Source organism: Atractosteus spatula, chromosome 6 (assembly GCF_055471065.1).
Source record: "Atractosteus spatula isolate fAtrSpa1 chromosome 6, fAtrSpa1.hap1, whole genome shotgun sequence".
In the NCBI taxonomy this organism is placed as follows: domain Eukaryota; kingdom Metazoa; phylum Chordata; class Actinopteri; order Semionotiformes; family Lepisosteidae; genus Atractosteus; species Atractosteus spatula.
Genome location: NC_142711.1, coordinates 15,071,830 through 15,199,948, shown reverse-complemented (window position 1 = coordinate 15,199,948; position 128,119 = coordinate 15,071,830). Strand labels below are relative to the sequence as shown.

Here is a 128,119-nt window from a genome sequence, read left to right as displayed (position 1 = left end):
AAAAGTGGCTCCTGTTCTTGGTTTTAAATGCACTTCCTAACAGTTTCTACTTCTGCCCCCTGCTGTCATCCAGAAGGCTACAACTGTTGACAGAAGTAAATGTTAGCTGGAAATCTGGATAGGTTCACAGATAGGTTAATGTTGGATGGCTGCCCATTCACGCATCAGCCCTACACCAAAATCTGGGTGTCACACTTGATTCGCTCTTGTCTTTTGAGTCCCACATGAAAAATTCCATGAAGACCTCTTTTTCACCTTAGAAATGTTGCCATCATTAGGCCTTTTCTATCAATGTCCATTGCTGAGGGCCTCATTCTTACATTTATAATATCAAGGCTTGATCTGTGCAACTCTTTGCCCTGTGGGCTCTCAAACAGTCTTCTTGGTAAGGTGCAATACGTTCAAAACTCTGCAGCTACACTACTGACTCACACCAGACCCTGGCACCATATCGCTCTTACACTTAAGTCTCTACACTGGCTGCCTATAAAGGCATGCATTCAATACGAGATCTTAGATCTTGTTGCTGTCTTTCAGGGCTCTTAACAATCTGGCTCTATCATACACCTATGAACACCTCCATGTTAACACTCCCCACATAGGCTCTGGTCAGTTCAGGCTGGTCCTGTGCTCACTGTCCAGAGGGCTAAATCTTAAAAGTTTTGCTGACGGTATTTGTGTTGTTGTTGCTTCATTTTTATGAAATGCCCTTACTCTAAGTCTTCGAGACACATTATTTTTCTCTCTTCAAATCTATACTATAAACATTTTACTTTGACTAATTACCCTACAGTTTATTCTGTATGTTCTTGTTTATTTTTTTCTATGAACTCTTTATGGTATTTTATGTCATTTTTTTAGCACAGAATCATTTGGGTCTGGGAAGGTGGTTTATAAGGGGCCCTAGCAGTTGGTCACAGTTGGTACTGACAACCTTTATTGAAACCAGCAGTGTTTGGAATATTGTTACACAATTCATCAGTGAAGCCACTGTGGAGCTTTATGCTATTGCTTTTAAATACGTCTTCTTCCTTTAGCCTTACTTGCATAACATCACATCAGAGTTTAGACAGTATTAAGCTTGAGACCTTTTGATACACAATGGTCCCTCTGAATTTAAAAGTAATGTGTATATCATGTGTATTTGTGCATTATTTCTTACTCTTTTAAAGCACAACAGGATTGGATATATCCCAATATACAGTATATTCCTCTAAGGACACGTTATCAGAATGTACTGTATAAACAACAAGAGACTTACTTTTTCTACTTAGATGAAAAATGACTTCTGTACGAAAGATGTTTTTAAACATTTGAATATTGTTTAATGCCCCTCCAAAAAATACCTCGTATTATTTCATTTTATTCTTCCTCATACCTGCAACTACAGTATGTACCTGTACATTACATGCAAAGGTACTGTAGGTAAAAAAAAGGCACAAAAAATCTGAAGGAGGCATGCCCTCACTATGTGTCTGTCATCTAAACTCCTTTATTTAGTGTAGGTGCAGCTCAAGTTATTTGAGACTATCCTCCAGGGCCTCATAAACCTGTCTCACCACCAGGGTGGACGTCTCTTGTGACATACAGTATATGTCAGCGCTTGTGGCAAATGCCTGACTCAGTACATCAGGAAGACAACAGTTTCACATCCTCTGAGGAGATGACAGGGTTGAGTGTACTGTCTGTGCAATAAACCGAGCTCTTACCCTGGCTAGTTTCCACAAGCAGCTGGAGGAGATGCCAGGATCAGGTTAGCTCCTAGTGACCCCCTAGTGTTTTGTGAACAGAGGGCTGGCTCATAAGTTGGGGCTGTGTTTTCTTTAGGCAGAAAAAAATGTCCAGAAGCCTTGGTGATCTGTGGTTGCTTTAGCTAAATCACAGTCCACAGAACCACTATAGTTTTGCTTTTTGGTTGCAGTTGTGATTTTTGCTCCTGGCTTTGGGCCAGAGTAATTAGTGAAATTATATATGACACAGTCATGCCAAACCTACACTGGTTCTGCCATGTGTGAATTCCAGTCACAAAGCTTTTTTAATTCAAGTTCACCAAAAGCATTAATTGCTCTGCACGTATTAATAACACAAGTCCAACATGTTTTTCACCACTTCTTTTATCAACATTATAGCATGGATACAATCAGAACTGTGCAACCAAACATCACTCAAGAGCTCTACAACAGTTACAGTATTTAATGAAAGAAGACTGTTTGATTCTATTATTTTGAAGCTCACTCAATACAATTCCTACCCTGTGTACCAATAGCAGATGATGGCACTCTGGGCTACATCTTTTTTTTTGTTACGTTATTACATGAAGGCCTGCTGGCGCAGGAGAGCTCTTAGTATTTCTTAACCCCCAAAAATAAGTTTAGCATCATCCATCTATGAAACGGTTATTGAAACCAACATTCCTTATCCTTATCCTTATTCCTTATTCCTTTGACAGCATGGCTGGCTAGCTTGTTCCACACTCCCGCAATCCTTTATGTAAAGAAGGGCCATGTGCTGAGAGAGCTTCAGTCGAGAGTGTGAAAGGTATCAAACAGACAGCACACTCTCAATGCTGTTGAGGTCAATGCGAGCTGTGACACCTCAGAGACAAGTCAGAACAGGTGTTTAGAGAAAGTTTCATAAATAAAACAAGACAAGGTTCCACATGAATCAGGAGATATTGAATCATTTGATTAAAATCTCATTTGAGTGACTGGTGGAATACAAGATATCTACTGTAGAAACAAATCTAGTCTTTGTGACTCTAGATGAATAGCACTAAACAAACCAGTGTGATCAAATCTGCCATGATAGCATCTCTCTCTTTGGTTGATAGCCAAATTCACTCGCTGCCTAGCTCTTCAAGTCAAAGGCTACCTTTTCCAACCCTAATCTCACATGTTTGTTTAACTGTCTTTTATTTGTGGTTTTTGTGTCCTGTTTAAAAACCTGTCAATCACACCTGGATTAAAACCTGCCATGCTGGATGTACTGTAGTATAAAAAAACAAAACTAAAACTGAGAACTGTCAAGTGATTTCGGAACTGTCCACCTGCTGATGTAACTGTCAAGCAGAGCATTATGGATACTGAGAGAATGACAGTAGATAGTTACCGCTGGTCTTTAGCTTATCCTTCATGTTATCCAGGGCTTCCCTGATCCCACCAGGAACTCCCTGCCCCCTAGTTCTATTTTTAATATCCCTCCCTGTGGCAGGTATCCCTAAACGGATTTGTGGCACTGGGGGACCATTACTTTTGATCCCTTATTATGGAATCTAGGCTCCCTGTTTACTATAACAATGACAAATAAACTATAGGGAACTGCATTGCTGGGTCTGAGGCTGAGACAACGCTAGTATAATTTAAACTGCCTCACCACAACGTGGACCATAAGTTGCTTTTTCCTAACTGGATTCCCCTTGTGTCTAATCTATAGGAGAGCAAATGATACTGTACGTCTCCCATCAGCCAAAAGGGAAAATGCCTGTTTCCTTGATCCCAGTGTAACCCTGTGTGTGACTCTGTAACTGGATGATTAGAAGGCATCTTCTGTGTTATTTCCCAGCTTAAATGGAGCTCTCATCTAAATTGGACACCACAGATCTCACTTTCACCATCTGTGGGCTTATTTTCTGTCTAAGCTGTCTCCATGCCACACACATGCAGCACAAACACATCCAGAAGGCTTAAAGAGACAGCTGCTGCGTGACACTCACCTGCTTTACACACACACTTCTCAAATACCCCAGAGTGGTCCTGGACTTCAAGAGCAGCATGTCTTGTTGATATATGACCAATGTGTCCCATTAAAATCATCTTTTCTGCTCCAGTCTTTCTGACACATGTTAAATCCTCATGATTCCTCAGACACCATTTAAAATCCAGAGAAGACCATCATAGAAATGTATAGGGCCCCTGTACCCATTTCTCCATTACCTGCAGATCTCCTTGAGTTAGTGGACAGACTTGCAGGTTACAGTTAGGTAATCAGCCCCTGCATTTACACGCTAAATCCTTGAATTTGTCTTGTCTTCAACACGCCTTTTCCTGTGCCATTTGTTTTTTTATAAAAAACCTCCAATCACAATTGCACACTAACATTGCCTAAATCAATAATAATTAATTATCACTACCAGTCTTTTACCATGGAAGATGAACTGCTAGTTGTCCATCAGTCCTCAAAGCTTCTTCCAGCCTGTCAGCACCCAAATTCATCTACAGTGTGACCAGGAAGCAGCTCGACATGGAATTCAAGCCCTTTTCTACAACTGTGGTCACATATTTCTCTCTCCCTCTCTGGTCTGGAGCTTCCTGTCATTCCTGCTCATGGCATGCATACAGTCTCCCAATAGGGGGTCAACAAGACCCTGCAATCCTTCTAAATGGAGATCACAATGAAAGTTGGGGAGGGATAACAGCATCCAAGTTTAATTCCCCTCAGCCATCCCAAATCCTAAACTTTCCTAAAGTCATTTCCTATAAACCGTATATATAAGTCCTTTCTGTCCTTCACATTGGTTTTCTGTTTTCCTCCACCAACCCATCAACTTGTTCACTGCCTCTTGGTTCACCCCACCCTACGTAGATGTGCACTAACTGCCTCATCCTACAGCCAGAGGTCTGGCCCTCAGCCTTGGTGGTAAAGCCAGCTTTACTGGGATTAATCATTTGAGAAACTTTTTTAATTCATTTAGTTCTTGAGAGTTGTTAACTCATAGAGGTAAGCAAGTTGGACCTCAGGCCCACAGATTCTGGAATCTAGGTGCTCACGTGAAAGTGCTTTCAGATCTTGGACTCCAGGTGCTCATCCACCTGAAGAAGTTGATAAGTTGTGAATTCCAAGTGCTTAACAACCTGACATTGTTCACTGCTACTGGACTCCAGGTGCTCATCTCACAGTTCTCGGAGATAATGGTCTCCAGCTGATCACCTGACAGTGCCCACAGGTCCTGGGCTCCATGGCTTATCTGACAGTGCTTGCAGATACTTTACTTTAGGCCTCTTAACAGTGCTCACAGATCCAAGACTACAGGTGCTCAATCACCTGACAGTGCTCACAGATCCTGGACTTCATGTAACCATCTGACAGCTCTTGCAGATTCTTCACTCTGGGTGTTCAACCTCTTGAAAGCGCTCATAGATTCTGGACTCCACAACCTTAACTGCCTTGGTAGCTCACACAGATCCTCGACACCAGGTGCTCAGTCACCTGACGGTGCTCACAGATCCTGGATTCCAGTTGCTCAGCACTGATCCTCGACTCCATGTGCTCAACCACATGAAACCGATCACAGGTCCTGGACTCGAGGTTTTGACCTGATAATGCCTCACAGATCCTGGTCTTCAAGTGCTCTAGTATCTGACAGCGGCCACATCCTGGAAATCAAATGCTCACCAACAACCAGCACCTACAGATCCTGGTGCTCAACCACATGACATTCCTCATGGTTCCTGGATCCTGATGATCATCTCACAATGCTCACTGTTCCTGGATTGCAGGTGCTCACCTGACAATGTGCAAAAATCCTGGACTCAAGGTACTCAACCTCACAGATGAGCTCTTCCTGTACAACTCTGTCACGGATGTCGGAAAGGACGAACCGTGGAATGGCAGGAGAGCGAAAATAGACCCTATGCGTAGCGGCAAGACGGGGGTTAGCCCGGGCTCAGCTGTTCAGGAAATGCCGTATAGAAAACTATACCCTCAGGCCATGGACAGGAGTGACCTGGTGCTAGGTGGGTCTCAGGACATCTGAACCTCAGTGCTGAGCAAGGAGCCGAGCAGAAGCAGGAAGTAAATAGGCTACACAACAAGACACACCAGAAAGACATGAATAATCACAGGGAACTAGGAACAGGAGAGAAGTAGAGTGCCCTCTAGATTTACTGGGCATGACAAACTGCATCCCAAAAGTCCACCATCCTTAGAGTGATGCAGAGCAGTGACCTCCTATTTGCATTACATTGCTATCAGATTGTTGAACAATTACTTTTAACACAAAGTTCATAAAACCAAAGAAAAAAAACTTTTATGCAGAATGAAGAAAACTTGCATGTAATAGAGAATAAACAGGAAAAACAAAAGTTGAATTTACATAACCAAAAAACAAGAATGTATTTTAATTGATACTTTCATACTGGTTCTAACATTATGATGCATTCTATTGTTTTACCAGGTGGTTGTTAGAGTGACCATGTTATTTTATTTTAGGACTAAAACATGCATGTTACACAAAACAGAATGATCATCTTGAACATAACAGGCAAAAAGACAAATGGTAAATTTAGTTTTTTAATATCCTGCTAGAGTAAATAAAAATGAAAATATTTTGACCTCTTTATCTGCCTAGATTAACTGCATCACCTGAAAACTGTAAGGTTTTCGGTAAGGTAAAGAACAATGGCAGGAGAAAAAGAAATAGATCATTTCCAGGACAAAAGATTTACTTTTTAGCTAAATATGTATTTAATTTTAATCGGCACAGAGAACAGATATTTAATAAAAGGTCAACACAACCTCAAGATGGTAAGTTTGCAATGCAAGAATGTCTCGCAGGAAATCAAAATGGTTCACTAAGAAACTGTGACCCCCAGTCTAGTCAAAAAGGGGACACGAGACAACACTGTTGCATTTCTCTCCAAAACTGTGAGTGACTCTAAGAACATACAGTAAGTCCTCCAAGTTTCAGAAAGTGTCTTTTGTTAGTAACCAAACCTTACCATTGTCTTGACAAAGATCACAATGATGGCTTGAACTCATGAGCTAAGCACTAGGTAGGAAATAAGAAAATTACATTCTCAACCAGAGGCCCCTGAGATAAGGATCACTCTACTAAAGGTTGTCTTTATCGTCATCATTAGATGTCAACAACAAAGGTCAGACGAGCACCTGATTCACGTCATGAGAATGAGTTCAATGTTTTACCTTCGTTTTACTCCAGCACAATCTGGAGACACACCTATAAACAACCAGCAAAAACAGAGGGATTGGCAATTGATCAGTTTGAAAGGTTATACTTAGATTAGACGTGTGGAGCGAACATTTTATCATTCCTATTTAAGTTTGGGTGTTAACTGCTGTGAAACTGTGACATCTGTAACTGACTGACAGTCATAGTGTTATTTATAACTACTGTCTATACTAGTCTTGCGAACGAGTCTACACATGTGACAGCAATTTACATCTTTCAAAACCAACAATGAGACAATAATGAATATAAGGTTTTTATAACACAAAAACGTTATATTTTAGAGTGTGTAATTTTCTTTGTGCAGAATCTACAGGACAGGGCATTTAATACTGAGAACACGAGGCAGTTCTTTACACCAAGGGTGGTGGGAGAATAGTACAAGCTGCCCACTCCTGTTTTTGATGCTGATATCCTGGCTATTTTCAAGAAACAGCTGGACAAGATCCTTGACTCAACTACTAACTACCAAACAGGCTAAATTGGACGAATGGACATGAGATCTGCAAATTGGAAATCGAGGATTGATCCAAGCCTGTATAAAATCCTCAGGTGTCAACCTAGAGAATACTTTCAAATTCCATCACAAAACTAGGAAACAAGTAGAGTAACAAATGGGAAATCATGTACAGTACCGTAGGTCGGAGGATAGTATCATAACACAAACCCTGGGCTCCTTCAAGAACTGCAAAATGTAAGTTTTGCTAAGCTTCTACTTTACCTAGTGAGCCACATACCTTAGTCTTTTTTGCAACCTCTCTATAGTGTTTGTAATGTGTTTTTTTCTAGATCTTAGGGCAGAATCTGCATTTTAATTATAGATTTTGTTGATTTTTGTTGTGACTATCTCATTTATAATAGACAGCAAGTGTTTGTTATTCCCAATTCTTCGTTGACAAGAAATCTTTTGCCTTTAATTCAATTTTTATGACATTGAACACAGAGCCTTTTCGGCATGATTTGAGCATAACCTGCAAAGAGCCCTGTCAGTCTCTTCTAAATCAAAACATGACAAACTGGAAAGAGCTGAAACCTGACCCTTCCCTAGAATACTTACAAAGGATTCAGAATTACACCTTTTGACACACCTGTTAGCAGGTGTGTTCGCATTTAGTCAGAGAATAAATGACAATGCAGAATGCTCTAATGACACACAGTGAGACATACCGTACGCACAAGCTGTAGGAGAATACCAGACATACTATACTGCCTTGTACAGTACATGCCACTCCTTTAAACACAAACTCCAGACTTACTTAATATTGCATTATGTGATTAGTCTAATTGTATAAATAAATATTCTGTTGTTGTCTTGCAATTATAAGTCTGTAAAATGTTCACTCTTACCCTAAATATATATATAGGCATGTAGTACTGTATGTTTATATGCTGTACACTGAACTGTCTCCTGCAAATCCTGCAAAAAATGTTTACATTTGGATTTAATCATTAGGTACTCATGCATATGATGATTATTATATGTTTATTGACAGTATTATACAATTATTGTATATAATGTGCTATTGTTTGTATTGCAATTGACAGGCAACTGGTCTTTTGAAATAACCTTTTTCTGTATGCTTTGAAATCGTTGCTCCCATATTCCTTTAAAGCATTTTTTACACCGATTACACAAGCTGTTCTTTTATTTTTGGAAAGTAGTAAATGTTCTAATGATCAATTGTATTAATCTTTCATTACATCTAACATGTAGTGAAGCATTACAAGTGACCTTTTACCTGCTTTGCAAACTACAGTACTGTATGTTGTAATGGTTTAAAATTAAAATAATGTAGATGCAACTTGTAAATGCATGAAAGAACCTATAGTACCCATCTGGTCCTGAGAAAAGGAAGCACAGAAAAGAAGAGCAAGATAAGTGATCTCAAAACAGGATAATTGATCTCAATGCCAAGTCAAGTCACTGTTATAATGCATTTTTATACGGTACTTTATTTGGTGTTGAGTCTGTCATATCCATGTAACTAGCGAACGGTAATCAAGCCACATTTTCAGGATAAACACATAGACTACTGGAGGTGTTTTACTAGACGTTAACAGATACACGTTTCATGTTATTTCATTCAATGTTAAAATACATGTTATCTTTGTAAATGAGTTGTTCGTGTTCTTGTTTGTAAGTCATTTATTATGTGCTCTTCAAAGCTGCTTAATAAAGGTTTTCTAGTTGTATAATTAATTAATTCAATTGCTCTAATAGTTAAATATGTTTGGGTCTGGGAGCTGATAAAAGTAGTGTACCATATGTGCAAAACTGTGATTGGGAGGGTCCCCAGAAAGCTAGGGTCGGCCCCGATTGCACGGCGCACACAAACACAAGTGAGCACACACTCACTCCAGGAGACCAATTTTACAGAAATTAGAATTAAGTGATTAGAACCCTGACTTCCTCCCAAACTTCTGTTCATGTATTATAGAAGAAACACTCCTTTAGTCAGCAACAGTGCATTTCACAAAAAAGGAAATCGGAGTGGGCAGTATGTCAGAGCACTGGACAGCATTTCTGCTTGTGGCATCTTGTACTTTTTGATCGCTACCAAAGTCAGGGCTGGGACAGAACTCCAGGGGGTACTGAGAAGGGGCCAGATATGTGTGTCTGTGCAAGGTGCCTTGTGTAGTTATTAGAATGGAATTGGAGTTATGCAAGATCCCATTTATTGTCATGAGTTGTGCTTAAAGAATGTAAAAAATATGTGAAGGCTCTAGCTACTGGATTCAGTATTGGGCGTGGCGCACCTAGAAGTGTCAGGGTAGTTCAAAGTGAAACAATCTGAATCCTGAAATTTCAAATTAACTTGCAGTTTTCCTCTAAGTATTTCTTTTTTGCCGGTGCAAAGATGCGTGTAAATGTGTTACAAAAACCAGGATTTGGTACAATTGTTTCCTTCAGAGGGACAATGCCGGGATGTGCTATAATCTATTAATAGCCAACCGATGTGTTTTTATTGTAAAATTACTTTTTTTTCATAAAATACTGCAGCACTTTGTGGTCTTAGGTTGCTAAGAAGGGACAGGTAGTGTATTTGCATCCCTACCTTGCCCCTTGCCATTGTGTAGGGTGCGACGGTGGGCTGGGGCCTGGGTTCGATTCATGGGCTGTTATCAGCGGGTAAAAGTTTCTATTGTAGCGTTCTGCTCCCTCCCGGAATTATGGACTGTGCTGTTGCCCCATGACCTTGAGCTGCAGCTCCCCAACTGTACCCTGAAATAGAGGGGGTCCCCTTAGTGCTCACTCTCTTTTCACAGCATAAACCTGCAGTCCCTTTCTCCTTATCCCTCCCTTGGTGAACAGCACCTTCTTCCTTAACTAAAAAAAAAATCCTCTGCTTTGGTGAAGCTGCAAACCTGCAGCCTGTCACGCTTAGGCTGGGACTGACCCTTGCCCTGTTGTCCCCCCTGGCAACAGCAACAATCCCACGAGCTCTCAACCTGTCACTCAAACCAGATGCCTTCCACTCAGATCAACACTTTTTCAGTCAAGCTCCCAGTCTAGATTTCAACCAGTCTAATATAAGGCTCCTTATTTAAGACAGTTCACCCTGATCTGTGTTGTTGCTCCATCACTTAAAGCCCCTAGTATTAATGTTTTTCAATGTTTTCTCCAAACAATGACCCAGAGGCAATTCACTTTGGTCTGAATTTATTTTTCCTACCTGATAATCTTCTTTACATTTTTGTTATTGTCTTTTTGCAATATTTTTTTTAGCGTCGGATCGCTATCCTCATCCCACTCTGTTTCGGCTGGGATCCTCACTTATCTCTTTCTCTTAATTCACTAATCTAGGCATTCACTGCTTCTAAGCAAAGAGCTTAAGCAATGCTGTGAGAACTGCCCTTGGGCTTTGACCAGTCATCGCACAGCAACTCAGCTTAATAGCAGCTGCTTCATGACACCTCCAGCTATTCTCTGCCACTGTCCTCTCCACCAAACAGGGTCACTGAACAGGTTTGAGTTCGAATCACAGTACTGGATGTTCACCCCATGTTTGCGTGGGTTTCCACCAGGTGCAGCGGTTACCTCACATTCTGGCAAGTTAACCGGTTTCTTGGTAAAACTGGCCCTGGTATGCGTGTGTGTGTTTGTGTCTGTGTGTGCTCTGTGATGGACTGGTGTCTGGTACAGAGTGTATCCTGTCTTGCATGGATATACAGTAATGTAGAGGTTAGAATATTGATTGCTGGAAGCTGCCTTCTTTGTTGTTACAGTATTTGAGCTCCATCAATTATCTGTTTTTTTATGGTCTTGTTTGCTGTTTGCACTCTGATAAATGGTGTTTTACCGCCACCTCGTGGTCATGACTTACCCACAAGCACTTCTACGCACTGCAATACTTTTAAATAGGTGCACATAACTTAGAGAGTTACATGCATAGCAAAATATGTTTTGTTGTACACTATATTGAAATGCAGAAGCCACCCTTCCATTTTCACTTGCCAATTTTTAGCATTCATTTTGGTGTCCTGGATGGGACTCACAAGAGGACTCGCACACATACACAGGGTGGAGGGGGAAGATTTAGAGTCTCAGTTAAAATCTGCATTGTGTCATTGAACTGTGGTGAAAACTGGAGCTGCCCTAGAACACAGAGTACATGCAAACTCCACACAGAAGGTGCCAGATTGGACTCTAAAGCAGCAGCACTAACTGTACCACCATTGGGCCTCACCTTAACAGATAACTATTGACAATATTTGTTAATGGTGATTCCTGGCATTTATGTACTGTAGCTCTTTTCTTTCCAAAGTCTTTCAAACCTCATTACATATAGGAAGAAACCTACTTTATCCAAAACTGTAGTGCAGCAATTCCATTGCACCGTAGTTCAATGGAATAAAAGGGAACATTCAGATATACCAGATTATTAAAGCACAGAATGGGATTTAGTCAGTACACTGGGGTAACACCCCTACAATTAAAATCAGTGCCCCGAGATCTGTAATGGACTCTCTGAAGTTCAACGACTCCTACAGCTCAGTATTTCAGGTCACCATAAAGACGAACAGGTTTGGAAATTATTGTCTAGAGTGAAATGTGCCACCTACTGGTCAACCAATATCACTTAATGCAGCATCCTGTCTTCATTATTGTGGAAAGCGTTTTTGAATGTAAGTCAGGATGTGTTGTAAAATAACCTGTGTGTCCTCATGTAGTCATTTTAATGTTTTGGCTTTCCTCACAATTTTGTTTTAGATTGTTTTTACTAATTATTACTATGATTATTTTATTTATGCTAAGTGCATTTCTAAAGCATCTTATGTTCTTAAGTCATAATAGACTGGACCTGATCATATTGATATTCTTTCACCCGTTTCTGTTATGCTGTTTCAATCTTAGTTTGAACGAAACGGTCTCTCTCAACCACGGTGGGAGCTAGTAATATTGCACAGGACAAGGGTAGCACTATAAAAATCAACTTCTCCTGAAGCTCAGCAACAGACATAATTCAGAAAACAGACACAAACCACAGTTACATCTAAAACTTACAGTATGAGAGCAAGCAGAGACCACAGGGAAACAGAAACACATTGAGGAGAACCAACTGAATGTAATGAGTGACCAGGGAGGTGTGGGGATAAAGATGTCCAATGCAGTACACTCTCAAGGACTGAAGCTGTATGTCTGTGGCCTACAGCACCTGCTGTCACAAACTGGGCTCAGGCTATATTAGTTTGATTTTCATGAGTGAAGCATTCCAGCATGAAGTTAGAACACAAACTAGTGCTGCATTCCAAGAGGTACAGTATTTTTTAATCTAAGAAAGATTAAACTGAAATTAGACGTTAACCAGCGGTAATATCAACATTCTGACTTTTCCCTTTCAAATTATTGTACGTCATCCTGCTACTTTAATGTAACATCTGCTCAATCAAACCTCTCAGTCATTGTCAGGTAGTGATTGCATCCCATTCCTGTTCTTTTTAAATAAATTAAACTTTTAAGTCTTACTGTAGCAGCAAAAAGAAAGACAGAACATGGTGGTATTGCATTAGTTATATTTTTTTATTGAAGATAATTTGCCTTTATGAAAATATAATATTTATATAAATTATAATTATGCTGGATAAACTAAATTAGACAAAGGCAAGATTAATTCACACACTCTCTCAGACACACAGGATGATGTTTCCTTCTGAAATTCCTGGGCACCACCCTTCAGGTCCATGAATATTATTTCTCATGTGATCGCAATACAGGGCACAATGAGGAGCAGAGTCAACACAGGAGACAGACGTTTTGAACTGAAGTTCAGGAGGCATATTGGCAAATAAGCAAATTTCACACAACTGTTCTAAATCACATTAATTATCTGCATAAGCTATATATGAATCATGCAAACTCCTCTGTTTTGCATATTGTCTCGTGCATCTTTCCTCCACCCTCTCAGCTTTGCAGATGCATCTTGTTTAACTCCTCTGTCTGAACAGGGGTTCGAGTCTCTTCATCCTGTAGCCAGGGAGCCAGGTCCTCAGCCAAGTTAAGCCTAAACCTGTGCTTAAAATACTCAATACACATTTGCAATTCACCTGATTCTTGGATCTCGTTACTCCTCATGAAAACCTGTTTAATGACTTAGTTTCCAAGTGGAAGGAAGTGCTAGGGACACCAGCCCCTGTTGAACAGTGTCCTGTCCTGAAGAGACCCGACAGCCCAAAGTTACATCTCTCAGAACTCTCCTCTGCTCTCTGTGTGCCTGATTCTCATTCTCTCTCACGCACACATCAAGCACAATCCTGAGAAGAGCGGAAAACAATCTGCTGTAAAAACTTGCCTCCGCACAGGTTCAGCATTTTAGAGAACTAATTATTTTTGAATAAGTTAATTGCATAGAAATACAAAGTGCCCATTATGAAAGACTTCCCCCTATGAAAGAGAAACACTTCCACTCTCCATTCAGAGATTCAAGTAGGTGAACAGTGCATAATGAAAAAAAACGATAATGATACTGTAAGTAACCCGTACTGTTGAGCTGTCTAGCCATGTTGCTGGAAACTCACAGCCGAACATGAGACTCTAATAAACAACTGATCAATTCTCAATTAAAATCTCAATCCATTTGGGCCTAGAAATAAATACATCTTACTGTTAATTCATTCATTTTCTTAGGTGATTATCAGATCAGATTCTCTCTCTTTAATTTCACTGTTCAGTACGTAGAATGAGTAACATTTCACAACAGATTTGTTTTGCTATATCAAGTGTTAACAGTCTGTAAAAGGCTTTTTTAGCGATTATGGGACTCTGAGGGGTGGAGTCCCTCGGGACACACACCTCCTCTGTCAACAAAGGATTATGGGAAATATAGTTCTGATGGCAGAACTGTTTAAGGCTGTGAAGTCAGTGGTGGGTCCTCTAGTACTGTAACACTATGTTAGGATTTGATTTTTTACATTTTTTTTGAGTGGTGCAATCCTCTCCTTTAAATGGGAGCTGCAGTTTTGCAGTATTGTGCTAGGAGGGAGAAGAGGACAGCTTCTGAATCCTGGGATTGACAAAGAATCAGTTGAACCAAAATAAGTGAAATTCAATCACTTCACAAAAAAAGTAACATCTACTGTATATATATATAAAAAATAAAATAATCTTTTCCTAATACAGACAGGCTGGGTGGTGAGTATAATTGGGATTGAAAATGACTGTGTTCCATTTTATATAGAAAATGAAGACATGCTTTTTTGTACTACTTAAACTTCACTCTTAGAAAAGTGAAGTTGCCTCTTGGAACATTTCCTGTTGGTACTGCACTTGGTAAGATTGTCTTCGACGCCATCTCCGTCTGCAAGCAGCACAGCGGCGACATTGCAGACACTGTAATATAGAGACAAATACTGTTCACTGACACAGCACACACTGTAATACAGAGACAAGCACAGCTCACTGACACAGCACACACTGTAATATATAGACAAGCACTGATCACTGACACACTGTAATACAGAGACAAGAACTGCTTACTGAAACAGCACACACTGTTATACAGACATAGTATACACTCACATATCTCACTTTACTTACACACAGAAGGATCCAGAGGGGCAAGAGGAGGATTGCAATCCCACAGGGGATGATGATAGCCAGGGCCCAGCCTGGGAAACCCCCTTTACTGGCTGTGGTGGATGCTAATGAGATTAGGAGGACAGAAGGACTGGGAGCTCCTGTTGTAGTCAGATCACCTGCATGTGAAAACAAAGAACAGCGTATTGAGGATCTCACTGCTCTTAGTGCAGTTGCTTATTCATTCTTACTGGACTCTGTCACTGACTGGACTAAGTACAACACATCAGTGCCAGTATATCTTTTAAAAATAATCAATAAAATAATATTGTGAACAGGTAAAATAATTTGACCATACCACTGATTTTGAGAATCTCGGCCAGGAAATTACTGGGAATCTTGATGTCTCCTTCTTCAAATCTGTACACCACATTGGCATAAATCACACTACTCATATTGCTGTGGAAACAGAGGAAGTCTGATCAGGTGACTCTCTAGAGGCTCTCTGAAGCTTTAGATGTGTATAAAAATGATTTTGCTGTAAGTTATGGTTGATGATGATTTTAACAATGATGAAGTCTTGGTTTTGCACAGATGTCATTGCATGTACATTTGGATTTGGAGCTGGATAAGGATGGAGAGAAGAGTATTTTAAATTGACTCACGTGAATTTTGTAGGAGGGAACGTGAACACGCTGGAATCTGGTTTTCCAAGGATTTGATTTAGCTGAAAAAGAATAGAACAAAGAGCCAAATGACCATGGGAACTACCTATTGCGAACATAAATGCAGCCAGAAAGTACAAGGGGCAATGTAAGCTGTTGTCCCTTGTGACAGCTATATTCCTTTAGTATATAATTACAAGAATGTGGAATGAAATAATGTTTATGTTATGTTTTTTTTCTGTATATCTACAGTGTACATATATATATTAATGCAGAAACAAAAGGGTCAGATGAAGTTTATGCTTTTTATCCATTTAACAAAGGTGTGACTGGAAAGTAAAACTCAATCTGACCTTAGACAAAATCGATCCACCAAGACCAAACCTCACTGTAATCCTAGACTTGTAACATGCAGTAACATTGGGATTCACCGATAAACTTTGGGAAAATCTAGATTTATCAAACTACTGATTTCCCTCCTTAATGTACAAAAGCACACATTTTATGATAATTTAAAATCATATTCACCAGTGTTAGGCAATACCTATTAAATCTCTAGTACTAAAATGCCCATTAGACAGCATTTATCACAGTTCTTGTGATGTTCTTGAGTTCCTAAGTGTAAGAGTCTCACCAAGGAATTGACAACGCTTTCAATTTCAGTGTACGTTCCATTTGTGAATTCAAAGCTTTCTGTAACAGGCAGACTGCTCAAATTGAAGCCCAGAATAATGGCAAATGAATATTCACTCATCCCTGAAAAGAAAGAAAAGGAGAGGGAACATAAAAACCAATTTGGTCTCCTAATAATTCCTATCTGTGAATTGGCTTCATCACTGTGTTCTCCTCCCCACTGATAACTGATGTGTGGTGAGCGTACTGGAGCACTATGGCTGACATCGGATCATCCAGGTGGGGCTGCACATTGGTGGTGGTGGAGGGGAGTCCTTATTACCTGTAAAGTGTTTTGAGTTGAGTATCCAGAAAAGCGCTATATACAGTAAGTGTAAGGAATTATTATTAAATTATTAAAACTACAGTAGGACTATATCACAAGGTGACATTTCATCTTAGACAAGTATGGTCACAAGTGAGGAAAATAAGCTACTGCAACAGGGGAAAAACACAGGCAGACATTCTCTCAACAGGAATGTTACAGCAGGAGACAAACATTTCCACAATGTCTTACAGAAAACTTCTTAGGATCATAACAGACTGCAGTAGGCAGTCAGCAGTGAGCATGTTCATTTCAGCCAACCTGCCACTAGATATTATTCAGGTCACTTGTACATTGATTCACAAGGGGTGAAATAGCTATTTACTTAGATAATTAGTGAAAGGTGAGAGTCACATTCTCACATGAGTTTCACTTTCTCTTTGTTATAGAAATGGATTCATGGGGATAGTGGATGTTAGGTTGTCTGATTTTGTGTGTGTGTGCAAATTGACTTGAATAAATTCTGAGTCACTGTATTTTTTCCATTAAAGTTTGTCTATGTTTGTCCTGAGGAGGGTAGGCCTGTCACACAAACCAACTCATCTCATCATTTCATGAGAAAAAGTTGTGACAACATCTGCAGTTAGCTTAATCCTACCTGTTACGTGAGGCGAAGTAAAAGGATGTCAAGAACTACTGACTGAATATAACTGAGTGTCATTTTTAATCTCATGATCACTGTGACAGGACATCAGCTATGGTTTAACAGGGAGACCACAGCTGCCGCTAGTTACTTCAGTCCCATCTGTGCATAAGGAAGAGGAGAAGGATGTCTGCAGTTACTGACTGACTGTGTTGCTGTGCTTCTTTGTGCTCCATTGAGCAGATGTAAAGTGCAATCTAGGGTTTGTTGTGAAGCAGCTGGGATTTCATGGATCATGGATGTTGGGTAAAAAAGAGTATTCTGAAGGAATGGTTACTGTTATAACTGACTTACTCTCATAAGAGATGTTTCTGACTGACACTCGATAGGTTCTCTCTGACTTGAAGGGCACCAGAAACAATTCATTGGCCATTTTCAGAACCACTTCCTCAGGAGGAGCTGGCTTTGTGGTGTTGAACTCCAGTCTGATGAACAGAAGTGCCCTGCCATTTCTGCAAAGACCAAAGAGATATTTTAGTTGTCTAAGACAACACAACACTGAGGAGGGACGACAATCATTCCCTTAATCACTCTTCTCCTTCTGCTGCTTCAGTTACAAGACAACTCTCACAACAAGTTAATCGCCACCATCAAGTGACTTTGTTTCTGGGGATTTTGAAATCATCAACTTGTCCACCAGAAGGGACCTCCTTTCACTGGCACATGCAATTCGGCATAAGGCCAAATAATCAGATTATTACTTTGAGTTACCACAAGCATTTGTGTCCTTTTTGTAAGATTAATGGATCAAACCTCAAGATTAACCTGAAGATGAGATGTTGGACGAATATTAAGACTTGCCTTTTAAGGGGTGGTGATACTGTTGGTATTGTAGTGGGAACTGTAAGCGTTGTCACTGGATGACCTGAATTGGAAAAGAAAAGTCACATGAAAAACTTGTTTGGACAAGTTTTTCTTACAGAAGGTTGTCTATAATAAGAACAAAAACAGCTATAATAATTAATTGAATTTATATAGTAGTTATATTACAAGAGCCCCTAGTATAATATATAGAGAGAGAAAAGGCACTTAATTCACCACCTATATAATACACAGATCCATTAATTGAGTTAAGAAGGAACGCCCATAGTCTTTCAAACATTGCAATGGGACTGAAATTTTTAATGATCACATTCAATTATTTAATGCAGGGTTGTTGCTTGACGTTATTCTCATGCTTATTTTTCCAGAATGTAATTATTACTTAATCATTTTTTTGTATTGCAACTGACAAAGGATGAAGTAAAATGTCTCAGAAATGAGCATGCTTCTCCTCTCATTTGGGAACCGTCATGTATTCTTAAAGTACAATAATAATATGACTTAATAGAGACTAAATATAGACTGACTTAATTAGACTTCACTCTAATTACCCTCTAATTGTCTATAATTCCCCTGAACAAAGGCTGATCGGTAAAGAGAAGAGAGCAATAAAATATTGATTACATCTACAAAAAACAGTGACCAGAGCTGCTACAACTCCAAGGTCCTGCTGAGCCCCAAAATATTACTCAAAATCTTGGATCTTTAGTCAAATCCATCTTAATCACAAAGTTGCTTAATCCAAAGAGGGCCATGGCAGTCTCATGGTGTGATCTGCCACAGGGAAAGGACATGAAGCAGAACTGAGAGCACACAGATCGATGTCAGTTGAGTGCAAAGCCACTGAGAAAGGTAACACTGAGAAGGTAAGAAAGGTAAGGCTTGGAGCATTTAAGCAAACACAGACCATAGGTCTTTGAGTAATGTAAGAAAACTGTAGGACCAGGAGAAATCTAATGTAAAAATGGAAATAATCATGCAAAGTACGCAATGCCAGATATCCAGAAATGTGGTAGCATGGCGAACAAGTCCAAACAGTCCTAAAAGGGAAACCAGGGCGCATTCCAGGTTCCAGGTGCCGGGTGATCCATCCAAGACAGACAAGGTTAAAATCCAGAATGGGATCCAGAACAGGAACAGGGAACCAGGAAGATAAAAACAGGATAATGAGGCCAGGCGCTCCGAGCCCCAGACTCAGATGGTCGGGATGCTGTAATGAAGCCTATGCCATCGGGTCTCTCCTGGACCCACTGGTAGGCGGGCTTCAGGGCGTCCATCTTCCAATGCTGAGCCAGGAATAGTGGGAGCGCCAGGCTTAAATAATAACAGGCAAAACAGGGGGCAGGTGCACGTCATAAACTAAAATACGAAAGGGATGGAGCACCCTTAAGAGGAGGGATGACGATCGTGACACTGATAAAGGAAAAAAGAGTCACTGTCTCATGAGTAGCCTACAACACCCAGTCTCTGAAGACAATAACTTCAATGGGAATTAGTCAGTTGTGCTCAGTGACTAGCCAAAACCTAGGCCATTTGCTGAATTAAGTACTACCTGTGGAAAACCAAACTATGCCTAAAATATGACAAAATAATACAGAGGAACACAATTCTAAGTTACTGAACAATTCTAAATGCCTGAATCTGAATACTGCATAAGTCTGGTTGCCCTTGTTCCTACCACTGATGGTCAGAGTGGCTGTGATGTCCTTGACTGATCCAGTGATGTTCAGAAGCTCCTTCAGTAGTTTGCTTGGGCTCTTGATGTCTCCAGTGTTGAAGCTGTATATCATTTCAGCCTGGATCTGATTGTTCTCAGTTCTGTAAAAAGACAGAGTAACGGTGCTTGTTCTTGTTTCTCTTGCTGGGTACTCTTACACTTAATAAAACAATGTTTTTGGTTGATGTTGGGGTCTACGTCTACATTTTAGTATAAAATATGTTTGAAGTTCCACAGAGAGATTGTGACACAAGTGTTATGGTATTAACTCAAGTGGGTACTGCATTAAATAGGTTTGTAATTATTTGAACTGATTTACCTGAATTTAGCTGGAGGGAACGTTGACTGGTTGTCACCCAAATGTTTATTAAGTATATCCTCAAACTGGAAAGAAAGTAAAACCAAAGACACAATGAAAGCCAAAGTATCTCATCTAACTGAAATTATTTAGTTACAAATATTAATCACAGATATGCTGCATTTAGTAGTCACAAAATGCAGTTTATTTTGCTGGACATGTCAGTGTTATTTGACACAGTTCTGCTTTGTTTGCGAAAGATGCATGACCAAACATTCTTGTTTTAAAACTTATTTGCAGAGATTACACAATACTGTGAATACAAAAACTAGTTTAACACAAATTCTTAATATCTAACATACACAATATAACAGAAAACTGCTTTGTCCAATTGCCTATTTTTAGTTCTATTTTAGTTCATATAGATGCTCCTATATGTTCTGACTCACCACATCATTGATGGTCTCCTGGGTTTTGTTGTAAGTTTCATTGGTTAAATCAGCTCCTTCTGGAATGGTCAGATTGCTGATGAGGAAGTTGATATTGACAGCAAAGGCATCTGATGTTTTGTCTGTAACCAGTGAACATAATTATTGAACCCAGCAGAAAACACAACTAAAATAGTAAAAAAACTTTATTGTACAAATTACTCTAGACAATGTTTTACATGAGAAACCATAACTTACTCTCATAAGTGAGTTTGAAGATGTTGACTAGATAGATTCCCAGAGATTTGTAAGGAGCCAGGACTGTAGACAGAGTTTTGATGACCTCAGCTTCACCGGGAGTATGTTGTGTGGTTATGAACTCAAGTCTTAGCACAGCAATGAGTGATCCATTTCTGCTAAAAGTAGAAATAAGCTGTGACCTATGCATCTTCATTGATTAAATGTTTTCAATATTTTCTTCATGGTACACATATGCATATACAGTATATACTATACATTTATAATGTGAGCATCTCTCAGCTGTGATCTCTACTGGCTGCACATGGGAATGATTACAACCTACGGCTAATATTTTCTCCAGGGGTCACACCTCAAGATCACTAATTTGAATTAAGGATGATTAAATGGCTTATTTATCTCTTGACTGACATGGAGAGAAGTTTTGTGTGGTAACTGTTTAGGTTTGTGAATGGTATTAAAGCCACAAAAGGCTGAATCTAACACTTTCTATTGTAGTGTCAATTACTGAGACATTTAAGGCTACTGTTATAGAGTTACAGTGTTATACAGAGTATACAGGTATAACAGGTAGGACATTTTACAATAATCACTTTTTTTTCCATTTTTGAAGTTGTGGCAGAAAAGTGTTTCTGTTTTTTACTCCTGTATTTCCTTTTGAAAATAAGGAAAATTAGTTGAAAGCCATGTTCATCATTATGCAGTACACTTATTTATCTTGACTTACAAGAGACTAGCTAGATGCATGAATAGAATCTTGAACTTACACTTTAATGGGAACTGAAGAAGCTGTTGTGATGGGGGCAGCAGCAGCACTGGTCATTGTAACAGAAGCAGGAGACGTGAGCAATTTTGCTGAAGTAGCCGGAGATGTTGGAGGAAGAGTTGATGTCGAAGGTTCACTCATGGAGATATTAAACAAAGAAGCTGTAGTAGTGGGAGCAACAGGCATAACTGTGGTGGAGGCTCTTGTCGAGGTTTCTGTTGTGACCATGGGCACAGGTGCTGCTGTCATGGTTGTGGTGGAAGGGGTGGTTTTCATTATGTGAGAGGTGCTTGTGGTTGCGAAGGTGGGTATAGACGTAGGGGTTAAAATAGTGGGAACTACCATGGGTGACACATTGGTGGGTCCTTTTGTTGTTGTAGTGGTGGGGACAGTAGTGGATATGGAAAGAAATGGTCCTGTAAGAGCTGCAGCTGTGCTCGTAGTACTGGAGATTGTTACATTTGTGCTACTGATAGCTGGTGCCATACTGATGGTGCTGGGTGGGACACCTGTGGTTGTATTGGCGGTTGTTGTATTTGCATGTTTTGCAAAAGTAGTGGTTGTTACTGGTCTGATGGTAGTAAACTGTGTAGCTGCTGAAACTGTAGGTACAGTTGTAGTTTTTGATGAGTTTGTAGGTTTCATGTTTGGGGAAGCTGAGGTTGTAGTAGCTGAGACACCTGTGATTGTAGAAGATGGCAATTTTGTGATTGTCTGTGTTCGTGTGGTGGTAGCAGCATTTGTAGCTGTGGTTGATGGGGAAGCTGAGGTTGCAGTGGTGGGGGGAACTGTAATGACAGGGAGATGTGTGAATGTGGTTGTTGGTGCAGTTGTATTTATGATGGCAGTTCCTGTGGTGATGGGAACTGACGTGGTTGTTTGTGTCAGGGCAGCTGTGGTGGTTGGTGCAGTTGCAGTGGTGGAGAAAGATCCTGTTGGAACCATTGTAATGCTTTGAGGTGATTTTGTAATGGTGAGAGTATGTGGGAGAGTTGAGGCTGAGGCTGGGAGAGTTGCAGTGGAGGAGGAAGCTGTAGCAGTAGCTTGCACAATTCTGGCTGTCGTGGGGGACACAGTAGTAGTGGACGATGCAGCTACAGGTGCATTAGTTGGCACAGTCCTGGTTGCCATGTGCAGGACAGCTACTGTGGAGGAGGAAGCTCTATTTGCAGCAGCTGGTACTGTACTAGATATTGTATGTGAGACAGTTGTGGGTGTGGAGGAGACCGTCCTAGTGTTAGAGGCAACTACAGCAACACTATATGACACAGTTCCGGGTATTGTGGGCAGGGCAGTTGTGGTTGTGGGTGAAACACTTGTATGGGAGGAGACAGCTGTAATTTCAGCAGACAACACTGCTCTGGTTCTCGTGGGTGGGACAGTAGTGGTTATGAAGGGGATACTTGCTTGGTGCATGGAGGTAGGTGTCCTTGTAGCAAGTGATGAGGTTACAGAAGAAGATAAGGACAAGATAGTTGTTCTTGATGGAGATGCTGTAGTTGAAAACGTGGCTGGACTTGAAGATGTGAATTCTGATATTACAATTGTTGTAGACATTGTAATACCATCTGGTTGAGAAGTTGATGGTGCAGCTGATGTGGTCTGGAGACTGGTTAAAACCATTGATCTGGTTGCTGATGGAAATGTTGTAGTTTCAGTAGATTGTGGATTTGGGCTCATGTTTGAATTTATACTGGATGTGGTATCAGGTGGAGTACTACTTGTCAGAGCAGACACTGTACTTAGTGGCACAGCTGATATAGTTTGGATAGTTGTTGAAGCAGAAGTACTTGCTGGTTGAGATGTTATTGGTCTTGAAGAACCTGATGTGCTTTGGAAAGTGGTTTTCATCCTTGGAGCTTGTGTTGTGGTTGGAGATACTACAGATTCCATAGATGGAGGACTTGTAGAAGTACTTAAAGTTATTCTTGTGGTGGTAGCAGGTGGAGTAGTACTTGTAAGAGCAGTTGTACTTGGTGTCGCAGTTGATATGGTTTGGATAGTTGTTGAATCAGAAAAGAGGTTTGTTGGTGATGAAAGCGCTGAACTTGTAGTACTTCTTATACTTAAATCTGTGGTTTGAGGTACTGCACTTGTTTTTGTTGAAGAGAAAGTTGGTGTTGATGGAGATGCTGTAGGCGCTATAGTTGATGGATGTGAAGTGCTGATTGAGGTTATCATATCAGTGGATTGTTGAGACGTACTTGCTGGTTGAAATGTTATTGGTGTTGAAGAAGCTGATGTGCTCTGGAAAGTGGTTTTCATACTTGGAGCTTGTGTTGTGGTGTGAGATGCAACAGATTCCATAGATGGACGATTTGTAGACGTAGATGAAGTAATTCTTGTGGTGGTAGCAGGTGGAGTAGTACTTGTAATAGCAGTTGATGTACTTGGTGGTGCAGTTGATGTGGTTTGCATAGTTGTTGAGGCAGGAAGGAGAGTTGTTGTTGATGGAAGAGCTGTACTTGTAGTCCTTGTTGGACTTGAATCTGTGGTTTCAAGAACTGCACTTGTTGATGTTGAAGAAAACGTTAGTATTGATGGAGATGCTGTAGGCGCTAAAGTTGATGGATTTGAAGTGCTGATTGAGGTTATCGTATCAGTGGATTGTTGAGAAGTACTTGCTGGTTGAGGTGTTGTTGGCGTTGAAGAAGCTGATCTGCTTTGGAAAGTGGTTTTCATACTTGGAGCTTGTGTTGTGGTGTGAGATGCTACAGATTGCATAGATGGAGGATTTGTAGACGTAGTTGAAGTTATTCTTGTGGTGGTAGCAGGTGGAGTAACACTTGTAAGGACAGTTGTACTTGGTGGCGTAGGTGATGTCATTTGCGTAGTTGTTAAGGCAGGAAGGAGAGTTGTTGTTGATGGAAGAGCTGTAGTTGTAGTCCTTATTAGACTTGAATCTGTAATTTGAGGTACTGCACTTGTTGATGTTGAAGAAAAAGTTGGTGTTGATGGAGATGCTGTAGGTGCTTTAGGTGATGGATGTGAAGTGCTGAATGAGGTCATCGTACCAGTGGATTGTTGAGAAGTACTTGCTGGTTGAGGTGTTGTTGGCGTTAAAGAAGCTGATCTACTTTGGAAAGTGGTATTCATACTTGGAGTTTGTGTTGTGGTGTGAGATGCTACAGTTTCCATAGATGTAGTATTTGTAGACGTAGTAGAAGTTATTCTTGTCGTGGTAGCAGGTGGAGTAGCACTTGTGAGTGTAGTTGTACTTGGTGGCGCAGTTGATGTGGTTTGCGTAGTTGTTGAGGCAGGAAGGAGAGTTGTTGTTGATGGAAGAGTTGTACTTGTAGTCCTTACTGGACTTGAATCTGTAGTTTGAGGTACTGCACTTGTTGATGTTGAAGAAAAAGTTGGTGTTGATGGAGATGTTGTAGGCATTAGAGTTGATAGATTTGAAGTGCTGATTGAGGTTATCGTATCGGTGGATTGTTGAGAAGTACTTGCTGGTTGAGATGTTATTGGTGTTGAAGAACCTGATGTGCTTTGGAAAGTGGTTTTCATAATTGGATCTTGTTTTGTGGTTGGAGATGCTACAGTTTCCATAGATGTAGTATTTGTAGATGTAGTAGAAGTTATTCTTGTGGTGGAAGCAGGTGGAGTAGCACTTGTAAGAGCAGTTGTACTTGGTGGCGCAGTTGATGTGGTTTGCGTAGTTGCTGAGGCAGGAAGGAGAGTTGTTGTTGATGGAAGAGCTGTAGTTGTAGTCCTTATTGGTCTTGAATCTGTGGTTTGAGGTACTGCACTTGTTGATATTTTAGAAAAAGTTGTTGTTGATGGAGATGCTGTAGGTGCTATAGGTGATGGATGTGAAGTGCTGATTGAGGTTATCGTATCAGTGGATTGTTGAGAAGTACTTGCTGGTTGAGATGTCATTGGTGTTGAAGAACCTGATGTGCTTTGGAAAGTGGTTTTTATACTTGGATCTTGTGTTGTGGTTGGAGATGCTACAGTCTCCATAGAAGTAGTATTTGTAGATGTAGTTGAAATTATTCTTGTGGTGGTAGCAGGTGGAGTAGCACTTGTAAGAGTACTTGTTGTACTTGGTGGCGCAGTTGATGTGGTTTGCGTAGTTGTTGAGGTAGGAAGGAGAGTTGTTATTGATGGAAGAGCTGTAGTTGTAGTCCTTATTGGACTTGAATCTGTGGTTTCAGGTACTGCACTTGTTGATGTTGAAGAAAAAATTGTTGTTGATGGAGATGCTGTAGGAGCTATAGGTGATGGATGTGAAGTGCTGATTGAGGTTATCATATCAGTGGATTGTTGAGAAGTACTTGCTGGTTGAGATGTTTTTGGTGTTGAAGAAGCTGAGGTGCATTGGAAAGTGGTTTTCATACTTGGATCTTGTGTAGTGGTTGGAGATGCTACAGATTCCATAGATGTAGTATTTGGAGACGAAGTTGAAGTTATTCTTGTGGTGGTAGCAGGTGGAGTAGCACTTGTTAGGGCAGTTGTACTTGGTGGCCCAGTTGATGTGATTTGCGTAGTTGTTGAGGCAGGAAGGAGAGTTGTTGTTGATGGAAGAGCTGTACTTGTAGTCCTTATTGGACTTGAATCTGTAGTTTGAGGTACTGCACTTGTTGATGTTGAAGAAAAAGTTGGTGTTGATGGAGATGTTGTAGGCGTTAGAGTTGATAGATTTGAAGTCCTGATTGAGGTTATTGTATCGGTGGATTGTTGAGAAGTACGTGCTGGTTGAGATGTTATTGGTGTTGAAGAACCTGATGTGCTTTGGAAAGTGGTTTTCATACTTGGATCTTGTGTTGTGGTTGGAGATGCTACAGTCTCCATAGAAGTAGTATTTGTAGACGTAGTGGAAGTTATTCTTGTGGTGGTAGCAGGTGGAGTAGCACTTGTAAGAGTAGTTGTTGTACTTGGTGGCGCAGTTGATGTGGTTTGCGAAGTTGTTGAGGCAGGAAGGAGAGTTGTTGTTGATGGAAGAGCTGTAGTTGTAGTCCTTATTGGACTTGAATCTGTGGTTTGAGGTACTGCACTTGTTGATGTTGAAGAAAAAATTGTTGTTGATGGAGATGCTGTAGGAGCTATAGGTGATGGATGTGAAGTGCTGATTGAGGTTATCGTATCAGTGGATTGTTGAGAAGTACTTGCTGGTTGAGGTGTTGTTGGCATTGAAGAAGCTGAGGTGCTTTGGAAAGAGGTTTTCATACTTGGATCTTGTGTTGTGGTTGGAGATGCTACAGATTCCATAGATGTAGTATTTGTAGATGTATTTGAAGTTATTCTTGTGGTGGTAGCAGGTGGAGTAGCACTTGTAAGGGCAGTTGTTGTACTTGGTGGCGTAGGTGATGTGATTTGCGTAGTTGTTGAGGCAGGAAGGAGAGTTGTTGTTGATGGAAGAGATGTAGTTGTAGTCCTTATTGGACTTGAATCTGTAGTTTGAGGTACTGCACTTGTTGATGTTGAAGAAAAAGTTGTTGTTGATGGAGATGTTGTAGGCGTTAGAGTTGATAGATTTGAAGTGCTAACTGATGTTATCGTATCGGTGGATTGTTGAGAAGTACTTGCTGGTTGAGATATTATTGGTGTTGAAGAACCTGATGTGCTTTGGAAAGTGGTTTTCATACTTGGATCTTGTGTTGTGGTTGGAGATGCTACAGTTTCCATAGATGTAGTGTTTGTAGATGTAGTTGAATTTATTCTTGTGGTGGAAGCAGGTGGAGTAGCACTTGCAGGAGCAGTTGTTGTAATTGGTGAGGCAGTTGATGTGGTTTGCGTTGTTGTTGAGGTAGGAAGGAGAGTTGTTATTGATGGAAGAGCTGTAGTTGTAGTCTTTATTGGACTTGAATCTGTGGTTTGAGGTACTGCACTTGTTGATGTTGAAGAAAAAGTTGGTGTTGATGGAGATGTTGTAGGCGTTAGAGTTGATAGATTTGAAGTGCTGATTGAGGTTATCGTATTGGTGGATTGTTGAGAAGTACTTGCTGGTTGAGATGTTATTGGTGTTGAAGAACCTGATGTGCTTTGGAAAGTGGTTTTCATACCTGGATCTTGTGTTATGGTTGGAGATGCTACAGATTCCATAGATGTAGTATTTGTAGACGTAGTTGAAGTTATTCTTGTGGTGGTAGCAGGTGGAGAAGCACTTGAAAGGGCAGTTGTTGTAATTAGTGGCGTCGGTGATGTGATTTGCGTAGTTGTTGAGGCAGGAAGGAGAGTTGTTGTTGATGGAAGAGCTGTAGTTGTAGTCTTTATTGGACTTGAATCTGTAGTTTGAGGTACTGCACTTGTTGATGTTGAAGAAAATGTTGGTGTTGATGGAGATGTTGTAGGCGTTAGAGTTGATAGATTTGAAGTGCTGATTGATGTTATCGTATCGGTGGATTGTTGAGAAGTACTTGCTGGTTGAGATGTCATTGGTGTTGAAGAACCTGATGTGCTTTGGAAAGTGGTTTTCATACTTGGATCTTGTGTTGTGGTTGGAGATGCTACAGTCTCCATAGAAGTAGTATTTGTAGACATAGTTGAAGTTATTCTTGTGGCGGTAGCAGGTGGAGTAGCACTTGTAAGAGTAGTTGTTGTACTTGGTGGCGCAGTTGATGTGGTTTGCGTTGTTGTTGAGGTAGGAAGGAGAGTTGGTGTTGATGGAAGAGCTGTACTTGTAGTCCTTATTGGACTTGAATCTGTAGTTTGAGGTACTGCACTTGTTGATGTTGAAGAAAAAGTTGGTGTTGATGGAGATGTTCTAGGCGTTAGAGTTGATAGATTTGAAGTGCTGATTGAGGTTATCGTATCGGTGGATTGTTGAGAAGTACTTGCTGGTTGAGATGTTATTGGTGTTGAAGAAGCTGAGGTGCTTTGGAAAGTGGTTTTCATACTTGGATCTTGTGTTGTGGTTGGAGATGCTACAGATTCCATAGATGTAGTATTTGTAGACGAAGTTGAAGTTATCCTTGTGGTGGTAGCAGGTGGAGTAGCACTTGTAAGGGCAGTTGTTGTAATTGGTGGCCCAGTTGATGTGATTTGCGTAGTTGTTGAGGCAGGAAGGAGAGTTGTTGTTGATGGAAGAGCTGTACTTGTAGTCCTTAATGGACTTGAATCTGTGGTTTGAGGTACTGCACTTGTTGATGTTGAAGAAAAAGTTGTTGTTGATGGAGATGCTGTAGGAGCTGTAGGTGATGGATGTGAAGTGCTTATTGAGGTTATCGTATCAGTGGATTGTTGAGAAGTACTTGCTGGTTGAGATGTTTTTGGTGTTGAAGAAGCTGAGGTGCTTTGGAAAGTGGTTTTCATACTTGGATCTTGTGTTGTGGTTGGAGATGCTACAGATTCCATAGATGTAGTATTTGTAGACGTAGTAGAAGTTATTCTTGTGGTGGTAGAAGGTGGAGTAGCACTTGTAAGGGCAGTTGTTGTACTTGGTGGCGTAGGTGATGTGATTTGCGTAGTTGTTGAGGCAGGAAGGAGAGTTCTTGTTGATGGAAGAGATGTAGTTGTAGTCCTTATTGGACTTGAATCTGTAGTTTGAGGTACTGCACTTGTTGATGTTGAAGAAAAAGTTGTTGTTGACGGAGATGTTGTAGGCGTTAGAGTTGATAGATTTGAAGTGCTAACTGATGTTATCGTATCGGTGGATTGTTGAGAAGTACTTGCTGGTTGAGATATTATTGGTGTTGAAGAACCTGATGTGCTTTGGAAAGTGGTTTTCATACTTGGATCTTGTGTTGTGGTTGGAGATGCTACAGTTTCCATAGATGTAGTGTTTGTAGATATAGTTGAATTTATTCTTGTGGTGGAAGCAGGTGGAGTAGCACTTGCAGGAGCAGTTGTTGTAATTGGTGGCGCAGTGGATGTGGTTTGCGTAGTTGTTGAGGCAGGAAGGAGATTTGTTGTTGATGGAAGAGCTGTAGTTGTAGTCTTTATTGGACTTGAATCTGTGGTTTGAGGTACTGCACTTGTTGATGTTGAAGAAAAAGTTGTTGTTGATGGAGATGCTGTAGGTGCTAAAGGTGATGGATGTGAAGTGCTGATTGAGGTTATCGTATCAGTGGATTGTTGAGAAGTACTTGCTAGTTGAGATGTCATTGGTGTTGAAGAACCTGATGTGCTTTGGAAAGTGGTTTTCATACTTGGATCTTGTGTTGTGGTTGGAGATGCTACAGTCTCCATAGAAGTAGTATTTGTAGACATAGTTGAAGTTATTCTTGTGGTGGTAGCAGGTGGAGTAGCACTTGTAAGAGTAGTTGTTGTACTTGGTGGCGCAGTTGATGTGGTTTGCGTTGTTGTTGAGGTAGGAAGGAGAGTTGGTGTTGATGGAAGAGCTGTACTTGTAGTCCTTATTGGACTTGAATCTGTAGTTTGAGGTACTGCACTTGTTGATGTTGAAGAAAAAGTTGGTGTTGATGGAGATGTTCTAGGCGTTAGAGTTGATAGATTTGAAGTGCTGATTGAGGTTATCGTATCGGTGGATTGTTGAGAAGTACTTGCTGGTTGAGATGTTATTGGTGTTGAAGAACCTGATGTGCTTTGGAAAGTGGTTTTCATACTTGGATCTTGTGTTGTGGTTGGAGATACTACAGATTCCATAGATGTAGTATTTGTAGACGAAGTTGAAGTTATCCTTGTGGTGGTAGCAGGTGGAGTAGCACTTGTAAGGGCAGTTGTTGTAATTGGTGGCCCAGTTGATGTGATTTGCGTAGTTGTTGAGGCAGGAAGGAGAGTTGTTGTTGATGGAAGAGCTGTACTTGTAGTCCTTAATGGACTTGAATCTGTGGTTTGAGGTACTGCACTTGTTGATGTTGAAGAAAAAGTTGTTGTTGATGGAGATGCTGTAGGAGCTGTAGGTGATGGATGTGAAGTGCTTATTGAGGTTATCGTATCAGTGGATTGTTGAGAAGTACTTGCTGGTTGAGATGTTTTTGGTGTTGAAGAAGCTGAGGTGCTTTGGAAAGTGGTTTTCATACTTGGATCTTGTGTTGTGGTTGGAGATGCTACAGATTCAATAGATGTAGTATTTGTAGACGTAGTAGAAGTTATTCTTGTGGTGGTAGCGGGTGGAGTAGCACTTGTAAGGGCAGTTGTTGTACTTGGTGGCGTAGGTGATGTGATTTGCGTAGATGTTGAGGCAGGAAGGAGAGTTGTTGTTGATGGAAGAGATGTAGTTGTATTCCTTATTGGACTTGAATCTGTAGTTTGAGGTACTGCACTTGTCGATGTTGAAGAAAAAGTTGATGTTGATGGAGATGTTGTAGGCGTTAGAGTTGATAGATTTGAAGTGCTGATTAATGTTAACGTATCGGTGGATTGTTGAGAAGTACTTGCTGGTTGAGATGTTATTGGTGTTGAAGAACCTGATGTGCTCTGGAAAGTGGTTTTCATACTTGGATCTTGTGTTGTGGTTGGAGATGCTACAGTTTCCATAGATGTAGTATTTGTAGATGTAGTAGAAGTTATTCTTGTGGTGGTAGCAGGTGGAGTAGCACTTGTAAGAGTAGTTGTTGTACTTGGTGGCGCAGTTGATGTGGTTTGCGAAGTTGTTGAGGCAGGAAGGAGAGTTGTTGTTGATGGAAGAGCTGTACTTGTAGTCCTTATTGGACTTGAATCTGTGGTTTGAGGTACTGCACTTGTTGATGTTGAAGAAAAAATTGTTGTTGATGGAGATGCTGTAGGAGCTATAGGTGATGGATGTGAAGTGCTGATTGAGGTTATCGTATCAGTGGATTGTTGAGAATTACTTGCTGGTTGAGATGTCATTGGTGTTGAAGAACCTGATGTGCTTTGGAAAGTGGTTTTCATACTTGGATCTTGTGTTGTGGTTGGAGATGCTACAGTCTCCATAGAAGTAGTATTTGTAGACATAGTTGAAGTTATTCTTGTGGTGGTAGCAGGTGGAGTAGCACTTGTAAGAGTAGTTGTTGTACTTGGTGGCGCAGTTGATGTGGTTTGCGTTGTTGTTGAGGTAGGAAGGAGAGTTGATATTGATGGAAGAGCTGTAGTTGTAGTCTTTATTGGACTTGAATCTGTGGTTTCAGGTACTGCACTTGTTGATGTTGAAGAAAAAATTGTTGTTGATGGAGATGCTGTAGGAGCTATAGGTGATGGATGTGAAGTGCTGATTGAGGTTATCATATCAGTGGATTGTTGAGAAGTACTTGCTGGTTGAGATGTTTTTGGTGTTGAAGAAGCTGAGGTGCTTTGGAAAGTGGTTTTCATACTTGGATCTTGTGTTGTGGTTGGAGATGCTACAGATTCCATAGATGTAGTATTTGTAGACGAAGTTGAAGTTATCCTTGTGGTGGTAGCAGGTGGAGTAGCACTTGTAAGGGCAGTTGTTGTAATTGGTAGCCCAGTTGATGTGATTTGCGTAGTTGTTGAGGCAGGAAGGAGAGTTGTTGTTGATGGAAGAGCTGTACTTGTAGTCCTTAATGGACTTGAATCTGTTGTTTGAGGTACTGCACTTGTTGATGTTGAAGAAAAAGTTGTTGTTGATGGAGATGCTGTAGGAGCTATAGGTGATGCATGTGAAGTGCTTATTGAGGTTATCGTATCAGTTGATTGTTGAGAAGTACTTGCTGGTTGAGATGTTTTTGGTGTTGAAGAAGCTGAGGTGCTTTGGAAAGTGGTTTTCATACTTGGATCTTGTGTTGTGGTTGGAGATGCTACAGATTCCATAGATGTAGTATATGTAGACGTAGTAGAAGTTATTCTTGTGGTGGTAGAAGGTGGAGTAGCACTTGTAAGGGCAGTTGTTGTACTTGGTGGCGTAGGTGATGTGATTTGCGTAGTTGTTGAGGCAGGAAGGAGAGTTGTTGTTGATGGAAGAGATGTAGTTGTAGTCCTTATTGGACTTGAATCTGTAGTTTGAGGTACTGCACTTGTTGATGTTGAAGAAAAAGTTGTTGTTGATGGAGATGTTGTAGGCGTTAGAGTTGATAGATTTGAAGTGCTAACTGATGTTATCGTATCGGTGGATTGTTGAGAAGTACTTGCTGGTTGAGATATTATTGGTGTTGAAGAACCTGATGTGCTTTGGAAAGTGGTTTTCATACTTGGATCTTGTGTTGTGGTTGGAGATGCTACAGTTTCCATAGATGTAGTGTTTGTAGATGTAGTTGAATTTATTCTTGTGGTGGAAGCAGGTGGAGTAGCACTTGCAGGAGCAGTTGTTGTAATTGGTGAGGCAGTTGATGTGGTTTGCGTTGTTGTTGAGGTAGGAAGGAGAGTTGTTATTGATGGAAGAGCTGTAGTTGTAGTCTTTATTGGACTTGAATCTGTGGTTTGAGGTACTGCACTTGTTGATGTTGAAGAAAAAGTTGGTGTTGATGGAGATGTTGTAGGCGTTAGAGTTGATAGATTTGAAGTGCTGATTGAGGTTATCGTATTGGTGGATTGTTGAGAAGTACTTGCTGGTTGAGATGTTATTGGTGTTGAAGAACCTGATGTGCTTTGGAAAGTGGTTTTCATACTTGGATCTTGTGTTATGGTTGGAGATGCTACAGATTCCATAGATGTAGTATTTGTAGACGTAGTTGAAGTTATTCTTGTGGTGGTAGCAGGTGGAGTAGCACTTGAAAGGGCAGTTGTTGTAATTAGTGGCGTCGGTGATGTGATTTGCGTAGTTGTTGAGGCAGGAAGGAGAGTTGTTGTTGATGGAAGAGCTGTAGTTGTAGTCCTTATTGGACTTGAATCTGTGGTTTGAGGTACTGCACTTGTTGATGTTGAAGAAAAAGTTGTTGTTGATGGAGATGCTGTAGGAGCTATAGGTGATGGATGTGAAGTGCTGATTGAGGTTATCATATCAGTGGATTGTTGAGAAGTACTTGCTGGTTGAGATGTTTTTGGTGTTGAAGAAGCTGAGGTGCTTTGGAAAGTGGTTTTCATACTTGGATCTTGTGTTGTGGTTGGAGATGCTACAGATTCCATAGATGTAGTATTTGTAGACGAAGTTGAAGTTATTCTTGTGGTGGTAGCAGGTGGAGAAGCACTTGTAAGGGCAGTTGTACTTGGTGGCCCAGTTGATGTGATTTGCGTAGTTGTTGAGGCAGGAAGGAGAGTTGTCGTTGATGGAAGAGCTGTACTTGTAGTCCTTATTGGACTTGAATCTGTAGTTTGAGGTACTGCACTTGTTGATGTTGAAGAAAAAGTTGGTGTTGATGGAGATGTTGTAGGCGTTAGAGTTGATAGATTTGAAGTGCTGATTGAGGTTATCGTATCGGTGGATTGTTGAGAAGTACTTGCTGGTTGAGATGTTATTGGTGTTGAAGAACCTGATGTGCTTTGGAAAGTCGTTTTCATACTTGGATCTTGTGTTGTGGTTGGAGATGCTACAGTCTCCATAGAAGTAGTGTTTGTAGATGTAGTTGAATTTATTCTTGTGGTGGAAGCAGGTGATGTAGCACTTGCAGGAGCAGTTGTTGTAATTGGTGGCGCAGTTGATGTGGTTTGCGTAGTTGTTGAGGCAGGAAGGAGAGTTGTTGTTGATGGAAGAGCTGTAGTTGTAGTCTTTATTGGACTTGAATCTGTGGTTTGAGGTACTGCACTTGTTGATGTTGCAGAAAAAGTTGTTGTTGATGGAGATGCTGTAGGAGCTATAGGTGATGGATGTGAAGTGCTGATTGAGGTTATCATATCAGTGGATTGTTGAGAAGTACTTGCTGGTTGAGATGTTTTTGGTGTTGAAGAAGCTGAGGTGCTTTGGAAAGTGGTTTTCATACTTGGATCTTGTGTTGTGGTTGGAGATGCTACAGATTCCATAGAAGTAGTATTTGTAGACGAAGTTGAAGTTATTCTTGTGGTGGTAGCAGGTGGAGTAGCACTTGTAAGGGCAGTTGTACTTGGTGGCCCAGTTGATGTGATTTGCGTAGTTGTTGAGGCAGGAAGGAGAGTTGTTGTTGATGGAAGAGCTGTACTTGTAGTCCTTATTGGACTTGAATCTGTAGTTTGAGGTACTGCACTTGTTGATGTTGAAGAAAAAGTTGGTGTTGATGTAGATGTTCTAGGCGTTAGAGTTGATAGATTTGAAGTGCTGATTGAGGTTATCGTATCGGTGGATTGTTGAGAAGTACTTGCTGTTTGAGATGTTATTGGTGTTGAAGAAGCTGAGGTGCTTTGGAAAGTGGTTTTCATACTTGGATCTTGTGTTGTGGTTGGAGATGCTACAGATTCCATAGATGTAGTATTTGTAGACGAAGTTGAAGTTATCCTTGTGGTGGTAGCAGGTGGAGTAGCACTTGTAAGGGCAGTTGTTGTAATTGGTGGCCCAGTTGATGTGATTTGCGTAGTTGTTGAGGCAGGAAGGAGAGTTGTTGTTGATGGAAGAGCTGTAGTTGTAGTCTTTATTGGACTTGAATCTGTGGTTTGAGGTACTGCACTTGTTGATGTTGAAGAAAAAGTTGGTGTTGATGGAGATGTTGTAGGCATTAGAGTTGATAGATTTGAAGTGCTGAATGAGGTTATCGTATCGGTGGATTGTTGAGAAGTACTTGCTGGTTGAGATGTTATTGGTGTTGAAGAACCTGATGTGCTTTGGAAAGTCGTTTTCATACTTGGATCTTGTGTTGTGGTTGGAGATGCTACAGTCTCCATAGATGTAGTATTTGTAGACGTAGTTGAAGTTATTCTTGTGGTGGTAGCAGGTGGAGTAGCACTTGTAAGAGTAGTTGTTGCACTTGGTGGCGCAGTTGATGTGGTTTGCGTTGTTGTTGAGGTAGGAAGGAGAGTTGGTGTTGATGGAAGAGCTGTACTTGTAGTCCTTATTGGACTTGAATCTGTAGTTTGAGGTACTGCACTTGTTGATGTTGAAGAAAAAGTTGGTGGTGATGGAGATGTTCTAGGCGTTAGAGTTGATAGATTTGAAGTGCTGATTGAGGTTATCGTATCGGTGGATTGTTGAGAAGTACTTGCTGGTTGAGATGTTATTGGTGTTGAAGAAGCTGAGGTGCTTTGGAAAGTGGTTTTCATACTTGGATCTTGTGTTGTGGTTGGAGATGCTACAGATTCCATAGATGTAGTATTTGTAGACGAAGTTGAAGTTATCCTTGTGGTGGTAGCAGGTGGAGTAGCACTTGTAAGGGCAGTTGTTGTAATTGGTGGCCCAGTTGATGTGATTTGCGTAGTTGTTGAGGCAGGAAGGAGAGTTGTTGTTGATGGAAGAGCTGTACTTGTAGTCCTTAATGGACTTGAATCTGTGGTTTGAGGTACTGCACTTGTTGATGTTGAAGAAAAAGTTGTTGTTGATGGAGATGCTGTAGGAGCTGTAGGTGATGGATGTGAAGTGCTTATTGAGGTTATCGTATCAGTGGATTGTTGAGAAGTACTTGCTGGTTGAGATGTTTTTGGTGTTGAAGAAGCTGAGGTGCTTTGGAAAGTGGTTTTCATACTTGGATCTTGTGTTGTGGTTGGAGATGCTACAGTTTCCATAGATGTAGTGTTTGTAGATGTAGTTGAATTTATTCTTGTGGTGGAAGCAGGTGGAGTAGCACTTGCAGGAGCAGTTGTTGTACTTGGTGGCGCAGTTGATGTGGTTTGCGTAGTTGTTGAGGCAGGAAGGAGAGTTGTTGTTGATGGAAGAGATGTAGTTGTAGTCCTTATTGGACTTGAATCTGTAGTTTGAGGTACTGCACTTGTCGATGTTGAAGAAAAAGTTGTTGTTGATGGAGATGTTGTAGGCGTTAGAGTTGATAGATTTGAAGTGCTGATTAATGTTAACGTATCGGTGGATTGTTGAGAAGTACTTGCTGGTTGAGATGTTATTGGTGTTGAAGAACCTGATGTGCTTTGGAAAGTGGTTTTCATACTTGGATCTTGTGTTGTGGTTGGAGATGCTACAGTTTCCATAGATGTAGTATTTGTAGATGTAGTAGAAGTTATTCTTGTGGTGGTAGCAGGTGGAGTAGCACTTGTAAGAGTAGTTGTTGTACTTGGTGGCGTAGGTGATGTGATTTGCGTAGTTGTTGAGGCAGGAAGGAGAGTTGTTGTTGATGGAAGAGATGTAGTTGTAGTCCTTATTGGACTTGAATCTGTAGTTTGAGGTACTGCACTTGTTGATGTTGAAGAAAAAGTTGTTGTTGATGGAGATGTTGTAGGCGTTAGAGTTGATAGATTTGAAGTGCTAACTGATGTTATCATATCGGTGGATTGTTGAGAAGTACTTGCTGGTTGAGATATTATTGGTGTTGAAGAACCTGATGTGCTTTGGAAAGTGGTTTTCATACTTGGATCTTGTGTTGTGGTTGGAGATGCTACAGTTTCCATAGATGTAGTGTTTGTAGATGTAGTTGAATTTATTCTTGTGGTGGAAGCAGGTGGAGTAGCACTTTCAGGAGCAGTTGTTGTAATTGGTGAGGCAGTTGATGTGGTTTGCGTTGTTGTTGAGGTAGGAAGGAGAGTTGTTATTGATGGAAGAGCTGTAGTTGTAGTCTTTATTGGACTTGAATCTGTGGTTTCAGGTACTGCACTTGTTGATGTTGAAGAAAAAGTTGGTGTTGATGGAGATGTTGTAGGCGTTAGAGTTGATAGATTTGAAGTGCTGATTGATGTTATCGTATTGGTGGATTGTTGAGAAGTACTTGCTGGTTGAAATGTTATTGGTGTTGAAGAACCTGATGTGCTTTGGAAAGTGGTTTTCATACTTGGATCTTGTGTTATGGTTGGAGATGCTACAGATTCCATAGATGTAGTATTTGTAGACGTAGTTGAAGTTATTCTTGTGGTGGTAGCAGGTGGAGTAGCACTTGAAAGGGCAGTTGTTGTAATTAGTGGCGTCGGTGATGTGATTTGCGTAGTTGTTGAGGCAGGAAGGAGAGTTGTTGTTGATGGAAGAGCTGTAGTTGTAGTCCTTATTGGACTTGAATCTCTGGTTTGAGGTACTGCACTTGTTGATGTTGAAGAAAAAGTTGTTGTTGATGGAGATGCTGTAGGAGCTATAGGTGATGGATGTGAAGTGCTGATTGAGGTTATCATATCAGTGGATGGTTGAGAAGTACTTGCTGGTTGAGATGTTTTTGGTGTTGAAGAAGCTGAGGTGCTTTGGAAAGTGGTTTTCATACTTGGATCTTGTGTTGTGGTTGGAGATGCTACAGATTCCATAGATGTAGTATTTGTAGACGAAGTTGAAGTTATTCTTGTGGTGGTAGCAGGTGGAGTAGCACTTGGAAGGGCAGTTGTACTTGGTGGCCCAGTTGATGTGATTTGCGTAGTTGTTGAGGCAGGAAGGAGAGTTGTCGTTGATGGAAGAGCTGTACTTGTAGTCCTTATTGGACTTGAATCTGTAGTTTGAGGTACTGCACTTGTTGATGTTGAAGAAAAAGTTGGTGTTGATGGAGATGTTGTAGGCGTTAGAGTTGATAGATTTGAAGTGCTGATTGAGGTTATCGTATCGGTGGATTGTTGAGAAGTACTTGCTGGTTGAGATGTTATTGGTGTTGAAGAACCTGATGTGCTTTGGAAAGTGGTTTTCATACTTGGATCTTGTGTTGTGGTTGGAGATGCTACAGTCTCCATAGAAGTAGTGTTTGTAGATGTAGTTGAATTTATTCTTGTGGTGGAAGTAGGTGATGTAGCACTTGCAGGAGCAGTTGTTGTAATTGGTGGCGCAGTTGATGTGGTTTGCGTAGTTGTTGAGGCAGGAAGGAGAGTTGTTGTTGATGGAAGAGCTGTAGTTGTAGTCTTTATTGGACTTGAATCTGTGGTTTGAGATACTGCACTTGTTGATGTTGCAGAAAAAGTTGTTGTTGATGGAGATGCTGTAGGTGCTAAAGGTGATGGATGTGAAGTGCTGATTGAGGTTATCGTATCGGTGGATTGTTGAGAAGTACTTGCTGGTTGAGATGTCATTGGTGTTGAAGAACCTGATGTGCTTTGGAAAGTGGTTTTCATACTTGGATCTTGTGTTGTGGTTGGAGATGCTACAGTCTCCATAGAAGTAGTATTTGTAGACGTGGCTGAAGTTATTCTTGTGGTGGTAGCAGGTGGAGTAGCACTTGTAAGAGTAGTTGTTGTACTTGGTGGCGCAGTTGATGTGGTTTGCGTAGTTGTTGAGGCAGGAAGGAGAGTTGTTGATGGAAGAGCTGTAGTTGTAGTCTTTATTGGACTTGAATCTGTGGTTTCAGGTACTGCACTTGTTGATGTTGAAGAAAAAGTTGTTGTTGATGGAGATGCTGTAGGAGCTATAGGTGATGGATGTGAAGTGCTGATTGAGGTTATCATATCAGTGGATTGTTGAGAAGTACTTGCTGGTTGAGATGTTTTTGGTGTTGAAGAAGCTGAGGTGCTTTGGAAAGTGGTTTTCATACTTGGATCTTGTGTTGTGGTTGGAGATGCTACAGATTCCATAGATGTAGTATTTGTAGACGAAGTTGAAGTTATTCTTGTGGTGGTAGCAGGTGGAGTAGCACTTGGAAGGGCAGTTGTACTTGGTGGCCCAGTTGATGTGATTTGCGTAGTTGTTGAGGCAGGAAGGAGAGTTGTCGTTGATGGAAGAGCTGTACTTGTAGTCCTTATTGGACTTGAATCTGTAGTTTGAGGTACTGCACTTGTTGATGTTGAAGAAAAAGTTGGTGTTGATGGAGATGTTGTAGGCGTTAGAGTTGATAGATTTGAAGTGCTGATTGAGGTTATCGTATCGGTGGATTGTTGAGAAGTACTTGCTGGTTGAGATGTTATTGGTGTTGAAGAACCTGATGTGCTTTGGAAAGTGGTTTTCATACTTGGATCTTGTGTTGTGGTTGGAGATGCTACAGTCTCCATAGAAGTAGTGTTTGTAGATGTAGTTGAATTTATTCTTGTGGTGGAAGTAGGTGATGTAGCACTTGCAGGAGCAGTTGTTGTAATTGGTGGCGCAGTTGATGTGGTTTGCGTAGTTGTTGAGGCAGGAAGGAGAGTTGTTGTTGATGGAAGAGCTGTAGTTGTAGTCTTTATTGGACTTGAATCTGTGGTTTGAGATACTGCACTTGTTGATGTTGCAGAAAAAGTTGTTGTTGATGGAGATGCTGTAGGTGCTAAAGGTGATGGATGTGAAGTGCTGATTGAGGTTATCGTATCGGTGGATTGTTGAGAAGTACTTGCTGGTTGAGATGTCATTGGTGTTGAAGAACCTGATGTGCTTTGGAAAGTGGTTTTCATACTTGGATCTTGTGTTGTGGTTGGAGATGCTACAGTCTCCATAGAAGTAGTATTTGTAGACGTGGCTGAAGTTATTCTTGTGGTGGTAGCAGGTGGAGTAGCACTTGTAAGAGTAGTTGTTGTACTTGGTGGCGCAGTTGATGTGGTTTGCGTAGTTGTTGAGGCAGGAAGGAGAGTTGTTGTTGATGGAAGAGCTGTAGTTGTAGTCTTTATTGGACTTGAATCTGTGGTTTCAGGTACTGCACTTGTTGATGTTGAAGAAAAAATTGTTGTTGATGGAGATGCTGTAGGAGCTATAGGTGATGGATGTGAAGTTCTGATTGAGGTTATCATATCAGTGGATTGTTGAGAAGTACTTGCTGGTTGAGATGTTTTTGGTGTTGAAGAAGCTGAGGTGCTTTGGAAAGTGGTTTTCATACTTGGATCTTGTGTTGTGGTTGGAGATGCTACAGATTCCATAGAAGTAGTATTTGTAGACGAAGTTGAAGTTATTCTTGTGGTGGTAGCAGGTGGAGTAGCACTTGTAAGGGCAGTTGTTGTAATTGGTGGCCCAGTTGATGTGATTTGCGTAGTTGTTGAGGCAGGAAGGAGAGTTGTTGTTGATGGAAGAGCTGTAGTTGTAGTCTTTATTAGACTTGAATCTGTGGTTTGAGGTACTGCACTTGTTGATGTTGAAGAAAAAGTTGGTGTTGATGGAGATGTTGTAGGCGTTAGAGTTGATAGATTTGAAGTGCTGATTGAGGTTATCGTATCGGTGGATTGTTGAGAATTACTTGCTGGTTGAGATGTTATTGGTGTTGAAGAACCTGATGTGCTTTGGAAAGTGGTTTTCATACTTGGATCTTGTGTTGTGGTTGGAGATGCTACAGTTTCCATAGATGTAGTATTTGTAGACGTAGTTGAAGTTATTCTTGTGGTGGAAGCAGGTGGAGTAGCACTTGCAGGAGCAGTTGTTGTAATTGGTGAGGCAGATGATGTGGTTTGCGTAGTTCTTGAGGCAAGAAGGAGAGTTGTTGTTGATGGAAGAGCTGTAGTTGTAGTCTTTATTGGACTTGAATCTGTGGTTTGAGGTACTGCACTTGTTGATGTTGAAGAAAAAGTTGGTGTTGATGGAGATGTTGTAGGCATTAGAGTTGATAGATTTGAAGTGCTGATTGAGGTTATCGTATCGGTGGATTGTTGAGAAGTACTTGCTGGTTGAGATGTTATTGGTGTTGAAGAACCTGATGTGCTTTGGAAAGTGGTTTTCATACTTGGATCTTGTGTTATGGTTGGAGATGCTACAGATTCCATAGATGTAGTATTTGTAGACATAGTTGAAGTTATTCTTGTGGTGGTAGCAGGTGGAGTAGCACTTGTAAGGGCAGTTGTTGTAATTAGTGGCGTCGGTGATGTGATTTGCGTAGTTGTTGAGGCAGGAAGGAGAGTTGTTGTTGATGGAAGAGCTGTAGTTGTAGTCTTTATTGGACTTGAATCTGTAGTTTGAGGTACTGCACTTGTTGATGTTGAAGAAAATGTTGGTGTTGATGGAGATGTTGTAGGCGTTAGAGTTGATAGATTTGAAGTGCTTATTGATGTTATCGTATCGGTGGATTGTTGAGAAGTACTTGCTGGTTGAGATGTTATTGGTGTTGAAGAACCTGATGTGCTTTGGAAAGTGGTTTTCATACTTGGATCTTGTGTTGTGGTTGGAGATGCTACAGATTCCATAGATGTACTATTTGTAGACGTAGTTGAAGTTATTCTTGTGGTGGAAGCAGGTGGAGTAGCACTTGCAGGAGCAGTTGTTGTAATTGGTGGCCCAGTTGATGTGATTTGCGTAGTTGTTGAGGCAGGAAGGAGAGTTGTTGTTGATGGAAGAGCTGTACTTGTAGTCCTTAATGGACTTGAATCTGTGGTTTGAGGTACTGCACTTGTTGATGTTGAAGAAAAAGTTGTTGTTGATGGAGATGCTGTAGGAGCTGTAGGTGATGGATGTGAAGTGCTTATTGAGGTTATCGTATCAGTGGATTGTTGAGAAGTACTTGCTGGTTGAGATGTTTTTGGTGTTGAAGAAGCTGAGGTGCTTTGGAAAGTGGTTTTCATACTTGGATCTTGTGTTGTGGTTTGAGATGCTACAGATTCCATAGATGTAGTATTTGTAGACGTAGTAGAAGTTATTCTTGTGGTGGTAGAAGGTGGAGTAGCACTTGTAAGGGCAGTTGTTGTACTTGGTGGCGTAGGTGATGTGATTTGCGTAGTTGTTGAGGCAGGAAGGAGAGTTCTTGTTGATGGAAGAGATGTAGTTGTAGTCCTTATTGGACTTGAATCTGTAGTTTGAGGTACTGCACTTGTTGATGTTGAAGAAAAAGTTGTTGTTGACGGAGATGTTGTAGGCGTTAGAGCTGATAGATTTGAAGTGCTAACTGATGTTATCGTATCGGTGGATTGTTGAGAAGTACTTGCTGGTTGAGATATTATTGGTGTTGAAGAACCTGATGTGCTTTGGAAAGTGGTTTTCATACTTGGATCTTGTGTTGTAATTGGAGATGCTACAGTTTCCATAGATGTAGTGTTTGTAGATATAGTTGAATTTATTCTTGTGGTGGAAGCAGGTGGAGTAGCACTTGCAGGAGCAGTTGTTGTAATTGGTGGCGCAGTGGATGTGGTTTGCGTAGTTGTTGAGGCAGGAAGGAGATTTGTTGTTGATGGAAGAGCTGTAGTTGTAGTCTTTATTGGACTTGAATCTGTGGTTTGAGGTACTGCACTTGTTGATGTTGAAGAAAAAGTTGTTGTTGATGGAGATGCTGTAGGTGCTAAAGGTGATGGATGTGAAGTGCTGATTGAGGTTATCGTATCAGTGGATTGTTGAGAAGTACTTGCTGGTTGAGATGTTATTGGTGTTGAAGAACCTGATGTGCTTTGGAAAGTGGTTTTCATACTTGGATCTTGTGTTGTGGTTGGAGATGCTACAGTCTCCATAGAAGTAGTGTTTGTAGATGTAGTTGAATTTATTCTTGTGGTGGAAGTAGGTGATGTAGCACTTGCAGGAGCAGTTGTTGTAATTGGTGGCGCAGTTGATGTGGTTTGCGTAGTTGTTGAGGCAGGAAGGAGAGTTGTTGTTGATGGAAGAGCTGTAGTTGTAGTCTTTATTGGACTTGAATCTGTGGTTTGAGATACTGCACTTGTTGATGTTGCAGAAAAAGTTGTTGTTGATGGAGATGCTGTAGGTGCTAAAGGTGATGGATGTGAAGTGCTGATTGAGGTTATCGTATCGGTGGATTGTTGAGAAGTACTTGCTGGTTGAGATGTCATTGGTGTTGAAGAACCTGATGTGCTTTGGAAAGTGGTTTTCATACTTGGATCTTGTGTTGTGGTTGGAGATGCTACAGTCTCCATAGAAGTAGTATTTGTAGACGTGGCTGAAGTTATTCTTGTGGTGGTAGCAGGTGGAGTAGCACTTGTAAGAGTAGTTGTTGTACTTGGTGGCGCAGTTGATGTGGTTTGCGTAGTTGTTGAGGCAGGAAGGAGAGTTGTTGTTGATGGAAGAGCTGTAGTTGTAGTCTTTATTGGACTTGAATCTGTGGTTTCAGGTACTGCACTTGTTGATGTTGAAGAAAAAATTGTTGTTGATGGAGATGCTGTAGGAGCTATAGGTGATGGATGTGAAGTTCTGATTGAGGTTATCATATCAGTGGATTGTTGAGAAGTACTTGCTGGTTGAGATGTTTTTGGTGTTGAAGAAGCTGAGGTGCTTTGGAAAGTGGTTTTCATACTTGGATCTTGTGTTGTGGTTGGAGATGCTACAGATTCCATAGAAGTAGTATTTGTAGACGAAGTTGAAGTTATTCTTGTGGTGGTAGCAGGTGGAGTAGCACTTGTAAGGGCAGTTGTTGTAATTGGTGGCCCAGTTGATGTGATTTGCGTAGTTGTTGAGGCAGGAAGGAGAGTTGTTGTTGATGGAAGAGCTGTAGTTGTAGTCTTTATTAGACTTGAATCTGTGGTTTGAGGTACTGCACTTGTTGATGTTGAAGAAAAAGTTGGTGTTGATGGAGATGTTGTAGGCATTAGAGTTGATAGATTTGAAGTGCTGATTGAGGTTATCGTATCGGTGGATTGTTGAGAATTACTTGCTGGTTGAGATGTTATTGGTGTTGAAGAACCTGATGTGCTTTGGAAAGTGGTTTTCATACTTGGATCTTGTGTTGTGGTTGGAGATGCTACAGTTTCCATAGATGTAGTATTTGTAGACGTAGTTGAAGTTATTCTTGTGGTGGAAGCAGGTGGAGTAGCACTTGCAGGAGCAGTTGTTGTAATTGGTGAGGCAGATGATGTGGTTTGCGTAGTTCTTGAGGCAAGAAGGAGAGTTGTTGTTGATGGAAGAGCTGTAGTTGTAGTCTTTATTGGACTTGAATCTGTGGTTTGAGGTACTGCACTTGTTGATGTTGAAGAAAAAGTTGGTGTTGATGGAGATGTTGTAGGCATTAGAGTTGATAGATTTGAAGTGCTGATTGAGGTTATCGTATCGGTGGATTGTTGAGAAGTACTTGCTGGTTGAGATGTTATTGGTGTTGAAGAACCTGATGTGCTTTGGAAAGTGGTTTTCATACTTGGATCTTGTGTTATGGTTGGAGATGCTACAGATTCCATAGATGTAGTATTTGTAGACATAGTTGAAGTTATTCTTGTGGTGGTAGCAGGTGGAGTAGCACTTGTAAGGGCAGTTGTTGTAATTAGTGGCGTCGGTGATGTGATTTGCGTAGTTGTTGAGGCAGGAAGGAGAGTTGTTGTTGATGGAAGAGCTGTAGTTGTAGTCTTTATTGGACTTGAATCTGTAGTTTGAGGTACTGCACTTGTTGATGTTGAAGAAAATGTTGGTGTTGATGGAGATGTTGTAGGCGTTAGAGTTGATAGATTTGAAGTGCTTATTGATGTTATCGTATCGGTGGATTGTTGAGAAGTACTTGCTGGTTGAGATGTTATTGGTGTTGAAGAACCTGATGTGCTTTGGAAAGTGGTTTTCATACTTGGATCTTGTGTTGTGGTTGGAGATGCTACAGATTCCATAGATGTACTATTTGTAGACGTAGTTGAAGTTATTCTTGTGGTGGAAGCAGGTGGAGTAGCACTTGCAGGAGCAGTTGTTGTAATTGGTGGCCCAGTTGATGTGATTTGCGTAGTTGTTGAGGCAGGAAGGAGAGTTGTTGTTGATGGAAGAGCTGTACTTGTAGTCCTTAATGGACTTGAATCTGTGGTTTGAGGTACTGCACTTGTTGATGTTGAAGAAAAAGTTGTTGTTGATGGAGATGCTGTAGGAGCTGTAGGTGATGGATGTGAAGTGCTTATTGAGGTTATCGTATCAGTGGATTGTTGAGAAGTACTTGCTGGTTGAGATGTTTTTGGTGTTGAAGAAGCTGAGGTGCTTTGGAAAGTGGTTTTCATACTTGGATCTTGTGTTGTGGTTTGAGATGCTACAGATTCCATAGATGTAGTATTTGTAGACGTAGTAGAAGTTATTCTTGTGGTGGTAGAAGGTGGAGTAGCACTTGTAAGGGCAGTTGTTGTACTTGGTGGCGTAGGTGATGTGATTTGCGTAGTTGTTGAGGCAGGAAGGAGAGTTCTTGTTGATGGAAGAGATGTAGTTGTAGTCCTTATTGGACTTGAATCTGTAGTTTGAGGTACTGCACTTGTTGATGTTGAAGAAAAAGTTGTTGTTGACGGAGATGTTGTAGGCGTTAGAGTTGATAGATTTGAAGTGCTAACTGATGTTATCGTATCGGTGGATTGTTGAGAAGTACTTGCTGGTTGAGATATTATTGGTGTTGAAGAACCTGATGTGCTTTGGAAAGTGGTTTTCATACTTGGATCTTGTGTTGTGGTTGGAGATGCTACAGTTTCCATAGATGTAGTGTTTGTAGATATAGTTGAATTTATTCTTGTGGTGGAAGCAGGTGGAGTAGCACTTGCAGGAGCAGTTGTTGTAATTGGTGGCGCAGTGGATGTGGTTTGCGTAGTTGTTGAGGCAGGAAGGAGATTTGTTGTTGATGGAAGAGCTGTAGTTGTAGTCTTTATTGGACTTGAATCTGTGGTTTGAGGTACTGCACTTGTTGATGTTGAAGAAAAAGTTGTTGTTGATGGAGATGCTGTAGGTGCTAAAGGTGATGGATGTGAAGTGCTGATTGAGGTTATCGTATCAGTGGATTGTTGAGAAGTACTTGCTGGTTGAGATGTCATTGGTGTTGAAGAACCTGATGTGCTTTGGAAAGTGGTTTTCATACTTGGATCTTGTGTTGTGGTTGGAGATGCTACAGTCTCCATAGAAGTAGTATTTGTAGACATAGTTGAAGTTATTCTTGTGGTGGTAGCAGGTGGAGTAGCACTTGTAAGAGTAGTTGTTGTACTTGGTGGCGCAGTTGATGTGGTTTGCGTTGTTGTTGAGGTAGGAAGGAGAGTTGGTGTTGATGGAAGAGCTGTACTTGTAGTCCTTATTGGACTTGAATCTGTAGTTTGAGGTACTGCACTTGTTGATGTTGAAGAAAAAGTTGGTGTTGATGGAGATGTTCTAGGCGTTAGAGTTGATAGATTTGAAGTGCTGATTGAGGTTATCGTATCGGTGGATTGTTGAGAAGTACATGCTGGTTGAGATGTTATTGGTGTTGAAGCTGAGGTGCTTTGGAAAGTGGTTTTCATACTTGGATCTTGTGTTGTGGTTGGAGATGCTACAGATTCCATAGATGTAGTATTTGTAGACGAAGTTGAAGTTATCCTTGTGGTGGTAGCAGGTGGAGTAGCACTTGTAAGGGCAGTTGTTGTAATTGGTGGCCCAGTTGATGTGATTTGCGTAGTTGTTGAGGCAGGAAGGAGAGTTGTTGTTGATGGAAGAGCTGTACTTGTAGTCCTTAATGGACTTGAATCTGTGGTTTGAGGTACTGCACTTGTTGATGTTGAAGAAAAAGTTGTTGTTGATGGAGATGCTGTAGGAGCTGTAGGTGATGGATGTGAAGTGCTTATTGAGGTTATCGTATCAGTGGATTGTTGAGAAGTACTTGCTGGTTGAGATGTCATTGGTGTTGAAGAACCTGATGTGCTTTGGAAAGTGGTTTTCATACTTGGATCTTGTGTTGTGGTTGGAGATGCTACAGTTTCCATAGATGTAGTATTTGTAGACGTAGTTGAAGTTATTCTTGTGGTGGAAGCAGGTGGAGTAGCACTTGCAGGAGCAGTTGTTGTAATTGGTGAGGCAGTTGATGTGGTTTGCGTAGTTGTTGAGGCAAGAAGGAGAGTTGTTGTTGATGGAAGAGCTGTAGTTGTAGTCTTTATTGGACTTGAATCTGTGGTTTGAGGTACTGCACTTGTTGATGTTGAAGAAAAAGTTGGTGTTGATGGAGATGTTGTAGGCGTTAGAGTTGATAGATTTGAAGTGCTGATTGAGGTTATCGTATCGGTGGATTGTTGAGAAGTACTTGCTGGTTGAGATGTTATTGGTGTTGAAGAACCTGATGTGCTTTGGAAAGTGGTTTTCATACTTGGATCTTGTGTTGTGGTTGGAGATGCTACAGTTTCCATAGATGTAGTATTTGTAGACGTAGTTGAAGTTATTCTTGTGGTGGAAGCAGGTGGAGTAGCACTTGCAGGAGCAGTTGTTGTAATTGGTGAGGCAGTTGATGTGGTTTGCGTAGTTGTTGAGGCAAGAAGGAGAGTTGTTGTTGATGGAAGAGCTGTAGTTGTAGTCTTTATTGGACTTGAATCTGTGGTTTGAGGTACTGCACTTGTTGATGTTGAAGAAAAAGTTGGTGTTGATGGAGATGTTGTAGGCATTAGAGTTGATAGATTTGAAGTGCTGATTGAGGTTATCGTATCGGTGGATTGTTGAGAAGTACTTGCTGGTTGAGATGTTATTGGTGTTGAAGAACCTGATGTGCTTTGGAAAGTGGTTTTCATACTTGGATCTTGTGTTATGGTTGGAGATGCTACAGATTCCATAGATGTAGTATTTGTAGACGTAGTTGAAGTTATTCTTGTGGTGGTAGCAGGTGGAGTAGCACTTGTAAGGGCAGTTGTTGTAATTAGTGGCGTCGGTGATGTGATTTGCGTAGTTGTTGAGGCAGGAAGGAGAGTTGTTGTTGATGGAAGAGCTGTAGTTGTAGTCTTTATTGGACTTGAATCTGTAGTTTGAGGTACTGCACTTGTTGATGTTGAAGAAAATGTTGGTGTTGATGGAGATGTTGTAGGCGTTAGAGTTGATAGATTTGAAGTGCTGATTGATGTTATCGTATCGGTGGATTGTTGAGAAGTACTTGCTGGTTGAGATGTTATTGGTGTTGAAGAACCTGATGTGCTTTGGAAAGTGGTTTTCATACTTGGATCTTGTGTTGTGGTTGGAGATGCTACAGATTCCATAGATGTACTATTTGTAGACGTAGTTGAAGTTATTCTTGTGGTGGAAGCAGGTGGAGTAGCACTTGCAGGAGCAGTTGTTGTAATTGGTGAGGCAGTTGATGTGGTTTGCGTAGTTGTTGAGGCAAGAAGGAGAGTTGTTGTTGATGGAAGAGCTGTAGTTGTAGTCTTTATTGGACTTGAATCTGTGGTTTGAGGTACTGCACTTGTTGATGTTGAAGAAAAAGTTGTTGTTGATGGAGATGCTGTAGGTGCTAAAGGTGATGGATGTGAAGTGCTGATTGAGGTTATCGTATCAGTGGATTGTTGAGAAGTACTTGCTGGTTGAGATGTCATTGGTGTTGAAGAACCTGATGTGCTTTGGAAAGTGGTTTTCATACTTGGATCTTGTGTTGTGGTTGGAGATGCTACAGTCTCCATAGAAGTAGTATTTGTAGACATAGTTGAAGTTATTCTTGTGGTGGTAGCAGGTGGAGTAGCACTTGTAGGAGTAGTTGTTGTACTTGGTGGCGCAATTGATGTGGTTTGCGTTGTTGTTGAGGTAGGAAGGAGAGTTGGTGTTGATGGAAGAGCTGTACTTGTCGTCCTTATTGGACTTGAATCTGTAGTTTGAGGTACTGCACTTGTTGATGTTGAAGAAAAAGTTGGTGTTGATGGAGATGTTCTAGGCGTTAGAGTTGATAGATTTGAAGTGCTGATTGAGGTTATCGTATCGGTGGATTGTTGAGAAGTACTTGCTGGTTGAGATGTTATTGGTGTTGAAGAAGCTGAGGTGCTTTGGAAAGTGGTTTTCATACTTGGATCTTGTGTTGTGGTTGGAGATGCTACAGATTCCATAGATGTAGTATTTGTAGACGAAGTTGAAGTTATCCTTGTGGTGGTAGCAGGTGGAGTAGCACTTGTAAGGGCAGTTGTTGTAATTGGTGGCCCAGTTGATGTGATTTGCGTAGTTGTTGAGGCAGGAAGGAGAGTTGTTGTTGATGGAAGAGCTGTACTTGTAGTCCTTAATGGACTTGAATCTGTGGTTTGAGGTACTGCACTTGTTGATGTTGAAGAAAAAGTTGTTGTTGATGGAGATGCTGTAGGAGCTGTAGGTGATGGATGTGAAGTGCTTATTGAGGTTATCGTATCAGTGGATTGTTGAGAAGTACTTGCTGGTTGAGATGTTTTTGGTGTTGAAGAAGCTGAGGTGCTTTGGAAAGTGGTTTTCATACTTGGATCTTGTGTTGTGGTTGGAGATGCTACAGATTCCATAGATGTAGTATTTGTAGACGTAGTAGAAGTTATTCTTGTGGTGGTAGAAGGTGGAGTAGCACTTGTAAGGGCAGTTGTTGTACTTGGTGGCGTAGGTGATGTGATTTGCGTAGTTGTTGAGGCAGGAAGGAGAGTTCTAGTTGATGGAAGAGATGTAGTTGTAGTCCTTATTGGACTTGAATCTGTAGTTTGAGGTACTGCACTTGTTGATGTTGAAGAAAAAGTTGTTGTTGATGGAGATGTTGTAGGCGTTAGAGTTGATAGATTTGAAGTGCTAACTGATGTTATCGTATCGGTGGATTGTTGAGAAGTACTTGCTGGTTGAGATATTATTGGTGTTGAAGAACCTGATGTGCTTTGGAAAGTGGTTTTCATACTTGGATCTTGTGTTGTGGTTGGAGATGCTACAGTTTCCATAGATGTAGTGTTTGTAGATGTAGTTGAATTTATTCTTGTGGTGGAAGCAGGTGGAGTAGCACTTGCAGGAGCAGTTGTTGTAATTGGTGGCGCAGTGGATGTGGTTTGCGTAGTTGTTGAGGCAGGAAGGAGATTTGTTGTTGATGGAAGAGCTGTAGTTGTAGTCTTTATTGGACTTGAATCTGTGGTTTGAGGTACTGCACTTGTTGATGTTGCAGAAAAAGTTGTTGTTGATGGAGATGCTGTAGGTGCTATAGGTGATGGATGTGAAGTGCTGATTGAGGTTATCGTATCAGTGGATTGTTGAGAAGTTCTTGCTGGTTGAGATGTTATTGGTGTTGAAGAACCTGATGTGCTTTGGAAAGTGGTTTTCATACTTGGATCTTGTGTTGTGGTTGGAGATGCTTCAGATTCCATAGATGTAGTATTTGTAGACGAAGTTGAAGTTATCCTTGTGGTGGTAGCAGGTGGAGTAGCACTTGTAAGGGCAGTTGTTGTAATTGGTGGCCCAGTTGATGTGATTTGCGTAGTTGTTGAGGCAGGAAGGAGAGTTGTCGTTGATGGAAGAGCTGTACTTGTAGTCCTTATTGGACTTGAATCTGTAGTTTGAGGTACTGCACTTGTTGATGTTGAAGAAAAAGTTGGTGTTGATGGAGATGTTGTAGGCGTTAGAGTTGATAGATTTGAAGTGCTGATTGAGGTTATCGTATCGGTGGATTGTTGAGAAGTACTTGCTGGTTGAGATGTTATTGGTGTTGAAGAACCTGATGTGCTTTGGAAAGTGGTTTTCATACTTGGATCTTGTGTTGTGGTTGGAGATGCTACAGTTTCCATAGATGTACTATTTGTAGACGTAGTTGAAGTTATTCTTGTGGTGGAAGCAGGTGGAGTAGCACTTGCAAGAACAGTTGTTGTACTTGGTGGCGCAGTTGATGTGGTTTGTGTAGTTGTTGAGGCAGGAAGGAGACTTGTTGTTGATGGAAGAGCTGTAGTTGTAGTCCTTATTGAACTTGAATCTGTGGTTTGAGGTACTGCACTTGTTGATGTTGAAGAAAAAGTTGTTGTTGATGGAGATGCTGTAGGAGCTATAGGTGATGGATGTGAAGTGCTGATTGAGGTTATCATATCAGTGGATTGTTGAGAAGTACTTGCTGGTTGAGATGTTTTTGGAGTTGAAGAAGCTGAGGTGCTTTGGAAAGTGGTTTTCATACTTGGATCTTGTGTTGTGGTTGGAGATGCTACAGTCTCCATAGAAGTAGTGTTTGTAGATGTAGTTGAATTTATTCTTGTGGTGGAAGCAGGTGGAGTAGCACTTGCAGGAGCAGTTGTTGTAATTGGTGGCGCAGTTGATGTGGTTTCCGTAGTTGTTGAGGCAGGAAGGAGAGTTGTTGTTGATGGAAGAGCTGTAGTTGTAGTCTTTATTGGACTTGAATCTGTGGTTTGAGGTACTGCACTTGTTGATGTTGCAGAAAAAATTGTTGTTGATGGAGATGCTGTAGGTGCTAAAGGTGATGGATGTGAAATGCTGATTGAGGTTATCGTATCAGTGGATTGTTGAGAAGTACTTGCTGGTTGAGATGTCATTGGTGTTGAAGAACCTGATGTGCTTTGGAAAGTGGTTTTCATACTTGGATCTTGTGTTGTGGTTGGAGATGCTACAGTTTCCATAGAAGTAGTATTTGTAGACGTGGTTGAAGTTATTCTTGTGGTGGTAGCAGGTGGAGTAGCACTTGTAAGAGTAGTTGTTGTACTTGGTGGCCCAGTTGATGTGGTTTGCGTAGTTGTTGAGGCAAGAAGGAGAGTTGTTGTTGATGGAAGAGCTGTAGTTGTAGTCTTTATTGGACTTGAATCTGTGGTTTGAGGTACTGCACTTGTTGATGTTGAAGAAAAAGTTGTTGTTGATGGAGATGCTGTAGGAGCTATAGGTGATGGATGTGAAGTGCTGATTGAGGTTATCATATCAGTGGATTGTTGAGAAGTACTTGCTGGTTGAGATGTTTTTGGTGTTGAAGAAGCTGAGGTGCTTTGGAAAGTGGTTTTCATACTTGGATCTTGTGTTGTGGTTGGAGATGCTTCAGATTCCATAGATGTAGTATTTGTAGACGAAGTTGAAGTTATCCTTGTGGTGGTAGCAGGTGGAGTAGCACTTGTAAGGGCAGTTGTTGTAATTGGTGGCCCAGTTGATGTGATTTGCGTAGTTGTTGAGGCAGGAAGGAGAGTTGTCGTTGATGGAAGAGCTGTACTTGTAGTCCTTATTGGACTTGAATCTGTAGTTTGAGGTACTGCACTTGTTGATGTTGAAGAAAAAGTTGGTGTTGATGGAGATGTTGTAGGCGTTAGAGTTGATAGATTTGAAGTGCTGATTGAGGTTATCGTATCGGTGGATTGTTGAGAAGTACTTGCTGGTTGAGATGTTATTGGTGTTGAAGAACCTGATGTGCTTTGGAAAGTGGTTTTCATACTTGGATCTTGTGTTGTGGTTGGAGATGCTACAGTTTCCATAGATGTACTATTTGTAGACGTAGTTGAAGTTATTCTTGTGGTGGAAGCAGGTGGAGTAGCACTTGCAAGAACAGTTGTTGTACTTGGTGGCGCAGTTGATGTGGTTTGTGTAGTTGTTGAGGCAGGAAGGAGACTTGTTGTTGATGGAAGAGCTGTAGTTGTAGTCCTTATTGAACTTGAATCTGTGGTTTGAGGTACTGCACTTGTTGATGTTGAAGAAAAAGTTGTTGTTGATGGAGATGCTGTAGGAGCTATAGGTGATGGATGTGAAGTGCTGATTGAGGTTATCATATCAGTGGATTGTTGAGAAGTACTTGCTGGTTGAGATGTTTTTGGAGTTGAAGAAGCTGAGGTGCTTTGGAAAGTGGTTTTCATACTTGGATCTTGTGTTGTGGTTGGAGATGCTACAGTCTCCATAGAAGTAGTGTTTGTAGATGTAGTTGAATTTATTCTTGTGGTGGAAGCAGGTGGAGTAGCACTTGCAGGAGCAGTTGTTGTAATTGGTGGCGCAGTTGATGTGGTTTCCGTAGTTGTTGAGGCAGGAAGGAGAGTTGTTGTTGATGGAAGAGCTGTAGTTGTAGTCTTTATTGGACTTGAATCTGTGGTTTGAGGTACTGCACTTGTTGATGTTGCAGAAAAAATTGTTGTTGATGGAGATGCTGTAGGTGCTAAAGGTGATGGATGTGAAATGCTGATTGAGGTTATCGTATCAGTGGATTGTTGAGAAGTACTTGCTGGTTGAGATGTCATTGGTGTTGAAGAACCTGATGTGCTTTGGAAAGTGGTTTTCATACTTGGATCTTGTGTTGTGGTTGGAGATGCTACAGTCTCCATAGAAGTAGTATTTGTAGACGTGGTTGAAGTTATTCTTGTGGTGGTAGCAGGTGGAGTAGCACTTGTAAGAGTAGTTGTTGTACTTGGTGGCCCAGTTGATGTGGTTTGCGTAGTTGTTGAGGCAAGAAGGAGAGTTGTTGTTGATGGAAGAGCTGTAGTTGTAGTCTTTATTGGACTTGAATCTGTGGTTTGAGGTACTGCACTTGTTGATGTTGAAGAAAAAGTTGTTGTTGATGGAGATGCTGTAGGAGCTATAGGTGATGGATGTGAAGTGCTGATTGAGGTTATCATATCAGTGGATTGTTGAGAAGTACTTGCTGGTTGAGATGTTTTTGGTGTTGAAGAAGCTGAGGTGCTTTGGAAAGTGGTTTTCATACTTGGATCTTGTGTTGTGGTTGGAGATGCTTCAGATTCCATAGATGTAGTATTTGTAGACGAAGTTGAAGTTATCCTTGTGGTGGTAGCAGGTGGAGTAGCACTTGTAAGGGCAGTTGTTGTAATTGGTGGCCCAGTTGATGTGATTTGCGTAGTTGTTGAGGCAGGAAGGAGAGTTGTCATTGATGGAAGAGCTGTACTTGTAGTCCTTATTGGACTTGAATCTGTAGTTTGAGGTACTGCACTTGTTGATGTTGAAGAAAAAGTTGGTGTTGATGGAGATGTTGTAGGCGTTAGAGTTGATAGATTTGAAGTGCTGATTGAGGTTATCGTATCGGTGGATTGTTGAGAAGTACTTGCTGGTTGAGATGTTATTGGTGTTGAAGAACCTGATGTGCTTTGGAAAGTGGTTTTCATACTTGGATCTTGTGTTGTGGTTGGAGATGCTACAGTTTCCATAGATGTACTATTTGTAGACGTAGTTGAAGTTATTCTTGTGGTGGAAGCAGGTGGAGTAGCACTTGCAAGAACAGTTGTTGTACTTGGTGGCGCAGTTGATGTGGTTTGTGTAGTTGTTGAGGCAGGAAGGAGACTTGTTGTTGATGGAAGAGCTGTAGTTGTAGTCCTTATTGAACTTGAATCTGTGGTTTGAGGTACTGCACTTGTTGATGTTGAAGAAAAAGTTGTTGTTGATGGAGATGCTGTAGGAGCTATAGGTGATGGATGTGAAGTGCTGATTGAGGTTATCATATCAGTGGATTGTTGAGAAGTACTTGCTGGTTGAGATGTTTTTGGAGTTGAAGAAGCTGAGGTGCTTTGGAAAGTGGTTTTCATACTTGGATCTTGTGTTGTGGTTGGAGATGCTACAGTCTCCATAGAAGTAGTGTTTGTAGATGTAGTTGAATTTATTCTTGTGGTGGAAGCAGGTGGAGTAGCACTTGCAGGAGCAGTTGTTGTAATTGGTGGCGCAGTTGATGTGGTTTCCGTAGTTGTTGAGGCAGGAAGGAGAGTTGTTGTTGATGGAAGAGCTGTAGTTGTAGTCTTTATTGGACTTGAATCTGTGGTTTGAGGTACTGCACTTGTTGATGTTGCAGAAAAAATTGTTGTTGATGGAGATGCTGTAGGTGCTAAAGGTGATGGATGTGAAATGCTGATTGAGGTTATCGTATCAGTGGATTGTTGAGAAGTACTTGCTGGTTGAGATGTCATTGGTGTTGAAGAACCTGATGTGCTTTGGAAAGTGGTTTTCATACTTGGATCTTGTGTTGTGGTTGGAGATGCTACAGTCTCCATAGAAGTAGTATTTGTAGACGTGGTTGAAGTTATTCTTGTGGTGGTAGCAGGTGGAGTAGCACTTGTAAGAGTAGTTGTTGTACTTGGTGGCCCAGTTGATGTGGTTTGCGTAGTTGTTGAGGCAAGAAGGAGAGTTGTTGTTGATGGAAGAGCTGTAGTTGTAGTCTTTATTGGACTTGAATCTGTGGTTTGAGGTACTGCACTTGTTGATGTTGAAGAAAAAGTTGTTGTTGATGGAGATGCTGTAGGAGCTATAGGTGATGGATGTGAAGTGCTGATTGAGGTTATCATATCAGTGGATTGTTGAGAAGTACTTGCTGGTTGAGATGTTTTTGGTGTTGAAGAAGCTGAGGTGCTTTGGAAAGTGGTTTTCATACTTGGATCTTGTGTTGTGGTTGGAGATGCTTCAGATTCCATAGATGTAGTATTTGTAGACGAAGTTGAAGTTATCCTTGTGGTGGTAGCAGGTGGAGTAGCACTTGTAAGGGCAGTTGTTGTAATTGGTGGCCCAGTTGATGTGATTTGCGTAGTTGTTGAGGCAGGAAGGAGAGTTGTCATTGATGGAAGAGCTGTACTTGTAGTCCTTATTGGACTTGAATCTGTAGTTTGAGGTACTGCACTTGTTGATGTTGAAGAAAAAGTTGGTGTTGATGGAGATGTTGTAGGCGTTAGAGTTGATAGATTTGAAGTGCTGATTGAGGTTATCGTATCGGTGGATTGTTGAGAAGTACTTGCTGGTTGAGATGTTATTGGTGTTGAAGAACCTGATGTGCTTTGGAAAGTGGTTTTCATACTTGGATCTTGTGTTGTGGTTGGAGATGCTACAGTTTCCATAGATGTACTATTTGTAGACGTAGTTGAAGTTATTCTTGTGGTGGAAGCAGGTGGAGTAGCACTTGCAAGAACAGTTGTTGTACTTGGTGGCGCAGTTGATGTGGTTTGTGTAGTTGTTGAGGCAGGAAGGAGACTTGTTGTTGATGGAAGAGCTGTAGTTGTAGTCCTTATTGAACTTGAATCTGTGGTTTGAGGTACTGCACTTGTTGATGTTGAAGAAAAAGTTGTTGTTGATGGAGATGCTGTAGGAGCTATAGGTGATGGATGTGAAGTGCTGATTGAGGTTATCATATCAGTGGATTGTTGAGAAGTACTTGCTGGTTGAGATGTTTTTGGAGTTGAAGAAGCTGAGGTGCTTTGGAAAGTGGTTTTCATACTTGGATCTTGTGTTGTGGTTGGAGATGCTACAGTCTCCATAGAAGTAGTGTTTGTAGATGTAGTTGAATTTATTCTTGTGGTGGAAGCAGGTGGAGTAGCACTTGCAGGAGCAGTTGTTGTAATTGGTGGCGCAGTTGATGTGGTTTCCGTAGTTGTTGAGGCAGGAAGGAGAGTTGTTGTTGATGGAAGAGCTGTAGTTGTAGTCTTTATTGGACTTGAATCTGTGGTTTGAGGTACTGCACTTGTTGATGTTGCAGAAAAAATTGTTGTTGATGGAGATGCTGTAGGTGCTAAAGGTGATGGATGTGAAATGCTGATTGAGGTTATCGTATCAGTGGATTGTTGAGAAGTACTTGCTGGTTGAGATGTCATTGGTGTTGAAGAACCTGATGTGCTTTGGAAAGTGGTTTTCATACTTGGATCTTGTGTTGTGGTTGGAGATGCTACAGTCTCCATAGAAGTAGTATTTGTAGACGTGGTTGAAGTTATTCTTGTGGTGGTAGCAGGTGGAGTAGCACTTGTAAGAGTAGTTGTTGTACTTGGTGGCCCAGTTGATGTGGTTTGCGTAGTTGTTGAGGCAAGAAGGAGAGTTGTTGTTGATGGAAGAGCTGTAGTTGTAGTCTTTATTGGACTTGAATCTGTGGTTTGAGGTACTGCACTTGTTGATGTTGAAGAAAAAGTTGTTGTTGATGGAGATGCTGTAGGAGCTATAGGTGATGGATGTGAAGTGCTGATTGAGGTTATCATATCAGTGGATTGTTGAGAAGTACTTGCTGGTTGAGATGTTTTTGGTGTTGAAGAAGCTGAGGTGCTTTGGAAAGTGGTTTTCATACTTGGATCTTGTGTTGTGGTTGGAGATGCTTCAGATTCCATAGATGTAGTATTTGTAGACGAAGTTGAAGTTATCCTTGTGGTGGTAGCAGGTGGAGTAGCACTTGTAAGGGCAGTTGTTGTAATTGGTGGCCCAGTTGATGTGATTTGCGTAGTTGTTGAGGCAGGAAGGAGAGTTGTCGTTGATGGAAGAGCTGTACTTGTAGTCCTTATTGGACTTGAATCTGTAGTTTGAGGTACTGCACTTGTTGATGTTGAAGAAAAAGTTGGTGTTGATGGAGATGTTGTAGGCGTTAGAGTTGATAGATTTGAAGTGCTGATTGAGGTTATCGTATTGGTGGATTGTTGAGAAGTACTTGCTGGTTGAGATGTTATTGGTGTTGAAAAACCTGATGTGCTTTGGAAAGTGGTTTTCATACTTGGATCTTGTGTTATGGTTGGAGATGCTACAGATTCCATAGATGTAGTATTTGTAGACGTAGTTGAAGTTATCCTTGTGGTGGTAGCAGGTGGAATAGCACTTGAAAGGGCAGTTGTTGTAATTAGTGGCGTCGGTGACGTGATTTGCGTAGTTGTTGAGGCAGGAAGGAGAGTTGTTGTTGATGGAAGAGCTGTAGTTGTAGTCTTTATTGGACTTGAATCTGTAGTTTGAGGTACTGTACTTGTTGATGTTGAAGAAAATGTTGGTGTTGATGGAGATGTTGTAGGCGTTAGAGTTGATAGATTTGAAGTGCTGATTGATGTTATCGTATCGGTGGATTGTTGAGAAGTACTTGCTGGTTGAGATGTTATTGGTGTTGAAGAACCTGATGTGCTTTGGAAAGTGGTTTTCATACTTGGATCTTGTGTTGTGGTTGGAGATGCTACAGTTTCCATAGATGTAGTATTTGTAGACGTAGTTGAAGTTATTCTTGTGGTGGAAGCAGGTGGAGTAGCACTTGCAGGAGCAGTTGTTGTAATTGGTGAGGTAGTTGATGTGGTTTGCGTAGTTGTTGAGGCAAGAAGGAGAGTTGTTGTTGATGGAAGAGCTGTAGTTGTAGTCTTTATTGGACTTGAATCTGTGGTTTGAGGTACTGCACTTGTTGATGTTGAAGAAAAAGTTGGTGTTGATGGAGATGTTGTAGGCATTAGAGTTGATAGATTTGAAGTGCTGATTGAGGTTATCGTATCGGTGGATTGTTGAGAAGTACTTGCTGGTTGAGATGTTATTGGTGTTGAAGAACCTGATGTGCTTTGGAAAGTGGTTTTCATACTTGGATCTTGTGTTGTGGTTGGAGATGCTACAGTCTCCATAGAAGTAGTATTTGTAGACATAGTTGAAGTTATTCTTGTGGTGGTAGCAGGTGGAGTAGCACTTGTAAGAGTAGTTGTTGTACTTGGTGGCGCAGTTGATGTGGTTTGCGTTGTTGTTGAGGTAGGAAGGAGAGTTGGTGTTGATGGAAGAGCTGTACTTGTAGTCCTTATTGGACTTGAATCTGTAGTTTGAGGTACTGCACTTGTTGATGTTGAAGAAAAAGTTGGTGTTGATGGAGATGTTCTAGGCGTTAGAGTTGATAGATTTGAAGTGCTGATTGAGGTTATCGTATCGGTGGATTGTTGAGAAGTACTTGCTGGTTGAGATGTTATTGGTGTTGAAGAAGCTGAGGTGCTTTGGAAAGTGGTTTTCATACTTGGATCTTGTGTTGTGGTTGGAGATGCTACAGATTCCATAGATGTAGTATTTGTAGACGAAGTTGAAGTTATCCTTGTGGTGGTAGCAGGTGGAGTAGCACTTGTAAGGGCAGTTGTTGTAATTGGTGGCCCAGTTGATGTGATTTGCGTAGTTGTTGAGGCAGGAAGGAGAGTTGTTGTTGATGGAAGAGCTGTACTTGTAGTCCTTAATGGACTTGAATCTGTGGTTTGAGGTACTGCACTTGTTGATGTTGAAGAAAAAGTTGTTGTTGATGGAGATGCTGTAGGAGCTGTAGGTGATGGATGTGAAGTGCTTATTGAGGTTATCGTATCAGTGGATTGTTGAGAAGTACTTGCTGGTTGAGATGTTTTTGGTGTTGAAGAAGCTGAGGTGCTTTGGAAAGTGGTTTTCATACTTGGATCTTGTGTTGTGGTTGGAGATGCTACAGATTCCATAGATGTAGTATTTGTAGACGTAGTAGAAGTTATTCTTGTGGTGGTAGAAGGTGGAGTAGCACTTGTAAGGGCAGTTGTTGTACTTGGTGGCGTAGGTGATGTGATTTGCGTAGTTGTTGAGGCAGGAAGGAGAGTTGTTGTTGATGGAAGAGATGTAGTTGTAGTCCTTATTGGACTTGAATCTGTAGTTTGAGGTACTGCACTTGTTGATGTTGAAGAAAAAGTTGTTGTTGATGGAGATGTTGTAGGCGTTAGAGTTGATAGATTTGAAGTGCTAACTGATGTTATCGTATCGGTGGATTGTTGAGAAGTACTTGCTGGTTGAGATATTATTGGTGTTGAAGAACCTGATGTGCTTTGGAAAGTGGTTTTCATACTTGGATCTTGTGTTGTGGTTGGAGATGCTACAGTTTCCATAGATGTAGTGTTTGTAGATGTAGTTGAATTTATTCTTGTGGTGGAAGCAGGTGGAGTAGCACTTGCAGGAGCAGTTGTTGTAATTGGTGGCGCAGTGGATGTGGTTTGCGTAGTTGTTGAGGCAGGAAGGAGATTTGTTGTTGATGGAAGACCTGTAGTTGTAGTCTTTATTGGACTTGAATCTGTGGTTTGAGGTACTGCACTTGTTGATGTTGCAGAAAAAGTTGTTCTTGATGGAGATGCTGTAGGTGCTATAGGTGATGGATGTGAAGTGCTGATTGAGGTTATCGTATCAGTGGATTGTTGAGAAGTTCTTGCTGGTTGAGATGTCATTGGTGTTGAAGAACCTGATGTGCTTTGGAAAGTGGTTTTCATACTTGGATCTTGTGTTGTGGTTGGAGATGCTACAGTTTCCATAGATGTAGTATTTGTAGACGTAGTTGAAGTTATTCTTGTGGTGGAAGCAGGTGGAGTAGCACTTGCAGGAGCAGTTGTTGTAATTGGTGAGGTAGTTGATGTGGTTTGCGTAGTTGTTGAGGCAAGAAGGAGAGTTGCTGTTGATGGAAGAGCTGTAGTTGTAGTCTTTATTGGACTTGAATCTGTGGTTTGAGGTACTGCACTTGTTGATGTTGAAGAAAAAGTTGGTGTTGATGGAGATGTTGTAGGCGTTAGAGTTGATAGATTTGAAGTGCTGATTGAGGTTATCGTATTGGTGGATTGTTGAGAAGTACTTGCTGGTTGAGATGTTATTGGTGTTGAAGAACCTGATGTGCTTTGGAAAGTGGTTTTCATACTTGGATCTTGTGTTGTGGTTGGAGATGCTACAGTCTCCATAGAAGTAGTGTTTGTAGATGTAGTTGAATTTATTCTTGTGGTGGAAGCAGGTGGAGTAGCACTTGCAGGAGCAGTTGTTGTAATTGGTGGCGCAGTTGATGTGGTTTCCGTAGTTGTTGAGGCAGGAAGGAGAGTTGTTGTTGATGGAAGAGCTGTAGTTGTAGTCTTTATTGGACTTGAATCTGTGGTTTGAGATACTGCACTTGTTGATGTTGCAGAAAAAATTGTTGTTGATGGAGATGCTTTAGGTGCTAAAGGTGATGGATGTGAAATGCTGATTGAGGTTATCGTATCAGTGGATTGTTGAGAAGTACTTGCTGGTTGAGATGTCATTGGTGTTGAAGAACCTGATGTGCTTTGGAAAGTGGTTTTCATACTTGGATCTTGTGTTGTGGTTGGAGATGCTACAGTCTCCATAGAAGTAGTATTTGTAGACGTGGTTGAAGTTATTCTTGTGGTGGTAGCAGGTGGAGTAGCACTTGTAAGAGTAGTTGTTGTACTTGGTGGCCCAGTTGATGTGGTTTGCGTAGTTGTTGAGGCAAGAAGGAGAGTTGTTGTTGATGGAAGAGCTGTAGTTGTAGTCTTTATTGGACTTGAATCTGTGGTTTGAGGTACTGCACTTGTTGATGTTGAAGAAAAAGTTGGTGTTGATGGAGATGTTGTAGGCGTTAGAGTTGATAGATTTGAAGTGCTGATTGAGGTTATCGTATTGGTGGATTGTTGAGAAGTACTTGCTGGTTGAGATGTTATTGGTGTTGAAAAACCTGATGTGCTTTGGAAAGTGGTTTTCATACTTGGATCTTGTGTTATGGTTGGAGATGCTACAGATTCCATAGATGTAGTATTTGTAGACGTAGTTGAAGTTATCCTTGTGGTGGTAGCAGGTGGAATAGCACTTGAAAGGGCAGTTGTTGTAATTAGTGGCGTCGGTGATGTGATTTGCGTAGTTGTTGAGGCAGGAAGGAGAGTTGTTGTTGATGGAAGAGCTGTAGTTGTAGTCTTTATTGGACTTGAATCTGTAGTTTGAGGTACTGTACTTGTTGATGTTGAAGAAAATGTTGGTGTTGATGGAGATGTTGTAGGCGTTAGAGTTGATAGATTTGAAGTGCTGATTGATGTTATCGTATCGGTGGATTGTTGAGAAGTACTTGCTGGTTGAGATGTTATTGGTGTTGAAGAACCTGATGTGCTTTGGAAAGTGGTTTTCATACTTGGATCTTGTGTTGTGGTTGGAGATGCTACAGTTTCCATAGATGTAGTATTTGTAGACGTAGTTGAAGTTATTCTTGTGGTGGAAGCAGGTGGAGTAGCACTTGCAGGAGCAGTTGTTGTAATTGGTGAGGCAGTTGATGTGGTTTGCGTAGTTGTTGAGGCAAGAAGGAGAGTTGTTGTTGATGGAAGAGCTGTAGTTGTAGTCTTTATTGGACTTGAATCTGTGGTTTGAGGTACTGCACTTGTTGATGTTGAAGAAAAAGTTGGTGTTGATGGAGATGTTGTAGGCATTAGAGTTGATAGATTTGAAGTGCTGATTGAGGTTATCGTATCGGTGGATTGTTGAGAAGTACTTGCTGGTTGAGATGTTATTGGTGTTGAAGAACCTGATGTGCTTTGGAAAGTGGTTTTCATACTTGGATCTTGTGTTGTGGTTGGAGATGCTACAGTCTCCATAGAAGTAGTATTTGTAGACATAGTTGAAGTTATTCTTGTGGTGGTAGCAGGTGGAGTAGCACTTGTAAGAGTAGTTGTTGTACTTGGTGGCGCAGTTGATGTGGTTTGCGTTGTTGTTGAGGTAGGAAGGAGAGTTGGTGTTGATGGAAGAGCTGTACTTGTAGTCCTTATTGGACTTGAATCTGTAGTTTGAGGTACTGCACTTGTTGATGTTGAAGAAAAAGTTGGTGTTGATGGAGATGTTCTAGGCGTTAGAGTTGATAGATTTGAAGTGCTGATTGAGGTTATCGTATCGGTGGATTGTTGAGAAGTACTTGCTGGTTGAGATGTTATTGGTGTTGAAGAAGCTGAGGTGCTTTGGAAAGTGGTTTTCATACTTGGATCTTGTGTTGTGGTTGGAGATGCTACAGTCTCCATAGAAGTAGTATTTGTAGACATAGTTGAAGTTATTCTTGTGGTGGTAGCAGGTGGAGTAGCACTTGTAAGAGTAGTTGTTGTACTTGGTGGCGCAGTTGATGTGGTTTGCGTTGTTGTTGAGGTAGGAAGGAGAGTTGGTGTTGATGGAAGAGCTGTACTTGTAGTCCTTATTGGACTTGAATCTGTAGTTTGAGGTACTGCACTTGTTGATGTTGAAGAAAAAGTTGGTGTTGATGGAGATGTTCTAGGCGTTAGAGTTGATAGATTTGAAGTGCTGATTGAGGTTATCGTATCGGTGGATTGTTGAGAAGTACTTGCTGGTTGAGATGTTATTGGTGTTGAAGAAGCTGAGGTGCTTTGGAAAGTGGTTTTCATACTTGGATCTTGTGTTGTGGTTGGAGATGCTACAGATTCCATAGATGTAGTATTTGTAGACGAAGTTGAAGTTATCCTTGTGGTGGTAGCAGGTGGAGTAGCACTTGTAAGGGCAGTTGTTGTAATTGGTGGCCCAGTTGATGTGATTTGCGTAGTTGTTGAGGCAGGAAGGAGAGTTGTTGTTGATGGAAGAGCTGTACTTGTAGTCCTTAATGGACTTGAATCTGTGGTTTGAGGTACTGCACTTGTTGATGTTGAAGAAAAAGTTGTTGTTGATGGAGATGCTGTAGGAGCTGTAGGTGATGGATGTGAAGTGCTTATTGAGGTTATCGTATCAGTGGATTGTTGAGAAGTACTTGCTGGTTGAGATGTTTTTGGTGTTGAAGAAGCTGAGGTGCTTTGGAAAGTGGTTTTCATACTTGGATCTTGTGTTGTGGTTGGAGATGCTACAGATTCCATAGATGTAGTATTTGTAGACGTAGTAGAAGTTATTCTTGTGGTGGTAGAAGGTGGAGTAGCACTTGTAAGGGCAGTTGTTGTACTTGGTGGCGTAGGTGATGTGATTTGCGTAGTTGTTGAGGCAGGAAGGAGAGTTGTTGTTGATGGAAGAGATGTAGTTGTAGTCCTTATTGGACTTGAATCTGTAGTTTGAGGTACTGCACTTGTTGATGTTGAAGAAAAAGTTGTTGTTGATGGAGATGTTGTAGGCGTTAGAGTTGATAGATTTGAAGTGCTAACTGATGTTATCGTATCGGTGGATTGTTGAGAAGTACTTGCTGGTTGAGATATTATTGGTGTTGAAGAACCTGATGTGCTTTGGAAAGTGGTTTTCATACTTGGATCTTGTGTTGTGGTTGGAGATGCTACAGTTTCCATAGATGTAGTGTTTGTAGATGTAGTTGAATTTATTCTTGTGGTGGAAGCAGGTGGAGTAGCACTTGCAGGAGCAGTTGTTGTAATTGGTGGCGCAGTGGATGTGGTTTGCGTAGTTGTTGAGGCAGGAAGGAGATTTGTTGTTGATGGAAGACCTGTAGTTGTAGTCTTTATTGGACTTGAATCTGTGGTTTGAGGTACTGCACTTGTTGATGTTGCAGAAAAAGTTGTTGTTGATGGAGATGCTGTAGGTGCTATAGGTGATGGATGTGAAGTGCTGATTGAGGTTATCGTATCAGTGGATTGTTGAGAAGTTCTTGCTGGTTGAGATGTCATTGGTGTTGAAGAACCTGATGTGCTTTGGAAAGTGGTTTTCATACTTGGATCTTGTGTTGTGGTTGGAGATGCTACAGTTTCCATAGATGTAGTATTTGTAGACGTAGTTGAAGTTATTCTTGTGGTGGAAGCAGGTGGAGTAGCACTTGCAGGAGCAGTTGTTGTAATTGGTGAGGTAGTTGATGTGGTTTGCGTAGTTGTTGAGGCAAGAAGGAGAGTTGTTGTTGATGGAAGAGCTGTAGTTGTAGTCTTTATTGGACTTGAATCTGTGGTTTGAGGTACTGCACTTGTTGATGTTGAAGAAAAAGTTGGTGTTGATGGAGATGTTGTAGGCGTTAGAGTTGATAGATTTGAAGTGCTGATTGAGGTTATCGTATTGGTGGATTGTTGAGAAGTACTTGCTGGTTGAGATGTTATTGGTGTTGAAGAACCTGATGTGCTTTGGAAAGTGGTTTTCATACTTGGATCTTGTGTTGTGGTTGGAGATGCTACAGTCTCCATAGAAGTAGTGTTTGTAGATGTAGTTGAATTTATTCTTGTGGTGGAAGCAGGTGGAGTAGCACTTGCAGGAGCAGTTGTTGTAATTGGTGGCGCAGTTGATGTGGTTTCCGTAGTTGTTGAGGCAGGAAGGAGAGTTGTTGTTGATGGAAGAGCTGTAGTTGTAGTCTTTATTGGACTTGAATCTGTGGTTTGAGATACTGCACTTGTTGATGTTGCAGAAAAAATTGTTGTTGATGGAGATGCTTTAGGTGCTAAAGGTGATGGATGTGAAATGCTGATTGAGGTTATCGTATCAGTGGATTGTTGAGAAGTACTTGCTGGTTGAGATGTCATTGGTGTTGAAGAACCTGATGTGCTTTGGAAAGTGGTTTTCATACTTGGATCTTGTGTTGTGGTTGGAGATGCTACAGTCTCCATAGAAGTAGTATTTGTAGACGTGGTTGAAGTTATTCTTGTGGTGGTAGCAGGTGGAGTAGCACTTGTAAGAGTAGTTGTTGTACTTGGTGGCCCAGTTGATGTGGTTTGCGTAGTTGTTGAGGCAAGAAGGAGAGTTGTTGTTGATGGAAGAGCTGTAGTTGTAGTCTTTATTGGACTTGAATCTGTGGTTTGAGGTACTGCACTTGTTGATGTTGAAGAAAAAGTTGGTGTTGATGGAGATGTTGTAGGCGTTAGAGTTGATAGATTTGAAGTGCTGATTGAGGTTATCGTATTGGTGGATTGTTGAGAAGTACTTGCTGGTTGAGATGTTATTGGTGTTGAAAAACCTGATGTGCTTTGGAAAGTGGTTTTCATACTTGGATCTTGTGTTATGGTTGGAGATGCTACAGATTCCATAGATGTAGTATTTGTAGACGTAGTTGAAGTTATCCTTGTGGTGGTAGCAGGTGGAATAGCACTTGAAAGGGCAGTTGTTGTAATTAGTGGCGTCGGTGATGTGATTTGCGTAGTTGTTGAGGCAGGAAGGAGAGTTGTTGTTGATGGAAGAGCTGTAGTTGTAGTCTTTATTGGACTTGAATCTGTAGTTTGAGGTACTGTACTTGTTGATGTTGAAGAAAATGTTGGTGTTGATGGAGATGTTGTAGGCGTTAGAGTTGATAGATTTGAAGTGCTGATTGATGTTATCGTATCGGTGGATTGTTGAGAAGTACTTGCTGGTTGAGATGTTATTGGTGTTGAAGAACCTGATGTGCTTTGGAAAGTGGTTTTCATACTTGGATCTTGTGTTGTGGTTGGAGATGCTACAGTTTCCATAGATGTAGTATTTGTAGACGTAGTTGAAGTTATTCTTGTGGTGGAAGCAGGTGGAGTAGCACTTGCAGGAGCAGTTGTTGTAATTGGTGAGGCAGTTGATGTGGTTTGCGTAGTTGTTGAGGCAAGAAGGAGAGTTGTTGTTGATGGAAGAGCTGTAGTTGTAGTCTTTATTGGACTTGAATCTGTGGTTTGAGGTACTGCACTTGTTGATGTTGAAGAAAAAGTTGGTGTTGATGGAGATGTTGTAGGCATTAGAGTTGATAGATTTGAAGTGCTGATTGAGGTTATCGTATCGGTGGATTGTTGAGAAGTACTTGCTGGTTGAGATGTTATTGGTGTTGAAGAACCTGATGTGCTTTGGAAAGTGGTTTTCATACTTGGATCTTGTGTTGTGGTTGGAGATGCTACAGTCTCCATAGAAGTAGTATTTGTAGACATAGTTGAAGTTATTCTTGTGGTGGTAGCAGGTGGAGTAGCACTTGTAAGAGTAGTTGTTGTACTTGGTGGCGCAGTTGATGTGGTTTGCGTTGTTGTTGAGGTAGGAAGGAGAGTTGGTGTTGATGGAAGAGCTGTACTTGTAGTCCTTATTGGACTTGAATCTGTAGTTTGAGGTACTGCACTTGTTGATGTTGAAGAAAAAGTTGGTGTTGATGGAGATGTTCTAGGCGTTAGAGTTGATAGATTTGAAGTGCTGATTGAGGTTATCGTATCGGTGGATTGTTGAGAAGTACTTGCTGGTTGAGATGTTATTGGTGTTGAAGAAGCTGAGGTGCTTTGGAAAGTGGTTTTCATACTTGGATCTTGTGTTGTGGTTGGAGATGCTACAGATTCCATAGATGTAGTATTTGTAGACGAAGTTGAAGTTATCCTTGTGGTGGTAGCAGGTGGAGTAGCACTTGTAAGGGCAGTTGTTGTAATTGGTGGCCCAGTTGATGTGATTTGCGTAGTTGTTGAGGCAGGAAGGAGAGTTGTTGTTGATGGAAGAGCTGTACTTGTAGTCCTTAATGGACTTGAATCTGTGGTTTGAGGTACTGCACTTGTTGATGTTGAAGAAAAAGTTGTTGTTGATGGAGATGCTGTAGGAGCTGTAGGTGATGGATGTGAAGTGCTTATTGAGGTTATCGTATCAGTGGATTGTTGAGAAGTACTTGCTGGTTGAGATGTTTTTGGTGTTGAAGAAGCTGAGGTGCTTTGGAAAGTGGTTTTCATACTTGGATCTTGTGTTGTGGTTGGAGATGCTACAGATTCCATAGATGTAGTATTTGTAGACGTAGTAGAAGTTATTCTTGTGGTGGTAGAAGGTGGAGTAGCACTTGTAAGGGCAGTTGTTGTACTTGGTGGCGTAGGTGATGTGATTTGCGTAGTTGTTGAGGCAGGAAGGAGAGTTGTTGTTGATGGAAGAGATGTAGTTGTAGTCCTTATTGGACTTGAATCTGTAGTTTGAGGTACTGCACTTGTTGATGTTGAAGAAAAAGTTGTTGTTGATGGAGATGTTGTAGGCGTTAGAGTTGATAGATTTGAAGTGCTAACTGATGTTATCGTATCGGTGGATTGTTGAGAAGTACTTGCTGGTTGAGATATTATTGGTGTTGAAGAACCTGATGTGCTTTGGAAAGTGGTTTTCATACTTGGATCTTGTGTTGTGGTTGGAGATGCTACAGTTTCCATAGATGTAGTGTTTGTAGATGTAGTTGAATTTATTCTTGTGGTGGAAGCAGGTGGAGTAGCACTTGCAGGAGCAGTTGTTGTAATTGGTGGCGCAGTGGATGTGGTTTGCGTAGTTGTTGAGGCAGGAAGGAGATTTGTTGTTGATGGAAGACCTGTAGTTGTAGTCTTTATTGGACTTGAATCTGTGGTTTGAGGTACTGCACTTGTTGATGTTGCAGAAAAAGTTGTTGTTGATGGAGATGCTGTAGGTGCTATAGGTGATGGATGTGAAGTGCTGATTGAGGTTATCGTATCAGTGGATTGTTGAGAAGTTCTTGCTGGTTGAGATGTCATTGGTGTTGAAGAACCTGATGTGCTTTGGAAAGTGGTTTTCATACTTGGATCTTGTGTTGTGGTTGGAGATGCTACAGTTTCCATAGATGTAGTATTTGTAGACGTAGTTGAAGTTATTCTTGTGGTGGAAGCAGGTGGAGTAGCACTTGCAGGAGCAGTTGTTGTAATTGGTGAGGTAGTTGATGTGGTTTGCGTAGTTGTTGAGGCAAGAAGGAGAGTTGTTGTTGATGGAAGAGCTGTAGTTGTAGTCTTTATTGGACTTGAATCTGTGGTTTGAGGTACTGCACTTGTTGATGTTGAAGAAAAAGTTGGTGTTGATGGAGATGTTGTAGGCGTTAGAGTTGATAGATTTGAAGTGCTGATTGAGGTTATCGTATTGGTGGATTGTTGAGAAGTACTTGCTGGTTGAGATGTTATTGGTGTTGAAGAACCTGATGTGCTTTGGAAAGTGGTTTTCATACTTGGATCTTGTGTTGTGGTTGGAGATGCTACAGTTTCCATAGATGTAGTATTTGTAGACGTAGTTGAAGTTATTCTTGTGGTGGAAGCAGGTGGAGTAGCACTTGCAGGAGCAGTTGTTGTAATTGGTGAGGCAGTTGATGTGGTTTGCGTAGTTGTTGAGGCAAGAAGGAGAGTTGTTGTTGATGGAAGAGCTGTAGTTGTAGTCTTTATTGGACTTGAATCTGTGGTTTGAGGTACTGCACTTGTTGATGTTGAAGAAAAAGTTGGTGTTGATGGAGATGTTGTAGGCGTTAGAGTTGATAGATTTGAAGTGCTGATTGAGGTTATCGTATTGGTGGATTGTTGAGAAGTACTTGCTGGTTGAGATGTTATTGGTGTTGAAAAACCTGATGTGCTTTGGAAAGTGGTTTTCATACTTGGATCTTGTGTTATGGTTGGAGATGCTACAGATTCCATAGATGTAGTATTTGTAGACGTAGTTGAAGTTATTCTTGTGGTGGTAGCAGGTGGAGTAGCACTTGAAAGGGCAGTTGTTGTAATTAGTGGCGTCGGTGATGTGATTTGCGTAGTTGTTGAGGCAGGAAGGAGAGTTGTTGTTGATGGAAGAGCTGTACTTGTAGTCCTTAATGGACTTGAATCTGTGGTTTGAGGTACTGCACTTGTTGATGTTGAAGAAAAAGTTGTTGTTGATGGAGATGCTGTAGGAGCTGTAGGTGATGGATGTGAAGTGCTTATTGAGGTTATCGTATCAGTGGATTGTTGAGAAGTACTTGCTGGTTGAGATGTTTTTGGTGTTGAAGAAGCTGAGGTGCTTTGGAAAGTGGTTTTCATACTTGGATCTTGTGTTGTGGTTGGAGATGCTACAGATTCCATAGATGTAGTATTTGTAGACGTAGTAGAAGTTATTCTTGTGGTGGTAGAAGGTGGAGTAGCACTTGTAAGGGCAGTTGTTGTACTTGGTGGCGTAGGTGATGTGATTTGCGTAGTTGTTGAGGCAGGAAGGTGAGTTGTTGTAGATGGAAGAGATGTAGTTGTAGTCCTTATTGGACTTGAATCTGTAGTTTGAGGTACTGCACTTGTTGATGTTGAAGAAAATGTTGGTGTTGATGGAGATGTTGTAGGCGTTAGAGTTGATAGATTTGAAGTGCTGATTGATGTTATCGTATCGGTGGATTGTTGAGAAGTACTTGCTGGTTGAGATGTTATTGGTGTTGAAGAACCTGATGTGCTTTGGAAAGTGGTTTTCATACTTGGATCTTGTGTTGTGGTTGGAGATGCTACAGTTTCCATAGATGTAGTATTTGTAGACGTAGTTGAAGTTATTCTTGTGGTGGAAGCAGGTGGAGTAGCACTTGCAGGAGCAGTTGTTGTAATTGGTGAGGCAGTTGATGTGGTTTGCGTAGTTGTTGAGGCAAGAAGGAGAGTTGTTGTTGATGGAAGAGCTGTAGTTGTAGTCTTTATTGGACTTGAATCTGTGGTTTGAGGTACTGCACTTGTTGATGTTGAAGAAAAAGTTGGTGTTGATGGAGATGTTGTAGGCATTAGAGTTGATAGATTTGAAGTGCTGATTGAGGTTATCGTATCGGTGGATTGTTGAGAAGTACTTGCTGGTTGAGATGTTATTGGTGTTGAAGAACCTGATGTGCTTTGGAAAGTGGTTTTCATACTTGGATCTTGTGTTGTGGTTGGAGATGCTACAGTCTCCATAGAAGTAGTATTTGTAGACATAGTTGAAGTTATTCTTGTGGTGGTAGCAGGTGGAGTAGCACTTGTAAGAGTAGTTGTTGTACTTGGTGGCGCAGTTGATGTGGTTTGCGTTGTTGTTGAGGTAGGAAGGAGAGTTGGTGTTGATGGAAGAGCTGTACTTGTAGTCCTTATTGGACTTGAATCTGTAGTTTGAGGTACTGCACTTGTTGATGTTGAAGAAAAAGTTGGTGTTGATGGAGATGTTCTAGGCGTTAGAGTTGATAGATTGGAAGTGCTGATTGAGGTTATCGTATCGGTGGATTGTTGAGAAGTACTTGCTGGTTGAGATGTTATTGGTGTTGAAGAAGCTGAGGTGCTTTGGAAAGTGGTTTTCATACTTGGATCTTGTGTTGTGGTTGGAGATGCTACAGATTCCATAGATGTAGTATTTGTAGACGAAGTTGAAGTTATCCTTGTGGTGGTAGCAGGTGGAGTAGCACTTGTAAGGGCAGTTGTTGTAATTGGTGGCCCAGTTGATGTGATTTGCGTAGTTGTTGAGGCAGGAAGGAGAGTTGTTGTTGATGGAAGAGCTGTACTTGTAGTACTTAATGGACTTGAATCTGTGGTTTGAGGTACTGCACTTGTTGATGTTGAAGAAAAAGTTGTTGTTGATGGAGATGCTGTAGGAGCTGTAGGTGATGGATGTGAAGTGCTTATTGAGGTTATCGTATCAGTGGATTGTTGAGAAGTACTTGCTGGTTGAGATGTTTTTGGTGTTGAAGAAGCTGAGGTGCTTTGGAAAGTGGTTTTCATACTTGGATCTTGTGTTGTGGTTGGAGATGCTACAGATTCCATAGATGTAGTATTTGTAGACGTAGTAGAAGTTATTCTTGTGGTGGTAGAAGGTGGAGTAGCACTTGTAAGGGCAGTTGTTGTACTTGGTGGCGTAGGTGATGTGATTTGCGTAGTTGTTGAGGCAGGAAGGAGAGTTGTTGTTGATGGAAGAGATGTAGTTGTAGTCCTTATTGGACTTGAATCTGTAGTTTGAGGTACTGCACTTGTTGATGTTGAAGAAGAAGTTGTTGTTGATGGAGATGTTGTAGGCGTTAGAGTTGATAGATTTGAAGTGCTAACTGATGTTATCGTATCGGTGGATTGTTGAGAAGTACTTGCTGGTTGAGATATTATTGGTGTTGAAGAACCTGATGTGCTTTGGAAAGTGGTTTTCATACTTGGATCTTGTGTTGTGGTTGGAGATGCTACAGTTTCCATAGATGTAGTGTTTGTAGATGTAGTTGAATTTATTCTTGTGGTGGAAGCAGGTGGAGTAGCACTTGCAGGAGCAGTTGTTGTAATTGGTGGCGCAGTGGATGTGGTTTGCGTAGTTGTTGAGGCAGGAAGGAGATTTGTTGTTGATGGAAGACCTGTAGTTGTAGTCTTTATTGGACTTGAATCTGTGGTTTGAGGTACTGCACTTGTTGATGTTGCAGAAAAAGTTGTTGTTGATGGAGATGCTGTAGGTGCTATAGGTGATGGATGTGAAGTGCTGATTGAGGTTATCGTATCAGTGGATTGTTGAGAAGTTCTTGCTGGTTGAGATGTCATTGGTGTTGAAGAACCTGATGTGCTTTGGAAAGTGGTTTTCATACTTGGATCTTGTGTTGTGGTTGGAGATGCTACAGTTTCCATAGATGTAGTATTTGTAGACGTAGTTGAAGTTATTCTTGTGGTGGAAGCAGGTGGAGTAGCACTTGCAGGAGCAGTTGTTGTAATTGGTGAGGTAGTTGATGTGGTTTGCGTAGTTGTTGAGGCAAGAAGGAGAGTTGTTGTTGATGGAAGAGCTGTAGTTGTAGTCTTTATTGGACTTGAATCTGTGGTTTGAGATACTGCACTTGTTGATGTTGAAGAAAAAGTTGGTGTTGATGGAGATGTTGTAGGCGTTAGAGTTGATAGATTTGAAGTGCTGATTGAGGTTATCGTATTGGTGGATTGTTGAGAAGTACTTGCTGGTTGAGATGTTATTGGTGTTGAAGAACCTGATGTGCTTTGGAAAGTGGTTTTCATACTTGGATCTTGTGTTGTGGTTGGAGATGCTACAGTTTCCATAGATGTAGTATTTGTAGACGTAGTTGAAGTTATTCTTGTGGTGGAAGCAGGTGGAGTAGCACTTGCAGGAGCAGTTGTTGTAATTGGTGAGGTAGTTGATGTGGTTTGCGTAGTTGTTGAGGCAAGAAGGAGAGTTGTTGTTGATGGAAGAGCTGTAGTTGTAGTCTTTATTGGACTTGAATCTGTGGTTTGAGGTACTGCACTTGTTGATGTTGAAGAAAAAGTTGGTGTTGATGGAGATGTTGTAGGCATTAGAGTTGATAGATTTGAAGTGCTGATTGAGGTTATCGTATCGGTGGATTGTTGAGAAGTACTTGCTGGTTGAGATGTTATTGGTGTTGAAGAACCTGATGTGCTTTGGAAAGTGGTTTTCATACTTGGATCTTGTGTTGTGGTTGGAGATGCTACAGTCTCCATAGAAGTAGTATTTGTAGACATAGTTGAAGTTATTCTTGTGGTGGTAGCAGGTGGAGTAGCACTTGTAAGAGTAGTTGTTGTACTTGGTGGCGCAGTTGATGTGGTTTGCGTTGTTGTTGAGGTAGGAAGGAGAGTTGGTGTTGATGGAAGAGCTGTACTTGTAGTCCTTATTGGACTTGAATCTGTAGTTTGAGGTACTGCACTTGTTGATGTTGAAGAAAAAGTTGGTGTTGATGGAGATGTTCTAGGCGTTAGAGTTGATAGATTTGAAGTGCTGATTGAGGTTATCGTATCGGTGGATTGTTGAGAAGTACTTGCTGGTTGAGATGTTATTGGTGTTGAAGAAGCTGAGGTGCTTTGGAAAGTGGTTTTCATACTTGGATCTTGTGTTGTGGTTGGAGATGCTACAGATTCCATAGATGTAGTATTTGTAGACGAAGTTGAAGTTATCCTTGTGGTGGTAGCAGGTGGAGTAGCACTTGTAAGGGCAGTTGTTGTAATTGGTGGCCCAGTTGATGTGATTTGCGTAGTTGTTGAGGCAGGAAGGAGAGTTGTTGTTGATGGAAGAGCTGTACTTGTAGTCCTTAATGGACTTGAATCTGTGGTTTGAGGTACTGCACTTGTTGATGTTGAAGAAAAAGTTGTTGTTGATGGAGATGCTGTAGGAGCTGTAGGTGATGGATGTGAAGTGCTTATTGAGGTTATCGTATCAGTGGATTGTTGAGAAGTACTTGCTGGTTGAGATGTTTTTGGTGTTGAAGAAGCTGAGGTGCTTTGGAAAGTGGTTTTCATACTTGGATCTTGTGTTGTGGTTGGAGATGCTACAGATTCCATAGATGTAGTATTTGTAGACGTAGTAGAAGTTATTCTTGTGGTGGTAGAAGGTGGAGTAGCACTTGTAAGGGCAGTTGTTGTACTTGGTGGCGTAGGTGATGTGATTTGCGTAGTTGTTGAGGCAGGAAGGAGAGTTGTTGTTGATGGAAGAGATGTAGTTGTAGTCCTTATTGGACTTGAATCTGTAGTTTGAGGTACTGCACTTGTTGATGTTGAAGAAAAAGTTGTTGTTGATGGAGATGTTGTAGACGTTAGAGTTGATAGATTTGAAGTGCTAACTGATGTTATCGTATCGGTGGATTGTTGAGAAGTACTTGCTGGTTGAGATATTATTGGTGTTGAAGAACCTGATGTGCTTTGGAAAGTGGTTTTCATACTTGGATCTTGTGTTGTGGTTGGAGATGCTACAGTTTCCATAGATGTAGTGTTTGTAGATGTAGTTGAATTTATTCTTGTGGTGGAAGCAGGTGGAGTAGCACTTGCAGGAGCAGTTGTTGTAATTGGTGGCGCAGTGGATGTGGTTTGCGTAGTTGTTGAGGCAGGAAGGAGATTTGTTGTTGATGGAAGACCTGTAGTTGTAGTCTTTATTGGACTTGAATCTGTGGTTTGAGGTACTGCACTTGTTGATGTTGCAGAAAAAGTTGTTGTTGATGGAGATGCTGTAGGTGCTATAGGTGATGGATGTGAAGTGCTGATTGAGGTTATCGTATCAGTGGATTGTTGAGAAGTTCTTGCTGGTTGAGATGTCATTGGTGTTGAAGAACCTGATGTGCTTTGGAAAGTGGTTTTCATACTTGGATCTTGTGTTGTGGTTGGAGATGCTACAGTTTCCATAGATGTAGTATTTGTAGACGTAGTTGAAGTTATTCTTGTGGTGGAAGCAGGTGGAGTAGCACTTGCAGGAGCAGTTGTTGTAATTGGTGAGGTAGTTGATGTGGTTTGCGTAGTTGTTGAGGCAAGAAGGAGAGTTGTTGTTGATGGAAGAGCTGTAGTTGTAGTCTTTATTGGACTTGAATCTGTGGTTTGAGGTACTGCACTTGTTGATGTTGAAGAAAAAGTTGGTGTTGATGGAGATGTTGTAGGCGTTAGAGTTGATAGATTTGAAGTGCTGATTGATGTTATCGTATCGGTGGATTGTTGAGAAGTACTTGCTGGTTGAGATGTTATTGGTGTTGAAGAACCTGATGTGCTTTGGAAAGTGGTTTTCATACTTGGATCTTGTGTTGTGGTTGGAGATGCTACAGATTCCATAGATGTAGTATTTGTAGACGTAGTTGAAGTTATTCTTGTGGTGGAAGCAGGTGGAGTAGCACTTGCAAGAGCAGTTGTTGTACTTGGTGGCGCAGTTGATGTGGTTTGTGTAGTTGTTGAGGCAGGAAGGAGACTTGTTGTTGATGGAAGAGCTGTAGTTGTAGTCCTTATTGAACTTGAATCTGTGGTTTGAGGTACTGCACTTGTTGATGTTGAAGAAAAAGTTGTTGTTGATGGAGATGCTGTAGGAGCTATAGGTGATGGATGTGAAGTGCTGAGTGAGGTAATCATATCAGTGGATTGTTGAGAAGTACTTGCTGGTTGAGATGTTTTTGGAGTTGAAGAAGCTGAGGTGCTTTGGAAAGTGGTTTTCATACTTGGATCTTGTGTTGTGGTTGGAGATGCTACAGATTCCATAGATGTAGTATTTGTAGACGAAGTTGAAGTTATTCTTGTGGTGGTAGCAGGTGGAGTAGCACTTGTAAGGGCAGTTGTACTTGGTGGCCCAGTTGATGTGATTTGCGTAGTTGTTGAGGCAGGAAGGAGAGTTGTCGTTGATGGAAGAGCTGTACTTGTAGTCCTTATTGGACTTGAATCTGTAGTTTGAGGTACTGCACTTCTTGATGTTAAAGAAAAAGTTGGTGTTGATGGAGATGTTGTAGGCGTTAGAGTTGATAGATTTGAAGTGCTGATTGAGGTTATCGTATCGGTGGATTGTTGAGAAGTACTTGCTGGTTGAGATGTTATTGGTGTTAAAGAACCTGATGTGCTTTGGAAAGTGGTTTTCATACTTGGATCTTGTGTTGTGGTTGGAGATGCTACAGTCTCCATAGAAGTAGTGTTTGTAGACGTAGTTGAAGTTATTCTTGTGGTGGTAGCAGGTGGAGTAGCACTTGCAGGAGCAGTTGTTGTAATTGGTGAGGCAGTTGATGTGGTTTCCGTAGTTGTTGAGGCAGGAAGGAGAGTTGTTGTTGATGGAAGAGCTGTAGTTGTAGTCTTTATTGGACTTGAATCTGTGGTTTGAGGTACTGCACTTGTTGATGTTGCAGAAAAAGTTGTTGTTGATGGAGATGCTGTAGGTGCTAAAGGTGATGGATGTGAAGTTCTGATTGAGGTTATCGTATCAGTGGATTGTTGAGAAGTACTTGCTGGTTGAGATGTTTTTGGTGTTGAAGAAGCTGAGGTGCTTTGGAAAGTGGTTTTCATACTTGGATCTTGTGTTGTGGTTGGATATGCTACAGTTTCCATTAATGTAGTATTTGTAGACGTAGTAGAAGTTATTCTTGTGGTGGAAGCAGGTGGAGTAGCACTTGCAGGAGCAGTTGTTGTAATTGGTGAGGCAGTTGATGTGGTCTGCGTAGTTGTTGAGGCAAGAAGGAGAGTTGTTGTTGATGGAAGAGCTGTAGTTGTAGTCTTTATTGGACTTGAATCTGTGGTTTGAGGTACTGCACTTGTTGATGTTGAAGAAAAAGTTGGTGTTGATGGAGATGTTGTAGGCATTAGAGTTGATAGATTTGAAGTGCTGATTGAGGTTATCGTATCGGTGGATTGTTGAGAAGTACTTGCTGGTTGAGATGTTATTGGTGTTGAAGAACCTGATGTGCTTTGGAAAGTGGTTTTCATACTTGGATCTTGTGTTATGGTTGGAGATGCTACAGATTCCATAGATGTAGTATTTGTAGACGTAGTTGAAGTTATTCTTGTGGTGGTAGCAGGTGGAGTAGCACTTGTAAGGGCAGTTGTTGTAATTAGTGGCGTCGGTGATGTGATTTGCGTAGTTGTTGAGGCAGGAAGGAGAGTTGTTGTTGATGGAAGAGCTGTAGTTGTAGTCTTTATTGGACTTGAATCTGTAGTTTGAGGTACTGCACTTGTTGATGTTGAAGAAAATGTTGGTGTTGATGGAGATGTTGTAGGCGTTAGAGTTGATAGATTTGAAGTGCTGATTGATGTTATCGTATCGGTGGATTGTTGAGAAGTACTTGCTGGTTGAGATGTTATTGGTGTTGAAGAACCTGATGTGCTTTGGAAAGTGGTTTTCATACTTGGATCTTGTGTTGTGGTTGGAGATGCAACAGATTCCATAGATGTAGTATTTGTAGACGTAGTTGAAGTTATTCTTGTGGTGGAAGCAGGTGGAGTAGCACTTGCAGGAGCAGTTGTTGTAATTGGTGAGGCAGTTGATGTGGTTTGCGTAGTTGTTGAGGCAAGAAGGAGAGTTGTTGTTGATGGAAGAGCTGTAGTTGTAGTCTTTATTGGACTTGAATCTGTGGTTTGAGGTACTGCACTTGTTGATGTTGAAGAAAAAGTTGTTGTTGATGGAGATGCTGTAGGTGCTAAAGGTGATGGATGTGAAGTGCTGATTGAGGTTATCGTATCAGTGGATTGTTGAGAAGTACTTGCTGGTTGAGATGTCATTGGTGTTGAAGAACCTGATGTGCTTTGGAAAGTGGATTTCATACTTGGATCTTGTGTTGTGGTTGGAGATGCTACAGTCTCCATAGAAGTAGTATTTGTAGACATAGTTGAAGTTATTCTTGTGGTGGTAGCAGGTGGAGTAGCACTTGTAAAAGTAGTTGTTGTACTTGGTGGCGCAGTTGATGTGGTTTGCGTTGTTGTTGAGGTAGGAAGGAGAGTTGGTGTTGATGGAAGAGCTGTACTTGTAGTCCTTATTGGACTTGAATCTGTAGTTTGAGGTACTGCACTTGTTGATGTTGAAGAAAAAGTTGGTGTTGATGGAGATGTTCTAGGCGTTAGAGTTGATAGATTTGAAGTGCTGATTGAGGTTATCGTATCGGTGGATTGTTGAGAAGTACTTGCTGGTTGAGATGTTATTGGTGTTGAAGAAGCTGAGGTGCTTTGGAAAGTGGTTTTCATACTTGGATCTTGTGTTGTGGTTGGAGATGCTACAGATTCCATAGATGTAGTATTTGTAGACGAAGTTGAAGTTATCCTTGTGGTGGTAGCAGGTGGAGTAGCACTTGTAAGGGCAGTTGTTGTAATTGGTGGCCCAGTTGATGTGATTTGCGTAGTTGTTGAGGCAGGAAGGAGAGTTGTTGTTGATGGAAGAGCTGTAGTTGTAGTCCTTAATGGACTTGAATCTGTGGTTTGAGGTACTGCACTTGTTGATGTTGAAGAAAAAGTTGTTGTTGATGGAGATGCTGTAGGAGCTGTAGGTGATGGATGTGAAGTGCTGAGTGAGGTTATCATATCAGTGGATTGTTGAGAAGTACTTGCTGGTTGAGATGTTTTTGGAGTTGAAGAAGCTGAGGTGCTTTGGAAAGTGGTTTTCATACTTGGATCTTGTGTTGTGGTTGGAGATGCTACAGATTCCATAGATGTAGTATTTGTAGACGAAGTTGAAGTTATTCTTGTGGTGGTAGCAGGTGGAGTAGCACTTGTAAGGGCAGTTGTACTTGGTGGCCCAGTTGATGTGATTTGCGTAGTTGTTGAGGCAGGAAGGAGAGTTGTCGTTGATGGAAGAGCTGTACTTGTAGTCCTTATTGGACTTGAATCTGTAGTTTGAGGTACTGCACTTCTTGATGTTAAAGAAAAAGTTGGTGTTGATGGAGATGTTGTAGGCGTTAGAGTTGATAGATTTGAAGTGCTGATTGAGGTTATCGTATCGGTGGATTGTTGAGAAGTACTTGCTGGTTGAGATGTTATTGGTGTTAAAGAACCTGATGTGCTTTGGAAAGTGGTTTTCATACTTGGATCTTGTGTTGTGGTTGGAGATGCTACAGTCTCCATAGAAGTAGTGTTTGTAGATGTAGTTGAATTTATTCTTGTGGTGGAAGCAACTGGAGTAGCACTTGCAGGAGCAGTTGTTGTAATTGGTGGCGCAGTTGATGTGGTTTCCGTAGTTGTTGAGGCAGGAAGGAGAGTTGTTGTTGATGGAAGAGCTGTAGTTGTAGTCTTTATTGGACTTGAATCTGTGGTTTGAGGTACTGCACTTGTTGATGTTGCAGAAAAAGTTGTTGTTGATGGAGATGCTGTAGGTGCTAAAGGTGATGGATGTGAAGTTCTGATTGAGGTTATCGTATCAGTGGATTGTTGAGAAGTACTTGCTGGTTGAGATGTTTTTGGTGTTGAAGAAGCTGAGGTGCTTTGGAAAGTGGTTTTCATACTTGGATCTTGTGTTGTGGTTGGATATGCTACAGTTTCCATTAATGTAGTATTTGTAGACGTAGTAGAAGTTATTCTTGTGGTGGAAGCAGGTGGAGTAGCACTTGCAGGAGCAGTTGTTGTAATTGGTGAGGCAGTTGATGTGGTCTGCGTAGTTGTTGAGGCAAGAAGGAGAGTTGTTGTTGATGGAAGAGCTGTAGTTGTAGTCTTTATTGGACTTGAATCTGTGGTTTGAGGTACTGCACTTGTTGATGTTGAAGAAAAAGTTGGTGTTGATGGAGATGTTGTAGGCATTAGAGTTGATAGATTTGAAGTGCTGATTGAGGTTATCGTATCGGTGGATTGTTGAGAAGTACTTGCTGGTTGAGATGTTATTGGTGTTGAAGAACCTGATGTGCTTTGGAAAGTGGTTTTCATACTTGGATCTTGTGTTATGGTTGGAGATGCTACAGATTCCATAGATGTAGTATTTGTAGACGTAGTTGAAGTTATTCTTGTGGTGGTAGCAGGTGGAGTAGCACTTGTAAGGGCAGTTGTTGTAATTAGTGGCGTCGGTGATGTGATTTGCGTAGTTGTTGAGGCAGGAAGGAGAGTTGTTGTTGATGGAAGAGCTGTAGTTGTAGTCTTTATTGGACTTGAATCTGTAGTTTGAGGTACTGCACTTGTTGATGTTGAAGAAAATGTTGGTGTTGATGGAGATGTTGTAGGCGTTAGAGTTGATAGATTTGAAGTGCTGATTGATGTTATCGTATCGGTGGATTGTTGAGAAGTACTTGCTGGTTGAGATGTTATTGGTGTTGAAGAACCTGATGTGCTTTGGAAAGTGGTTTTCATACTTGGATCTTGTGTTGTGGTTGGAGATGCAACAGATTCCATAGATGTAGTATTTGTAGACGTAGTTGAAGTTATTCTTGTGGTGGAAGCAGGTGGAGTAGCACTTGCAGGAGCAGTTGTTGTAATTGGTGAGGCAGTTGATGTGGTTTGCGTAGTTGTTGAGGCAAGAAGGAGAGTTGTTGTTGATGGAAGAGCTGTAGTTGTAGTCTTTATTGGACTTGAATCTGTGGTTTGAGGTACTGCACTTGTTGATGTTGAAGAAAAAGTTGTTGTTGATGGAGATGCTGTAGGTGCTAAAGGTGATGGATGTGAAGTGCTGATTGAGGTTATCGTATCAGTGGATTGTTGAGAAGTACTTGCTGGTTGAGATGTCATTGGTGTTGAAGAACCTGATGTGCTTTGGAAAGTGGATTTCATACTTGGATCTTGTGTTGTGGTTGGAGATGCTACAGTCTCCATAGAAGTAGTATTTGTAGACATAGTTGAAGTTATTCTTGTGGTGGTAGCAGGTGGAGTAGCACTTGTAAAAGTAGTTGTTGTACTTGGTGGCGCAGTTGATGTGGTTTGCGTTGTTGTTGAGGTAGGAAGGAGAGTTGGTGTTGATGGAAGAGCTGTACTTGTAGTCCTTATTGGACTTGAATCTGTAGTTTGAGGTACTGCACTTGTTGATGTTGAAGAAAAAGTTGGTGTTGATGGAGATGTTCTAGGCGTTAGAGTTGATAGATTTGAAGTGCTGATTGAGGTTATCGTATCGGTGGATTGTTGAGAAGTACTTGCTGGTTGAGATGTTATTGGTGTTGAAGAAGCTGAGGTGCTTTGGAAAGTGGTTTTCATACTTGGATCTTGTGTTGTGGTTGGAGATGCTACAGATTCCATAGATGTAGTATTTGTAGACGAAGTTGAAGTTATCCTTGTGGTGGTAGCAGGTGGAGTAGCACTTGTAAGGGCAGTTGTTGTAATTGGTGGCCCAGTTGATGTGATTTGCGTAGTTGTTGAGGCAGGAAGGAGAGTTGTTGTTGATGGAAGAGCTGTAGTTGTAGTCTTTATTGGACTTGAATCTGTGGTTTGAGGTACTGCACTTGTTGATGTTGAAGAAAAAGTTGTTGTTGATGGAGATGTTGTAGGAGCTGTAGGTGATGGATGTGAAGTGCTTATTGAGGTTATCGTATCAGTGGATTGTTGAGAAGTACTTGCTGGTTGAGATGTTTTTGGTGTTGAAGAAGCTGAGGTGCTTTGGAAAGTGGTTTTCATACTTGGATCTTGTGTTGTGGTTGGAGATGCTACAGATTCCATAGATGTAGTATTTGTAGACGTAGTAGAAGTTATTCTTGTGGTGGTAGAAGGTGGAGTAGCACTTGTAAGGGCAGTTGTTGTACTTGGTGGCGTAGGTGATGTGATTTGCGTAGTTGTTGAGGCAGGAAGGAGAGTTGTTGTTGATGGAAGAGATGTAGTTGTAGTCCTTATTGGACTTGAATCTGTAGTTTGAGGTACTGCACTTGTTGATGTTGAAGAAAAAGTTGTTGTTGATGGAGATGTTGTAGGCGTTAGAGTTGATAGATTTGAAGTGCTAACTGATGTTATCGTATCGGTGGATTGTTGAGAAGTACTTGCTGGTTGAGATATTATTGGTGTTGAAGAACCTGATGTGCTTTGGAAAGTGGTTTTCATACTTGGATCTTGTGTTGTGGTTGGAGATGCTACAGTTTCCATAGATGTAGTGTTTGTAGATGTAGTTGAATTTATTCTTGTGGTGGAAGCAGGTGGAGTAGCACTTGCAGGAGCAGTTGTTGTAATTGGTGGCGCAGTGGATGTGGTTTGCGTAGTTGTTGAGGCAGGAAGGAGAGTTGTTGTTGATGGAAGAGCTGTAGTTGTAGTCTTTATTGGACTTGAATCTGTGGTTTGAGGTACTGCACTTGTTGATGTTGAAGAAAAAGTTGTTGTTGATGGAGATGCTGTAGGTGCTAAAGGTGATGGATGTGAAGTGCTGATTGAGGTTATCGTATCAGTGGATTGTTGAGAAGTACTTGCTGGTTGAGATGTCATTGGTGTTGAAGAACCTGATGTGCTTTGGAAAGTGGATTTCATACTTGGATCTTGTGTTGTGGTTGGAGATGCTACAGTCTCCATAGAAGTAGTATTTGTAGACATAGTTGAAGTTATTCTTGTGGTGGTAGCAGGTGGAGTAGCACTTGTAAAAGTAGTTGTTGTACTTGGTGGCGCAGTTGATGTGGTTTGCGTTGTTGTTGAGGTAGGAAGGAGAGTTGGTGTTGATGGAAGAGCTGTACTTGTAGTCCTTATTGGACTTGAATCTGTAGTTTGAGGTACTGCACTTGTTGATGTTGAAGAAAAAGTTGGTGTTGATGGAGATGTTCTAGGCGTTAGAGTTGATAGATTTGAAGTGCTGATTGAGGTTATCGTATCGGTGGATTGTTGAGAAGTACTTGCTGGTTGAGATGTTATTGGTGTTGAAGAAGCTGAGGTGCTTTGGAAAGTGGTTTTCATACTTGGATCTTGTGTTGTGGTTGGAGATGCTACAGATTCCATAGATGTAGTATTTGTAGACGAAGTTGAAGTTATCCTTGTGGTGGTAGCAGGTGGAGTAGCACTTGTAAGGGCAGTTGTTGTAATTGGTGGCCCAGTTGATGTGATTTGCGTAGTTGTTGAGGCAGGAAGGAGAGTTGTTGTTGATGGAAGAGCTGTAGTTGTAGTCCTTAATGGACTTGAATCTGTGGTTTGAGGTACTGCACTTGTTGATGTTGAAGAAAAAGTTGTTGTTGATGGAGATGCTGTAGGAGCTGTAGGTGATGGATGTGAAGTGCTGAGTGAGGTTATCATATCAGTGGATTGTTGAGAAGTACTTGCTGGTTGAGATGTTTTTGGAGTTGAAGAAGCTGAGGTGCTTTGGAAAGTGGTTTTCATACTTGGATCTTGTGTTGTGGTTGGAGATGCTACAGATTCCATAGATGTAGTATTTGTAGACGAAGTTGAAGTTATTCTTGTGGTGGTAGCAGGTGGAGTAGCACTTGTAAGGGCAGTTGTACTTGGTGGCCCAGTTGATGTGATTTGCGTAGTTGTTGAGGCAGGAAGGAGAGTTGTCGTTGATGGAAGAGCTGTACTTGTAGTCCTTATTGGACTTGAATCTGTAGTTTGAGGTACTGCACTTCTTGATGTTAAAGAAAAAGTTGGTGTTGATGGAGATGTTGTAGGCGTTAGAGTTGATAGATTTGAAGTGCTGATTGAGGTTATCGTATCGGTGGATTGTTGAGAAGTACTTGCTGGTTGAGATGTTATTGGTGTTAAAGAACCTGATGTGCTTTGGAAAGTGGTTTTCATACTTGGATCTTGTGTTGTGGTTGGAGATGCTACAGTCTCCATAGAAGTAGTGTTTGTAGATGTAGTTGAATTTATTCTTGTGGTGGAAGCAACTGGAGTAGCACTTGCAGGAGCAGTTGTTGTAATTGGTGGCGCAGTTGATGTGGTTTCCGTAGTTGTTGAGGCAGGAAGGAGAGTTGTTGTTGATGGAAGAGCTGTAGTTGTAGTCTTTATTGGACTTGAATCTGTGGTTTGAGGTACTGCACTTGTTGATGTTGCAGAAAAAGTTGTTGTTGATGGAGATGCTGTAGGTGCTAAAGGTGATGGATGTGAAGTTCTGATTGAGGTTATCGTATCAGTGGATTGTTGAGAAGTACTTGCTGGTTGAGATGTTTTTGGTGTTGAAGAAGCTGAGGTGCTTTGGAAAGTGGTTTTCATACTTGGATCTTGTGTTGTGGTTGGATATGCTACAGTTTCCATTAATGTAGTATTTGTAGACGTAGTAGAAGTTATTCTTGTGGTGGAAGCAGGTGGAGTAGCACTTGCAGGAGCAGTTGTTGTAATTGGTGAGGCAGTTGATGTGGTCTGCGTAGTTGTTGAGGCAAGAAGGAGAGTTGTTGTTGATGGAAGAGCTGTAGTTGTAGTCTTTATTGGACTTGAATCTGTGGTTTGAGGTACTGCACTTGTTGATGTTGAAGAAAAAGTTGGTGTTGATGGAGATGTTGTAGGCATTAGAGTTGATAGATTTGAAGTGCTGATTGAGGTTATCGTATCGGTGGATTGTTGAGAAGTACTTGCTGGTTGAGATGTTATTGGTGTTGAAGAACCTGATGTGCTTTGGAAAGTGGTTTTCATACTTGGATCTTGTGTTATGGTTGGAGATGCTACAGATTCCATAGATGTAGTATTTGTAGACGTAGTTGAAGTTATTCTTGTGGTGGTAGCAGGTGGAGTAGCACTTGTAAGGGCAGTTGTTGTAATTAGTGGCGTCGGTGATGTGATTTGCGTAGTTGTTGAGGCAGGAAGGAGAGTTGTTGTTGATGGAAGAGCTGTAGTTGTAGTCTTTATTGGACTTGAATCTGTAGTTTGAGGTACTGCACTTGTTGATGTTGAAGAAAATGTTGGTGTTGATGGAGATGTTGTAGGCGTTAGAGTTGATAGATTTGAAGTGCTGATTGATGTTATCGTATCGGTGGATTGTTGAGAAGTACTTGCTGGTTGAGATGTTATTGGTGTTGAAGAACCTGATGTGCTTTGGAAAGTGGTTTTCATACTTGGATCTTGTGTTGTGGTTGGAGATGCAACAGATTCCATAGATGTAGTATTTGTAGACGTAGTTGAAGTTATTCTTGTGGTGGAAGCAGGTGGAGTAGCACTTGCAGGAGCAGTTGTTGTAATTGGTGAGGCAGTTGATGTGGTTTGCGTAGTTGTTGAGGCAAGAAGGAGAGTTGTTGTTGATGGAAGAGCTGTAGTTGTAGTCTTTATTGGACTTGAATCTGTGGTTTGAGGTACTGCACTTGTTGATGTTGAAGAAAAAGTTGTTGTTGATGGAGATGCTGTAGGTGCTAAAGGTGATGGATGTGAAGTGCTGATTGAGGTTATCGTATCAGTGGATTGTTGAGAAGTACTTGCTGGTTGAGATGTCATTGGTGTTGAAGAACCTGATGTGCTTTGGAAAGTGGATTTCATACTTGGATCTTGTGTTGTGGTTGGAGATGCTACAGTCTCCATAGAAGTAGTATTTGTAGACATAGTTGAAGTTATTCTTGTGGTGGTAGCAGGTGGAGTAGCACTTGTAAAAGTAGTTGTTGTACTTGGTGGCGCAGTTGATGTGGTTTGCGTTGTTGTTGAGGTAGGAAGGAGAGTTGGTGTTGATGGAAGAGCTGTACTTGTAGTCCTTATTGGACTTGAATCTGTAGTTTGAGGTACTGCACTTGTTGATGTTGAAGAAAAAGTTGGTGTTGATGGAGATGTTCTAGGCGTTAGAGTTGATAGATTTGAAGTGCTGATTGAGGTTATCGTATCGGTGGATTGTTGAGAAGTACTTGCTGGTTGAGATGTTATTGGTGTTGAAGAAGCTGAGGTGCTTTGGAAAGTGGTTTTCATACTTGGATCTTGTGTTGTGGTTGGAGATGCTACAGATTCCATAGATGTAGTATTTGTAGACGAAGTTGAAGTTATCCTTGTGGTGGTAGCAGGTGGAGTAGCACTTGTAAGGGCAGTTGTTGTAATTGGTGGCCCAGTTGATGTGATTTGCGTAGTTGTTGAGGCAGGAAGGAGAGTTGTTGTTGATGGAAGAGCTGTAGTTGTAGTCTTTATTGGACTTGAATCTGTGGTTTGAGGTACTGCACTTGTTGATGTTGAAGAAAAAGTTGTTGTTGATGGAGATGTTGTAGGAGCTGTAGGTGATGGATGTGAAGTGCTTATTGAGGTTATCGTATCAGTGGATTGTTGAGAAGTACTTGCTGGTTGAGATGTTTTTGGTGTTGAAGAAGCTGAGGTGCTTTGGAAAGTGGTTTTCATACTTGGATCTTGTGTTGTGGTTGGAGATGCTACAGATTCCATAGATGTAGTATTTGTAGACGTAGTAGAAGTTATTCTTGTGGTGGTAGAAGGTGGAGTAGCACTTGTAAGGGCAGTTGTTGTACTTGGTGGCGTAGGTGATGTGATTTGCGTAGTTGTTGAGGCAGGAAGGAGAGTTGTTGTTGATGGAAGAGATGTAGTTGTAGTCCTTATTGGACTTGAATCTGTAGTTTGAGGTACTGCACTTGTTGATGTTGAAGAAAAAGTTGTTGTTGATGGAGATGTTGTAGGCGTTAGAGTTGATAGATTTGAAGTGCTAACTGATGTTATCGTATCGGTGGATTGTTGAGAAGTACTTGCTGGTTGAGATATTATTGGTGTTGAAGAACCTGATGTGCTTTGGAAAGTGGTTTTCATACTTGGATCTTGTGTTGTGGTTGGAGATGCTACAGTTTCCATAGATGTAGTGTTTGTAGATGTAGTTGAATTTATTCTTGTGGTGGAAGCAGGTGGAGTAGCACTTGCAGGAGCAGTTGTTGTAATTGGTGGCGCAGTGGATGTGGTTTGCGTAGTTGTTGAGGCAGGAAGGAGAGTTGTTGTTGATGGAAGAGCTGTAGTTGTAGTCTTTATTGGACTTGAATCTGTGGTTTGAGGTACTGCACTTGTTGATGTTGAAGAAAAAGTTGTTGTTGATGGAGATGCTGTAGGTGCTAAAGGTGATGGATGTGAAGTGCTGATTGAGGTTATCGTATCAGTGGATTGTTGAGAAGTACTTGCTGGTTGAGATGTCATTGGTGTTGAAGAACCTGATGTGCTTTGGAAAGTGGATTTCATACTTGGATCTTGTGTTGTGGTTGGAGATGCTACAGTCTCCATAGAAGTAGTATTTGTAGACATAGTTGAAGTTATTCTTGTGGTGGTAGCAGGTGGAGTAGCACTTGTAAAAGTAGTTGTTGTACTTGGTGGCGCAGTTGATGTGGTTTGCGTTGTTGTTGAGGTAGGAAGGAGAGTTGGTGTTGATGGAAGAGCTGTACTTGTAGTCCTTATTGGACTTGAATCTGTAGTTTGAGGTACTGCACTTGTTGATGTTGAAGAAAAAGTTGGTGTTGATGGAGATGTTCTAGGCGTTAGAGTTGATAGATTTGAAGTGCTGATTGAGGTTATCGTATCGGTGGATTGTTGAGAAGTACTTGCTGGTTGAGATGTTATTGGTGTTGAAGAAGCTGAGGTGCTTTGGAAAGTGGTTTTCATACTTGGATCTTGTGTTGTGGTTGGAGATGCTACAGATTCCATAGATGTAGTATTTGTAGACGAAGTTGAAGTTATCCTTGTGGTGGTAGCAGGTGGAGTAGCACTTGTAAGGGCAGTTGTTGTAATTGGTGGCCCAGTTGATGTGATTTGCGTAGTTGTTGAGGCAGGAAGGAGAGTTGTTGTTGATGGAAGAGCTGTAGTTGTAGTCTTTATTGGACTTGAATCTGTGGTTTGAGGTACTGCACTTGTTGATGTTGAAGAAAAAGTTGTTGTTGATGGAGATGTTGTAGGAGCTGTAGGTGATGGATGTGAAGTGCTTATTGAGGTTATCGTATCAGTGGATTGTTGAGAAGTACTTGCTGGTTGAGATGTTTTTGGTGTTGAAGAAGCTGAGGTGCTTTGGAAAGTGGTTTTCATACTTGGATCTTGTGTTGTGGTTGGAGATGCTACAGATTCCATAGATGTAGTATTTGTAGACGTAGTAGAAGTTATTCTTGTGGTGGTAGAAGGTGGAGTAGCACTTGTAAGGGCAGTTGTTGTACTTGGTGGCGTAGGTGATGTGATTTGCGTAGTTGTTGAGGCAGGAAGGAGAGTTGTTGTTGATGGAAGAGATGTAGTTGTAGTCCTTATTGGACTTGAATCTGTAGTTTGAGGTACTGCACTTGTTGATGTTGAAGAAAAAGTTGTTGTTGATGGAGATGTTGTAGGCGTTAGAGTTGATAGATTTGAAGTGCTAACTGATGTTATCGTATCGGTGGATTGTTGAGAAGTACTTGCTGGTTGAGATATTATTGGTGTTGAAGAACCTGATGTGCTTTGGAAAGTGGTTTTCATACTTGGATCTTGTGTTGTGGTTGGAGATGCTACAGTTTCCATAGATGTAGTGTTTGTAGATGTAGTTGAATTTATTCTTGTGGTGGAAGCAGGTGGAGTAGCACTTGCAGGAGCAGTTGTTGTAATTGGTGGCGCAGTGGATGTGGTTTGCGTAGTTGTTGAGGCAGGAAGGAGAGTTGTTGTTGATGGAAGAGCTGTAGTTGTAGTCTTTATTGGACTTGAATCTGTGGTTTGAGGTACTGCACTTGTTGATGTTGAAGAAAAAGTTGTTGTTGATGGAGATGCTGTAGGTGCTAAAGGTGATGGATGTGAAGTGCTGATTGAGGTTATCGTATCGGTGGATTGTTGAGAAGTACTTGCTGGTTGAGATGTTATTGGTGTTGAAGAACCTGATGTGCTTTGGAAAGTGGTTTTCATACTTGGATCTTGTGTTATGGTTGGAGATGCTACAGATTCCATAGATGTAGTATTTGTAGACGTAGTTGAAGTTATTCTTGTGGTGGTAGCAGGTGGAGTAGCACTTGTAAGGGCAGTTGTTGTAATTAGTGGCGTCGGTGATGTGATTTGCGTAGTTGTTGAGGCAGGAAGGAGAGTTGTTGTTGATGGAAGAGCTGTAGTTGTAGTCTTTATTGGACTTGAATCTGTAGTTTGAGGTACTGCACTTGTTGATGTTGAAGAAAATGTTGGTGTTGATGGAGATGTTGTAGGCGTTAGAGTTGATAGATTTGAAGTGCTGATTGATGTTATCGTATCGGTGGATTGTTGAGAAGTACTTGCTGGTTGAGATGTTATTGGTGTTGAAGAACCTGATGTGCTTTGGAAAGTGGTTTTCATACTTGGATCTTGTGTTGTGGTTGGAGATGCAACAGATTCCATAGATGTAGTATTTGTAGACGTAGTTGAAGTTATTCTTGTGGTGGAAGCAGGTGGAGTAGCACTTGCAGGAGCAGTTGTTGTAATTGGTGAGGCAGTTGATGTAGTTTGCGTAGTTGTTGAGGCAAGAAGGAGAGTTGTTGTTGATGGAAGAGCTGTAGTTGTAGTCTTTATTGGACTTGAATCTGTGGTTTGAGGTACTGCACTTGTTGATGTTGAAGAAAAAGTTGTTGTTGATGGAGATGCTGTAGGTGCTAAAGGTGATGGATGTGAAGTGCTGATTGAGGTTATCGTATCAGTGGATTGTTGAGAAGTACTTGCTGGTTGAGATGTCATTGGTGTTGAAGAACCTGATGTGCTTTGGAAAGTGGATTTCATACTTGGATCTTGTGTTGTGGTTGGAGATGCTACAGTCTCCATAGAAGTAGTATTTGTAGACATAGTTGAAGTTATTCTTGTGGTGGTAGCAGGTGGAGTAGCACTTGTAAAAGTAGTTGTTGTACTTGGTGGCGCAGTTGATGTGGTTTGCGTTGTTGTTGAGGTAGGAAGGAGAGTTGGTGTTGATGGAAGAGCTGTACTTGTAGTCCTTATTGGACTTGAATCTGTAGTTTGAGGTACTGCACTTGTTGATGTTGAAGAAAAAGTTGGTGTTGATGGAGATGTTCTAGGCGTTAGAGTTGATAGATTTGAAGTGCTGATTGAGGTTATCGTATCGGTGGATTGTTGAGAAGTACTTGCTGGTTGAGATGTTATTGGTGTTGAAGAAGCTGAGGTGCTTTGGAAAGTGGTTTTCATACTTGGATCTTGTGTTGTGGTTGGAGATGCTACAGATTCCATAGATGTAGTATTTGTAGACGAAGTTGAAGTTATCCTTGTGGTGGTAGCAGGTGGAGTAGCACTTGTAAGGGCAGTTGTTGTAATTGGTGGCCCAGTTGATGTGATTTGCGTAGTTGTTGAGGCAGGAAGGAGAGTTGTTGTTGATGGAAGAGCTGTAGTTGTAGTCTTTATTGGACTTGAATCTGTGGTTTGAGGTACTGCACTTGTTGATGTTGAAGAAAAAGTTGTTGTTGATGGAGATGTTGTAGGAGCTGTAGGTGATGGATGTGAAGTGCTTATTGAGGTTATCGTATCAGTGGATTGTTGAGAAGTACTTGCTGGTTGAGATGTTTTTGGTGTTGAAGAAGCTGAGGTGCTTTGGAAAGTGGTTTTCATACTTGGATCTTGTGTTGTGGTTGGAGATGCTACAGATTCCATAGATGTAGTATTTGTAGACGTAGTAGAAGTTATTCTTGTGGTGGTAGAAGGTGGAGTAGCACTTGTAAGGGCAGTTGTTGTACTTGGTGGCGTAGGTGATGTGATTTGCGTAGTTGTTGAGGCAGGAAGGAGAGTTGTTGTTGATGGAAGAGATGTAGTTGTAGTCCTTATTGGACTTGAATCTGTAGTTTGAGGTACTGCACTTGTTGATGTTGAAGAAAAAGTTGTTGTTGATGGAGATGTTGTAGGCGTTAGAGTTGATAGATTTGAAGTGCTAACTGATGTTATCGTATCGGTGGATTGTTGAGAAGTACTTGCTGGTTGAGATATTATTGGTGTTGAAGAACCTGATGTGCTTTGGAAAGTGGTTTTCATACTTGGATCTTGTGTTGTGGTTGGAGATGCTACAGTTTCCATAGATGTAGTGTTTGTAGATGTAGTTGAATTTATTCTTGTGGTGGAAGCAGGTGGAGTAGCACTTGCAGGAGCAGTTGTTGTAATTGGTGGCGCAGTGGATGTGGTTTGCGTAGTTGTTGAGGCAGGAAGGAGAGTTGTTGTTGATGGAAGAGCTGTAGTTGTAGTCTTTATTGGACTTGAATCTGTGGTTTGAGGTACTGCACTTGTTGATGTTGCAGAAAAAGTTGTTGTTGATGGAGATGCTGTAGGTGCTATAGGTGATGGATGTGAAGTGCTGATTGAGGTTATCGTATCAGTGGATTGTTGAGAAGTTCTTGCTGGTTGAGATGTCATTGGTGTTGAAGAACCTGATGTGCTTTGGAAAGTGGTTTTCATACTTGGATCTTGTGTTGTGGTTGGAGATGCTACAGTTTCCATAGATGTAGTATTTGTAGACGTAGTTGAAGTTATTCTTGTGGTGGAAGCAGGTGGAGTAGCACTTGCAGGAGCAGTTGTTGTAATTGGTGAGGCAGTTGATGTGGTTTGCGTAGTTGTTGAGGCAAGAAGGAGAGTTGTTGTTGATGGAAGAGCTGTAGTTGTAGTCTTTATTGGACTTGAATCTGTGGTTTGAGGTACTGCACTTGTTGATGTTGAAGAAAAAGTTGGTGTTGATGGAGATGTTGTAGGCGTTAGAGTTGATAGATTTGAAGTGCTGATTGAGGTTATCGTATTGGTGGATTGTTGAGAAGTACTTGCTGGTTGAGATGTTATTGGTGTTGAAGAACCTGATGTGCTTTGGAAAGTGGTTTTCATACTTGGATCTTGTGTTGTGGTTGGAGATGCTACAGTTTCCATAGATGTAGTATTTGTAGACGTAGTTGAAGTTATTCTTGTGGTGGAAGCAGGTGGAGTAGCACTTGCAGGAGCAGTTGTTGTAATTGGTGAGGCAGTTGATGTGGTTTGCGTAGTTGTTGAGGCAAGAAGGAGAGTTGTTGTTGATGGAAGAGCTGTAGTTGTAGTCTTTATTGGACTTGAATCTGTGGTTTGAGGTACAGCACTTGTTGATGTTGAAGAAAAAGTTGGTGTTGATGGAGATGTTGTAGGCGTTAGAGTTGATAGATTTGAAGTGCTGATTGAGGTTATCGTATTGGTGGATTGTTGAGAAGTACTTGCTGGTTGAGATGTTTTTGGTGTTGAAGAAGCTGATGTGCTTTGGAAAGTGGTTTTCATACTTGGATCTTGTGTTATGGTTGGAGATGCTACAGATTCCATAGATGTAGTATTTGTAGACGTAGTTGAAGTTATTCTTGTGGTGGTAGCAGGTGGAGTAGCACTTGAAAGGGCAGTTGTTGTAATTAGTGGCGTCGGTGATGTGATTTGCGTAGTTGTTGAGGCAGGAAGGAGAGTTGTTGTTGATGGAAGAGCTGTACTTGTAGTCCTTAATGGACTTGAATCTGTGGTTTGAGGTACTGCACTTGTTGATGTTGAAGAAAAAGTTGTTGTTGATGGAGATGCTGTAGGAGCTGTAGGTGATGGATGTGAAGTGCTTATTGAGGTTATCGTATCAGTGGATTGTTGAGAAGTACTTGCTGGTTGAGATGTTTTTGGTGTTGAAGAAGCTGAGGTGCTTTGGAAAGTGGTTTTCATACTTGGATCTTGTGTTGTGGTTGGAGATGCTACAGATTCCATAGATGTAGTATTTGTAGACGTAGTAGAAGTTATTCTTGTGGTGGTAGAAGGTGGAGTAGCACTTGTAAGGGCAGTTGTTGTACTTGGTGGCGTAGGTGATGTGATTTGCGTAGTTGTTGAGGCAGGAAGGAGAGTTGTTGTTGATGGAAGAGATGTAGTTGTAGTCCTTATTGGACTTGAATCTGTAGTTTGAGGTACTGCACTTGTTGATGTTGAAGAAAAAGTTGTTGTTGATGGAGATGTTGTTGGCGTTAGAGTTGATAGATTTGAAGTGCTAACTGATGTTATCGTATCGGTGGATTGTTGAGAAGTACTTGCTGGTTGAGATGTTTTTGGTGTTGAAGAAGCTGAGGTGCTTTGGAAAGTGGTTTTCATACTTGGATCTTGTGTTGTGGTTGGAGATGCTACAGATTCCATAGATGTAGTGTTTGTAGATGTAGTTGAATTTATTCTTCTGGTGGAAGCAGGTGGAGTAGCACTTGCAGGAGCAGTTGTTGTAATTGGTGGCGCAGTGGATGTGGTTTGCGTAGTTGTTGAGGCAGGAAGGAGAGTTGTTGTTGATGGAAGAGCTGTAGTTGTAGTCTTTATTGGACTTGAATCTGTAGTTTGAGGTACTGTACTTGTTGATGTTAAAGAAAATGTTGGTGTTGATGGAGATGTTGTAGGCGTTAGAGTTGATAGATTTGAAGTGCTGATTGATGTTATCGTATCGGTGGATTGTTGAGAAGTACTTGCTGGTTGAGATGTTATTGGTGTTGAAGAACCTGATGTGCTTTGGAAAGTGGTTTTCATACTTGGATCTTGTGTTGTGGTTGGAGATGCTACAGATTCCATAGATGTAGTATTTGTAGACGTAGTTGAAGTTATTCTTGTGGTGGAAGCAGGTGGAGTAGCACTTGCAAGAGCAGTTGTTGTACTTGGTGGCGCAGTTGATGTGGTTTGTGTAGTTGTTGAGGCAAGAAGGAGAGTTGTTGTTGATGGAAGAGCTGTAGTTGTAGTCTTTATTGGACTTGAATCTGTAGTTTGAGGTACTGCACTTGTTGATGTTGAAGAAAATGTTGGTGTTGATGGAGATGTTGTAGGCGTTAGAGTTGATAGATTTGAAGTGCTGATTGATGTTATCGTATCGGTGGATTGTTGAGAAGTACTTGCTGGTTGAGATGTTATTGGTGTTGAAGAACCTGATGTGCTTTGGAAAGTGGTTTTCATACTTGGATCTTGTGTTGTGGTTGGAGATGCTACAGATTCCATAGATGTAGTATTTGTAGACGTAGTTGAAGTTATTCTTGTGGTGGAAGCAGGTGGAGTAGCACTTGCAAGAGCAGTTGTTGTACTTGGTGGCGCAGTTGATGTGGTTTGTGTAGTTGTTGAGGTAGGAAGGAGACTTGTTGTTGATGGAAGAGCTGTAGTTGTAGTCCTTATTGAACTTGAATCTGTGGTTTGAGGTACTGCACTTGTTGATGTTGAAGAAAAAGTTGTTGTTGATGGAGATGCTGTAGGAGCTATAGGTGATGGATGTGAAGTGCTGAGTGAGGTTATCATATCAGTGGATTGTTGAGAAGTACTTGCTGGTTGAGATGTTTTTGGAGTTGAAGAAGCTGAGGTGCTTTGGAAAGTGGTTTTCATACTTGGATCTTGTGTTGTGGTTGGAGATGCTACAGATTCCATAGATGTAGTATTTGTAGACGAAGTTGAAGTTATTCTTGTGGTGGTAGCAGGTGGAGTAGCACTTGTAAGGGCAGTTGTACTTGGTGGCCCAGTTGATGTGATTTGCGTAGTTGTTGAGGCAGGAAGGAGAGTTGTCGTTGATGGAAGAGCTGTACTTGTAGTCCTTATTGGACTTGAATCTGTAGTTTGAGGTACTGCACTTCTTGATGTTAAAGAAAAAGTTGGTGTTGATGGAGATGTTGTAGGCGTTAGAGTTGATAGATTTGAAGTGCTGATTGAGGTTATCGTATCGGTGGATTGTTGAGAAGTACTTGCTGGTTGAGATGTTATTGGTGTTGAAGAACCTGATGTGCTTTGGAAAGTGGTTTTCATACTTGGATCTTGTGTTGTGGTTGGAGATGCTACAGTCTCCATAGAAGTAGTGTTTGTAGATGTAGTTGAATTTATTCTTGTGGTGGAAGCAACTGGAGTAGCACTTGCAGGAGCAGTTGTTGTAATTGGTGGCGCAGTTGATGTGGTTTCCGTAGTTGTTGAGGCAGGAAGGAGAGTTGTTGTTGATGGAAGAGCTGTAGTTGTAGTCTTTATTGGACTTGAATCTGTGGTTTGAGGTACTGCACTTGTTGATGTTGCAGAAAAAGTTGTTGTTGATGGAGATGCTGTAGGTGCAAAAGGTGATGGATGTGAAGTTCTGATTGAGGTTATCGTATCAGTGGATTGTTGAGAAGTACTTGCTGGTTGAGATGTTTTTGGTGTTGAAGAAGCTGAGGTGCTTTGGAAAGTGGTTTTCATACTTGGATCTTGTGTTGTGGTTGGATATGCTACAGTTTCCATTAATGTAGTATTTGTAGACGTAGTAGAAGTTATTCTTGTGGTGGAAGCAGGTGGAGTAGCACTTGCAGGAGCAGTTGTTGTAATTGGTGAGGCAGTTGATGTGGTCTGCGTAGTTGTTGAGGCAAGAAGGAGAGTTGTTGTTGATGGAAGAGCTGTAGTTGTAGTCTTTATTGGACTTGAATCTGTAGTTTGAGGTACTGCACTTGTTGATGTTGAAGAAAAAGTTGGTGTTGATGGAGATGTTGTAGGCATTACAGTTGATAGATTTGAAGTGCTGATTGAGGTTATCGTATCGATGGATTGTTGAGAAGTACTTGCTGGTTGAGATGTTATTGGTGTTGAAGAACCTGATGTGCTTTGGAAAGTGGTTTTCATACTTGGATCTTGTGTTATGGTTGGAGATGCTACAGATTCCATAGATGTAGTATTTGTAGACGAAGTTGAAGTTATTCTTGTGGTGGTAGCAGGTGGAGTAGCACTTGTAAGGGCAGTTGTTGTAATTAGTGGCGTCGGTGATGTGATTTGCGTAGTTGTTGAGGCAGGAAGGAGAGTTGTTGTTGATGGAAGAGCTGTAGTTGTAGTCTTTATTGGACTTGAATCTGTAGTTTGAGGTACTGCACTTGTTGATGTTGAAGAAAATGTTGGTTTTGATGGAGATGTTGTAGGCGTTAGAGTTGATAGATTTGAAGTGCTGATTGATGTTATCGTATCGGTGGATTGTTGAGAAGTACTTGCTGGTTGAGATGTTATTGGTGTTGAAGAACCTGATGTGCTTTGGAAAGTGGTTTTCATACTTGGATCTTGTGTTGTGGTTGGAGATGCAACAGATTCCATAGATGTAGTATTTGTAGACGTAGGTGAAGTTATTCTTGTGGTGGAAGCAGGTGGAGTAGCACTTGCAGGAGCAGTTGTTGTAATTGGTGAGGCAGTTGATGTGGTTTGCGTAGTTGTTGAGGCAAGAAGGAGAGTTGTTGTTGATGGAAGAGCTGTAGTTGTAGTCTTTATTGGACTTGAATCTGTGGTTTGAGGTACTGCACTTGTTGATGTTGAAGAAAAAGTTGTTGTTGATGGAGATGCTGTAGGTGCTAAAGGTGATGGATGTGAAGTGCTGATTGAGGTTATCGTATCAGTGGATTGTTGAGAAGTACTTGCTGGTTGAGATGTCATTGGTGTTGAAGAACCTGATGTGCTTTGGAAAGTGGATTTCATAATTGGATCTTGTGTTGTGGTTGGAGATGCTACAGTCTCCATAGAAGTAGTATTTGTAGACATAGTTGAAGTTATTCTTGTGGTGGTAGCAGGTGGAGTAGCACTTGTAAGAGTAGTTGTTGTACTTGGTGGCGCAGTTGATGTGGTTTGCGTTGTTGTTGAGGTAGGAAGGAGAGTTGGTGTTGATGGAAGAGCTGTACTTGTAGTCCTTATTGGACTTGAATCTGTAGTTTGAGGTACTGCACTTGTTGATGTTGAAGAAAAAGTTGGTGTTGATGGAGATGTTCTAGGCGTTAGAGTTGATAGATTTGAAGTGCTGATTGAGGTTATCGTATCGGTGGATTGTTGAGAAGTACTTGCTGGTTGAGATGTTATTGGTGTTGAAGAAGCTGAGGTGCTTTGGAAAGTGGTTTTCATACTTGGATCTTGTGTTGTGGTTGGAGATGCTACAGATTCCATAGATGTAGTATTTGTAGACGAAGTTGAAGTTATCCTTGTGGTGGTAGCAGGTGGAGTAGCACTTGTAAGGGCAGTTGTTGTAATTGGTGGCCCAGTTGATGTGATTTGCGTAGTTGTTGAGGCAGGAAGGAGAGTTGTTGTTGATGGAAGAGCTGTACTTGTAGTCCTTAATGGACTTGAATCTGTGGTTTGAGGTACTGCACTTGTTGATGTTGAAGAAAAAGTTGTTGTTGATGGAGATGCTGTAGGAGCTGTAGGTGATGGATGTGAAGTGCTTATTGAGGTTATCGTATCAGTGGATTGTTGAGAAGTACTTGCTGGTTGAGATGTTTTTGGTGTTGAAGAAGCTGAGGTGCTTTGGAAAGTGGTTTTCATACTTGGATCTTGTGTTGTGGTTGGAGATGCTACAGATTCCATAGATGTAGTATTTGTAGACGTAGTAGAAGTTATTCTTGTGGTGGTAGAAGGTGGAGTAGCACTTGTAAGGGCAGTTGTTGTACTTGGTGGCGTAGGTGATGTGATTTGCGTAGTTGTTGAGGCAGGAAGGAGAGTTGTTGTTGATGGAAGAGATGTAGTTGTAGTCCTTATTGGACTTGAATCTGTAGTTTGAGGTACTGCACTTGTTGATGTTGAAGAAAAAGTTGTTGTTGATGGAGATGTTGTAGGCGTTAGAGTTGATAGATTTGAAGTGCTAACTGATGTTATCGTATCGGTGGATTGTTGAGAAGTACTTGCTGGTTGAGATATTATTGGTGTTGAAGAACCTGATGTGCTTTGGAAAGTGGTTTTCATACTTGGATCTTGTGTTGTGGTTGGAGATGCTACAGTTTCCATAGATGTAGTGTTTGTAGATGTAGTTGAATTTATTCTTGTGGTGGAAGCAGGTGGAGTAGCACTTGCAGGAGCAGTTGTTGTAATTGGTGGCGCAGTGGATGTGGTTTGCGTAGTTGTTGAGGCAGGAAGGAGAGTTGTTGTTGATGGAAGAGCTGTAGTTGTAGTCTTTATTGGACTTGAATCTGTGGTTTGAGGTACTGCACTTGTTGATGTTGCAGAAAAAGTTGTTGTTGATGGAGATGCTGTAGGTGCTATAGGTGATGGATGTGAAGTGCTGATTGAGGTTATCGTATCAGTGGATTGTTGAGAAGTTCTTGCTGGTTGAGATGTCATTGGTGTTGAAGAACCTGATGTGCTTTGGAAAGTGGTTTTCATACTTGGATCTTGTGTTGTGGTTGGAGATGCTACAGTTTCCATAGATGTAGTATTTGTAGACGTAGTTGAAGTTATTCTTGTGGTGGAAGCAGGTGGAGTAGCACTTGCAGGAGCAGTTGTTGTAATTGGTGAGGCAGTTGATGTGGTTTGCGTAGTTGTTGAGGCAAGAAGGAGAGTTGTTGTTGATGGAAGAGCTGTAGTTGTAGTCTTTATTGGACTTGAATCTGTGGTTTGAGGTACTGCACTTGTTGATGTTGAAGAAAAAGTTGGTGTTGATGGAGATGTTGTAGGCGTTAGAGTTGATAGATTTGAAGTGCTGATTGAGGTTATCGTATTGGTGGATTGTTGAGAAGTACTTGCTGGTTGAGATGTTATTGGTGTTGAAGAACCTGATGTGCTTTGGAAAGTGGTTTTCATACTTGGATCTTGTGTTATGGTTGGAGATGCTACAGATTCCATAGATGTAGTATTTGTAGACGTAGTTGAAGTTATTCTTGTGGTGGTAGCAGGTGGAGTAGCACTTGAAAGGGCAGTTGTTGTAATTAGTGGCGTCGGTGATGTGATTTGCGTAGTTGTTGAGGCAGGAAGGAGAGTTGTTGTTGATGGAAGAGCTGTAGTTGTAGTCTTTATTGGACTTGAATCTGTAGTTTGAGGTACTGCACTTGTTGATGTTGAAGAAAATGTTGGTGTTGATGGAGATGTTGTAGGCGTTAGAGTTGATAGATTTGAAGTGCTGATTGATGTTATCGTATCGGTGGATTGTTGAGAAGTACTTGCTGGTTGAGATGTTATTGGTGTTGAAGAACCTGATGTGCTTTGGAAAGTGGTTTTCATACTTGGATCTTGTGTTGTGGTTGGAGATGCTACAGATTCCATAGATGTAGTATTTGTAGACGTAGATGAAGTTATTCTTGTGGTGGAAGCAGGTGGAGTAGCACTTGCAGGAGCAGTTGTTGTAATTAGTGAGGCAGTTGATGTGGTTTGCGTAGTTGTTGAGGCAAGAAGGAGAGTTGTTGTTGATGAAAGAGCTGTAGTTGTAGTCTTTATTGGACTTGAATCTGTGGTTTGAGGTACTGCACTTGTTGATGTAGAAGAAAAAGTTGTTGTTGATGGAGATGCTGTAGGAGCTATAGGTGATGGATGTGAAGTGCTGATTGAGGTTATCATATCAGTGGATTGTTGAGAAGTACTTGCTGGTTGAGATGTTTTTGGTGTTGAAGAAGCTGAGGTGCTTTGGAAAGTGGTTTTCATACTTGGATCTTGTGTTGTGGTTGGAGATGCTTCAGATTCCATAGATGTAGTATTTGTAGACGAAGTTGAAGTTATCCTTGTGGTGGTAGCAGGTGGAGTAGCACTTGTAAGGGCAGTTGTTGTAATTGGTGGCCCAGTTGATGTGATTTGCGTAGTTGTTGAGACAGGAAGGAGAGTTGTCGTTGATGGAAGAGCTGTACTTGTAGTCCTTATTGGACTTGAATCTGTAGTTTGAGGTACTGCACTTGTTGATGTTGAAGAAAAAGTTGGTGTTGATGGAGATGTTGTAGGCGTTAGAGTTGATAGATTTGAAGTGCTGATTGAGGTTATCGTATCGGTGGATTGTTGAGAAGTACTTGCTGGTTGAGATGTTATTGGTGTTGAAGAACCTGATGTGCTTTGGAAAGTGGTTTTCATACTTGGATCTTGTGTTGTGGTTGGAGATGCTACAGTTTCCATAGATGTACTATTTGTAGACGTAGTTGAAGTTATTCTTGTGGTGGAAGCAGGTGGAGTAGCACTTGCAAGAGCAGTTGTTGTACTTGGTGGCGCAGTTGATGTGGTTTGTGTAGTTGTTGAGGCAGGAAGGAGACTTGTTGTTGATGGAAGAGCTGTAGTTGTAGTCCTTATTGAACTTGAATCTGTGGTTTGAGGTACTGTACTTGTTGATGTTGAAGAAAAAGTTGTTGTTGATGGAGATGCTGTAGGAGCTATAGGTGATGGATGTGAAGTGCTGATTGAGGTTATCATATCAGTGGATTGTTGAGAAGTACTTGCTGGTTGAGATGTTTTTGGTGTTGAAGAAGCTGAGGTGCTTTGGAAAGTGGTTTTCATACTTGGATCTTGTGTTGTGGTTGGAGATGCTACAGATTCCATAGATGTAGTATTTGTAGACGAAGTTGAAGTTATTCTTGTGGTGGTAGCAGGTGGAGTAGCACTTGTAAGGGCAGTTTTACTTGGTGGCCCAGTTGATGTGATTTGCGTAGTTGTTGAGGCAGGAAGGAGAGTTGTCGTTGATGGAAGAGCTGTACTTGTAGTCCTTATTGGACTTGAATCTGTAGTTTGAGGTACTGCACTTCTTGATGTTAAAGAAAAAGTTGGTGTTGATGGAGATGTTGTAGGCGTTAAAGTTGATAGATTTGAAGTGCTGATTGAGGTTATCGTATCGGTGGATTGTTGAGAAGTACTTGCTTGTTGAGATGTTATTGGTGTTGAAGAACCTGATGTGCTTTGGAAAGTGGTTTTCATACTTGGATCTTGTGTTGTGGTTGGAGATGCTACAGTCTCCATAGAAGTTGTGTTTGTAGATGTAGTTGAATTTATTCTTGTGGTGGAAGCAGGTGGAGTAGCACTTGCAGGAGCAGTTGTTGTAATTGGTGGCGCAGTTGATGTGGTTTGCGTAGTTGTTGAGGCAGGAAGAAGAGTTGTTGTTGATGGAAGAGCTGTAGTTGTAGTCTTTATTGGACTTGAATCTGTGGTTTGAGGTACTGCACTTGTTGATGTTGCAGAAAAAGTTGTTGTTGATGGAGATGCTGTAGGTGCTAAAGGTGATGGATGTGAAGTGCTGATTGAGGTTATCGTATCAGTGGATTGTTGAGAAGTACTTGCTGGTTGAGATGTCATTGGTGTTGAAGAACCTGATGTGCTTTGGAAAGTGGTTTTCATACTTGGATCTTGTGTTGTGGTTGGAGATGCTACAGTCTCCATAGAAGTAGTATTTGTAGACGTGGTTGAAGTTATTCTTGTGGTGGTAGCAGGTGGAGTAGCACTTGTAAGAGTAGTTGTTGTACTTGGTGGCCCAGTTGATGTGGTTTGCGTAGTTGTTGAGGTAGGAAGGAGAGTTGTTATTGATGGAAGAGCTGTAGTTGTAGTCCTTATTGGACTTGAATCTGTGGTTTCAGGTACTGCACTTGTTGATGTTGAAGAAAAAATTGTTGTTGATGGAGATGCTGTAGGAGCTATAGGTGATGGATGTGAAGTGCTGATTGAGGTTATCATATCAGTGGATTGTTGAGAAGTACTTGCTGGTTGAGATGTTTTTGGTGTTGAAGAAGCTGAGGTGCTTTGGAAAGTGGTTTTCATACTTGGATCTTGTGTTGTGGTTGGATATGCTACAGTTTCCATTAATGTAGTATTTGTAGACGTAGTAGAAGTTATTCTTGTGGTGGAAGCAGGTGGAGTAGCACTTGCAGGAGCAGTTGTTGTAATTGGTGAGGCAGTTGATGTGGTTTGCGTAGTTGCTGAGGCAAGAAGGAGAGTTGTTGTTGATGGAAGAGCTGTAGTTGTAGTCTTTATTGGACTTGAATCTGTGGTTTGAGGTACTGCACTTGTTGATGTTGAATAAAAAGTTGTTGTTGATGGAGATGCCGTAGGTGCTATAGGTGATGGATGTGAAGTGCTGATTGAGGTTATCGTATCAGTGGATTGTTGAGAAGTACTTGCTGGTTGAGATGTTTTTGGTGTTGAAGAAGCTGAGGTGCTTTGGAAAGTGGTTTTCATACTTGGATCTTGTGTTGTGGTTGGAGATGCTACAGATTCCATAGATGTAGTATTTGTAGACGAAGTTGAAGTTATTCTTGTGGAGGTAGCAGGTGGAGTAGCACTTGTAAGAGCAGTTGTACTTGGTGGCCCAGTTGATGTGATTTGCGTAGTTGTTGAGGCAGGAAGGAGAGTTGGTGTTGATGGAAGAGCTGTACTTGTAGTCCTTATTGGACTTGAATCTGTAGTTTGAGGTACTGCACTTGTTGATGTTGAAGAAAAAGTTGGTGTTGATGGAGATGTTCTAGGCGTTAGAGTTGATAGATTTGAAGTGCTGATTGAGGTTATCGTATCGGTGGATTGTTGAGAAGTACTTGCTGGTTGAGATGTTATTGGTGTTGAAGAAGCTGAGGTGCTTTGGAAAGTGGTTTTCTTACTTGGATCTTGTGTTGTGGTTGGAGATGCTACAGATTCCATAGATGTAGTATTTGTAGACGAAGTTGAAGTTATCCTTGTGGTGGTAGCAGGTGGAGTAGCACTTGTAAGGGCAGTTGTTGTAATTGCTGGCACAGTTGATGTGATTTGCATAGTTGTTGAGGCAGGAAGGAGAGTTGTTGTTGATGGAAGAGCTGTACTTGTAGTCCTTAATGGACTTGAATCTGTGGTTTGAGGTACTGCACTTGTTGATGTTGAAGAAAAAGTTGTTGTTGATGGAGATGCTGTAGGAGCTATAGGTGATGGATGTGAAGTGCTTATTGAGGTTATCGTATCAGTGGATTGTTGAGAAGTACTTGCTGGTTGAGATGTTTTTGGTGTTGAAGAAGCTGAGGTGCTTTGATAAGTGGTTTTCATACTTGGATCTTGTGTTGTGGTTGGAGATGCTACAGATTCCATAGATGTAGTATTTGTAGACGTAGTAGAAGTTTTTCTTGTGGTGGTAGCAGGTGGAGTAGCACTTGTAAGGGCAGTTGTTGTACTTGGTGGCGTAGGTGATGTGATTTGCGTAGTTGTTGAGGCAGGAAGGAGAGTTGTTGTTGATGGAAGAGATGTAGTTGTAGTCCTTATTGGACTTGAATCTGTAGTTTGAGGTACTGCACTTGTTGATGTTGAAGAAAAAGTTGTTGTTGATGGAGATGTTGTAGGCGTTAGAGTTGATAGATTTGAAGTGCTAACTGATGTTATCGTATCGGTGGATTGTTGAGAAGTACTTGCTGGTTGAGATATTATTGGTGTTGAAGAACCTGATGTGCTTTGGAAAGTGGTTTTCATACTTGGATCTTGTGTTGTGGTTGGAGATGCTACAGTTTCCATAGATGTAGTGTTTGTAGATGTAGTTGAATTTATTCTTGTGGTGGAAGCAGGTGGAGTAGCACTTGCAGGAGCAGTTGTTGTAATTGGTGAGGCAGTTGATGTGGTTTGCGTAGTTGTTGAGGCAAGAAGGAGAGTTGTTGTTGATGGAAGAGCTGTAGTTGTAGTCTTTATTGGACTTGAATCTGTGGTTTGAGGTACTGCACTTGTTGATGTTGAATAAAAAGTTGTTGTTGATGGAGATGCCGTAGGTGCTATAGGTGATGGATGTGAAGTGCTGATTGAGGTTATCGTATCAGTGGATTGTTGAGAAGTTCTTGCTGGTTGAGATGTCATTGGTGTTGAAGAACCTGATGTGCTTTGGAAAGTGGTTTTCATACTTGGATCTTGTGTTGTGGTTGGAGATGCTACAGTTTCCATATATGTAGTGTTTGTAGATGTAGTTGAATTTATTCTTGTGGTGGAAGCAGGTGGAGTAGCACTTGCAGGAGCAGTTGTTGTAATTGGTGGCGCAGTGGATGTGGTTTGCGTAGTTGTTGAGGCAGGAAGGAGAGTTGTTGTTGATGGAAGAGCTGTAGTTGTAGTCTTTATTGGACTTGAATCTGTGGTTTGAGGTACTGCACTTGTTGATGTTGCAGAAAAAGTTGTTGTTGATAGAGATGCTGTAGGTGCTATAGGTGATGGATGTGAAGTGCTGATTGAGGTTATCGTATCAGTGGATTGTTGAGAAGTACTTGCTGGTTGAGATGTTTTTGGTGTTGAAGAAGCTGAGGTGCTTTGGAAAGTGGTTTTCATACTTGGATCTTGTGCTGTGGTTGGAGATGCTACAGATTCCATAGATGTAGTATTTGTAGACGTAGTAGAAGTTATTCTTGTGGTGGTAGCAGGTGGAGTAGCACTTGTAAGGGCAGTTGTTGTACTTGGTGGCGTAGGTGATGTGATTTGCGTAGTTGTTGAGGCAGGAAGGAGAGTTGTTGTTGATGGAAGAGATGTAGTTGTAGTCCTTATTGGACTTGAATCTGTAGTTTGAGGTACTGCACTTGTTGATGTTGAAGAAAAAGTTGTTGTAGATGGAGGTGTTGTAGGCGTTAGAGTTGATAGATTTGAAGTGCTGATTGATGTTATCGTATCAGTGGATTGTTGAGAAGTACTTGCTGGTTGAGATATTATTGGTGTTGAAGAACCTGATGTGCTTTGGAAAGTGGTTTTCATACTTGGATCTTCTGTTATGGTTGGAGATGCTACAGTTTCCATAGATGTAGTATTTGTAGACATAGTTGAAGTTATTCTTGTGGTGGAAGCAGGTGGAGTAGCACTTGCAGGAGCAGTTGTTGTAATTGGTGTGGCAGTTGATGTGGTTTGCATAGTTGTTGAGGCAAGAAGGAGAGTTGTTGTTGATGGAAGAGCTGTAGTTGTAGTCTTTATTGGACTTGAATCTGTGGTTTGAGGTACTGCACTTGTTGATGTAGAAGAAAAAGTTGTTGTTGATGGAGATGCTGTAGGAGCTATAGGTGATGGATGTGAAGTGCTGATTGAGGTTATCGTATCAGTGGATTGTTGAGAAGTACTTGCTGGTTGAGATGTTTTTGGTGTTGAAGAAGCTGAAGTGCTTTGGAAAGTGGTTTTCATACTTGGATCTTGTGTTGTGGTTGGAGATGCTACAGATTCCATAGATGTAGTATTTGTAGACGTAGTTGAAGTTATTCTTGTGGTGGTAGCAGGTGGAGTAGCACTTGTAAGGGCAGTTGTTGTAATTAGTGGCGTCGGTGATGTGATTTGCGTAGTTGTTGAGGCAGGAAGGAGAGTTGTTGTTGATGGAAGAGCTGTAGTTGTAGTCTTTATTGGACTTGAATCTGTGGTTTGAGGTACTGCACTTGTTGATGTTGCAGAAAAAGTTGTTGTTGATGGAGATGCTGTAGGTGCTATAGGTGATGGATGTGAAGTGCTGATTGAGGTTATCGTATCAGTGGATTGTTGAGAAGTTCTTGCTGGTTGAGATGTCATTGGTGTTGAAGAACCTGATGTGCTTTGGAAAGTGGTTTTCATACTTGGATCTTGTGTTGTGGTTGGAGATGCTACAGTTTCCATAGATGTAGTATTTGTAGACGTAGTTGAAGTTATTCTTGTGGTGGAAGCAGGTGGAGTAGCACTTGCTGGAGCAGTTGTTGTACTTGGTGGCGCAGTTGATGTGGTTTGCGTAGTTGTTGAGGCAGGAAGGAGAGTTGTTGTTGATGGAAGAGCTGTAGTTGTAGTCCTAATTAGACTTGAATCTGTGGTTTGAGGTACTGCACTTGTTGATGTTGAAGAAAAAGTTGTTGATGGAGATGCTGTAGGAGCTATAGGTGATTGATGTGAAGTGCTGATTGAGGTTATCGTATCAGTGGATTGCTGAGAAGTACTTGCTGGTTGAGATGTTTTTGGTGTTGAAGAAGCTGAGGTGCTTTGGAAAGTGGTTTTCATACTTGGATCTTGTGTTGTGGTTGGAGATGCTACAGATTCCATAGATGTAGTATTTCTAGACGTAGTAGAAGTTATTCTTGTGGTGGTAGCAGGTGGAGTGGCACTTGTAAGGGCAGTTGTTGTACTTGGTGATGTAGGTGATGTGATTTGCGTAGTTGTTGAGGCAGGAAGGAGAGTTGTTGTTGATGGAAGAGCTGTAGTTGTAGTCTTTATTGGACTTGAATCTGTGGTTTGAGGTACTGCACTTGTTGATGTTGAAGAAAAAGTTGGTGTTGATGGAGATGTTGTAGGCGTTAGAGTTGATAGATTTGAAGTGCTGATTGAGGTTATCGTATCGGTGGATTGTTGAGAAGTACTTGCTGGTTGAGATGTTATTGGTGTTGAAGAACCTGATGTGCTTTGGAAAGTGGTTTTCATACTTGGATCTTGTGTTGTGGTTGGAGATGCTACAGTTTCCATAGATGTAGTATTTGTAGACGTAGTTGAAGTTATTCTTGTGGTGGAAGCAGGTGGAGTAGCACTTGCGAGAGCAGTTGTTGTACTTGGTGGCGCAGTTGATGTGGTTTGCGTAGTTGTTGAGGCAGGAAGGAGACTTGTTGTTGATGGAAGAGCTGTAGTTGTAGTCTTTATTGGACTTGAATCTGTTGTTTGAGGTACTGCACTTGTTGATGTTGAAGAAAAAGTTGTTGTTGATGGAGATGCTGTAGGAGCTATAGGTGATGGATGTGAAGTGCTGATTGAGGTTATCGTATCAGTGGATTGTTGAGAAGTTCTTGCTGGTTGAGATGTAATTGGTGTTGAAGAACCTGATGTGCTTTGGAAAGTGGTTTTCATACTTGGATCTTGTGTTGTGGTTGGAGATGCTACAGTTTCCATAGATGTAGTATTTGTAGACGTAGTTGAAGTTATTCTTGTGGTGGAAGCAGGTGGAGTAGCACTTGCAGGAGCAGTTGTTGTACTTGGTGGCGCAGTTGATGTGGTTTGCGTAGTTGTTGAGGCGGGAAGGAGAGTTGTTGTTGATGGAAGAGCTGTAGTTGTAGTCCTTATTGGACTTGAATCTGTGGTTTGAGGTACTGCACTTGTTGATGTAGAAGAAAAAGTTGTTGTTGATGGAGATGCTGTAGGTGCTATAGGTGATGGATGTGAAGTGCTGATTGAGGTTATCGTATCAGTGGATTGCTGAGAAGTACTTGCTGGTTGAGATGTTTTTGGTGTTGAAGAAGCTGAGGTGCTTTGGAAAGTGGTTTTCATACTTGGATCTTGTGTTGTGGTTGGAGATGCTACAGATTCCATAGATGTAGTATTTGTAGACGAAGTTGAAGTTATCCTTGTGGTGGTAGCAGGTGGAGTAGCACTTGTAAGGGCAGTTGTTGTAATTGGTGGCCCAGTTGATGTGATTTGCGTAGTTGTTGAGGCAGGAAGGAGAGTTGTCATTGATGGAAGAGCTGTACTTGTAGTCCTTATTGGACTTGAATCTGTAGTTTGAGGTACTGCACTTGTTGATGTTGAAGAAAAAGTTGGTGTTGATGGAGATGTTGTAGGCGTTAGAGTTGATAGATTTGAAGTGCTGATTGAGGTTATCATATCGGTGGATTGTTGAGAAGTACTTGCTGGTTGAGATGTTATTGGTGTTGAAGAACCTGATGTGCTTTGGAAAGCGGTTTTCATACTTGGATCTTGTGTTGTGGTTGGAGATGCTACAGTTTCCATAGATGTAGTATTTGTAGACGTAGTAGAAGTTATTCTTGTGGTGGTAGAAGGTGGAGTAGCACTTGTAAGGGCAGTTGTTGTACTTGGTGGCGCAGTTGATGTGGTGTGCGTAGTTGTTGAGGCAGGAAGGAGAGTTGTTGTTGATGGAAGAGCTGTAGTTGTAGTCTTTATTAGACTTGAATCTGTGGTTTGAGGTACTGCACTTGTTGATGTTGCAGAAAAAGTTGTTGTTGATGGAGATGCTGTAGGTGCTATAGGTGATGGATGTGAAGTGCTGATTGAGGTTATCGTATCAGTGGATTGTTGAGAAGTTCTTGCTGGTTGAGATGTCATTGGTGTTGAAGAACCTGATGTGCTTTGGAAAGTGGTTTTCATACTTGGATCTTGTGTTGTGGTTGGAGATGCTACAGTTTCCATAGATGTAGTATTTGTAGACGTAGTTGAAGTTATTCTTGTGGTGAAAGCAGGTGGAGTAGCACTTGCAGGAGCAGTTGTTGTAATTGGTGAGGCAGTTGATGTGGTTTGCGTAGTTGTTGAGGCAAGAAGGAGAGTTGTTGTTGATGGAAGAGCTGTAGTTGTAGTCTTTATTGGACTTGAATCTGTGGTTTGAGGTACTGCACTTGTTGATGTTGAAGAAAAAGTTGTTGTTGATGGAGATGCTGTAGGTGCTATAGGTGATGGATGTGAAGTGCTGATTGAGGTTATCGTATCAGTGGATTGTTGAGAAGTACTTGCTGGTTGAGATGTCATTGGTGTTGAAGAACCTGATGTGCTTTGGAAAGTGGTTTTCATACTTGGATCTTGTGTTGTGGTTGGAGATGCTACAGTCTCCATAGAAGTAGTATTTGTAGACGTGGTTGAAGTTATTCTTGTGGTGGTAGCAGGTGGAGTAGCACTTGTAAGAGTAGTTGTTGTACTTGGTGGCGCAGTTGATGTGGTTTGCGTAGTTGTTGAGGTAGGAAGGAGAGTTGTTATTGATGGAAGAGCTGTAGTTGTAGTCCTTATTGGACTTGAATCTGTGGTTTCAGGTACTGCACTTGTTGAGGTTGAAGAAAAAATTGTTGTTGATGGAGATGCTGTAGGAGCTATAGGTGATGGATGTGAAGTGCTGATTGAGGTTATCATATCAGTGGATTGTTGAGAAGTACTTGCTGGTTGAGATGTTTTTGGTGTTGAAGAAGCTGAGGTGCTTTGGAAAGTGGTTTTCATACTTGGATCTTGTGTTGTGGTTGGAGATGCTACAGATTCCATAGATGTAGTATTTGTAGACGAAGTTGAAGTTATTCTTGTGGTGGTAGCAGGTGGAGTAGCACTTGTAAGAGTAGTTGTTGTACTTGGTGGCGCAGTTGATGTGGTTTGCGTTGTTGTTGAGGTAGGAAGGAGAGTTGTTATTGATGGAAGAGCTGAATTTGTAGTCCTTATTGGACTTGAATCTGTAGTTTGAGATACTGCACTTGTTGATGTTGAAGAAAAAGTTGGTGTTGATGGAGATGTTGTAGGCGTTAGAGTTGATAGATTTGAAGTGCTGATTGAGGTTATCGTATCAGTGGATTGTTGAGAAGTACTTGCTGGTTGAGATGTTATTGGTGTTGAAGAAGCTGAGGTGCTTTGGAAAGTGGTTTTCATACTTGGATCTTGTGTTGTGGTTGGAGATGCTACAGATTCCATAGATGTAGTATTTGTAGACGTAGTAGAAGTTATTCTTGTGGTGGTAGCAGGTGGAGTAGCACTTGCAAGAGCAGTTGTACTTGGTGGCGCACTTGATGTGGTTTGCGTAGTTGTTGAGGCAGGAAGGAGAGTTGTTGTTGATGGAAGAGCTGTAGTTGTAGTCTTTATTGGACTTGAATCTGTGGTTTGAGGTACTGCACTTGTTGATGTTGCAGAAAAAGTTGTTGTTGATGGAGATGCTGTAGGTGCTATAGGTGATGGATGTGAAGTGCTGATTGAGGTTATCGTATCAGTGGATTGTTGAGAAGTTCTTGCTGGTTGAGATGTCATTGGTGTTGAAGAACCTGATGTGCTTTGGAAAGTGGTTTTCATACTTGGATCTTGTGTTGTGGTTGGAGATGCTACAGTTTCCATAGATGTAGTATTTGTAGACGTAGTTGAAGTTATTCTTGTGGTGGAAGCAGGTGGAGTAGCACTTGCAGGAGCAGTTGTTGTACTTGGTGGCGCAGTTGATGTGGTTTGCGTAGTTGTTGAGGCAGGAAGGAGAGTTGTTGTTGATGGAAGAGCTGTAGTTGTAGTCCTAATTAGACTTGAATCTGTGGTTTGAGGTACTGCACTTGTTGATGTTGAAGAAAAAGTTGTTGATGGAGATGCTGTAGGAGCTATAGGTGATTGATGTGAAGTGCTGATTGAGGTTATCGTATCAGTGGATTGCTGAGAAGTACTTGCTGGTTGAGATGTTTTTGGTGTTGAAGAAGCTGAGGTGCTTTGGAAAGTGGTTTTCATACTTGGATCTTGTGTTGTGGTTGGAGATGCTACAGATTCCATAGATGTAGTATTTGTAGACGTAGTAGAAGTTATTCTTGTGGTGGTAGCAGGTGGAGTGGCACTTGTAAGGGCAGTTGTTGTACTTGGTGATGTAGGTGATGTGATTTGCGTAGTTGTTGAGGCAGGAAGGAGAGTTGTTGTTGATGGAAGAGCTGTAGTTGTAGTCTTTATTGGACTTGAATCTGTGGTTTGAGGTACTGCACTTGTTGATGTTGAAGAAAAAGTTGGTGTTGATGGAGATGTTGTAGGCGTTAGAGTTGATAGATTTGAAGTGCTGATTGAGGTTATCGTATCGGTGGATTGTTGAGAAGTACTTGCTGGTTGAGATGTTATTGGTGTTGAAGAACCTGATGTGCTTTGGAAAGTGGTTTTCATACTTGGATCTTGTGTTGTGGTTGGAGATGCTACAGTTTCCATAGATGTAGTATTTGTAGACGTAGTTGAAGTTATTCTTGTGGTGGAAGCAGGTGGAGTAGCACTTGCGAGAGCAGTTGTTGTACTTGGTGGCGCAGTTGATGTGGTTTGCGTAGTTGTTGAGGCAGGAAGGAGACTTGTTGTTGATGGAAGAGCTGTAGTTGTAGTCTTTATTGGACTTGAATCTGTTGTTTGAGGTACTGCACTTGTTGATGTTGAAGAAAAAGTTGTTGTTGATGGAGATGCTGTAGGAGCTATAGGTGATGGATGTGAAGTGCTGATTGAGGTTATCGTATCAGTGGATTGTTGAGAAGTTCTTGCTGGTTGAGATGTAATTGGTGTTGAAGAACCTGATGTGCTTTGGAAAGTGGTTTTCATACTTGGATCTTGTGTTGTGGTTGGAGATGCTACAGTTTCCATAGATGTAGTATTTGTAGACGTAGTTGAAGTTATTCTTGTGGTGGAAGCAGGTGGAGTAGCACTTGCAGGAGCAGTTGTTGTACTTGGTGGCGCAGTTGATGTGGTTTGCGTAGTTGTTGAGGCGGGAAGGAGAGTTGTTGTTGATGGAAGAGCTGTAGTTGTAGTCCTTATTGGACTTGAATCTGTGGTTTGAGGTACTGCACTTGTTGATGTAGAAGAAAAAGTTGTTGTTGATGGAGATGCTGTAGGTGCTATAGGTGATGGATGTGAAGTGCTGATTGAGGTTATCGTATCAGTGGATTGCTGAGAAGTACTTGCTGGTTGAGATGTTTTTGGTGTTGAAGAAGCTGAGGTGCTTTGGAAAGTGGTTTTCATACTTGGATCTTGTGTTGTGGTTGGAGATGCTACAGATTCCATAGATGTAGTATTTGTAGACGAAGTTGAAGTTATCCTTGTGGTGGTAGCAGGTGGAGTAGCACTTGTAAGGGCAGTTGTTGTAATTGGTGGCCCAGTTGATGTGATTTGCGTAGTTGTTGAGGCAGGAAGGAGAGTTGTCATTGATGGAAGAGCTGTACTTGTAGTCCTTATTGGACTTGAATCTGTAGTTTGAGGTACTGCACTTGTTGATGTTGAAGAAAAAGTTGGTGTTGATGGAGATGTTGTAGGCGTTAGAGTTGATAGATTTGAAGTGCTGATTGAGGTTATCATATCGGTGGATTGTTGAGAAGTACTTGCTGGTTGAGATGTTATTGGTGTTGAAGAACCTGATGTGCTTTGGAAAGCGGTTTTCATACTTGGATCTTGTGTTGTGGTTGGAGATGCTACAGTTTCCATAGATGTAGTATTTGTAGACGTAGTAGAAGTTATTCTTGTGGTGGTAGAAGGTGGAGTAGCACTTGTAAGGGCAGTTGTTGTACTTGGTGGCGCAGTTGATGTGGTGTGCGTAGTTGTTGAGGCAGGAAGGAGAGTTGTTGTTGATGGAAGAGCTGTAGTTGTAGTCTTTATTAGACTTGAATCTGTGGTTTGAGGTACTGCACTTGTTGATGTTGCAGAAAAAGTTGTTGTTGATGGAGATGCTGTAGGTGCTATAGGTGATGGATGTGAAGTGCTGATTGAGGTTATCGTATCAGTGGATTGTTGAGAAGTTCTTGCTGGTTGAGATGTCATTGGTGTTGAAGAACCTGATGTGCTTTGGAAAGTGGTTTTCATACTTGGATCTTGTGTTGTGGTTGGAGATGCTACAGTTTCCATAGATGTAGTATTTGTAGACGTAGTTGAAGTTATTCTTGTGGTGAAAGCAGGTGGAGTAGCACTTGCAGGAGCAGTTGTTGTAATTGGTGAGGCAGTTGATGTGGTTTGCGTAGTTGTTGAGGCAAGAAGGAGAGTTGTTGTTGATGGAAGAGCTGTAGTTGTAGTCTTTATTGGACTTGAATCTGTGGTTTGAGGTACTGCACTTGTTGATGTTGAAGAAAAAGTTGTTGTTGATGGAGATGCTGTAGGTGCTATAGGTGATGGATGTGAAGTGCTGATTGAGGTTATCGTATCAGTGGATTGTTGAGAAGTACTTGCTGGTTGAGATGTCATTGGTGTTGAAGAACCTGATGTGCTTTGGAAAGTGGTTTTCATACTTGGATCTTGTGTTGTGGTTGGAGATGCTACAGTCTCCATAGAAGTAGTATTTGTAGACGTGGTTGAAGTTATTCTTGTGGTGGTAGCAGGTGGAGTAGCACTTGTAAGAGTAGTTGTTGTACTTGGTGGCGCAGTTGATGTGGTTTGCGTAGTTGTTGAGGTAGGAAGGAGAGTTGTTATTGATGGAAGAGCTGTAGTTGTAGTCCTTATTGGACTTGAATCTGTGGTTTCAGGTACTGCACTTGTTGAGGTTGAAGAAAAAATTGTTGTTGATGGAGATGCTGTAGGAGCTATAGGTGATGGATGTGAAGTGCTGATTGAGGTTATCATATCAGTGGATTGTTGAGAAGTACTTGCTGGTTGAGATGTTTTTGGTGTTGAAGAAGCTGAGGTGCTTTGGAAAGTGGTTTTCATACTTGGATCTTGTGTTGTGGTTGGAGATGCTACAGATTCCATAGATGTAGTATTTGTAGACGAAGTTGAAGTTATTCTTGTGGTGGTAGCAGGTGGAGTAGCACTTGTAAGAGTAGTTGTTGTACTTGGTGGCGCAGTTGATGTGGTTTGCGTTGTTGTTGAGGTAGGAAGGAGAGTTGTTATTGATGGAAGAGCTGAATTTGTAGTCCTTATTGGACTTGAATCTGTAGTTTGAGATACTGCACTTGTTGATGTTGAAGAAAAAGTTGGTGTTGATGGAGATGTTGTAGGCGTTAGAGTTGATAGATTTGAAGTGCTGATTGAGGTTATCGTATCAGTGGATTGTTGAGAAGTACTTGCTGGTTGAGATGTTATTGGTGTTGAAGAAGCTGAGGTGCTTTGGAAAGTGGTTTTCATACTTGGATCTTGTGTTGTGGTTGGAGATGCTACAGATTCCATAGATGTAGTATTTGTAGACGTAGTAGAAGTTATTCTTGTGGTGGTAGCAGGTGGAGTAGCACTTGCAAGAGCAGTTGTACTTGGTGGCGCACTTGATGTGGTTTGCGTAGTTGTTGAGGCAGGAAGGAGAGTTGTTGTTGATGGAAGAGCTGTAGTTGTAGTCCTTATTGGACTTGAATCTGTGGTTTGAGGAACTGCACTTGTTGATGTTGAAGAAAAAGTTGTTGTTGATGGAGATGCTGTAGGAGCTATAGGTGATGGATGTGAAGTGCTGATTGAGGTTATCGTATCAGTGGATTGTTGAGAAGTACTTGCTGGTTGAGATGTTTTTGGTGTTGAAGAAGCTGAGGTGCTTTGGAAAGTGGTTTTCATACTTGGATCTTGTGTTGTGGTTGGAGATGCTACAGATTCCATAGATGTAGTATTTGTAGACGTAGTTGAAGTTATTCTTGTGGTGGTAGCAGGTGGAGTAGCACTTGTAAGGGCAGTTGTTGTAATTAGTGGCGTCGGTGATGTGATTTGCGTAGTTGTTGAGGCAGGAAGGAGAGTTGTTGTTGATGGAAGAGCTGTAGTTGTAGTCTTTATTGGACTTGAATCTGTAGTTTGAGGTACTGCACTTGTTGATGTTGAAGAAAATGTTGGTGTTGATGGAGATGTTGTAGGCGTTAGAGTTGATAGATTTGAAGTGCTGATTGATGTTATCGTATCGGTGGATTGTTGAGAAGTACTTGCTGGTTGAGATGTCATTGGTGTTGAAGAACCTGATGTGCTTTGGAAAGTGGTTTTCATACTTGGATCTTTTGTTGTGGTTGGAGATGGTACAGTTTCCATAGATGTAGTATTTGTAGACGTAGTTGAAGTTATTCTTGTGGTGGAAGCAGGTGGAGTAGCACTTGCAGGAGCAGTTGTTGTAATTGGTGAGGCAGTTGATGTGGTTTGCGTAGTTGTTGAGGCAAGAAGGAGAGTTGTTGTTGATGGAAGAGCTGTAGTTGTCGTCTTTATTGGACTTGAATCTGTGGTTTGAGGTACTGCACTTGTTGATGTTGAAGAAAAAGTTGTTGTTGATGGAGATGCTGTAGGTGCTATAGGTGATGGATGTGAAGTGCTGATTGAGGTTATCGTATCAGTGGATTGTTGAGAAGTACTTGCTGGTTGAGATGTCATTGGTGTTGAAGAACCTGATGTGCTTTGGAAAGTGGTTTTCATACTTGGATCTTGTGTTGTGGTTGGAGATGCTACAGTCTCCATAGAAGTAGTATTTGTAGACGTGGTTGAAGTTATTCTTGTGGTGGTAGCAGGTGGAGTAGCACTTGTAAGAGTAGTTGTTGTACTTGGTGGCGCAGTTGATGTGGTTTGCGTAGTTGTTGAGGTAGGAAGGAGAGTTGTTATTGATGGAAGAGCTGTAGTTGTAGTCCTTATTGGACTTGAATCTGTGGTTTCAGGTACTGCACTTGTTGAGGTTGAAGAAAAAATTGTTGTTGATGGAGATGCTGTAGGAGCTATAGGTGATGGATGTGAAGTGCTGATTGAGGTTATCATATCAGTGGATTGTTGAGAAGTACTTGCTGGTTGAGATGTTTTTGGTGTTGAAGAAGCTGAGGTGCTTTGGAAAGTGGTTTTCATACTTGGATCTTGTGTTGTGGTTGGAGATGCTACAGATTCCATAGATGTAGTATTTGTAGACGAAGTTGAAGTTATTCTTGTGGTGGTAGCAGGTGGAGTAGCACTTGTAAGAGTAGTTGTTGTACTTGGTGGCGCAGTTGATGTGGTTTGCGTTGTTGTTGAGGTAGGAAGGAGAGTTGTTATTGATGGAAGAGCTGAATTTGTAGTCCTTATTGGACTTGAATCTGTAGTTTGAGGTACTGCACTTGTTGATGTTGAAAAAAAAGTTGGTGTTGATGGAGATGTTGTAGGCGTTAGAGTTGATAGATTTGAAGTGCTGATTGAGGTTATCGTATCGGTGGATTGTTGAGAAGTACTTGCTGGTTGAGATGTTATTGGTGTTGAAGAACCTGATGTGCTTTGGAAAGTGGTTTTCATACTTGGATCTTGTGTTGTGGTTGGAGATACTACAGTCTCCATAGAAGTAGTATTTGTAGACGTAGTTGAAGTTATTCTTGTGGTGAAAGCAGGTGGAGTAGCACTTGTAAAGGCAGTTGTTGTAATTGGTGGCGCAGTTGATGTGGTTTGCGTAGTTGTTGAGGTAGGAAGGAGAGTTGTTGTTGATGGAAGAGCTGTAGTTGTAGTCCTTATTAGACTTGAATCTGTGGTTTGAGGTACTGCACTTGTTGATGTAGAAGAAAAAGTTGTTGTTGATGGAGATGCTGTAGGTGCTATAGGTGATGGATGTGAAGTGCTGATTGAGGTTATCGTATCAGTGGATTGTTGAGAAGTACTTGCTGGTTGAGATGTTATTGGTGTTGAAGAAGCTGAGGTGCTTTGGAAAGTGGTTTTCATACTTGGATCTTGTGTTGTGGTTGGAGATGCTACAGATTCCATAGATGTAGTATTTGTAGACGTAGTAGAAGTTATTCTTGTGGTGGTAGCAGGTGGAGTAGCACTTGCAAGAGCAGTTGTACTTGGTGGCGCAGTTGATGTGGTTTGCGTAGTTGTTGAGGCAGGAAGGAGAGTTGTTGTTGATGGAAGAGCTGTAGTTGTAGTCCTTATTGGACTTGAATCTGTGGTTTGAGGAACTGCACTTGTTGATGTTGAAGAAAAAGTTGTTGTTGATGGAGATGCTGTAGGAGCTATAGGTGATGGATGTGAAGTGCTGATTGAGGTTATCGTATCAGTGGATTGTTGAGAAGTACTTGCTGGTTGAGATGTTTTTGGTGTTGAAGAAGCTGAGGTGCTTTGGAAAGTGGTTTTCATACTTGGATCTTGTGTTGTGGTTGGAGATGCTACAGATTCCATAGATGTAGTATTTGTAGACGTAGTAGAAGTTATTCTTGTGGTGGTAGCAGGTGGAGTGGCACTTTTAAGGGCAGTTGTTGTACTTGGTGATGTAGGTGATGTGATTTGCGTAGTTGTTGAGGCAGGAAGGAGAGTTGTTGATGATGGAAGATATGTAGTTGTAGTCGTTATTGGACTTGAATCTGTAGTTTGAAGTACTGCACTTCTTGATGTTGAAGAAAAAGTTGTTGTTGATGGAGATGTTGTAGGCGTTAGAGTTGATAGATTTGAAGTGCTGATTGAGGTTATCGTATCGGTGGATTGTTGAGAAGTACTTGCTGGTTGGGATGTTATTGGTGTTGAAGAACCTGATGTGCTTTGGAAAGTGGTTTTCATACTTGGATCTTGTGTTGTGGTTGGAGATGCTACAGTCTCCATAGAAGTAGTATTAGTAGACGTAGTTGAAGTTATTTTTGTGGTGAAAGCAGGTGGAGTAGCACTTGTAAAGGCAGTTGTTGTAATTGGTGGCGCAGTTGATGTGGTTTGCGTAGTTGTTGAGGCAGGAAGGAGACTTGTTGTTGATGGAAGAGCTGTAGTTGTAGTCCTTATTGGACTTGAATCTGTGGTTTCAGGGACTGCACTTGTTGATGTAGAAGAAAAAGTTGTTGTTGATGGAGATGCTGTAGGTGCTATAGGTGATGGATGTGAAGTGCTGATTGAGGTAATCGTATCAGTGGATTGTTGAGAAGTACTTGCTGGTTGAGATGTTATTGGTGTTGAAGAACCTGTTGTGCTTTGGAAAGTGGTTTTCATACTTGGATTATGTGTTGTGGTTGGAGATGCTACAGTTTCCATAGATGTAGTATTTGTAGACGTAGTTGAAGTTATTCTTGTGGTGGAAGCAGGTGGAGTAGCACTTGCGAGAGCAGTTGTTGTACTTGGTGGCGCAGTTGATGTGGTTTGCGTAGTTGTTGAGGCAAGAAGGAGAGTTGTTGTTGATGGAAGAGCTGTAGTTGTAGTCTTTATTGGACTTGAATCTGTTGTTTGAGGTACTGCACTTGTTGATGTTGAAGAAAAAATTGTTGTTGATGGAGATGCTGTAGGAGCTATAGGTGATGGATGTGAAGTGCTGATTGAGGTTATCGTAACAGTGGATTGTTGAGAAGTACTTGCTGGTTGAGATGTTTTTGGTGTTGAAGAAGCTGAGGTGCTTTGGAAAGTGGTTTTCATACTTGGATCTTGTGTTGTGGTTGGAGATGCTACAGATTCCATAGATGTAGTATTTGTAGACGAAGTTGAAGTTATCCTTGTGGTGGTAGCAGGTGGAGTAGCACTTGTAAGGGCAGTTGTTGTAATTGGTGGCCCAGTTGATGTGATTTGCGTAGTTGTTGAGGCAGGAAGGAGAGTTGTCATTGATGGAAGAGCTGTACTTGTAGTCCTTATTGGACTTGAATCTGTAGTTTGAGGTACTGCACTTGTTGATGTTGAAGAAAAAGTTGGTGTTGATGGAGATGTTGTAGGCGTTAGAGTTGATAGATTTGAAGTGCTGATTGAGGTTATCATATCGGTGGATTGTTGAGAAGTACTTGCTGGTTGAGATGTTATTGGTGTTGAAGAACCTGATGTGCTTTGGAAAGCGGTTTTCATACTTGGATCTTGTGTTGTGGTTGGAGATGCTACAGTTTCCATAGATGTAGTATTTGTAGACGTAGTAGAAGTTATTCTTGTGGTGGTAGAAGGTGGAGTAGCACTTGTAAGGGCAGTTGTTGTACTTGGTGGCGCAGTTGATGTGGTGTGCGTAGTTGTTGAGGCAGGAAGGAGAGTTGTTGTTGATGGAAGAGCTGTAGTTGTAGTCTTTATTAGACTTGAATCTGTGGTTTGAGGTACTGCACTTGTTGATGTTGCAGAAAAAGTTGTTGTTGATGGAGATGCTGTAGGTGCTATAGGTGATGGATGTGAAGTGCTGATTGAGGTTATCGTATCAGTGGATTGTTGAGAAGTTCTTGCTGGTTGAGATGTCATTGGTGTTGAAGAACCTGATGTGCTTTGGAAAGTGGTTTTCATACTTGGATCTTGTGTTGTGGTTGGAGATGCTACAGTTTCCATAGATGTAGTATTTGTAGACGTAGTTGAAGTTATTCTTGTGGTGAAAGCAGGTGGAGTAGCACTTGCAGGAGCAGTTGTTGTAATTGGTGAGGCAGTTGATGTGGTTTGCGTAGTTGTTGAGGCAAGAAGGAGAGTTGTTGTTGATGGAAGAGCTGTAGTTGTAGTCTTTATTGGACTTGAATCTGTGGTTTGAGGTACTGCACTTGTTGATGTTGAAGAAAAAGTTGTTGTTGATGGAGATGCTGTAGGTGCTATAGGTGATGGATGTGAAGTGCTGATTGAGGTTATCGTATCAGTGGATTGTTGAGAAGTACTTGCTGGTTGAGATGTCATTGGTGTTGAAGAACCTGATGTGCTTTGGAAAGTGGTTTTCATACTTGGATCTTGTGTTGTGGTTGGAGATGCTACAGTCTCCATAGAAGTAGTATTTGTAGACGTGGTTGAAGTTATTCTTGTGGTGGTAGCAGGTGGAGTAGCACTTGTAAGAGTAGTTGTTGTACTTGGTGGCGCAGTTGATGTGGTTTGCGTAGTTGTTGAGGTAGGAAGGAGAGTTGTTATTGATGGAAGAGCTGTAGTTGTAGTCCTTATTGGACTTGAATCTGTGGTTTCAGGTACTGCACTTGTTGAGGTTGAAGAAAAAATTGTTGTTGATGGAGATGCTGTAGGAGCTATAGGTGATGGATGTGAAGTGCTGATTGAGGTTATCATATCAGTGGATTGTTGAGAAGTACTTGCTGGTTGAGATGTTTTTGGTGTTGAAGAAGCTGAGGTGCTTTGGAAAGTGGTTTTCATACTTGGATCTTGTGTTGTGGTTGGAGATGCTACAGATTCCATAGATGTAGTATTTGTAGACGAAGTTGAAGTTATTCTTGTGGTGGTAGCAGGTGGAGTAGCACTTGTAAGAGTAGTTGTTGTACTTGGTGGCGCAGTTGATGTGGTTTGCGTTGTTGTTGAGGTAGGAAGGAGAGTTGTTATTGATGGAAGAGCTGAATTTGTAGTCCTTATTGGACTTGAATCTGTAGTTTGAGATACTGCACTTGTTGATGTTGAAGAAAAAGTTGGTGTTGATGGAGATGTTGTAGGCGTTAGAGTTGATAGATTTGAAGTGCTGATTGAGGTTATCGTATCAGTGGATTGTTGAGAAGTACTTGCTGGTTGAGATGTTATTGGTGTTGAAGAAGCTGAGGTGCTTTGGAAAGTGGTTTTCATACTTGGATCTTGTGTTGTGGTTGGAGATGCTACAGATTCCATAGATGTAGTATTTGTAGACGTAGTAGAAGTTATTCTTGTGGTGGTAGCAGGTGGAGTAGCACTTGCAAGAGCAGTTGTACTTGGTGGCGCACTTGATGTGGTTTGCGTAGTTGTTGAGGCAGGAAGGAGAGTTGTTGTTGATGGAAGAGCTGTAGTTGTAGTCCTTATTGGACTTGAATCTGTGGTTTGAGGAACTGCACTTGTTGATGTTGAAGAAAAAGTTGTTGTTGATGGAGATGCTGTAGGAGCTATAGGTGATGGATGTGAAGTGCTGATTGAGGTTATCGTATCAGTGGATTGTTGAGAAGTACTTGCTGGTTGAGATGTTTTTGGTGTTGAAGAAGCTGAGGTGCTTTGGAAAGTGGTTTTCATACTTGGATCTTGTGTTGTGGTTGGAGATGCTACAGATTCCATAGATGTAGTATTTGTAGACGTAGTTGAAGTTATTCTTGTGGTGGTAGCAGGTGGAGTAGCACTTGTAAGGGCAGTTGTTGTAATTAGTGGCGTCGGTGATGTGATTTGCGTAGTTGTTGAGGCAGGAAGGAGAGTTGTTGTTGATGGAAGAGCTGTAGTTGTAGTCTTTATTGGACTTGAATCTGTAGTTTGAGGTACTGCACTTGTTGATGTTGAAGAAAATGTTGGTGTTGATGGAGATGTTGTAGGCGTTAGAGTTGATAGATTTGAAGTGCTGATTGATGTTATCGTATCGGTGGATTGTTGAGAAGTACTTGCTGGTTGAGATGTCATTGGTGTTGAAGAACCTGATGTGCTTTGGAAAGTGGTTTTCATACTTGGATCTTGTGTTGTGGTTGGAGATGGTACAGTTTCCATAGATGTAGTATTTGTAGACGTAGTTGAAGTTATTCTTGTGGTGGAAGCAGGTGGAGTAGCACTTGCAGGAGCAGTTGTTGTAATTGGTGAGGCAGTTGATGTGGTTTGCGTAGTTGTTGAGGCAAGAAGGAGAGTTGTTGTTGATGGAAGAGCTGTAGTTGTAGTCTTTATTGGACTTGAATCTGTGGTTTGAGGTACTGCACTTGTTGATGTTGAAGAAAAAGTTGTTGTTGATGGAGATGCTGTAGGTGCTATAGGTGATGGATGTGAAGTGCTGATTGAGGTTATCGTATCAGTGGATTGTTGAGAAGTACTTGCTGGTTGAGATGTCATTGGTGTTGAAGAACCTGATGTGCTTTGGAAAGTGGTTTTCATACTTGGATCTTGTGTTGTGGTTGGAGATGCTACAGTCTCCATAGAAGTAGTATTTGTAGACGTGGTTGAAGTTATTCTTGTGGTGGTAGCAGGTGGAGTAGCACTTGTAAGAGTAGTTGTTGTACTTGGTGGCGCAGTTGATGTGGTTTGCGTAGTTGTTGAGGTAGGAAGGAGAGTTGTTATTGATGGAAGAGCTGTAGTTGTAGTCCTTATTGGACTTGAATCTGTGGTTTCAGGTACTGCACTTGTTGAGGTTGAAGAAAAAATTGTTGTTGATGGAGATGCTGTAGGAGCTATAGGTGATGGATGTGAAGTGCTGATTGAGGTTATCATATCAGTGGATTGTTGAGAAGTACTTGCTGGTTGAGATGTTTTTGGTGTTGAAGAAGCTGAGGTGCTTTGGAAAGTGGTTTTCATACTTGGATCTTGTGTTGTGGTTGGAGATGCTACAGATTCCATAGATGTAGTATTTGTAGACGAAGTTGAAGTTATTCTTGTGGTGGTAGCAGGTGGAGTAGCACTTGTAAGAGTAGTTGTTGTACTTGGTGGCGCAGTTGATGTGGTTTGCGTTGTTGTTGAGGTAGGAAGGAGAGTTGTTATTGATGGAAGAGCTGAATTTGTAGTCCTTATTGGACTTGAATCTGTAGTTTGAGGTACTGCACTTGTTGATGTTGAAAAAAAAGTTGGTGTTGATGGAGATGTTGTAGGCGTTAGAGTTGATAGATTTGAAGTGCTGATTGAGGTTATCGTATCGGTGGATTGTTGAGAAGTACTTGCTGGTTGAGATGTTATTGGTGTTGAAGAACCTGATGTGCTTTGGAAAGTGGTTTTCATACTTGGATCTTGTGTTGTGGTTGGAGATACTACAGTCTCCATAGAAGTAGTATTTGTAGACGTAGTTGAAGTTATTCTTGTGGTGAAAGCAGGTGGAGTAGCACTTGTAAAGGCAGTTGTTGTAATTGGTGGCGCAGTTGATGTGGTTTGCGTAGTTGTTGAGGTAGGAAGGAGAGTTGTTGTTGATGGAAGAGCTGTAGTTGTAGTCCTTATTAGACTTGAATCTGTGGTTTGAGGTACTGCACTTGTTGATGTAGAAGAAAAAGTTGTTGTTGATGGAGATGCTGTAGGTGCTATAGGTGATGGATGTGAAGTGCTGATTGAGGTTATCGTATCAGTGGATTGTTGAGAAGTACTTGCTGGTTGAGATGTTATTGGTGTTGAAGAAGCTGAGGTGCTTTGGAAAGTGGTTTTCATACTTGGATCTTGTGTTGTGGTTGGAGATGCTACAGATTCCATAGATGTAGTATTTGTAGACGTAGTAGAAGTTATTCTTGTGGTGGTAGCAGGTGGAGTAGCACTTGCAAGAGCAGTTGTACTTGGTGGCGCAGTTGATGTGGTTTGCGTAGTTGTTGAGGCAGGAAGGAGAGTTGTTGTTGATGGAAGAGCTGTAGTTGTAGTCCTTATTGGACTTGAATCTGTGGTTTGAGGAACTGCACTTGTTGATGTTGAAGAAAAAGTTGTTGTTGATGGAGATGCTGTAGGAGCTATAGGTGATGGATGTGAAGTGCTGATTGAGGTTATCGTATCAGTGGATTGTTGAGAAGTACTTGCTGGTTGAGATGTTTTTGGTGTTGAAGAAGCTGAGGTGCTTTGGAAAGTGGTTTTCATACTTGGATCTTGTGTTGTGGTTGGAGATGCTACAGATTCCATAGATGTAGTATTTGTAGACGTAGTAGAAGTTATTCTTGTGGTGGTAGCAGGTGGAGTGGCACTTTTAAGGGCAGTTGTTGTACTTGGTGATGTAGGTGATGTGATTTGCGTAGTTGTTGAGGCAGGAAGGAGAGTTGTTGATGATGGAAGATATGTAGTTGTAGTCGTTATTGGACTTGAATCTGTAGTTTGAAGTACTGCACTTCTTGATGTTGAAGAAAAAGTTGTTGTTGATGGAGATGTTGTAGGCGTTAGAGTTGATAGATTTGAAGTGCTGATTGAGGTTATCGTATCGGTGGATTGTTGAGAAGTACTTGCTGGTTGGGATGTTATTGGTGTTGAAGAACCTGATGTGCTTTGGAAAGTGGTTTTCATACTTGGATCTTGTGTTGTGGTTGGAGATGCTACAGTCTCCATAGAAGTAGTATTAGTAGACGTAGTTGAAGTTATTTTTGTGGTGAAAGCAGGTGGAGTAGCACTTGTAAAGGCAGTTGTTGTAATTGGTGGCGCAGTTGATGTGGTTTGCGTAGTTGTTGAGGCAGGAAGGAGACTTGTTGTTGATGGAAGAGCTGTAGTTGTAGTCCTTATTGGACTTGAATCTGTGGTTTCAGGGACTGCACTTGTTGATGTAGAAGAAAAAGTTGTTGTTGATGGAGATGCTGTAGGTGCTATAGGTGATGGATGTGAAGTGCTGATTGAGGTAATCGTATCAGTGGATTGTTGAGAAGTACTTGCTGGTTGAGATGTTATTGGTGTTGAAGAACCTGTTGTGCTTTGGAAAGTGGTTTTCATACTTGGATTATGTGTTGTGGTTGGAGATGCTACAGTTTCCATAGATGTAGTATTTGTAGACGTAGTTGAAGTTATTCTTGTGGTGGAAGCAGGTGGAGTAGCACTTGCGAGAGCAGTTGTTGTACTTGGTGGCGCAGTTGATGTGGTTTGCGTAGTTGTTGAGGCAAGAAGGAGAGTTGTTGTTGATGGAAGAGCTGTAGTTGTAGTCTTTATTGGACTTGAATCTGTTGTTTGAGGTACTGCACTTGTTGATGTTGAAGAAAAAATTGTTGTTGATGGAGATGCTGTAGGAGCTATAGGTGATGGATGTGAAGTGCTGATTGAGGTTATCGTAACAGTGGATTGTTGAGAAGTACTTGCTGGTTGAGATGTTTTTGGTGTTGAAGAAGCTGAGGTGCTTTGGAAAGTGGTTTTCATACTTGGATCTTCTGTTATGGTTGGAGATGCTACAGTTTCCATAGATGTAGTATTTGTAGACGTAGTAGAAGTTATTCTTGTGGTGGAAGCAGGTGGAGTAGCACTTGCAAGAGCAGCTGTTGTACTTGGAGGTGCAGTTGATGTGGTGTGCGTAGTTGTTGAGGCAGGAAGGAGAGTTGTTGTTGATGGAAGAGCTGTAGTTGTAGTCCTTATTAGACTTGAATCTGTGGTTTGAGGTACTGCACTTGTTGATGTTGAAGAAAAAGTTGTTGTTGATGGAGATGCTGTAGGAGCTATAGGTGATGGATGTGAAGTGCTGATTGAGGTTATCGTATCAGTGGATTGTTGAGAAGTACTTGCTGGTTGAGATGTTTTTGGTGTTGAAGAAGCTGAGGTGCTTTGGACAGTGGTTTTCATACTTGGATCTTGTGTTGTGGTTGGAGATGCTACAGATTCCATAGATGTAGTATTTGTAGACGTAGTTGAAGTTATTCTTGTGGTGGTAGCAGGTGGAGTAGCACTTGTAAGGGCAGTTGTTGTAATTAGTGGCGTCGGTGATGTGATTTGCGTAGTTGTTGAGGCAGGAAGGAGAGTTGTTGTTGATGGAAGAGCTGTAGTTGTAGTCTTTATTGGACTTGAATCTGTATTTTGAGGTACTGCACTTGTTGATGTTGAAGAAAATGTTGGTGTTGATGGAGATGTTGTAGGCGTTAGAGTTGAGAGATTTGAAGTGCTAATTGATGTTATCGTATCGGTGGATTGTTGAGAAGTACTTGCTGGTTGAGATGTCATTGGTGTTGAAGAACCTGATGTGCTTTGGAAAGTGGTTTTCATACTTGGATCTTGTGTTGTGGTTGGAGATGCTACAGTTTCCATAGATGTAGTATTTGTAGACGTAGTTGAAGTTATTCTTGTGGTGAAAGCAGGTGGAGTAGCACTTGCAGGAGCAGTTGTTGTAATTGGTGAGGCAGTTGATGTGGTTTGCGTAGTTGTTGAGGCAAGAAGGAGAGTTGTTGTTGATGGAAGAGCTGTAGTTGTAGTCTTTATTGGACTTGAATCTGTGGTTTGAGGTACTGCACTTGTTGATGTTGAAGAAAAAGTTGTTGTTGATGGAGATGCTGTAGGTGCTATAGGTGATGGATGTGAAGTGCTGATTGGGGTTATCGTATCAGTGGATTGTTGAGAAGTACTTGCTGGTTGAGATGTCCTTGGTGTTGAAGAACCTGATGTGCTTTGGAAAGTGGTTTTCATACTTGGATCTTGTGTTGTGGTTGGAGATGCTACAGTCTCCATAGAAGTAGTATTTGTAGACGTGGTTGAAGTTATTCTTGTGGTGGTAGCAGGTGGAGTAGCACTTGTAAGAGTAGTTGTTGTACTTGGTGGCGCAGTTGATGTGGTTTGCGTAGTTGTTGAGGTAGGAAGGAGAGTTGTTATTGATGGAAGAGCTGTAGTTGTAGTCCTTATTGGACTTGAATCTGTGGTTTCAGGTACTGCACTTGTTGAGGTTGAAGAAAAAATTGTTGTTGATGGAGATGCTGTAGGAGCTATAGGTGATGGATGTGAAGTGCTGATTGAGGTTATCATATCAGTGGATTGTTGAGAAGTACTTGCTGGTTGAGATGTTTTTGGTGTTGAAGAAGCTGAGGTGCTTTGGAAAGTGGTTTTCATACTTGGATCTTGTGTTGTGGTTGGAGATGCTACAGATTCCATAGATGTAGTATTTGTAGACGAAGTTGAAGTTATTCTTGTGGTGGTAGCAGGTGGAGTAGCACTTGTAAGAGTAGTTGTTGTACTTGGTGGCGCAGTTGATATGGTTTGCGTTGTTGTTGAGGTAGGAAGGAGAGTTGTTATTGATGGAAGAGCTGAATTTGTAGTCCTTATTGGACTTGAATCTGTAGTTTGAGGTACTGCACTTGTTGATGTTGAAGAAAAAGTTGGTGTTGATGGAGATGTTGTAGGCGTTAGAGTTAATAGATTTGAAGTGCTGATTGAGGTTATCGTATCAGTGGATTGTTGAGAAGTACTTGCTGGTTGAGATGTTATTGGTGTTGAAGAAGCTGAGGTGCTTTGGAAAGTGGTTTTCATACTTGGATCTTGTGTTGTGGTTGGAGATGCTACAGATTCCATAGATGTAGTATTTGTAGACGTAGTAGAAGTTATTCTTGTGGTGGTAGCAGGTGGAGTAGCACTTGCAAGAGCAGTTGTACTTGGTGGCGCAGTTGATGTGGTTTGCGTAGTTGTTGAGGCAGGAAGGAGAGTTGTTGTTGATGGAAGAGCTGTAGTTGTAGTCCTTATTGGACTTGAATCTGTGGTTTGAGGAACTGCACTTGTTGATGTTGAAGAAAAAGTTGTTGTTGATGGAGATGCTGTAGGAGCTATAGGTGATGGATGTGAAGTGCTGATTGAGGTTATCGTATCAGTGGATTGTTGAGAAGTACTTGCTGGTTGAGATGTTTTTGGTGTTGAAGAAGCTGAGGTGCTTTGGAAAGTGGTTTTCATACTTGGATCTTGTGTTGTGGTTGGAGATGCTACAGATTCCATAGATGTAGTATTTGTAGACGTAGTAGAAGTTATTCTTGTGGTGGTAGCAGGTGGAGTGGCACTTGTAAGGGCAGTTGTTGTACTTGGTGATGTAGGTGATGTGATTTGCGTAGTTGTTGAGGCAGGAAGGAGAGTTGTTGTTGATGGAAGATATGTAGTTGTAGTCGTTATTGGACTTGAATCTGTAGTTTGAAGTAGTGCACTTGTTGATGTTGAAGAAAAAGTTGTTGTTGATGGAGATGTTGTAGGCGTTAGAGCTGATAGATTTGAAGTGCTGATTGATGTTATCGTATCGGTGGATTGTTGAAAAGTACTTGCTGGTTGAGATGTTATTGGTGTTGAAGAACCTGATGTGCTTTGGAAAGTGGTTTTCATACTTGGATCTTGTGTTGTGGTTGGAGATGCTACAGTTTCCATAGATGTAATATTTGTAGACGTAGTTGAAGTTATTCTTGTGGTGAAAGCAGGTGGAGTAGCACTTGCAGGAGCAGTTGTTGTAATTGGTGGCGCAGTTGATGTGGTTTGCGTAGTTGTTGAGGCAGGAAGGAGAGTTGTTGTTGATGGAAGAGCTGTAGTTGTAGTCTTTATTGGACTTGAATCTGTTGTTTGAGGTACTGCACTTGTTGATGTTGAAGAAAAAATTGTTGTTGATGGAGATGCTGTAGGAGCTATAGGTGATGGATGTGAAGAGCTGATTGAGGTTATCGTATCAGTGGATTGTTGAGAAGTACTTGCTGGTTGAGATGTTTTTGGTGTTGAAGAAGCTGAGGTGCTTTGGAAAGTAGTTTTCATACTTGGATCTTCTGTTATGGTTGGAGATGCTACAGTTTCCATAGATGTAGTATTTGTAGACGTAGTAGAAGTTATTCTTGTGGTGGAAGCAGGTGGAGTAGCACTTCCAAGAGCAGTTGTTGTACTTGGAGGCGCAGTTGATGTGGTGTGCGTAGTTGTTGAGGCAGGAAGGAGAGTTGTTGTTGATGGAAGAGCTGTAGTTGTAGTCCTTATTAGACTTGAATCTGTGGTTTGAGGTACTGCACTTGTTGATGTTGAAGAAAAAGTTGTTGTTGATGGAGATGCTGTAGGAGCTATAGGTGATGGATGTGAAGTGCTGATTGAGGTTATCGTATCAGTGGATTGTTGAGAAGTACTTGCTGGTTGAGATGTTTTTGGTGTTGAAGAAGCTGAGGTGCTTTGGAAAGTGGTTTTCATACTTGGATCATGTGTTGTGGTTGGAGATGCTACAGATTCCATAGATGTAGTATTTGTAGACGTAGTTGAAGTTATTCTTGTGGTGGAAGCAGGTGGAGTAGCACTTGCAAGAGCAGTTGTTGTACTTGGAGGCGCAGTTGATGTGATGTGCGTAGTTGTTGAGGCAGGAAGGAGAGTTGTTGTTGATGAAAGAGCTGTAGTTGTAGTCCTTATTGGACTTGAATCTGTAGTTTGAGGTACTGCACTTGTTGATGTTGAAGAAAAAGTTGTTGTTGATGGAGATGCTGTAGGTGCTATAGGTGATTGATGTGAAGTGCTGATTGAGGTTATCGTATCAGTGGATTGCTGAGAAGTACTTGCTGGTTGAGATGTTATTGGTTTTGAAGAACCTGATGTGGTTTGGAAAGTGGTTTTCATACTTAGATCTTGTGTTGTGGTTGGAGATGCTACAGATTCCATAGATGTAGTATTTGTAGACGTAGTTGAAGTTATTCTTGTGGTGGTAGCGGGTGGAGTAGCACTTGTAAGGGCAGTTGTTGTACTTGGTGGCGTAGGTGATGTGATTTGCGTAGTTGTTGAGGCAGGAAGGAGAGTTGTTGTTGATGGAAGAGCTGTACTTGTAGTCCTTATTGGACTTGAATCTGTAATTTGAGATACTGCACTTGTTGATGTTGAAGAAAAAGTTGGTGTTGACGGAGATGTTGTAGGCGTTAGAGTTGATAGATTTGAAGTGCTGATTGAGGTTATCGTATCGGTGGATTGTTGAGAAGTAGTTGCTGTTTGAGATGTTATTGGTGTTGAAGAACCTGATGTGCTTTGGAAAGTGGTTTTCATACTTGGATCTTGTGTTGTGGTTGGAGATGCTACAGATTCCATAGATGTAGTATTTGTAGACGTAGTTGAAGTTATTCTTGTGGTGGTAGCAGGTGGAGTAGCACTTGTAAGGGCAGTTGTTGTACTTGGTGGCGTAGGTGATGTGATTTGCGTAGTTGCTGAGGCAGGAAGGAGAGTTGTTGTTGATGGAAGAGATGTAGTTGTAGTCCTTATTGGACTTGAATCTGTAGTTAGAGGTACTGCACTTGTTGATGTTGAAGAAAAAGTTGTTGTTGATGGAGATGTTGTAGGCGTAGTACTTCTAAGAGCAGTTGCTGTAATTGGTGGCGCAGTTGATATAGTTTGGATAGTTGTTGAGGCAGGAAGGAGAGTTGTTGTTGATGAAAGCGCTGAACTTGTAGTACTTATTGTATTTGAATCTGTGGTTTGAGGTACTGCACTTGTTTTTGTTGAAGAGAAAGTTGATGTTGATGGAGATGCTGTAGGTGCTATAGTTGATGGATGAGAAGTGCTGATTGAGGTTATCATATCAGCGGTTTGTTGAGAAGTACTTGCTGGTTGAGATGTTATTGGTGTTGAAGAAGCTGAGGTGCTTTGGAATGTGGTTTTCATCCTTGGATCATGTGTTGTGGTTGGAGATGCTACAGTTTCCATAGATGTAGTATTTGTAGACGTAGTTGAAGTTATTCTTGTGGTGGTAGCAGGTGGAGTAGTACTTGTAAGAGCAGTTGTTGTACTTGGTGGCGCAGTTGATATGGTTTGGATAGTTGTTGAGGCAGGAAGGAGAGTTGTTGTTGATGGAAGCGCTGTACTTGTAGTATTTCTTGTACTTGAATCTGTGGTTTGAGTTACTGCAATTGTTGTAAATGAAGCAAAAATTGCTGGATGAGAAGTTGGTGTGGTTCTTAAAGCTAATTTAATTTGTTCGGTGGTTGTCACACTTGGGGATATTCTTGAGGTTGGAGATGCTGCAGTTTCAGTAGGTGGGGGATTTGAATTTGTGGTTGAAATCACTGTAGTTGTGCCAGCATGCGGTGCAGTATTTGTGGGAGCAGTAGTACTTGTCGAAGCAGCTGATGAGGTTTGGACAATTTCTGTGGAAAGAACTGAGCTAGATGTTGGGGATGCTGCCTTTGAAGTAGTGCTTGTACTTGAAGTTGTGGTTTGAAATATCGTACTTGTTGCAGTTTGTGGAGAACTACTTGTTGGATGAGAAGGTTTTCTAGTTGTTGAAGCTGATGTAGGTTGGATCGAGCTTTTGACACTTGCTGCAGTTTCTGTAGATGGTGGACTTGTAGTCCTAGAAATGATTGTTGTAGCAGGTGGAGGTGTACTTGTTTTTGTTGTAGTTGTAC

General features: G+C 41.4%; 1 protein-coding gene across 1 annotated transcript; it reads right to left on the bottom strand.

Annotated features, from left to right (window-relative positions):
* Window positions 1–14,681: 14,681 nt before the first annotated feature.
* Window positions 14,682–127,376, bottom strand: LOC148832033 (uncharacterized). Its single transcript, XM_088919114.1, has 30 exons — window positions 127,200–127,376; window positions 120,203–120,272; window positions 110,634–110,740; window positions 109,716–109,823; window positions 83,907–84,053; window positions 82,716–82,793; window positions 78,537–78,626; window positions 76,581–76,712; window positions 74,349–74,405; window positions 72,951–73,004; window positions 69,923–69,944; window positions 68,622–68,710; window positions 68,007–68,279; window positions 62,841–62,909; window positions 62,072–62,147; window positions 41,994–42,100; window positions 33,002–33,155; window positions 30,976–31,525; window positions 21,574–23,484; window positions 20,807–20,964; window positions 20,570–20,691; window positions 20,142–20,206; window positions 19,784–19,923; window positions 18,085–18,148; window positions 17,578–17,735; window positions 16,278–16,399; window positions 15,644–15,705; window positions 15,337–15,437; window positions 15,000–15,157; window positions 14,682–14,792 (listed from the first exon to the last, which is right to left on the bottom strand). The coding sequence occupies exons 1-30, from the start codon at window positions 127,374–127,376 to the stop codon at window positions 14,682–14,684; spliced, it is 5,532 nt and encodes a 1,843-aa protein (XP_088775240.1).
* Between the last annotated feature and the right edge of the window lie 743 nt (window positions 127,377–128,119).

Excerpts from the sequence above, each read along its gene's own strand:
- LOC148832033 (XM_088919114.1), bottom strand. The coding sequence starts at position 127,376 with ATGAAAACCACATTCCAAAGCACCTCAGCTTCTTCAACACCAATAACA. Across the intron at positions 120,273-127,199 it reads CTTCAACAAAAACAAGTGCA|CTCCTTCCTACCTCAACAAC; the intron begins GTACCTCAAACC and ends TCAACAACAACT. Across the intron at positions 23,485-30,975 it reads ACAAGAATAACTTCTACTAC|TTCTACAAGTCCTCCATCTA; the intron begins ATCTACAAATAC and ends AACTTTAAGTAC.